A 144,179-nucleotide genomic window follows, 5' to 3' on the forward strand; every position below is an offset into this window, starting at 1 on the left:
GCTGGAGGCGTCGGTGCGATAGGCGGGGTAAGTACTGCGCTTGTTTCTGGACATCACTGGATGGCGGATGCGAACCTCTCCTATTAGATCTCTATGGCTGCTAATGCCAGGAAGGAAGAGAGGTTTCTTGTGACTTGGGGCAGGACCGCCGTCTGACCAACTATCCCATTCCTTGATGGAGCTAATGCTACCTGAACGCATTCGTCTTGAGAGACTTGTATCGGCTCTCAAACGGGACACTCCACCAGAGCTGCGATTAGACTGTCCCTGTGACGCTGCTAACGCATTCTGCAAGTACACCTCATCAAAAGACACCGATCTACGTCTACCACTCGACACTAAAGGCTCCGATTCCAGCAGATTGTGTTTACCTCTTGGCTTGGACAGTCCCGAGGGTTGGATTCGCTGAAGACCTGCACTAGGTCTACCCTCGGCCGGTCTCTTGGATGTCGGAGCTACCGGTGGAAGGATGGTGCCATGACTACCATTCCACAGCTTCCTAGATTGCATCACCTTACTGTAACTGGGTGATGCCATTCCACTTCTCTAGCAACAAAGGTTTCCTCAATCGGTTGTGGATACCTACCTATAATGTATAGAACACAAAACTTTTAATTATCGGCCCATTAATTGGCAATTCTGTTAATTATAAGTGGTTTGATGTACAGACACTACATTTTCCAGCAGAGGTGAATTTTTGAAGTCTTGCTCGTATTTAATATACTCTCTCATTTGTAGACAAAACACCTAACTTTTAAGGTATTTACTTAACACATAATAATACCAAATTGGTGTTCAACACAACTATATGCAAAGAGAAGATTGTTCATGAACTTCCAACCTGCTAAAATCTTGTCAGTCACAAGCTATATGCTCAAACAAATACATGAATGTATCAAAACATTGCATTCAGATTAATAACCATACATGACTATTTAAAAAGTGTAGTAAGTGTTATTATAACTATATATTCAATAACCTGATATTGGTAGTACTTATTACACATACTTACAGTTACGGTAAAAATTGTGCCACAACAGATCTAAGAGTTTGAAGGTGTTTAATGACTGCCATCAGGTATCAAAGACTAAGACACGCAACCAAAGTTGATACTACTTCACTGTGCAATCAGTTGTTATGAGCAACCCAAATGAAGAAGTGTTATCAAACAATAGATATCTCATCAAATCATAGTTAACCATTGATTGATCCTACAATGACCTGCTAAAGCAAATTATTTGCATAGCTCTTCAAATGTATGTATTATGATAGGGAAAGTACAAAATGTCACCTTTGTTCAATCTTTTTAAAGGGCTATACTTTGAAGCCGGTTTCTGCGCTTACGACAGTCTCTACTTACTGTAGGGCCATTTCTTTTTTATCCTAATGATCTGGTGTATAAAGAAGCAATTTAGATCTTTAGCATGTGAAAGGTAAAAATTGTTATGAAAATAATATTAAATGTCATAGCATATGGCTCAACATCCTCCTAGCAACCGATTAACCTGGATACAGATAAATATTTATTTATTTTATTAAACTGAAAGAAAAGCTTCTGAACAGGAATAAGGTTGGTAAAATGATGCAGCAACACAGCTATTGTTACTTATTTCATTGTTTGATGATATGCAGGTAACATACATGCATCAATAAAATACATGCCATACACGACTATTTAAAAAGTGTAATCGGTACTATAAAATCAAACCCAATTCAAAGAGGTAATGATATTTACATAGACATGAACATATATGCCAAAGACTTTGAGCAAGGTCAAAATCAAAGATATTGGGAGTTGTAGTATCTCCAAAATAACATTTAATGAGTCAATCTGTCTGATTGTATATGCTTGACATGCATGTTTTAATTGATTGCAAAGTTCATACAAAGACAGAGCTGTAAAAAGTTTGTATCAATTACCCTGGGATATTTGTTACTTGAAGTGGCAATAAAGGCATGTGGTAACTACAGATGGACAAGATAATATCAATCAGTCGAATGATCTCTTTACATGTAGGTGTATTTACAGGACTTGTGCGTGTTGATTGCAAAATGTATATAAACACAAGCAGTGGTGTAGCACGTACAAGCTCACCTATGGATGGGGTACTGGAATGATCGGGGAGGGGGGGGGGGCAGGATGTACCGGTCTTACTTAGAAAGTGACATGCAAATTTACACTCCTGATTAGGGGTAGGGTGCGAAAGGTGGTTCAGGGCCCCCGTTTCATAAAAATTGTTATCAAACAATAACTATTATTACACGCTACTGAAATAGTGGCATTTGATTGGCTTAGAGAAGAAAATAAACATTTGATATTGATAACAAGTTTCATGAAACGGGTCCCAGGTGTCTTCTTTTCTCCCTTTCCCTATTCTTTTTCTTTTTTCCACTAACTGATGGGGGCGGGGAGGCACATGCCACCCGAGCCCAAGTGTATTCTAGAGCATCAAGATAAACAAACAGGAACTAAAATGAAGGTCCAGTTGTATACATTTGCAGTCAAAATAAAGTTGAAGTGACTGGTCTCATATACAAATAATACACAGCAGTACAGGCATTGGTAAGAATTACCCACACAAGGTACCTTTGGAACAGTCCAACACACCTACCGCCTCGGGTGTTTGGACTGTTTTGAAAGTACTGAGTGTGGGTAATTTTAATAATGCCCGAACAAAATGATGTGTAATATTTTTTTTATAAGATTATGTTTTAATTTGTTTTATAATATGACTTTTACTAATGACCGGTCATTAGAATTGGATAATGACCAGTCATTATCTAAATTACGCGTTAGGCAAAATAAATGCCTGGTGACGTGTACGCTTTCAATCAATCATTTGATTAGGATCCACATCATCATCTTATAATGAGAACTGTCCTGAAGTTTAGGTATAAAAGGTAATATATTGGAGTTGCTCACTGATCTATGCTCATGAGCCTTGCTAAAAACAGTTCAGTAAGATTCACAGTAACTTACAAAAATAACACACAATCAGTATGTTTCATATATTGGGGATATTTAATAAGACATCTACATCAAGTACATAACTTCATTCAGTACATCAAAGACATTTACAAATAATACAATTAGATGAATTTTGATAAAGGTAAAAAAGAATTATTTACAGATAAATTGCTCACTTTGAATGATTTGACTATAAAGAAGAAATTGCATATTAACAATAACATTATATTGCATTGCAAATAGAACTAATGAGGCTAATACCTTAACATTTGGTTCAATATTTCATAATTGTGATCCGTAATTCCTCAATATTAATAAATGGATTAAAAGTTCATTTCTCAATTAGCAAATTATTATCCTTTCAACAGTACATGGAATTTCATTTTCTTTCAAAGAATCTGTCATTAAATCATTAGATATAAAGTTTCAACTATTTGGCTCATTTCGAGAGGTGCTCCCCAAATATTCATTGACCTCCATTTGTATTTAAAGTTCAATTCATTTTTTGTTATAACCTATATCATAATGATATGATTAGCTATTTAAAAAGAACAGTATATCTCTCATAAAATGTTCATTTGATCAGAATACAATACATTTCAACAGTTTAAATTTGAAAATGGCAAGTTCAGTTTTCTGCAAATGAATAATTCATTCAATATCAAAATTACTATTCAGTTCTTAAAAATGTACGAAAATTCACTGTTTATTTCTTACATGTATTCAAAGGTAAATTACATCACGCAGTGTATGTCATGATGGGACGAATCATGAATAATTTTGAAAAGTCCAATTTCATTGAGTACAGCTTATAAAACCAAATCAGTTTTATCTAGTAATTTCATCGAGCAATGTAAGCTCATCTAGTAATATAATCTGTGTAATCATCTAACCATTCATGTCAATATTCAAATTATATAGGAATGGTAAAAACTGTTCAACTAGCATGTCTAATGCTTCCATACAGTTATGCAAACAAAAAATTGTCACCCATTAGATTCAAGTATCATTTATTACTGCAGCTTGATAGCTAGGGATTTATCTCCAATCTCAGTTTTATCAAGTAATGTAATTTCATCTAGTAATATAATCTGTGTAATAACATCTAATCATTCATGTCAATATGCAAATTTAGTAGGAATGGAAAAAACTGTTCAATAAGGAAGTTCAATGTGTTCCACACAATATATGCAAACAATTGTCATCCATCAGATTCAAGTATCATTTATTACTGCAGCTTGATAGCTAGGGATTTATCTCCAATCTCAGTTCCAAGGGTGTCTTACCACATTGTTACTGGTATAAGATGCATTTTGAGAGGCTTACTTCGAATCATCGGGTCATCGCGTCCGGTAGGGTGGTCGCGTTTGATCTTTCGTAGAACGAATGCAGAAGATCATGTGAAGATGCATGTTAGGGACGCGACCTCTCGTAGATTTGCCATAGGGTTTTCACAAAGTGTCGGGTAAATTAGACCAGACCATTTGTAGATGAGAGGGGTAATTTATTTCACCAACATTCCCCCCCCCCCAAATTTTGTGAATAAATGGGCATGTTTTCAATTTCACATAAGGTTTGGTAACGCAACTACACGACCCAACGTGATGACCCAATGATTCGAGGTAAGCCATTTTGAGAAACCTAAATCACAGCTTGAGTCACATAGAGAAATATGCACTAGATTCAGGGCACGCATCGTGATATGTATGAGTTATCAATACCATACATCCATCTTGAAAGACTTCTATGTTCACCCTTTGGAGTTGTGTTTCATTTGATAAGCATATCCATCGTCTGGCATCAGTCAAAATCCACTCCTTTAGCAGCTTTTCGTCTGTAATGTTAATGCATGTACATGTATCAAGAATCAGTATGGGGAATTAACCTTAGAGATACCGGTACACTTATTTTACCAGGTGAAGTTCTTTCCTAGCTTACAGGGACTTCCATTATTATCTAATGATTTTGTGTCAGCAAACTAAATCACTATACCCCACGCGGTCTCTCCTGCCATATCATTAATTACCGGTACTTAAAAATAAACCTTGGAACATGAGGCATGGTAAGCTAATATACAATATATATATATATATTTTTTGAACAGCAAAAGTATAATTTCATTCCTTCAAGCTCTCAATTCTTTGGATTTTTCTTTCCATCAGACTTTAATTCCCATACAATTACACCGTTTGGTTGCCACTTGGGCACAGAACTGCTTTCAAAATACATTTTGTCTTTCTTTCGAGGATTTGCATTTCTTAAGTCCACCTTTGTTACAACACAAAGAAAAAGTAAACACATATTGATGGATAGTCTAGTAACGTAAATTATTATTCATAACCTTACCAAGATTTGTATTTTTTTTGTAAGTATGTTAAAAGTTGATTTGTCCAAATTTATATTTCCTGACAATATGAAATATTACAGCTTGCATCTAAAAGTATTCAACAAAAGCCCTAATTCAACCAGTTCTTTTTGCATTTTTGAGCAACAGGAAAACACATAAAACGTCAAAATTATAAGGGGTATGAACGATTTAGACCGTAAATAAATGAATGATATAAAATATAATGAAATACGATAACATAGTAATACAAAAAAATAAATTAGAAGATAAATAAATAATTAATAAAATTAATTAATAAATAATTTGACTATGACTTACTTTTTACTGGAAGGGTTGACAATGCTGAGCCCTGGCTGTTTGACCATCTTGGCTTGGCTTCCTGTGTGCTTCTTCATTTCAAAATCTAAAAGAAGAAAACAAAAAAACACAATACAGAACAAATTACTTTATGTGAAACATGCAGAACTACAGGGGCATAGGATCGAGTGGGACAACAGCCAACTTCTCACATCTATCCAACACTGGCACACTAGGAGGGTATGAGAAGCCATAGAAATTCTTCCAACATGATACAGTACCTCAAGACAGCGGCCTTCAGATCAATAACATCTGGTTACCACCCATCAACAAGATTTCCTCAACCAACTAACAAGGCTTTCCCTCGCGTCTGCATACTCATTGTTTTCCTTTAATGTCTGCATATCAACCAGATATTGTCATGATTTCTCTCAATCATATCTGATTGATAAACGTCTGTAAAAACCCAATTACACACACACTCATTAAGCCATTCTTCTGACTTTCTTTGAAATATCTAAAAGTTCTTGTCAGAACTAGAGTCTATAACCACCAAAGAATGATACAACAGGTCTTTTAAGAACTAACACATTTCTCCAACAAAGAACACTCCATGGTGTACCTATTTAAGTATTCCTCATTCAAATTAATTTTCTTTTCATGTCATTTTCCAACTTTAACAGATTTCATCAGATCAAACTAGTGAAGTGGAGGAATGAAATATCTAGCCATCATGGGGTTTCATCAAGACAATAGAGGTTATAACTCCTAAATGCAAGATTAAAATAGGGATTCCAAAGCTTATTCTAAACATCCCTCTCTATCTTTCTCCCAAAACCTAGGCTAATTTTTCTTCCCCAGCCCCCCGTCGATCTCTCAGAGCACCCTACCCCCTCCCCAGCTCCTCCCCTAAAAACGGCCTCTTCATCCGTTTCTCTCCCTCCCTCCGCCCTCCCCCCTCCCTCCTCCCTCCCCCTCATGCTCTTTCACTACAAACCCCATGTCTCTACAGCTTGATCTAAGTTCTTTATCACAACCATTAAAATCATCTTACCTTTCAACATGTTGCCCTGATCAGTGGCATTTGACCTCTGTTTCTTTACTGATGCCAACTCCTCTTCTTTTGCTGCAAATTAAAAAAGCATCAATACAAAGAGAAATAATTAAAAGCTGCAATATTCATCTTCAAATTATTATCAAAATATCACATTTCAAGGGGCATACTAAGTCTAAAATTTGAAATTAAGTTACTAAACTTCATTATTATGGAATAGGCTTTGATCACATTGTGTGCCAAAAAGGGCAGATTACACGAAAACAACGACTGGGCATTATTCAGCCATAAGATGGCAGTATAACACCATGGCGGAGCAATCTTGGCAGTAATCCCAGTTACATAAGAATGGTGTGTAAGAGACAAACAGACAAACACGTTACAGTATAAAAAAGGAGAAAGTGAACCTAAAACACTTGGCTGTTGAGGAATTCCCCTTCTAATATTTGTTGTTGCTTTTTACTTACTTCTATCTAATGCATATTATTCTTATATGTAAGTATTATACGGTTTGTACCTTTGCTTGTGAGCTTTGATGATTTTCATTATTTCTATTTCTGTGTATTACATTTTTATACTGTTCAGGACCATGATGTAAAACAGATTTTGTATCTACAATGTTTATCTGATTCTTGTTATCCTGATTAAATATATTTAATATTGCATTCCGTGTTTTCAAATGAGATTTTCTTGATATTCACCTGCCAGTCTCTTCTCCAATTCACTGCAATTTTCTGCAAAGTAGAAGAGCGCCCTCTGTAGGTCAGCTTTCTTCTCGTTGGCTCTGGCTTCATACAGGTCGTAGCTGATGGCACCATTGGAGCCGCTCCCTACCGTCAGAAGGACCTTATGGTTCTGGAGCGTCACTGTGAGGTCTCCAACTCTGAAAGCATTCCTGCAGGCCGCGAGGAGCATGGCAAATGGATGGACATCAAAGAAATATCAAATAACCATGCAGGGTGTAACATGCCAGTACCCTACTTACCATGTTATCCAAGATATAAACTGGAAATGCTATCATGAAATCCTTTCAAATCAATCTGCCAATTTCTTTGATTCTTATTGATGTATTACAAACCAAAAAAAGAAAGAAAAAAGAACAATTTATTTCAAATATAAACAAACAAAAACAGAAACAAAAGAAAGGAAAAGGAGAGAAGAACAAAAAAAAGCTGTTTTTTTAAGTCATGATATGAAGTCAATTTGGCAATCTGTAAATGACAGACTTTTACCCGATAGACCCATCTACTTAGTTAATCAAAATATTGATTGTCTGTCCTTTGATAACACATTAACAATGAATAGTGAAAATACACCCCTACAAACCTGAATCTTAAAAAGTAAGCCTCATATGTAGTCACTTCTGCCAAATCTCTCTGCAAAGGGAAAAGGTTAACAAAGTGAGACATAGAGAAATTGTTTAAAAAAGAGGAATGTTGAAGAATAGACTTATCAAAATGATGAATATACATCACATTTCAAAATACATTATATTAATGGCTTAGATATTAATTATGTGGCAATCCTAGAAGTATTCTGCGTAATATTTATTCATTAGAGCAAAAGAAAGACAAAATCAAGTTTAAAATGTCTTATCATGAACAGAACATCCCTCTTATCATGTGCAGTGGTATCTAAAGTTTGTGGAATTGTTTTTGTATTTTCTACTTTTTAAACACACTATTAAACACGACTGCAGCTAGTGAGGGGGCTGGGGTATCTTTCTTCATGCCCTGTGATATGGCTTGAATTCTGTGAATACATTGTCATTATTAATGTGAATACTGGATAACCTATCCTTTCATTAAGTTCTTACATGAGATTCTAACTGGAGATAATCCATAGCCAGCCGCCACACATCAGTGCCATCAGTTACACTGTAAAAATAAAAAAGGAATATGGTAATGACTTAAAAGCAGGTAAAAACTTTAACATCATTGTGAATTTCAAACGGGTATTATAATAGTATTAATGAACCTGTAAAGTATAATTTTATGTCTGCTTGACGCTACGATCTCGTGATGACACCTCACCAAGCCACATCTCAGAGAAGCCCAAATGGATGAACAACCAGAAATGAAACAAGTTTTCGGGACATGTCCCAGTGGTGCTCCTCCCTTGCCTCAGAGCCTGACAGAAAGGGTACATCTAACGAGGGGGATTACTTTGACAGCAGTAATCAAGATGGAGGTATGCATGCAACTTCTGTGAGAGCTTTCATTGAAGAAGGTCAACCTGAAGAACCTGGACCTGAACTATACGTCATAGATGTGAACAAAGCTCCTCATGAACATGGTGAAAGCGGGCACACAGTTGGGTTGGAAGATGAGACTCAGAGGACTCTTTCAAATAACACCATCCCTAACCCAACTGCTTATGAGAATCCCCCATCAAAAACCTCTAAATATAAAGCTTTTTCCAAGCAGACACAGGAGCTTGAGGAAGACTTGAAGGAAAAATGCAACATAAACGCAGTCATATTAATGGACAATGAGCAACTCCTTAACCAGAAGGAGCTTAAGAGCCTACAGGACCTACAAGACTGTGACAAGGCCTTACTTGAAAGCAAGGACAAGGAACTACTCACCTTGTGGAACTCGTTGCTCAAGGAGGAAGCTGAGCTAAGATCTCTCCAGCTGCAAGCTGATTTTTTAACCACTGTTTGCCAAACGCAAGGCCTCTCTGATATTTTCAGTAATGAAATCGTCCCTGCAGAGACACCATCAACACGAAGTCCAACTAGTCCTAATACAACGCAACAGCCAAGGCTGCAAAAGAGCAGATCCTTCACTAATAGCACTCAGCAGTACAGGTCTAAGAACCATCACCTGGGTTCACCTTCCCGCTACCGTCTACAACCTGGACCATCGACCACCAGCTCCTGTCAAAACTTTGAGCTGTGGGCATGTCCCCCTGTAACTATAACCAACCCAGTCAGCAAGCTTACTTAAACCAGTACTCTAGATCTATGAGCCAACACTAAGACAAACATCAACACTTTATCCCTACCTAGGGGGTGTTTCACAAAGATTCTAAGTCGAACTTAACTGTAAGTTGGACTTAAATATTATGGGAAGCCATTAGCATCCTTGAAAATATTTTGTAAATTTCTTTGTAGAAGGCATAAAATGTTGATTCAAATCATTCATATTTCCTATTATCATGGGAGATTTCATGTTCCTGGCGTGGAATTTATAAAAAAAAGTCTAAAACACTTGAATTTCTGCTTTTGGATATATTTCATTTTAAGGCTCCAATGCATGGCTGTCCATAATTTTTAAGTCCAACTTAGTGTTAAGTTCTACTTAGGATCTTTGTGAAATACCCCCCAGGATGCACAAGGTACGTCATGATGAGAGCAACGGCAATCTACCATCTCCTCCTAATTCACTAGTTGGTATTCACCACACGATGGCTGAGGACCTTTATAGCACTCCAACCAGCAACAGGTTTGAAAGTCTAGTTGGTGATGAAGAGGTCCTAGATAAAGTTAACAGTGGCACACACCTGCATAGGGAACCATTGACAAACAATGCAGTAACAACTAACATCACCAAAAGGCCCACAAACAATAGAACAATTCAAGACCTGGCTGGCAATTCCTTGCAGGAAAACCTTGCAGAAGCACCACTATACTCCTGGTAACTCCATGCCCAACGTAGGGGCAGACAAGCTTCCTCTCCGACCGTGCTACCCACCAAACATTGCCAAAAGTAAAATGGATGTCGAGGGAAGCAGGGGTCAAGAAAAACATCCAGCTGATATGCCCCAAACTCATCAAGCAGGGAAGTAACGCCATCCCAAGCCTGACAGGGTTCAGCACACTGTGGAAGACGAGCACCATTCCAGAAGAACTAGCCGACCTATGCATATTGACCTGAATATAGCCTTTCCTAGCAAGCCCAACTTCAGGAAAGTCTTGCGATCCCTCTTCACAAAGACGGACAAGAATCCATCTGTTCCAGGTTACTGTAGAGGCATCACACTCACCCCCGTCCTAGGCAAGCTGCTGGTCAAACCTAAACTCACCCAACACCTACAAGAGCACCAAATACCAGACTCACTCCAATTCGGATTCCGGCAGGGAAGATCCTGCACTCGTACAGAAAAAGCCCTGGACCTTGTCATTGAAATCTACAAGCTCTCTAACCAACGGCTATACATTGCCATGCTGGATGCTCAGAAAGCATTTGACAGGGTTTGGCAGGAAGGTCTCCTGGCAAAGACAGCAGCAACACACCCGTCCCCAGCTCTGCTGCATACCATTGCAGAATTCTACAACAGCTGCTCAAGCAAGGTGTTCTGGGACCATTCTGTAGGACCCTCTTTTCATGTCATACAAGGATGAGGGAAGGAGGTGTTTTATCTCCCACGCTCTACACACTCTACATTGATGACCTCATCAAGCTCCTGAGAGAATGCCATCTAGGTTGCATGATCAGGAACCTCTACGTACATGTAGGTGTCATAGCATTTGCTGATGATATTGTTCTCCTTATTAACGAGTAAACAGAGCTCCAACAGATGCTTAACATCACATTCCAGTATACTCAAGAATGGAGATACAAGATCAACCCCACTAAGAGTGCTGTCATCGTGCTGAACCAACATCGTACAATCAGCAGACATTCCTGGCATATCGATGGTGAGCCAATAGACGCTACCAATAGAGCTACCAAGCGTCACGCATTATGCGTGACAGTCACACATCGAGGGTCTGAAAACGCTGTCACGCATGGCAACAATGTTTGTCGTGCATCAGGGCCAGAATGGGCGAGGAAAAAAAGGTAGTAATTGCTAGACTATGTACTGGCCGACCGCCTCGAGGCCTCAGCTAGCTCCTCGCAGGGTTTGTGTACCTATATCGCATGCACATAGCATGCATGCAGGCCGGCATCACGTCGTGTCACGCGGGATTACGAAACTACACTAAACGCTATATACCCTTGCCACGAGTCATGAAAATGTCACGCATAGCTGATCTTTGAACTTGGCATCTCTGCATAGGCTCTATAAATGCGAGGATATAGCTTGCGATTTTTCGTTTCATCCGATACCAAAATTATGATAATTCAGTCAAACTCTCTATTTGTTCTGTTTTTTTCAGCATCCTTAAAAGATTAATATTTCACTTAAGTTTAAGTCTGAATACATAACTATCTTTTACAGGGCTGTCAACCCTCCCGCATTTGGAGGGAGTCTCACGCCACCATGCTCATTCTCCCGCCGTCCCAGTAGCTTGTAGCGGGAGACTCCCGCCAGCACGCATTTCCTCCCGCTCTCCCGCTTCGATGTAGAATCTCCCGGTTTATGAAAAAACCTCCCGCCAAACATGGTAAGCACGTCCAAAAACAGGACCAAAAAAAAATTTGCTCTAAACCCGCTTATTCAGCGGCTGGCTGAGTCGATTTTCAAATTTTATAACGCCCCCCCTTGAAAAAATCCTGCGTACGCCACTGCCGTTGAGCAAAACAAAAATTTGCATACGACCTCCCTCGAAGCCATTCCCCAAAGTTGACAGCCCTAATATTAGTTTTAAGTTTGAACAATTCTCATTTTCGTCAAACTGGAAATTTGTTCTGAAATGTTTGTTAATTTTTCCAGTCTGGATAGATCTAGATCTAGACTTCTGAACTAGCGCCAAAATAAATTACCATTAAATTTATTTACTCTGTCGACATCGAGATTAATTTTTTTTTTTTTTAAATTCCACTCTAGAACATTGGATTTGCATTTGGACACTCAAGCTTTCCAGCAAAGCATAGCGTCGAGAGTCTATGCTAATGCGTATTGACCTTTAGCACTGCACTACGTGTTAATAGCCAGCATTTGCATACATGAGTAGTCAATACATTTATAACACCACAATGCACACACTAATGCCGATGTGGCTGATCGGCAAGTTTGACAGTAGACTTACAATTTGAATTTTTTAATTATTGTTTTGAACATCGGTAACTTAAAAAAATTGTATTTCACTGCTATTTAGATTTCATCAATTATCACTAAAGTACTGATTTTTAGTGAAATCAGTTGAGTTTTGTACAGTGGTGTTTGAAATGTTGAGAATCGTTAGCACAGCTTTTAATACACAGCCAGGATAGTACGGTACCGTAATGTACCGTACCGTAGCTATGTGTGGATTTGGAGAGAAAAAAAAGAAGCTTACTGAATAATCCATGTATCTTTGTCGCACGACGTGAAACACAAGTACTTGGCTGACTCATTCTTAACAATGGAATGTTGACCATCTACACCCCCTTCTGTGGCAACAGTTTTAGCAGAAGACATATTACCGGTAAAAAAATAAATACAGTCGGAGCGAACAACAATCAACAACACAAGTGCACTCGGATATGGCCGGTTGCGCTGTTTGTGGCGACAATCCGATATTGGTCTACAATTGGCTTTCCATAGAACAAGCGCGCGCTCCGTTCGAATGTTTAGGAATTTTGTCCAAAGTCATGACATGAGGGTCTAGATATAGATAAAGATGGAAAGCAATCCTATCGAAAAGTGATCGGACTTTATTAATGCTCAGTATTGAAGTACGGGAATGACATTGTCGCTGCTGCAGTAACGAATTAGAAGGCTTCTGAAATGGTAAGAGCTTTAGATTTAGAAACGCATTTATTTTTAACGCGAGATCGCGAGAGCCCGAGGCCGAGTCGAGGAAGAAGCACTGCCACCGGGACGGCGGGGCTGTCGGGTGCGTAGCCGTAGCTACTGTAGGTGCCCGGGCGAGAGCTAGGCTGATTGAAAGTGAAGTCGATTTAAGGTGAATCTCAACTCCAGGGTCCAGCCGAAGTGATTTTTGGGGGGTAGATGTCTGGAATAGCATTTTTGTTGAATGGAGGAGTGAGACTGAGCTGAGAGCACGGAGAACTTTGAGCATTGTCATTGAACTCAGCGCTGACACTGACAGTGAGTTTACGCACTCTCAATCTAGCTCATTGGCCGATCCGCTCGAGTGGCTTCGAATTTGAGTGAGGGAGTGCCTACTTAACTGAATGGTAATACAAAGTTTTGGTAAATTTTGAAAATTAGCTGGATAGGGTCTAGTGATTCTCTTTACAATTTTGATTTATTTGGATGGATCCGGGCTAACTCGGACCAGGGGACAACTCGGCCCAGCTGCAAAAACGGTCATTTTTTGTCATTTTACCTTAACTCTAACCCTAACCAAACCTAACTTAAACCTAACCCTAAACCTAAACCTAAACATGCAAAAACTGACCGTTTTTGTACCTAGGCCGAGTTGTCCCCTGGTCTGAGTTAGCCCGACTTCATTTGGATGCCCCTGTGGATGTATGAAGGGGTGACCAAAGTTCGCGGAAATTTTAGAACACATTACAAAATGTGATATTCGATCTATGATTTCTCATATTCTACACAAATTAATTTTTTTCAATGATTTCCAAATGGACGGCACGGTTTTTTGCTACAGATTGGTTCAACTAAAAAAAATTATCGTGGAAGGATTTTGGAGATATCGCGATCTAAAAATTTGATGTCCGATCGTGCGTGCGCGCTGAATCTAAAAAAGTCATAAAAACAACGAGACCTAACTTCACGCGCGGGGATTTACAGTTGATTTATCAAAAAATGTGATGCATCGAAAATAAGGAAATATCATAATTTGCGAGGCAAGACATCATACAATCAGTTGGTAGCATTTTTTACTTACAATTTTGAGGAAATCTGCTCTTAAATTAAAGATTTTCAGACCCTTATCGGTAAATTGATAATTTTTCGGAACAGACGCAAAAGGTTGCAAAATTTGCTGATCTTTTGTCAATATTTTAACAATTTCATACACAATTTCAAAGAGAATTTCATATCTGGGTAATTTTAAGTTCCTCTTTCCATTGGTGATATCAGATTTTCGAAATCTTACTGATTTTTTGAGATAGCGAACTTTGGTCACCCCACCATATTATAAACACTAGAAAATTTAGCTCCTAAAACACTTCTGCTTTTGAGTAAAATTGAATATCAACATTTACCGGTGCTCCCGGTAAATTTTGATAAATTTCAAATAGCGCTTACAACCATAAAATTGTAGCTGCGACCATGAAAATCTCAGAATATGTAGTTGTGATATATAATTTCCAAACGGAAATAGCCAATTTATCGATTTTAGTCAAGAAATATTGTTTTATGGCTGAATTGATAAATTGATCTTGAGAGGGAGCAATACAGCATAAAGAGTTTATTATCTACAATTTCATAACTTTAGACTCGATTTCAACCGTGATAACGATCACTGAATATTGCAGGATTGCATATGCTTCCAATATGTTCATTTGAACCAAATTCATGATCCCATACCAAAACTTTGTATTTCCTTTAAGCGCAACTTAAGTTCAATGGCAAAGTTAATACCTAATATTACGTCACACCACAGAGATTTTGACACGTCCTGCCTTAAACAGGTGATGCACTTCACACATAGACTAACTGACGCACACACAGCATTGCAAACACATAAAATAGAAAAATCAACGAACATCGTAGAATAAATTTCCAGTTTGTACCTTAAATATGACGAAAATGATAGTTGTTCAAACTTAAAAAATGGTTAAGTAAAATAAAAGTAAGTTTTAATTAAGTGAAATACTTCAATGAAAAAAATCATAACTAATTTGTTACTTTTTTAGAATGGAATGAGTCATGCATGTCTAATGACTTGAGACTTTTTTTTGAGTTTGTTTATTTTTTAAAATCTTTATGAACATTTCTTTGTCTTTAAGACTTTAGTTAAAAAAACATCTTAATTAGTAATTCACTTGAAATAGAAATTCATTATTGGGTAAGATAGTTCTATCATTTTATCATAATCATTTCATGAAAAGCAATATTTTTTGTTCACTTCTGTAAGTTGTAACAAATAAAAAATTAGAGTAAATTTAGTTAGACTGTCACCATGACAATGCCGTCTTTGGATGTTAATGATGTTAATTATCTTTCCAGCTGAGAAGACAGGCTCCCAGTCAGATTGCATTGGGGACTGGTATAAAGAGAAAGGAAACAGAAGATGGAGAGTCAACCAGAGAAGCCAGAACAGTTCAAGTAAGGCTTTGATTCACCATGTTCGGTAACAGTATTTCCTCCTAAAGAAAAAAAGGAAAAATGAAATCATAATCTGCCTTAGCATAATTTATTACCTCCCCTTGCAAAAAAGAGGAGGTGGAAGATTTTATATTAAGAGGAGGAGTTATGAGCGCCTTATTTGGGGACAGAATGAAAGCCTTTGAAGTGAGGTATTGCCATTGACCTGATCATTTTGACAAATAGTAATTCTGCAAGATTCTTGGTATAATTTTGGATAATCGTATCTGACTTCTACATGCATGACACTAATGGCTGGACAGTGCACCTGATTTTTTAGATAAAAAGAATTGCCTTTCTCTTGTTACAGAGGAGCAGGTGGAAGATTTTATATTAAAAGGAGGAGATGTGATATGAGCCTATTTGGGGACAGAATGATAGCCTTTGAAGTGAGGTATTGTCGTTGGCCTCATTTTGGGAAAGAGTTTTGCAAGATTCTTGGTATTTGGATAATCATATATTTAACTGCTTCATGACTGGACAGTGCAATTAATTTTTAAATAAAAATAGTTGCCTTTCTCTTGTTACAGTTGTCTAGTAGGAAGAAGGCACATCTCAATGGGTCAGGAGGGACGCAACGCACCAGCCACCTGAAGGGACTGCCTCCAGGCATGTGTAGGATGAGGCAACCCCTGGCAGTCAGGACATCAGTGCAGGATGGAGGAGACAGATCAAGCAGGATGAGTGATCATGTAGGTGGAAATGTCTTTTCTTCTTCAAGTAGTTTAGTAATAATAATAATAATTCCGCTTTTATATAGTGCTTAATACATCTATGATGTCTCTAAGAGCTTTACAGATATATTATTACCCCGGTCATTGGATTCAAAACTTGCCTGCACACAATGTGTGCACAATCTCCACTCCCTGGGGAGCATTCCAGCCATGCGTTACTTGACGCTCAAAACTATTTGACTAACAATGACGGTCGCATCCTACCGGGTACCCATTTAACACCTTGGTGGAGAGTAGCAAGTGCAGGTTAATATCTTGCCGATATTAGTGCCGTGTCTGGATTTGAACCCTCGATCCTTCGCATCTCCAATCAAGCGCCTTAAACCACTCGACCACGAAACTCCTTCCAGAGTGATTTAGGAATGAAAAGAATGAAAAGTACAATGGCATGAAAGCAAGAATCTTCAAGATTGAAGGAAGCAGACTGCACCAAAGAAGAAGAAAAAGAAGAAGAAAAAATACAAATACAAACACAAACACAAAAAAGAAGAGTTACATTGTATGATATTTTAAGAAATGTCATATTATTTACAGAATATGAAGGGGGAAAAAGAAGCTTCTTTGAATAGAAGGTGACTTTTATACTGTCTTGTTTGGGTTAAGTTATAGGGCAACATACCTATATGTATCTCAAGAAAGAAGGAACAATGGAAGACAAAGGAAGATATTTAAAGAAGATATAAGAAGCAAGATTTATTAAAAGATAAGAGAGTTCAAAACAGGTATGGAGCAAAAAAAGAGGAAACTGCTTATAGAACAAAAAAAGTATGAAGGATATTTATTATTTTGGCAAAATGTTTATGTGAAAATGATTTGTTTTCTGATTTAATCTCTCTATTCTACAGGAAGCCTTGATCAAGAAGATTTTGTCCAAGCCATTCAAAGTGCCAATTTTAAACTACCAAGGTAAGCATGCCATTCAAAGAGAAGAAAATTTCAAGTGATTTGTGCAATTTTGAATAATGGCTTATTCTAATAAGCCACTTGTGCTTATTAGAATTTTTTGTGGAAAGTATGATGTATTTCATTAGCATACATATAAATGTATGCACTTGGATATGGAAAATGATTTACTCATTCTGTGTTTTTATTTCCATAGTTTAAGATGGCTTTTCCATGATTCTATGTAATTGTATGAACACTTGGTATTTTTCAAACAATAGTAACTACTTCCTTCAGCCTCACACAAAAGCCAATATCAACCATAATTAGTATAACAACAGAAAAATATTTAGTTTTAGTAAGGTACCTGTATATTCATTTTTTTGCAAGATTGTTCTAGTGCACAATATTCACAATCTTTGATACAATTAGCCACTGAAGGTCCAAGGGGGCTGGGAATGCGCAGACAAGGTGTCAGACAACCTCTCCACGACCCAACAGAAGAGGGAGCCCTGGTTCTCTTCTCCCCACCGGAGCTGAGTGCTCATGAACAGCTGTCTGTTGATAAAGAGAAACAACCTGTCCATGGTGAGGATGTATTTGATTTTGATTTGATTTGATTTGATTTTTGCATTTTTCAAAATATAATATAACTGAATAACAAAGAACATATAAAAATTATAAATGTAAGGTATAATACAACATAATTATACAAACAATAATTTCTTCTTGTCAAAATGTTTTTTACATAATATATGTACATATAATAATGAAACTCAATATTTTCATAACATATTATTATAAATTTAAAGTATTATCCTAACTATTCTGTTGGAAAAGTGCAGGAGACCGCAATCATAAGCAAAGCTTGACAAGGATGGCGGCCTAAAAAAAAAAGGCAATAGTAGTGTATTATAATAATTATCATTTATACTGTGCTATGAATTACCATACTCCATAGCACTTACAATGTAAAAAACATACAAAAAGAAACAAAAATACAAGATTTGCCCATTGTTTCAGACCTTATAGCTTTCTTGGAAATCACATCTGGACCGCGCATTATAAAGAGTTATGATTGATCTTAAGTTTGATCAATACACGCTGAGCCATAGACTTACGTTAAATAGTTACCTTAAGATCAATCAAAATGCTTTATAATAAATGGCCCTGAACTGTGAAGAAAAAAGTTTGAGAACCCCTATGATATATATGCAGTACCTAAAAGTAATACAAAATCTTTACAATTTGTCTATATGTTTCAGTGGTAGTGGATCCCATACTGAGTAAGGTGTTACGACCCCATCAGCGAGAGGTATGATTCTTAGCATTCATTTCATTTACTTTAATAGTTTTCTTTTCTTATACCTTTTTTTTTCCAAGGTTTCCAATTGCCACCCCTCCCTGTATTGCTATCCCTTGCCTCCTGCCTATCCCTGTCTTTCTGCAAGGCAGTGCTTTATGAAACCGTCACTAGTATATTAAGTTCACCAACATTTTTGTACCTCTGTTATTACTCATGCTTACACTTTAACCCTTTCAGGACAGGATTTATATTTAGGGCTTAATTGATCACATATTTTTCTTTTATTGCCACATTGTTCAAATAATATGTGATATCTCTGAAAACAATATAGATGAGCAAGAACGTTGTTGAAAAGTTGAAAAAATTACCAATTTTGATGGAAACACAATGGCTATGAACCTTGTAAATTTAAAGGTAATACAAAGTTTTGGTATGGGGTCATGAATTTGGTTCAAATGAACATATTGGAAGCATATGCGACCCTACAATATGCAGTGATCGTTGAATTCTAGTCTAATGTTATGAAATCGTAAATAATAAACTCTTTATGCTTTATAGCTCCCTCTCAAGGTCAAGATATTAATTAAGCTATAAAACAATGTTTCTTGACTAAAATCGACCGATTAGCTATTCCCGTTTGGAAATTATACATCACAACTACATATTCTGAGGTTTTCATGGTAGCAGCTACCATTGTACGTCCGTAGGCGCTATTTGAAATTTATCAAAATTTACCGGGAGTACCGGTAAATATTTATATTCAATTTTTCTCGAAAGCAGAAGTGTTTAAGGGGCTAAATTTGCTAGCGTTTATAATGCATCCACAGGGGCATCCATATATATCAAAATTGTAAAGAATCCCTATCCACCCAATTTTCATAATTTCCCAAAACTTTGTATTACCTTTAAGGATTGTAAAGCTTATTTTCCTTTTTTAAAATTCCTAGCATCAAATGCAGTATAGTCATGAAACCAAAGTTACTGCTGTGTGTGCAGAAACTTTTGAGCTTTCTACTCGTGGATGTGGTGTTTCTTTAAGGCTCTGAGTTTAAAGGAAAAGACCAGTTATGGTCATGCGATTGCATTGTGAAAGAAACGTTGTGGAATTGATCAGAAAAGGTTGATCATCTAGCATCTAGCATCTGCAAGGTTCTGGAATCATCAAAATGATAAGAAATTTGGCCCATTCTTCGTAAAGTTACAAGCACTATACACAGAAAGATGTATATGGGACTACCCTATATCTCTCACAGACCATGAGAGAAACAAATTTACCAAATATATGAATTAGTAGGCAGTTTCCCGGCAAATTTTTTATCATCATGTATTAGTCAAAACATATTCTTTCACATGATTGGTAATGAGAGCTTCCGTTTCATTTTTTGAAATTGGGGGTTTCCAATACTGGTCTTTACCTTTAAGTTATTAAGCCAAACCACAAAATGTGAATTGATTGTCGCGAAAGGGTTAAACATAATTCAATGATACTGTCTTCTCTTTCACCAACACGTAAAGGGTGTCAAGTTTCTATGGGACTGTGTTACTGGAAGAAGAATAGAGGGCAGTTTTGGATGCATCATGGCTGATGAAATGGTGAGATAACAATTCTATAAACCCTGCTATTTTGCTTGGAACCTGTAAAGTATCCATTAGTACCAATAAATATATGTTTATAAATGTGATATGTCCCAAATAGAACAGCATTCGTTATCATTATTTGCTTTGAACTAAAGTACTGACACTCCAGACGTTAAAAAAATAGAGTAAATGTACTTACCCCGTACTAGTTAAAGTTCAAACTATACTTAATTACCGGTATTCAATGTTGCTCTGGAAGACTTCAATATCTATCAGCAGAGTTATATTCATGACTTCTGGTTTCTTTAAGTGGAAGTCTAATCCTGCCAACTTATTCATGAGCTTTAGCTGCTTTACTGATGTTAGTTTTCTATTCCGTTCCTTTTATATAGATCTAGACACTTTTTTGTCATGCAATTTCACTTTTCTCCGATATAAATGTACACTTCCACATTTTGTGTTTCACAAATTTCTTATATAACATGTGTAAAAAATGTTTAGTTTCTTTTGTTTTTAAATGAATATCATCTGAGTTGCTCTATTTGCGACTCTCCTTACAGGGACTGCTGGTGTGACCAGCTGTCTTTTGATACCTGAAGTGGCTATTGTTTGCAATTGGAGGAATAATAAGTCTCTATATCTTGTTTGCAGGGTTTGGGAAAAACACTGCAGTGTGTGACGCTGATGTGGACCTTATTACGGCAGAGTCCAGATTGTAAGAATTCTCTCTCACATTATTCATTTATTGCTTAAATATTTGCATAACATATGATGAAAAATATTTTATTATCTTAAATTGTTTTTTCATCAAAGTACCACAGACTAATTACTTGTCAAATCAGAAATTGTTACTTCTGATAATTTCAGTGGTAAAATTTGCTAAAATCTATGGGGAAACTTTGTTGCGAATAGCTGCAAATCTTATATAAAACAACATACACCCTAACATTCTGAATTATCAGGACTAAGAGAGGGTCAGTTTATTTCTAAAAGAGCAAGCAGAAAGTCTTTGTACTTTTTAACAGTGTCATAACTTTTGATTAATTGTAGACCCAAATACAGAGATTTATCTAGCAGTATAAACATTATTTAATATTTGTGTGAGACAGATACCAAAAAGAACTGTCAAATACAGTCTCCTTCAGTTTAAGTATAATAATATCCACACCTTGTAATATTCCTACTTTTTTCATTCATCATTAGGTAAACCTGAAATAGACAAAGTAATAGTTGTAGCACCTTCTAGTCTGGTTAAGGTAAGAATCATAAAAACAACATCAAATATTATTTTATATTTTTTCAAAATGAACAAATATTTTTGTATTATTTGTATGTGCCTGAGATGGGAGTTTTTTTTTACTATTATTTAGCTGAATTTATGTAAAAGTAAGCTTTGATAACGTGTTGGAAGTACTGGTATACAGAAGAAAATATATATTGGTGATTGGTATCCTATAAGATAAGATCTACATGTATATTAATTAAGCATTATTTTGATTTCCATACCCCTATTTCTTTTAAAGCTCGTTTTCAAGTAGGCTGGTGGCTCTTAATTCAGAGTATAATTTATTTTTGTTACTCCAAATAGTTAAGCTTATTCATCCTGCTAGTCCTGCAATGAAATTAACGCTTAATGAAACATTTACTAATGAATTAATGAGGTGCATCTTGAGAATGAGAAATAATTATTTTTTAGTTGTTTTTCTCCCACCTAGAATTGGTACAATGAGATCCGTAAGTGGCTCGGAGGGAAGGTTAACCCCTTGGCCATCGACTCTGGTACTAAGAAAGAGATTGATAGGAACTTGGGTAAGTTATCTATCATCATCATATTTATTGTAATGTGTATGGAATGCCAACTGAAAAGTGCATTGTAATGGTTATTTTCCTAGTAGCTGGGTCTGGATTTATATATATATTTAAATATTTATACTGGAAAACCATCCATAAGCGCTTTACAGATATTATTTATCCCGGTCAGCGGATTTATTCATGCACAGTGTGCACCCTCTTTAGTCCCTGGGGAGTAGTTCTACCATATGGTCACCATGAGGGCAAACACAAAGTACACTCCCCTTCTATCGAATCTATCCCTTTTAGATATGTTATGAATACCAAACTTAATCATGTACTTTTAGACAAATCCATTAATGTATGACCTTATATGTTTTGTAAAAAACACGATTTGTCCACCTTATGATTAACAAGCATAAACTCCAAATGTGAAACACCTCTCCTGCCATATAGCACATACACGGCCAAACTAATCAAAACGTTGGTGTGGTAAAGTTAATCCTGAGTATACCGACGCAACAGAAACAGAGACATGCTGCACTGCAGACCTCAGAGTTCTCTCTTTGTTTCATATTTATGCATTGCAATGATTTTTAACAGAATAAATATCCTAAATCTAACATGAACATGCCCCATTTCAAAGAAATGTCTCTATTGTTTATATCAGGTAGTAAGTAAACGTGGTCCATGTACAGTTAACAGCCATGAATCCTGTAGCTTCACAGTATAAGCTTTAGCCCTACCTTACCTGGCCATTTCTTGTAGATTCCTTCATGAGGCAGCAGGGTCGACGGACACCCACCCCCATTCTGATCATCTCCTACGAGACGTTCAGGTTACATGCTGAGGTCCTACACAAGGGAGAGGTGGGACTGGTTATTTGTGATGAGGTAGGAGAATTTTGCTTATAGAAACAAGTATTCACCTTTGGCAGATATCGTGACTGAACTGCGTGGGATGATATTGCACAAATATTGTGTAATTTTAAACCATTGCCTACAGAAACCAGGTTGTCCCTGAATGAAGGCAATAGAGTATTCAGTAGTCATCGAGTTCAATTATAAAAGACTTCATAATTTAAAGCTCTTGGTAACACCACATGGTCACCTTGAGTGAAAAAGTTTGCTCACCATAGAAACCTTCTGAGGATATAAAAACTTGAAAATGTTGCCAAAAGAAATTTTGTAGTGCAAAATTGTGTGAGAAACTCTTTATTTTTGTGAGATACCTATAGATACACACACACATGAGCTTATTGGAAGAGAGATGCTATATGCTGAGATATTCTCGTAACTTTGATTTAAGTTTGAGAAAAATACCCTCAAATCTTTGATTTTACTGGAGATGAATTCCATGGAATATATCTCTGAAATACACCCTTACAGCTTTGAATTATTAAACTTTTTTTCTCAAGGGTCAAACTCCACCATTTGATTTGATTGATGAATTATGCAGGGTCATCGATTGAAAAACTGTGAGAACCAGACCTACCAAGCTCTGAATGGCCTCCCAAGAAATACAATATTTTCAGCTTTTGATTATTGAACTTATTTTCTCAAGGGTCAAACTCCAACATTTGATTTGATTGATGCACGTTGCAGGGTCATCGCTTGAAGAACTGTGAGAACCAGACCTACCAGGCTCTGAATGGCCTCCCAGGAGAAAAAAACCTTTCAGCTTTTCATTATTGAATTTCTTTTCTCAAGGGTCAAACTCTACCATTTTGATTTGATTGATGAACTTTGCAGGGTCATCGCTTGAAGAACTGTGAGAACCAGACCTACCAGGCTCTGAATGGTCTTCCAGGGAAGAGGCGGGTACTGCTGTCAGGGACACCCATCCAGAATGATCTTCTAGAGTACTTCAGTCTCGTTCACTATGTCAACCAAGGCATTCTAGGTAAGGGTCTGCTTCAGATCGGTGCAGGAGTTTTGAAAGACACAAAGAAGGGAGCTCTCATGGGGAATTTGACACCAATCGGGTGTTTACCCAATAACATGTGTTGACAATCACCAGGATTAGCCTTTAGTTTTATGACCAACAACCTTTTTTATGTAACGCTCTGTCTTTTCCCCATATGGTTAAGTCCTTATCTGACATTTGCATCACCCAAAGACTCTTCAAGAGAAAAGGGGGTATTCAAGCTTGAATTCTGTTTATAGTCATAATATTCTGTAATAGTTTTTGAAAAAAATACATTTTCTTTAAGTAAATAGCTATTAAGACATTTTGATAAAAGATGAGCAAGACAGAAATAGGAGGGTAGTTGGACATTATTTCAGGTTGTCAATTTTTTTAAACTGGTATGATTCTAGTAACTTTCAAGTTATCTGGAAAGACGTAGGATAGATATTGCACTGAGGTGTTTGAGACTTTGATATTCATATAGGGAGGGATTCCTGTGCATCAGTTTATGCAGATTGTGCTAAAATTTGAATTACTTAATTTCTTTTTCTTTTTTTCTTCATATATACATGTACAAGCCTGTACTTCTTTAGAACTGTGTGCCCCTAGCCCTGTCACGAGTAGAATTATGTTTGTTTTATTACGTGTCACCTCTTTCCATATCTAGGCACCGCCCAGGAGTTTAAGAAGAACTTTGAGAGCCCCATCCTACGAGGAAGGGATTCTTGTGCATCAGACAAGGAGAAGCAGAGGGGACAGGAGAAACTGCAGCAGGTGAGATGGCTCTAGATTCTGGAAGGTTGTTCAGATAGGTGTAGGAATTAAAGTAGGCTGTATAGAGGGAAAATATCTTCCTTATTATTTTATCATATTTTAAACAAAATTATTGTTGTAATCTTTGTTTTGTCTGAAATTCTAGGTTCATAACATAGGTAGGTACAATAATGAGTTTCTTGGTATTAGATCTATGACGACTGTCTTTTATGGCCTTTCATGTTACATGTAGATACAGAGCAATCAGGGTCGTGTTTCATAAAACTTGTTATCTATAACAAATGCTAAAATTCTATGACAAATTTGCTTACAGCCAATCAAATATCACGATTTCAGTAGCTTATAACAGTTCTTGGAACTTGCTCTTGATAACAAGTTTTATGAAACGGGGCCCAGGGTCACCTTCCTTACCACTGTCCCCACCCCCTCTTGGTTTGTTCGTTTTGGGTTCTTCATTTCTTTCCCTAACATTTGTTCTGTCTTCTCTCTTTCCTCTTGATCTCTTTCTCAGATGTCTCTTAAAGCCCCACTGTCCTACTTGTAGCTACTTGCTCCCTCTATATAGAAAACTTCCCCAATTGGTGCCTGTTGGTCCCCCATGATCCTCTTTATCTTATGTTAGTTGAGAGCTGAGTTAAGCCCTGTAGCATTTCACCCTGTACCATATTATAATTCCTTTTGTAACAATTTTTTCCTGCTCTTCGCCACTCTTTCTTAGCTTGCCATATTAGTGAACAAGTGTATTATCAGGAGGACAGGTATGTATAGGATTCAAATTTAAAACCCATTAAACAAGTTTGTGAATTTCATTGTATATATAATGTTTATTACCAATGTGGTCAGAGCTTGATTATTAAACCAAATTGTCTTATGCATTTTTTCTTCTATTAAATTTTCAAAATTAAACAAGTTTGAATTTGGTTGTATAAAGTTTATTCCCAAATCGGCCAAAGCTTATTCCTGAACTAAATTGTCTTATGTATTTTAATCTTGAATTGAATTTTCAAAATTGTTTGGTAACTCTTTTCTTTTGAAAAGCAACATAGTCCTTTATTTTATATTTCATTTAGAATTTCATTGTATAGGTAATGTTTATTACCAATTTGATCAGAGCTTAATTGTTTATGAACTTAATTGTCTTATGTATTTATTTTCTTCAATTGAATTTTCGATTTTGTAGCTCTTTTCTTTTGAATAGCCACATAAGCCTTCATTTTGTATGGATTAAACATTCATACATGTATGTAACCTCCATACTATGTGTATATCTATGAATTCATTTTTGTCCAAACAGTTGCGGGTCACGGTTAAATGAATGTGCCCATCCAAGCATGAAAGTTCAAAACCTAATCTTAATTGATGTTGGTAGTGAATTGATTTTTCTGTAATTCGATATGCATTTTATCATATTCTAATGATGGTTTATAAAAAAAAATGAACAATAAAGAGTGTTTTTTGTGTTTTCTGGGGTTTTTTTTGCTGAGTTTATGACCAATCTCACATAAGTTTTGAAAGGTTTAATGTGTGGACATCATACAAGCATGTAACAATCTCTATAAATATCATCTTTTGTTTGCTTTTCTTTCAGCTTCTCTGCTAGCTAAATATCTGCCTGTGAAAGGTAAAAACCATTGTATACAAAGTATAAACCATTGCACTATTTATAAAGCATCTGATAATAAAATTGAGCACTTTAGTACACATTGATGAATAAATACTGATGCTTCTAATATTTTCTTTATTATCATTGTTATTATAGAAACAGTTTTTAACTTTTAAGACAATTATTTAGTTTGTTGGTCCTCACAGATTAGTGCTAAGGGGCTACTTCCATGGAGTACTGTATTACCCTCTACAGTCCTACAGCTCATTTGTCCAGTGGAAGCTAACCCTAAACATGATGGGAGATAGAACCTCACTGAACATTGAAACTATTCCAATGGTCCTACATAATATTGCTTTTGTAAGTGGTCAGACCAGTTGCTGTCATAAGTAGTAGGATCAATTGTGACCAGCCACACAAAAAAAAACACTCGGCAAAAGCTGCATAGTGTGATTTTAATTGCGCGTTAATATAATTGTGCTCAGCTAATCCAGCTAAAGTTTGGTCTCCCATAATGTAAAGATTGCTGTTTAGAAAATATACTTGTCGCATTAAATGCATGCCAACATAATTGTGCGCAGTATGCGTGTGAAATCCATATCCTGCCAATCAAGGTCACCAAAATAATTGGCTTAAGCCTATACTAGGGAAATACTTAGCAAAAGGCTTCAACTGAATACCAAAGTTGGCTATTACAGTATTCTACCTAAGCTGAAAACTGAGTAAAATACTCATATTTCTGTCACAAGCATTGAATTGAATACTGGCCCTGATCTCAAGTGGGTTTTAATACTGTTTCTACTGTTTCTGTCTTTGCAGTGGAGCAGGTGGTATGCTGTAGGCTCACCTCCATGCAGTCCTGTATTTATCAGCAGTATGTGAAGGCCATGATGAAAGAATGCCGGATGAAGACTCAGGGCAAAGTCTCTACGCTCTCTGCTATCACCCACCTCAAGAAACTCTGCAATCGTGAGTGTCCTTCTTTTGTTCTTTTTTTCATTTTTAATCAATAAACCTTATCAATTCACATAAATTTAAACACTTGTTCAATAGAAATGAAGAATACCATCATATGAAGATTCTCAATCATTCTATATGACAAACTGAAAAATTTTAATGCCATCTTTGTTCTTAATATCCTCTGTTAAACTAGTATAACTATAATCTTCTATGCTGTCACCACAGTTAGAAATCATAAGAAGCATATGATATTCTTGGCAAACCTGGAAATTTCTTTTGTAAATGATGATCAATGATGACAATTATATGAAAACGTGATACCAGTTTGAATTTTTAAAAGAGTTGCATTATTTAGGAAAAGGATTTGAAAGCAATGAAATTAATGGTGACTGGTTGAGGCCAGAGTGCAGGGAATTGCAGATGTTAACAAGAGAACCATGATTCATGAAAAGGCCATTTGAAATTTATTTGTTTTTCTTTCTACAGATCCTGCTCTTGTGTATGACAAGTGTGTTTCTTCCAAAGATGGCTTCCATGATATGCTTCAGAACTTTCCTCCTGGCTACAACAACAAACAACTCAGACCAGAGCTTTCCGGTAAGGTGTTTTTATTAGATGGAATTAACAAGTTTTTTATGTTTTATATACGCAAAAATGAAAATGTAATTTTACAAACATGTTCAACATTTATTTAAAGGAAATATTATGGAGGGCAAATGTTGAAAAGTAACACCTCTGGAAAAAAATGTTAATTTTTTTTTTTTTTAAAGTTTTATATTATTATTATTTTTTTTTTTTAGAGTTTCTTATGTACATATTATTCAATTAATAAATGATGGGGAGGGGGGGGGGGGGGGGGAGAGAAAAAAATTACTCCAATTACGACAGGGCAAAATTAATTCAAATTGTAACATTACATATCCTACCATAAACTTATGGAAGTTATGAGCAGATTACAATGATTTCCATCTAAATATAGTCATTATTTCCCTTCCCTAACTCCTCCTCTCCATGATATTATGATTGGACCTTCCAGGGAAGATGCAGGTCCTGGACTACATCCTTGCCATCACCAAGACATCCTCATCAGACAAGGTGGTCTTGGTATCTAACTACACTCAAACCCTAGATGTCTTTGAGCAGCTCTGTAGGTTGAGAGGGTATGTCCAAACACAGACCGATGTAGCGGTGATAATCTGTTCTCTCGTTTTCTTTTCAATTGTTAAGTATTTATTAATGGTTATTGATATGTTGTTACTGTTAAGGTTCTACGGAGGATTAGCAATCAAGTATGATTTACCGTAAAAGAAATTATGCTGGCAATCAAATCATATTATGATATGAAAAGGTATATTGCAAGAACAAATTTCAAAGAAAAGAACTTAAAAAAAAAATTGTTTCTGTTTACCAAATAATTTTGAGTTTCTTTGTAATACAAATAATGTTTATCATTTTATGTGACTGTTATATGGCCGATTTTATTTGTATGGCAAACATATTCAATGTAACTATCTTGTATAAAGTTGTTTATTGTTTATACATATTAAAGGAACCTTGTGGGGGAAATGATCTTTCTTCCGAGTTGTTTTTTAACTTAAAAAACTGGAAAAAAAGGTCCCACTGTGTTTCAACTTATTAAGGGTCATCATGCCATAGTAATTGTATTCACACAGGTTGAAATGTATCCCTATTGTAATGCTCCCACCATTGTTGTTTTCAAACTTTTCTTCTGTGTTCTTTCTAGATATCTGTTTGTCCGTCTAGATGGGTCGATGTCCATCAAAAAGAGAGCCAAAGTGGTGGACAGCTTCAACAATCCAAATGTAAGAAGATATACCGTATTCTCTAATTATATAGATGCAAATCAAAATCTGTTGAGCAGATTTTGATAAAAGAAGGAATGAATCCTAAAAGTTTACCTGAAAGATTCTCTTGTGACAAGTAACTTCGTAACCGTCAATCCTATTGTGACCAAACTTGGGTCACACATGCAGTTCCTTCACACTCTGATACTGTCAAGGGTCACATGCTAAGGTCAAAGATGTTAAGTTTACCTGCAAGATCATCTTGTAACAAATAACTTTGCAACTGTTAATCCTATTGTGACCAATTTGGGGGACCTTCACACTATGGTGATGTCAAGGGTCACATACAAAGTTCATTTGAGGTCATATGTTAAAGGTTACCTGAAAGATTCTCTTGTGACAAATAACGTCATACCTGTTAATCTTGATGTGACCAAACTTGGTTCAAAGATGCACTTGTAGGGCCTTAACATTGTAGTACTCTAAAAGTTCATATGTTAAGGTTAAAGGTCATTTGAGGTCATATACTCTTGTGACAAATAACTTCACCACTGCTAATTCTATTATTACCAAACGTGGGTCAGAGATGCACTTTGGAGACCTTTACACTATGGTGCTGTCAAGGGTCACATGCTAAGTTCAAAGGTCATATATTAAGTTTACATGTAAGACTCTCTTATGACAAATAACTTTGCCACTGTTAATTATTTTGTGTCTAAATTTGGTCACAGGTTGGCAAGACACACTCTGGTGATTGTCTTGTTATTAGTGAAATGAAGAAAAAAAAATTGATTTTCAAGCTTTGTGCACTGTCAGTTTATGGCACAGACTACTTTGGCCAGTTAGAGGGTCTCAAATAACAAAGCAAACAATGCTGCTTTCTTTGCAATCATGCAGCATGTTTTTAGAGTGATAGCAAGTTCAGTTGTAAGAGAATTTTCAGTTATTTTCCAATCCCCTGAGCTTGTCCACTTAACCACCAAAGACTTCTCCGATTGAACGCATTTCTAATTATTTTTCTCCCTTTCTCTGTCTCTCCCCTATCTGTCTGTCTCTCTGTCTGTCTCTTTCTCCCCTCTTTCTCTCTCTCTCTCTCTCTCTCTCTTCCCTCTCTCTCTCTCTCTCTCTCTCTTTCTCTCTGTCACCACAGAGTCCTGAGTTCATCTTCATGTTGAGTAGCAAGGCGGGTGGGTGTGGTCTCAATCTGATCGGAGCCAATCGTCTGGTCATGTTTGATCCTGACTGGAATCCGGCCAACGATGACCAGGCCATGGCCAGGGTGTGGAGAGATGGGCAGAAGAAACGGTGCTTCATCTACAGGCTTCTAGCGGTCAGTGCATTATTGGTGGTCAAATCTTGTAGATATAGCTCACTCAATAGATGCATGCAAGAGGCTTCTCGAAATGCTGTTAATCATTCCTATTTCTGATGAATGATTCATATTTTTTGGCCTTCAAGCCATTGTTTTGAATCCTAGATTCCTCTTTCTTTCTGAAATATTCTGTGTGAAAAATCTACAAAACAGACTGTATTCCTAATTTTGCCTTGAGAGATTACCAGTACTAATTTTTGCTGTGGAAGGTTGACAGCTATGCTGTACAGGGTTTATAGCTCAATAGCAATATAGCCACAATTGATCTCATCTCCAAACAAGAGTTTAATTATATGATATTTAATTATTGAACGATGTAGTTTTCATGCCGATGGAATTTAATTGTTACTTAACAATCAAATATTATTGTAGTTTGGGAGTTTATGGATAAAAAGTATAGCTGGTTGTGGCATAGTAGGCAAGTGACTTTGCTACAAGTAGGTGCCACTACTTTAAAATAGATGGGTCATGCTCTGCTTGACAAAGATACATGTATGAATTCATGGTTTTGAAAACTGTGGATCTGAGACTATTATTGCAGACTAAAGATATGCACAAAAAACTTTCATCATCATGGCCTTAGTAATAATATGATTCTATTAAAAATTGCAACAAAAGTAATTAAATTTTGGGTCTATTCTAATATCTCTTTTGTTTGTGTCTTAAAATTCCAACCAACCTCCAGACAGGAACGATTGAAGAGAAGATCTTCCAGCGACAGGCACACAAGAAGGCCCTCTCTAGCTGCGTAGTGGACAATGAGGAGGATGTGGAGAGGCATTTCTCCGTGGATGAACTCAAGGATCTCTTCCGGTTCAAGGAGGGCACACTCAGTGACACCCATGACAAGTAAGAACTCTGATATGCTTGTGGAGACGGGGGAGGCACAGATTGAACTTTGACCTCAGGTCGCTTTATAAGAGACAGGGTTATTGAAAGATTGACCTATCGTGAGACTGTGAGAATTGTGAGACTTGGCAAATAGACAGAGGATTGTACACAAATAAGCACATGAAATGTCATAATTAAAATCTGGACATTTATGCCTATAATCTTGTTTCATGATTCACAAATAAAATACTGTAAACCAATAAAGAAGGGCTGGTTGGCAAACTATATGATCATTGATTTCCTCAAATTAGCAATGACATTGGTTGATAGGATTTAGGTCATTATGAATGTAAAAACTAATAATCAGATAAATTTTCTGATTTTGAAGCCTTTCAAAGTAAGCTTTTGATGACAGGCTTCTACTACGAGCTCATGCAGGACTTCAACATTTGCATATTTTCCAAAGCTGCTGTTTCTGGCCCATAAGAATTAGCTCCCTTCTTTTGTTCTTAAAAAAAATATAAACAGAGAATTACTTGCTGTATATATGCCAAGTGTATCTTAATTTTTTGCTTGACCAATATTTTTTAAAATTGAATTGAGTCGATAATATCTTGGCATTTTTGTGTTTGACCTTGCAGGTTCAAGTGCAATAGATGTATAAACAACATCCAAGTTCGGCTTCCTCCCAATGACTCGGACTGCAACAGTGATCTATCCCAGTGGAACCATTGTGCGGACAAACGTGGCATCGAGGACCAGGTCCTGAAAGGGGTCTGGGACACCAAGAATGTGTCTTTCGTCTTCCATCACAAGTCACATGAACAGATTAGGACAGTCTGAGAACTTTAGAAGACGGTGTGAAGGTCTAGGGCTAGAATGTTTAAAGAAACATTAAGTCTAGATTCATGAGGACCAGGTCCTGAAAGGGTCTGGGCCTCCCAGAATGTATCTTTCGTCTGCCAGCACAATCACATAAACAGATTAGGACAGTCTGAGGACTGTACAAGACCGTGTAAAGGTCTGGGGCTAGAATGTTTAAAGAAACATTTAGTCTAGATCTATCAGGACCAGGTCCTGAAAAATCTGGGCCTCCCAGAATGTGTCTTTCGTTTGCCATCACAAGTCACATAAATAGATTAGGACAATCTGAGAACTGTACAAGACAGTGTAAAGGTCTGGGGCTAGAATGTTTAAAGAAACATTTAGTCTAGATTATGAGGACCAGATAATGACAGGGGCCTGGGTCACAAGGAATGTGTTTTTTGTTCTCTATCACAAGTCTCATGAACAGATTAGAACAGTCTGATAAGTTCTAGATCTAGCAAGATTCTTTTCATAAAACATGAAGCGTTTCCTTATTAGGATCATGTCATTCTTCTTCTTCCGTTTGAGTACAGACCTCTTTACAGAGTATTATCTTACTATACTGGGGGTGTGTGCAGGTGGACCACTACACCGGGGTTTCCCCCTACTCTTATACGAATAGTGCAGTGGGTTCTTAACGTGCAAAGGTAGTGACTCTTCTCTACACGGGGCCTCCATTTAACGTCCTATCCGAGGGACGGAGTGTTTTCCACTTGACATAACCTGCGTCTATGAACAAGGGGAGGGGCACGTTAACACACAACGCAGGCTTCAGTCATTGACTGGGTCTGGGCTACAAGGAATGTTTCTTTCACTTTTGATCACAATTCACTCACTCGAACAGATGAGCACAGTCTGAGCGAAGAAGACTACACAGAGGACTAAATTCCAACGATTGGTACTAAATGTAAGATAAGTCTAGGAACCCTAAACTGTAGGCTTGTGTGGAATAGATATGTAAGTACTGCCTGCTGCAAGAGACATCCTAATGTTTGCCTTCCACTTCAGGTCTCAAGAACAGATTATAATACTCTCAGTTAAAGGGTTATCTGCATGACTAGCATTGTGAAGTCTAGTTTGTGAGGAATATATTTTGATAATATTTGGTTACTTAAAACATTCCTTTTATTTTCCATCACAAGTCATAAGTAAATATTGGAATAATCTGATTAGTAAGGAATTAATGGGAAGGAGCAACGTCCATTTCTAGTGTGGGTTGAAGAAATATCATTATGCAGATATGTTTCCAAATGTTAAGTAAAACATTGTGTTAACTGCAAGCTCTGTCAAGAAACATGTCGCCCCATGCTTCACTAACAACTGTGACTGATGTTGCATAATTTAGTTTGGATAGTACCTACCCTCCAAATGGTTATAACAATAGATGATTAGTTGAGATATTTTGTGCCTATTTTTTAAACACCAGAGTATTTTATCCAAAGTTAATTTATGATTCTTGATATTTAGTATGCCAAATCATGAAAAATAAAATTTAGAATTTATGAACCAATAATATGACATATTTGATCAATATATGATTTATCAAATGTTGTGGTGTCAGTTGAAAAGTTTGTTGATTTTCATTTGTGCCAGTTGTTTATTCTCTTTTCTGTGTGTCATGTTCTGTTACTGATGTACTGCATCCATTAATTGTTTTGTTGGTCAGAATTACAGAACAATGTAAATTGCACCTAGAAATGATCACTTTTATGCAAACCATATGAGCTTAATTTGTTATGCCTCCGCAACGAAGTAGCCAGTGGCGTTATGTTCTGCAGGTTGTCCGTCTGTACGTCCCGTTCTCGTGATCATTAATGGATTACAATCAAACTTGAATTTCGAAAAATTGCTCAGCTTCTGTTTGGGTCTTTAAACTCGTTCTATGGCGGAGGCATCATTTTTGACAGCGCACGGTCAAAGATCCATCGAGTTTGGATATTGTTTACTTTTATCCTATTTATGTTGAAGATATTGAAGTATGTCTGTATTGTACAATGTGGAAATCTTTTATGTGTATTAAAAGTATGATTAGTAAACCATGTATCTTGTGTGCTTTTACTGCTTCTGTAGACATTTTGGGAAATCTGAAAATAAATAAGTGATTTTTTTTTTTTTTGTGAGAGGTATTGTCATTTTCATAAGAAATCTAATGGAATAAAAGAATGATCGTATCTATTTTTTTTTAAACAACTTGAGGGTAATTTGAATACCCTATTTTATGTCTCATAGAAATTATGATTTTATTATGATATAATACATCATTGCCTTGTTCGCACATTTCAATAGGTGACACACAAGGCTATTGAATTTAAAGCAGTTGTATATGCCCCCCCCCCTCCCCCTCCTACCATGACTAAAGTCAGCTTTTCATTGTCTTTTGGTATTAAATATTAATTTTTGTTAAATAAACTAAACATTCAAAGGTTATATACTTTTAACAGAGGCAGAGCCCAACTTTTTTCCCCAAAAGTGTCCCTTTTCAAATGGGAAAAATGCCCCCTTTTACTTCAGATTAATACCCTTTTTTTTGTAATAGGTACCTGTTGCACATTCTTATAAGCAAAGCCATTACTAATCGGATCGGGGTGCAAATTGCTGCAAAATTAAGGGCCACGCCTCCTCTACAAGTTGCCGAAAATTTCATGAAAAGTCAACACTTTTTGAGGAAGTTATTACCTACCACGAGGAAAGGGTCGGAGGTAAGCCGATAAAAATTGTGCTATCAACAGGATTATAAGAGTAAACAGTGTTTGTGACATTTGTTTCCGTGGCACTGGCGAGGAAAATACTGATCAGATTGGGGTGCAAATTGCTGCAAAATTATGGGCTGCTCCTCCTCTACAGGTTGCCGAAATTTTCTTGAAAAGGCAACACTTTTTGGGGAAGTTATTACCTGCCATGAGGAAAGGGTCGGAGGTAAGCCGATGAAAAATAGGGTTATCATTTTTATTGAGGTAAACACTGTTAACGACATTTCTTCCTCTGGCATTAGTAAAGCCATTACAAATCTGATTAGGGCGCAAATTGCTGCAAAATTAAGGGCTGCCCCTCCTCTACAAGTTGCTGAAATTTTCATTAAAAGGCGAGACTTTTCAGGGAAGTTATTACCTGCCGTGAGGAAAGGATTGGAGGTAAGCCGATGAAAAATAGGGCTGCGGCTATCAAAAATGGTTTTATTAGGGTAAACACTGTACACTATAAATCCAAGACGCAAATCGGATCACCCAACAACATTTGTTTCGATAATCATTTAATGCACCTCTTGAAGCAGATTTCATTTAAGACTTATGTTGTCCCCACGTTGCTGATCAATATAATAATACAATCTTTCAAGAGCATTTTTCGAGCAATCTTATCTATCTCACATTTTTCCTTATCGATCTCTCGCCTCGTTCTCAGTTCTTTTTCTCCCTTGCCTCCATAGCAACCCCACTGGGAAGAGAAAGTCTGTCCAAAGGAAAGTAGAGAGGAAATGGCTTAATTGAGAAGAAATTAGAGCTAATTAAATAAAGCATTTAGAAACGGAAGATAGAAAGAACAATCATAACATATGAGCAAAGACATTTTGTCCAATGAAATATCATGTGAAGGAAAGAGAGCTAGGATTTGGATGACAAAGAAAAAAAATCACAGTTTATGTTTAAAGGAATGAGGGGGTAACAAGCTTTGGATCCTGGACCGGTCGAGTGACACATATAAAAGGTATTTCAACTTCCACCTGTTGATATAGTAGGAGTGGGCGTACAAATTCCCTCATTTTATCAAAACTTCTAATCTGCGCTTGCGCAGCTCGCTCGTCTCGAGTATACATTTCGCTACTGACGTTTAGTCTGCCTGACATTAATTTCCGGACAAATAAATTGGATTTGCATGCAAAACAGATTCACAAAAGGACATTTTGTCTTGGAAATTACTTATTTGGTTTACGAGGAATATTCAAAATGCCGTTTTTTAGCAAGAAGAAAGGAGATAAGAAAAAGAATGGAGGTTTAGCGGACCCCGTTACAAATGCACAAAGTTATAACGGAGCCGGTGATACACCAACGCATTCACCATACGCCGACGATCCATCGTCCAGATCTCTGCCGACGCTACCAGCCGATGCTCCCGCCGGTCAGCACTCAACACCGGGAAAGCAGTCTACAATGAATAATGCTCCACCTCCTAAACCACAACGGCTTGTTTTCAGTGCATTTCTAGCTCACGGTAGTCCTCCTGCCAAAGTAGAAGGATTCACAAATGTTAAAGAACTCTATGAAAAAATAGGAGAAGGATTTTCCATGCCTGCATCAGAGGTAAAATGAATGCAAGATTAACTTAAACTTTAAGTTAAAGTTTGTCATTTTCACTGAAGTCAGTCATTCAACTTGTTGACGTTGTCAATTGAGATGTCATGTCCTTGGCCTCGGCCTCCAACATTTCTCCTACAACCAGGCTACACAAATTATGACAAATATAAAATTTACTGTAAAGAGATGGAGAGCTATTCAGAAAAAGCTTCTACTTTGAAATGTCTAGAGCCTCTAGACTCTAGAAATAACAAAAAGATAATAAAATACATAGAACCCTAGACTAGGTCTAGATTCTATTTCTAGATCTAGTCTATGTTTAACAATTTTAACAATATATATCAGGTGGTGTGACCAAAGTTCGTGCGGGACCTAAATTCGCTATCTCAACAAATCAGTAAGATTTCAAAAATCTGATATCACCAATGGAAAGAGGAACATAAAATTACCCAGAGATGAAATTTTCTTTGGAATTGGGTACGAAATTGTGAAAAATATTGACAAAACAAAAGATCAGCAAATTTTGCAATCTTTTGCGTCCGTTCCGAAAAATTATTAACTTACCGATAAGGGTCTGAAAATCTTTAATTTGTGAGCAGATTTCCTCAAAATTGTAAGTAAAGAGTGGTTCCAACTGATTGTATGTACATGTAGGTCTATCTTGCCTTGCAAATTATGATATTACCTTATTTTTGATGGATCACATTATTTAATAAATCGACTGTAAACCCCCGTGCATGTAGGTCTCGTTGTTTTTATGACTTTTTCAGATGCAGCGCGCACGTACGATCGGACATCAAATTTTTAGATCGCGATATCTCTGAAATACTTTGATGAAAATTTTTCTAGTCGAACGTACATGTAAACTTTAGAAAAAAACTTTGCCGTCCATTTGGTGATAATTGAAATAAATAAACTTGTGTAGAATATGAGAAATCATAGATCAAATATCACATTTTATAATATGTTCTAAAATGTCCGCGAACTTTGGTCACCCCTTCATACATGTACTGCATCCATGGCCAAAGAAAAACGATGTACCTGATGTTCATGTACACCTGTACATGTACATGTACAACTTACAATACATGTTTATCACTTTGCATAAAATGATATAATAAGTGCATTATCTATAACTTATACCTTTGCTCTTTGTAAACTTCTTTACTTTACAGATTCTCTTCTGTACACTCAACACATTCAAGACAGATATGGACAAATTATTGGGCGGACAGATCGGTCTCTCCGATTCAATATACGCACACATCAAGGGGCAGAAGTTTGAAATCGCTGTCAATAAAGTGGAAGCAGCTCTCGGCCTTACGATCACAGACAACGGTGCCGGTTACGCATTTGTAAAGAGGATCAAAGAGGGATCGATTATGGAGAAGAATGGTTTCGTGGAGGTTGGTGATCACATAGTGAAAATAAACGCTACCGAAATGATTGGGTGCCGGCATTATGAAGTCGCGAGGGCGCTGAAGGATTTACCAATAGGAGAGGATTTCACGATGAAGCTCATCAGACCTCATAAAGCATTTAGTAAGTATCTCTTCTAGTCTTCTGGGATGTGCAATTCAAGCTTCAACTTTATTCCATTTATGAAAAATAGCTGTGAAAATGTATTTTAATTTTTAGAGGAGACTTGATAATATTACATTTACATGTACAAACAATTAAAAATATGAAAAATACATACTGTATCACATCAGTTTATGTTCTTTGGTTGGCTTGTCTTTTGTGCCTTACAAGAGCAATATGATTCTTCTTCTTCTTCTTCAAGATAATCTGCCTCCTTCAATACTGAAGATTCTTGCAGATGCCGTATACTCGGCCTGGTTGGGGTATGCAGGTGGACCATTACACCGGGGTTTCCCCCTACTCTTACACGAATAGTGCAATGGGTTCTTAACGTGCAAGGGTGGTGACTCTCCTGTGCACGGGGCCTCCATTTAACGTCTTATCCGAGGGACGGAGTGTTTTCCACTTGACATAACCTGCATCTATGAACAAGGGAAGGGGCACGTTAACACACAACGCAGGCTTCAGTCACCCGCCTGGGTGGGAGTCGAACCCGGGATCTTTGGTTCGACAGGCAGACGCTTTACGGACTGAGCCAACTCGTTATCAAATGTTTTCTTGATACATACAATTGTACATGTATAATGTGTAGCTATTTACTATTACTAATCTACAGCTTTCATCAATTATCTAAATAAACAGCACCTAAGATTTCAAGGAAAACCAGAAAGAGATATATATATAAGAAAAAAAGAAAGAAAAGTTAGAAAACTCTACATGTACCTTGTCACCTGGGGCCAGTTTCTCGAGACCTGTTAAGTTTGTGGACATCTCATGGAAGTGATGGAACGTATGTTAATTCTATAATGCACATTTCAATGGGATTACAAAGAAGTTATACTTACTGTATACTCTTACGGCATTCTATAGGCAAAGAAAAACTACATACACATGTACTGTACAAGTATGTACTATTGTACTATTGTACATGATGCAAAATCCAACAGATTATTATAAAAATGTCAGTCCATGAAATTTAAAAAAAAGCAAACACAGTACAAGACGTCTTACTAAGGAGCCCGAAAAGACAGGTGAATACAGGTGGATACAGGTGAATACATGTTCAGTAGTATGATGTGGGTTATGTGTCCGGATGCCTAACATGAATAAATCTGTCACTGTTGCTTTTGGATTTAACCAAATGTAAAGATCATAAATAGTTATCTGTTACAATATTGTCTAACATAAATCTATAAAGATTTATGAAATATTGTGTGTGAACTTCTTCAAAACCCTGAATAGAATCAACTGTCCAGATTCACAACCTGTCTTGGCACATAACGTCTGGTTATCCCGTCGGTGCATTCTTGGTAGTTTACATGTAATTAGATCATCACTCTAATGCAGGGTGACAGTCCATTTCTGCTTGATTAATTTGGGCATGTTCGCACAGGTGGGGTTATTAAAGCTGCGGATAGGCTGATACCCCTTGCTATTCTCATCTGAATAATTGGGTTAATTATAGCCAACATTTAGGTATATCCTGTATAAGTTATTTAATAAAATTTAGTTAAAAGTTCTTCCTTTCCACCTTTTTATCCTTCTTTCAACCTTTTTTCAACCTTTTTTCAACCTTTTTTCAACCTTTTTTCAACCTTTTTTCAACCTTTTTTCAACCTTTTTTCAACCTTTTTTCAACCTTTTTTCAACCTTTTTTCAACCTTTTTTCAACCTTTTTTCAACCTTTTTACAACCTTTTTACAACCTTTTTATCTTTCTTCCTTTTTTTAGTGGCCCTTCAAGTGCCGAAATTGCAGAAATGGTTTAATAAGGAAATGTTTTGTTTTTTTAAGTCGGTGTACCGGTATGTTGTCTAAACCAGAGCATGGTCATAATTTAAAAAAGCTCATATTAAAAGGTTTGAAGACTTACAGATTTCATGGTAATGGTAATGGTTTTATTAAAAATTCATTGGAAGCCAGATGGCTGAATTGCATAACAGGAACCTCCCAGCAGACCAACAGTCCACAAGATTGACAATATTTATTCAGTGAAAATCTGAGGAAATTTGTGAAGATGGCGACTGAGAACAACACATCGGTCTAATGTACAGTACTGTAGATCACTAGAATCCTCTGATAACTTTTCAGCAGACCCAAGAGGAGAGAGGCTGGGCGAGGAAAGATTTTAATCCACTCGTATTTTACTATTAAAGCAACTGTGGAATCATGTACACTATACCAAAGTCAATGGAAAACCAAGTAATTTAAGCAAGAAAAAAACATGTAAGAAAAATGCATATTAAATTTATTGCACACATGTATATGGGAATGTTTTAAATTTTTTTTTTTTAATGTACATGTAATAAAAACGGGTGATTTTTAACACGTTAAAAATGTAGTTCTGTTCATATGCCAACCCTGATTCGTATATGAAACAAATAAACATACTGTAACACTATATCAGGCATATGCATATATAGAAAACAAACCTGTTACACGATAGAGACACGCGCACGCTTTACATGAGTACTCTGAAAAGTGGATATTGACATTAACATTTTAATGTTGATAGCAAATTATCAATCAAGCATTAAATTCCACAATCCATTATATGTATGTACACAATACATGTACATGTACATGTAGTCATGTACATTGTACATGGTTCAAAGACTTGTGTCACTTGTGTGCATACATTGTGTACATTTGAAAATTATGCAAACTTCAGTTGATCATGCAAATTATTGCAAAGACACCCCTGTATATACACACTCATTACCTGGTGACCTACACACATGAACATGTAAACAGAAACTAAACATTGGTTACTATGTTTGTAGTGTTTTAGAATACTTCTCATTGTATCTCGATAACACAATCTTCCATCTTCTTTAATAACAGCTCAATTTTATGGAGTAACCTTCATATCAATTAAGAATAGTTTATAGACAAACAACTGTATATAAAGCAATTTCTTTTTGATAAATTCTAAGAACTTTAATGATGTCAATGTCTATGCAATGTTTCCTCCTTCTTTTCTCTATTAATGATAAAGAAAATTTTTCTTTATCATTTTGTAATCTTCATTTTTATGTTAATTATGTTATTGTTCAGTTTAATATTGTTATTTTGTATATTTTGTAAGGATCATCTTTTAAAAGCCATTTTTGTGATTTTCATGATCCTCCCACTTCACATACAATTACATGTATATTATTATATATGTTTGTATTTTGAAGATTGAATCATAATGTTTTTATCTTGCTATGGAAATAAATTTATGAAAAATGAAAAAAATGAACCAGCAAATATGGTTATCTGGATGAATATTCCTTTTTTACTGCAACCTTTTCAACAGACTCTGTGTGATTCATAAAATGTTTCAATGCATTGCAAAAATGATATGCAAGTGACTTGTTTCAATGCATTGCAAAAATAATATGCAAATTACTTGTTTAAAGGCTTTTTGGAAATGTTCCAGAATGTTCAACAAAGTTGTTTTAAAGTTGTGTTATTTGCATTTTTTTGTTCTTTCCTTTTTAGATGAAATTGGACCACGTGGAAGTAAAGTATCAATGGCAACCAACAACAACATTGGTACAGGAAAAGCTACATTGAGATTACATACCAAGGGACCTGCTACAGTAGAACAATTGGTAACAAAATTGACAGATTTTATTTCAGTTTTGTTCAATTCAATACCGGTAGTCCAATACATGAAGCCATATGTAGCTCTTGGTGAAAAAATAGGAAGGGTTGAGGGAAAATCCCCCGCCCCCAACCTGGGAACACCCTTATATTGTTTCTTTTTCTGTAATATTGTTTGTCTCGTTAGGAGCATAATGAAATGCACAAAATCAGAATTACATACTGCACATGTCACCTGTACAGCCCTGATTCAATAAATGCATCAAAGGCTTTTGTTAGTTTCTTTGAATCCCGGACTAAGATGGAATAAGCTACAAAGTTCAAAGTTTATGAAATTATCTGTACATGTACATCATAATTGGTTGGTAGAATATTTTGCTTGTCGAAAATACAGTAACAGTAGAATTGAAGAACTCATAAAAAAAGCAGTTTCTCAACCTCGCAAGTCCTTTGTTCGTGTACACATGTACTGTACATGTAGAAGCAACAATGCTGATTTTGCAATTGGAATGAAGTACATGTACTTCCTGCCTGTCAGTGTTTGATGCCTTTGGGGAGAATTAGATTAATTCTGTTTCCATTCACTTGTGAGAAAGATTTGACATCTTGACATTCTACATGTATGTCTTTCTTTAAAATATGCTTGTTTGTTGTAGGTTGCTGCTGATGAGCTGGGTTGCTTACGTAATGATTCATTTTTCCTGTATCAGTGAGAAATGAATGTAATGCATGTATTATATTTTCAAGCACAGGAAATGAAAATTCATTTAAGCCTGGCTTGAAATACATGTGTAGATGAAAAGTTGGACTTACCACTTATGCAAACATTACTGGTATACAGTACAGCAATCTTTAAAAAAAATGATTTCCATGTATTCAGGTGTACACTGAACTAAAGGCACTAAAGTTGTACATATTTCTATCAACTTTGGTGCAAGAATCATCTCGGAGTGTTTAATATAGAAGGTTAGATTACCAATGAAAACTTATACAATGTGACATATCGACCATCAAAACAACAAAGGTGACATGAAAGGTTTATATTTCCCATTTCATTAACAAAAATCATTGTGATTGAAAACTTTTTTGTTTTTAAGCTTGAAAGATTAATTAATGTATCTACATCATATATATTTAGGTGAACTACTTTCATTCTTCGCATCAAAATTAGACGTACATTTTAGTATATCTTGGAGGTACATTTATTTTAATTGCCTAAAGTTACATAAAAATGTACAGTAAACATGTACTGTACATCTAGTTGGCCATTGATGAAATATCCCCCAGTAGAAATTAGTAAATTCTGTTGAACCTACAGTTGAGCTGTATTGAAACAACAACAAACATATTTGATATTCTGAAAAGAAATCAATAGGCCCACATGTGTATTAAAATGTTTTAAAATTGTTGTGTACCTTGCAGCCCGAGGAATACGAGACGCTAGCCGTAGGGAAAGTTGATGACTGTCTGGAGAGTTACATGGGAATCAGAGATCTTGATTTAGGTGAGTCATTTTGTTTTGTTTATGCCTTTATTTTTAAAATATTAAAACAAATATGTATATTTGTATTATTGTTATCATTTTTTTATTGTTGGGGGAGAGGGGTGGGGGGGGGGGAGGGGTGCTGTTAAAATTAATGATGTATTTTTCAAATTTGATATGTTGGAGGGAAAAATAACATGGCCCTAGCCGCCCTAAAGAACTTAGTTTACATAGAACTTTACAAAAATTATTTTCTTTGTCAATTTTAACCCTAACTTTAATCTGACAGGTTGTGTATTATTATTAGGATTACCCATACAGTGTAGGTTCAATTGTAAAATAATGTTTTAATAGGTTATAGTACTTTGAGAGATTATACATTTTGTGGGGAATATTTTCATTCTCTCCAAGACATTCAATTTAGTGTATATGTGATCTGTTTTATGTTTGTAAAACATACTTGTTGAAAAGCAAACTTTTTTTTATGCTGATGTGAGTTTCACCGTGATTAAATCAGTTCAACTCATTTGGTTTCTTCCTAATTTGATCAGCCGCATCGATCGTGGACATGTTCAAGGGCAAGACTGACTTTGTGGAGTTCATGACGGCCTTCAACGAGCACTTTGATCTCTTTGGATTCCCCGAAGCCTTTGTCTTTGAAGTCTGGGGCTTCATCAAAGATGCAAAGGATAAAAGGCTCACAGATCCTGCCAGCAATCTAGTCGAATTCGACGAAGCATTCTAAAAGGAGGTATAATATGCACCATCTCCACTGCACTTTTTGATAGGGGGAGGCATTTGCTGGAGGGGCGTCCAGCTTGTGCATGTCATCGCATTCTTGTCTTGTTAATAACATAAAGGCAGCACATTCAAAAAATGGCTTGCTTCTGAGAGTAAATTATAAATTTGTAGGAGGAAACAAATGCGTTAATGATGTTGAATTTGGGGTTGATTTATTGCCAGACCTAGTAGATGTTTTGTCCTTGAAAATGTTAATGTTTTTATTACGATGAATAAATTGATGAGATTTGAACAAGATTTTTAAATGTGCTCATCTCCATGTTGTTTGAAAGATAGCTATCATGTGCAAAGTCAATGTTGCGTCTACCAGAATCATGTCAATATTCAAGAAACATGGCATTTCATATTGTAGGCTGTTTTTAAGAAATGATGTGTTTTCTTGTGGTCCAGGTGACCCTTGCTACATTTGCACCAGCCGCTTTTTCCAAATTCAAATCATGTTTGCACTTTGCAGCTACTGTACTGCCTCGTACATGTGTGCCTACAATGTACAAACTCTTTAGAATTACTTATACAAATTTGTGTGATAAAAGTGTTTTTGTATTTCTTCTTGTAGGTGTTTGTGAGTGCTTAAGCCTTGAAACCATAAAATAAAGACATAATTTCTTTCTTGTATGTATTCAAAAGATTTGTATATTGAACGTTTTTAACAAATTGAGTCCATTCGGATCTTTATATATTAATTCTATTTACTAGCCTTGTAGAAATGATTGCTGGTCGATTCCGAAAATTTCCTTGACCTGTCTGAAAGTCATAGTGAACATGAACTTCATGATTATTTCATATTGAAAATTGAAAATAGAACTAAAAACAAATTCCTTTATGTACATGTATGAAAATTCTTTTTATAAAAATATGATATCACTGATCATGATGTCCCACGTTTCGGAAATCATAAACTGGGAATGGGACCAAATATTTCTTATCTTCATTTCGATCTTCTAGACTTACATGTATATCCATAGCGGTGAGGTTGCATTGTGTTTGTCTATGATTAACATGCAAACTTAGGCCTTTGTTATAAGAGGAAATACACAATCGGGTGTTCAAACACTCCCTTATTTATTGTGCTAGTATCATAAGAAGAGATAACATCATGCAATGAAGTCACACATCTCAACTAATTGGAGGATCAAAGGTGCATTAAAACATAGTACCAATGTAATATACCGATAGTCAAAACAAGTGTGTTACAAGTTTGTGACAACTTGCAAGGCAGATATTCAATCATTCTTATTTACAATGTACATTCCCGTAAAAGGGATAAAGGGGAATAGGAACAAAAAGTGGAAAGTTTCTTTGACAAAAAAATATTTTCCCAGGAGTGATACATACCCTTTTCATTTTTTTAAAATATATTTTTGTTCATCATGAATCATTATGAATGGAAAAATGAAATGAATTATGGAATTTATCGTTCATGTTGCCCCGCTCTTCAACATTTTGTTCCTATTCACTTCTATGTACCTATACTCTACAAAATACAATTAAGAGAGAAACAATGTACAGTACATGTGCAAATACTAACAACAGCTATAATATAACTTTTAGGAATATAGTTAATAGCGATCTCCCTACATACTTCATTAAAATACATGTACATAGCACATGTAAAGTACATGTATCTAGCAGCTAGCCATTATGATTAATTATTATTCATATACCGGTACCGGTAGAAGATTATATCTCAATCATTCCTTGACATGTGTTTCCAGTACTTTAATCTTTGGGCATTACCAAATCATCAAGAAGATTATGTACCTGTGGTTTTTTAGAATAACTTTTTTGTTTTGGATGGATATTTGTAATCAGCCAGCCCAGCTTCAAACAATAGCAAAGTACTTCAGTAGAGTTTCTCATACCTCCTTGATACATGTACATGTAGGTAACCACAATATTTCTTTGCATTTGTACACTCGTACAAAAATGTAAATGCTATACATTGCCTCTAATAGAGAAGAGCGTCAAATATCCCAACCTACAACTTCTGCCTCAATAGGCCTGTTTTCATCAGCTTGAGTTTGCCAAATAACCCGCTATTTTCAGACTCGGGATATTATCCCGAAGCTCAAAATTGCGTCGTAACGAGACCGATACGCTCATCACAAATTAGCTCAGGTGGGCGCAAATTAGCCCGCTATTTCCTGCTAAATTGGAAACAAGACCAACATTTCTCTGGATATTTTCTCGACCAAATGTCCCGCTAATTGCAACTGCAGGCTAATACAATTTGAGATCAGGATAATTAGAATAGTGGGTTATTTGGTAAACTTGGGCTGATGAAGGCAGGCCTAATTCTTGCATTAAGGTGGATATGGAATGGAGTAGATTTGAAGGCTTGATAAGGTTTAGCGCTACAGACTAATCCGAAGTGGGTGTACTGCATTTGGAATTCAGACTTTGAACCGATGACTGTACTAACATCTAAACAGCATGATAGCAGAGTCATAACACACTCTTTAGATGTTATAAATACAATGGAGGTTAAATATATGCATGGAGCAGAATTGAGATTCGAGAATCCTCTATTTTCGATATCAGTAAAGTTTCTGTTGACAGGAAAAGTACCCTATAAACTGTGAAAATTGTACACAGTAATAGCTATTGAAACATAGATTTTCTTACAATACAATTAACAGAAATGCTACTCGCAGGGAGGTGAATAAATGATCATTACATACATTGTAGCTGCCAACCATTCCTGTTTTGGAGGCATGATTCCTATTTTTTGGCCTTCAAGTTTGTTTTGAACTCTAGATTCCTCTCTTTTTTTTCCTGAAATTTTCTGTGTGAAAAGCATAAAACATCAAATTTGTTCAAAGGTTAAGGAGGTAATGATGTACTTTCGGCCCTTTATGGTGGAAAATAATATGTGTACACATATTTACAATGTACAATTGATAATTACTGCATGAAACATTAAGCACTGGTACTTAGTTTTAATCAGGTCAGCAAATTGATGTAATTTTGAAAGCACGTACGTTTGGTATCCGCCCTGAATTTTATATATAGATGGAATCATGGATTTCTGATATGATATACTGTAGAATTGAGAAACATCCCTCAGGCTGTATAATTAGTTTTTAATTAGACTGATGGGCATGCTGAAGCCTCGGTCACAAATGCCTTTACGAACTGCTACGAACGCCGCACGAACGATTTTCAGACAATGGAAATTCGGGAAGACAATGGAAAAACACGGAGATTCGTACGAAATTATCGTTTGTACGAACCTTTGTGACCATAGCATTAGAAATGAGACAGTTAGGCCATTAAAAAAAAAAACATGTTTAGCTTCCCCGCCCACTTCCTTTTTGGGGGCCGCCTCCTATTTTATTTTATTTTTTGAATTTTGAATTTTGTTGAATTCTTTTTTCTTTTTTTTGAAATGTTTTTGAAATTTGTTTAAATAAAAAAAATTAAAAAAAACACTGCTCAAATGGATCTATTTCTGATGAAATTTTTTTTTTAAATGTCAGCGGCCATCTTAAAAATAGCCCGACTGTCAGGGGAAATGTACCGAGCGGCCATTTTGAGTGGCCATTTTCGAAAGAAAACAGAGAAAAAAAAGGGCCTCCTCCTTCCTATTTTTCAAAAAAACAGGACGCTAAATATGTTTGTTTTTTTATTTGGTCTTATATACAAAGGTCCATGAATTTTGTGAGATTGTGCTTGCATAGTAGAACAGTTGCAGGCCGGAATGGACAATCACCTGAACTTGTTGACCATGTTACATCATCGGAATGGGAGACCAAACAGTTTGATTTGCAACCTCAAGTAGAATTAAGGCTGTGCATTGTCATTGTTAAGGTTGTTATGTATTGAGCTATTGGCATTGTTGAAAGGGACTTGAGGAAGTAGTCAATCTTCCACTCTAATAGTACAGGAGGCAGGCATTTTCATACATAATTACCAAAAGTAATAAAACCGGGTCTACAGAATGCATGAATGGTGAACACATACATGTTTTATGAGGCTGTAAAGAATTCAGCTTGCATTTAATTTCACTATGTGACTGAATAAATCACCTTGGCACTGTTTACTATTTAATTGATCTTATTATCCCACCAAAGAAAAGAATTATGCAAAGAATGACCAATTTTTGTTCCTGCTTACATTTATACACCCTTATTTCTGATAGCCACATTTAATTTCCTCTGGAATCTCATGATTTTTCAAACGATTTAGGAGAAAAATCAATCATAATCTATACATTTTATTTGCCAATTATTCACAGAAAAAAGATTATTGAGTATTCCTCACCATTCAGTTGCAATTAATCTTTTTGAATCTGGATAATTGTGGTTAATATCAAAAACCTTTTCATAACCAAAAGATATTCACTCAACAATCAACATTCATTTTGTAATAATCCTCACCTCAATTGTATTCAATATATTTACATGAACTGCTCAAGTAGAGAACCAAGGATGCTACTTATGTTTTTGTCTATAATGTGCATGTATTCAATAGTTAATAGTGAGTGCTTTAAATATTCATATACACCAAACAAAATCATTATTTTTTTTAATAATAGAGATTTCAAAATTATGTCAGTTAGTTTCTTTAAAAAAAAAAGGTGTAGATTCTATTTTCTTGTAAATTGTTTCATTCTGAGAGCTCTCCATCTACATTTTCACACTTTGTGCATGCTGGATTATAATGATTCAAACATTGATCTACCAAAGCAATTTATGTCAGAATCTGTGACTTTTATTGAGTGACCTTCTGAGCTGTGCAAGCAAGCACGTACCTGTGCCTTCAAATTCAATCGCCATGTTTCTTTCAAATCATTGCATTGTACCAGTGGCAATTACATCACTTTCAAAGCACAGATAGATTTTAGTATATGAAGGCTACAGTGTAACATACATGTACAATGTATGTCATGGTAATGTACACTTATTCTGTATTTGTTTATTTTTTGTTGTTGCTTTGTTACTTTTTTAGTTCATGTACATGTAGATATTTTTAGGGTAGTTTTTGTCATTTTCTTTGTTTTAACTTTGGGGTGCATTCATAGTTCAATGGTGTCTTATCAGAACTAGCCTTATATAACAATTTAAATAAAAAATATATAAAAATAAAAAAATAACAGTCCATTGGAACTTTTTCTCCTTCAAACTTGTCCATAGCATGGTGGTTAATTTGCTCTTAAATTTGGAAATGTATATATTGGATTGGACTTTATATATATATATACTATATATACATAGTATGAACAGCAGATTGTTTTGGGGCCTTAAACTTGCAGGAATATGGGGGTTGCATGGGTATTGCAATATGTACTTAATACTACACATGCATCTACAGTACATGTACATGCATTGTACAATTTACCATGTCACCACATCCTGTTTCAGTGCTCCGCACATTTACAGCTACATATGTTCTTTATTTCTTTTCTTCTTTTGTATTTGTGCTATGATGCTTGCAGTGACTAAACTTTTTTCATGCTTTCAGATTTGTTTCCTACATTGTAATTGAGTATATCCCCAAATTACTGTGTAGAGAACAATGTGTCTTTCAAAATAGAATGCTCTCTACTTTTCATCTTTTAGAGTACAATACATACAGTGTAGGCCCAAAATCATATGTAGTTGAAATACTAGTATTTTACAATACATTTTTTGTATTGATGTCATCCATAGACATCTAAACTACAAATTATGTTAAATCTCTCTATCAAATTATATGGTTGTAAATAAGAATTGATGTACACTGTATATGAGGAAATTAAAATGATTTATTAGATAATGTACAGTTTCTTCACACAGTGAATGAAAACTTTATCTTCTGTTGTGCATGTGGTGCTAAGCAGAAAAAGGAATATGTTTGTTTTTAATAAATTAGTTAGGATTTAAATTAGAGAGGTTTGTAAGTAAAAACATGTCATCAGTATGACAGTCGGCAATTTTAATTTTGAAGACTAAACTACATGTAGTTAACATTCACACAATAAAGATAACCATATATGGTTACACCTGTAGGTTAAAAGTTGCTGTATGTGTAGTAGGGAATAGAATATGTGTATCACACACATTATTTATGACTATGCTTTGTCATTTTAATATCATATCAAAAAGTGAATAGAGGTTCATCTGCATAAGTTTAGGATGATTATTTTTTTTATCATCAATTGTAATAATGAACATGAAGCATATACACATGAATATAAACGCACTTCTGCTTGCACACCGAGTCTCTGAAGGATTTTTTTTTTTTAAGCATTCTCCATTAGCTCGCTAATTTCATCTTGACATTTACAGTGTAATAATCATAAAGTAACATGCACGTAAGTGCTAGCACAGCTACAATTGTGTAATGGGTTTAGCAAGGTAAAAATATCATGCATCGCAGTTGCACGTACGCTGCACAAATTGGAGTATGCCTGCTTCGTAATTACTATAGTCATGGGTATTGATGACCTTCGATTATGAACAATCAACGGTTTTTGAGACCTCGATGTCATCCTACAACTCTCTCCCTGTCATGTCATCAATACGATAAAATTTTCATTAATAACATGTACCGTACATGTGTGAATTATTAGCTGGTGCAATGCTTCATATATTATCTTCATGTACATGCATGTACTCTTGCGGGGAAATGAATTTGCATACTTCTTAGCGGTACTTTTATAATTTTGAATAAATACATGAGAATTTTTTTTTTTTAATGCAACTGTTTGTTAAATCTACATACATATTTGGTTTGATATACAGTCAAACCTGTCTATAGCGACCGCCCAAGGGAAGCACAAAAAGTGGCCTTTGCAGACAGGTGGTCTTTGTAGACAGGTTCCTTTAGTACATGATTCAATGAGAAACCATTTTCAAGGGAAACAACAAATGTGGCCTTTGTAGACAGGTGGTCTTTGTAGACGGGTGGTCACTAAAGCAGGTTTGACTGAAAATTTACACTTGAAATTTTATATACACCCTGTACTTAATCCAATTAGCCCTCCAGGATAATATTTTGTGCTTTCATATTCATGTAGATGTACATGTATATAGTGCGGTATGAAAATACGTATATATATATATATATATATATATATACATACATATATCTCCCCTGATGCTGTGAATTATGCCCTGTCACTTTGCGATGCAATGTAAGATCAAATATTGACGCTTACCATAATCATTCAGAATTTTCAGCATTTCTGACCTTTTCTGCAGTACTGCAGTTATGCCACCACAACACTACACACTGTTTTCAGGAAGTAAATGTACACCACATTTTTCTTCTTCTTTGTATTTCATGACAAGGAATAGAAGAAACCACATTTATTGATCCTTAAAAGGTTTTCACTTGTATGTGTTTTAGCAGCTGGGCTGTTAAACATACATACCATACCTGTATTCTACAAATTAAAATACATATATTTTATGGCTTTGTTGCATTTTTATACTAAATTAGCTCGCATGCTACATGGCGCAGTAAATTATAAATACACATACAAGTCAAGTGTGTAATTGCTCAATTGTCATTACCATCCAAAATCTGATTTCATTCAATGTTTTTATCATCTACCGGTATATTGAGGGAGTTTTAATGAAATTCATACAGGTAGTTAATGATGTACATGTTTGCAAGCAAAGTATTACCTTGTATCTGTATGCAAGATGAACAGAGCTGCTTGTCTTGTATCTAACCCTAACCCTAACCCTATCGGTGTACCGGTATATGTGCATGTACCTGTATATCTCTATATCATTGGTTGCATTATATTGTAACACGATACTTTATTGAACAGGTTTACTGAAATATTAACTTGACAGGGATAGCAACTGCTCATAAATCTGTGAGTGGTTTTATAGTTATAGAATTTTAGTGATTAAACGTTTATGACGACAATTTCATCGGTTTAATTATATCAACTATAAGTTTTCTTTATCCCTCCCCAATATCCTATTGAAATAACCTACGAAAACCTGAATTGAAAATAGAAAGAGATGAACTGTTTTACATCGAACAAAGAAAATGGTGAGTTGTTTCACCATTGTGTTTTTAATTGTATTCAATCAAGCTCGAGCACCCACTCTATTCTATATTGAGCTCGTCACTACCGCCTCGCTCTGCAGATCTTGGGAATATCCAAGTCAATTATTCAGAATAGAAGCTTTCTCTAATTCAATTGTACATGTACATGTACATTGTAACTGTAACGAATAAGATGTAGTAGAGATCCCTCTTGTTCTTATGTAAAAACTGTATGTGATAAAAATAATTGTATTTGATTATGAGCATGTACACTGTACCGATATGTTTGTACTGTAGATTTCTCTCTTAATACAAGCTCATACATGTACATGTATATTGTACAATACATTGCCTGACATGATTTTTTTTCGCCTACGGTAGCCCTTTTATTACAAAATCTTATTTGCCTATACATGTACAAAATAGAAAGTTGTTGCTTTTAAAAAAAACCAAAGTGCCCTGTATTTGATGTCATTGCAAAGCCAGCTTCTTCACTTCATGATCATGAGTAGCCTCTATTGGCATCAATTGGGTAATTGACTTGAACATTTCCATGAAAAAACAAGTGTGGCAATGAGAGGGTTTATCAATCCAGTGGCTCGAAAGAACCTGCCATTTTCATAGGTCATTGGGAATATAAACAATTTCTTGCTTTAATATTTTGTATATATGTAATAACTGGTCTTTCATTGGGACAAAGTGCCTCAAAGTCATTGTACTTGAGTTGGGCAAGGGGAAATAATAAATGCTAATATTGAGAGGTGTTGTGGACGAGTGGATAAGTCGCCGGACTGTGGATCACAAGGTCCGTGGTTCAAGTCCCGCCGCAGCACTAATGTCCTTTGGCAAGACATTGATCTACATTTGCCACTCTCCACCCAGGTGTTAAATGGGTACCCGGTAGGATGCGAAAGCTAATGTGGTTAGATTAGCAAGTGTGCCCATGTAAAAATGACGCCTGGCTGGAATGCTCCCCAAGGAGTGGAGAATGTGCATACATTGTGTGCGGGTAAGCCTGAATCCAATGACCGGGGTAATAATATACTTATCTGTAAAGCGCTTTGTGAGGGCCTCCGGTCCTGAAAAGCGCTATATAAGAACGAGCTATTATTATTATTATTATTATTATTATTAAAGGATGAATGCATGTACATGTAGTTTTGTGGCTATCACTACTCAGTTTTCACATAGTCATAGGATTGAGTGTCTGATTATTACCATGCTCCCAAAATTGCATGCAGTCACATTTAGTAATAAGGCTGTACTTAACAAAATTCAGTGCTGTTTATCAAATTGTGGGACAACTTTCCAGATATTAATTGTCTTGTGTCAGAATTGTGACATCATAAGTGATGATGTCACAATATTAGCGTATATTATTTGTCATGAAGTCACAGTCACTAGTTCTCTGGTATTTTGTTTGTTAGGAATCACTGATCACTGAAGTAGTAGAGTTTGAGGTCAACTGGTGAACCTCAGGCATTCTTATTGTTTTAAACTAATAACCATGGCAATTGGTAACTATGACATCATCATGGGTGTGTTCTCTATTTGTGTAAGTGTGAAATGAAGGTCATTGATATTTGTAGATCTGTTAGAAGTTGAGTATGCATACTGATAGTTGACATTTACATATACGGTAAACATGTTGGCTTATACGTAAAAATTCTAAAAGAGAAGTAACCTGAAGCTATGCGTAAAGTTATGAATGACTTAACAAATGATATGAATATGAAGAGCCAAATGGGATGCCTGAAAATGTTCCTGACATTTTAACAAATTGTGACTATATTTCCCATAATCTCAATTAAATTGTAGCCCAAAAAACACTTTGCATTAAAATGTTTTGTTATTAATGATAAGGTAAGTCTACATCTGCATATTTTTAACTTTAGCTTAAATGCAATTTAAAGGATTTAAGAATCCCTATTAGCTCTTCATATTCAAGTCATTCGTAAATTCATGCGTAACTTTACGCACGGCTTTGTGAAACGCCCCTCCCCCCTGGTAGAGTACAGATAAATTCAGACTGCACTTGACCCAGTTTCACAGCTCATTTCACTCCTGTATGTTTACTCGAGCAGTGTATTTTTGACATCATTTCCAATCCACATGGACGGACGTTCTTCAAAACTTACACGGTATTGAATGCATTCCTCTGCAATAAGTTAGGTTGTTGTTGTTGTTGGTTTGGTTGTACATCCTGTAAATGTACAGGCACTTATCATACAATGTTGCATATTAATTTTATAGCCTTTCAGATTTTCAGTAGATCATGCAGAAACCAAATATGAATTGTCATTCCGACTATTACGAAGCCATTCCAAAGCCATGAATATGCACATTTCCAAGTAAAAACAAGCTTATGTTTAATTTTAAATGAATGTACCAGTATTTTGTGCCAGGCATCAGCATGTACATGTAAAATCTAGGTATACATGTATATGAGTAAGAAAATTGCAGTATACAACTATACATGTAAATGTACATAAGGATTGAACTACTTCATTGATTCGTTGAAGGTATGTTTGAGTGGGAAATGAAGTGCAGTATTGGTTTGACAACTGATTTTTATTTTGAATTGATTTTGTTATTTTTGCTGTTCCTTTTGCGCAGAGGTACATTAAGATGAAATCATGTAGTTAAAAATTAGAAATTTTATGAGAAAGTGACAAATTTATTGTAAGCTGTAGATACACCTACTTGTAGTTAAGGAAGGTATTTGGATATACATTCATATAACAAAGAAGAAAAAGGATATATGAAGTTTTCTTGTTTGATGCTTGTAGAATGCAGTTAATTTATTCATGAGGTTTCACCGCTGTGCATATACAGTAAGTTAATATTTGGTGAAACTTGGAGGATGCTATCACATAACAATTCAAATGAATATATTTCCCCTTTTTTCATGCTGTATTGTACAGAAAGATCAGGTTTTATTGATTGGTCCATTTTGTTGTATAAAAAAGTATGGTAGTTTACAAGGGAGATATGACAATGATGTGCAAGGGAAGAAAAGTAGATTATGTGTAATTATTCTTACAGAGGTATAATAAGGACTGTATTCATTCATGATAGTTAGACTGTATATTTTGCACCTATATGAAAAATGCCAAAGCGCAACTCAAGAATTCAAAAAAATCATGCACCTTGGTGTTTTTATGTAATCAGGAATTGATTGTACTGGAAGAATATTATATGTGTGAAGAATGGTCGTATTTGTACAGTAAATGTTTGAATGTATGTATGCAATTGATTGAATAAATAATATTACCATCCACCTAAGATAGGACTGAAAAGGTTTTCAAGGATCTTTCTTTATGCATACAGACTGGTGTCTTTGAGCTCAGGTACATATGATACGCACGTTGATATAACATGCTCATAAGCAGGACATTGGATAGGCATTGAGAGAATGGAAAGAGGAAGGGAGAGGGGAGATGGGGAGGGTGAGAGAAAGAGAAAGAGGAATAGTGCATGAGAGAGAAAGAGGGAGAAGAGAAAGAGAATGGGATAAGAGCATGAGAAAGAAAATGGGAAAGAAAGGACCGCTTAGAGAGAATACGCAATTTGCGGTATAGAAATATATTTTATTATTATAAGAGAGAATGGAAAAAGAAAGGGATAAGAGAATGAGAAAGAAAGGGATAAGAGAATGGGAGAAAGGGAGGAGTAGAGAATGAAAGATGAAGGGGAAATGAGAAAGATAGGAAAAGACAGGTAGAAAATGAGAGAGGAAATGGGATTAAGAAAGAAAGAGATCAAAAGTGTGAGAAAAAGAGGGAGAATGAGAAAGAAAGAGAGGGAATAGATAATGGAAGAGAAAGAGGGGCAAATAACAGGAGAGTGAGGAGACTCGGGAGAGGGAATGAGAGAAAGAAAGTGGGAAAGAAAGGGATAAGAGAATGAGAAACAAAGGGAGGAGTAGAGAATGAAAGAAAAAGGGGCAATGACAAAGATAGGAAATAATAAAAGAGAAAAACAGGTAGACAATGAGAGAGGAAGGGTGATTAAGAAAGAAATATTGAAAGGATGAGAAAAAGGGGGGAAATGAGAAGGAAAGAGAGATACATAATGGAAGAGAAAGAGGGGCAAATAATAAAAGAGTGAGGAAAGGGAATGAGAGAAGGAGAGGAAAGAGAGAGATGTAGGGAAGACAGATAGAGGCAGTACGAATACAATAAGTCAATGGCAGGCTGAGAGACAGAGAAAGATACAAGATAAATGCTAAGTGTCAGTGATCACCATAAAGTGTAATAATGATCATGGATTCGAGAAGCACTCAAGAAAATTGTGCATTGCAATATCTGTTGAAATGACTAGGCATATAGGAACCCGTTAGCGAGATTTTGGCCTAATATGAATATTTATGTTGGCTGGATTTAATTTTGGGTAAGATGCAGTGTCACCTTCAATATTTTCATACAATCTGGTGCACCTCTCGAAACCAGGAAATGTCATAAAATTAATTAAAATGTATATCAAGACTGATTTGCATGATATACATGTAGATTGATGAGGTGAGGGATAGAAAAAAAATTAAAATGGAAGTAATTATGTATAGAAGTGTGAGTTGAGAGAAAGGGATGCGTACAAATTGAGTTGAAATATATGGGTCAATAAAGAATGTATTGTTAAAGAACATGTCCAAAAGTTAAAAAGATATTTGAATGTGAATATTCTAGATGGATAAGAAATTGTGTTTGAAAAGTTATTGATAGAATTTAGGAATAATGAGATAGTTGAATAATTTTCCCGCCATATGAATACACTGTACTAATAACAATCCAACCTTTGAAAACAAAGGCCTACAAAAGAAGGAATTTGCTCAATGCTCATAGAAATACCTCAGTGAGAGGCCTATTAGCATTTTGTATAACCTCTCTGCATTTGTAGCTCTTAGTGTGTTACCCACACTCTACAAGACCAGGAAGGTGGTCAGTGAGAAAGAATTAAAAAGAATAAAATATACCATGTTCAACATATCCTGTGTGAAGTGGCTCAGACGGGAAGAGAGAATAAACAGAGAAGACCGAAATAGAGCATTCATATATATTATATGTTATTGCTAGATTACAGGTACACGACACTTGGGCGTACACAATGATATGTTGTGCGAACTACAGAGCTCCAGATAAGTCACCATCAAGCGAGGTTGCCATGGTAATGTTCCAATAAATCTCAGGAGGAGGTGAATAGTGCGTGTGTTGATTTTAAGGTTGGCTTTAAGAATGCAATTAATGAATCACTATATCATGCAATCTAGTGCGGTTTTATTTATATCAAGAAACATAGAACATCTGTTGCTTGGATATACCTCTGGCAAGCTCTGCACTATCAAACCCTTTTGTACAATCATCCTGCCGAAGAAAGTCAATTGTATCATGTTTAGACTAAGCATTGCTAGATATGTGTATTTCTTCTGCCTCATACCCCCCCCCCCCACCCCTTAAAAAAAATATTTAAAAAAAATAAAACTAAATTACTTCAAATTTAACTGAAAAGCACCTGATATTGTATCCAATTTAATTTTTATTTTGCATGTCAGAACTTTCTACAGAGTTTCGTCCTTCCCCACCCCTCTTTTACAAATTCTTATTCCGCCCCTGCTTTGAGTCATTGTAGATCAAAATCAACATTTATTATTCCCCGCACTCTACAGACACCATCTCAATCCTCCCTCCATCATATGTGTAAAAATGTGGTAGCATTATGGTTATCAAGGATAAAAGCATGGTGTGCTCCATTAAACATGCAAGTGATGTATACTGCAATTATGAATAATGCATGTGAACAAGAGAGATCATGGGAAAGGACTCTCTCTCTCTCTCTCTCTCTCCCTCCCTCTCTCTCTCTCTCTCTCTTTCTCTCTCTCTCTCTCTCTCTCCATCTCTCTCTTTCTACATATGTCTATCTCTCTCTTTCTCTATCTGTCTCTTCATCTCTCTCTCTCTCTATCAGTCTCTCCATCTCTCTCTCTCTCTCTCTCTCTCTCTCTCACACACACACACACACACACACACTCCCCTAGGCCCACCTCTCTCCCTAGCTTCCCTCCTCCCTCACCTCCTCTATCTCTCTATCTCTCTTTCTCTCTCCCCCTCTCCCCCTCTCCCCTTCTCTCTCTCTCTTTCTATTTCTCTTGCTCTCCCTCTCTCCCTTTCTCTCTCTCTTTTTATTTCTATCGCTCTCTCCCTATATATAGCTCTCCCCCCTCTCTCTCTCTCTCTCTCTCTCTCTCTCTCTCTCGTTTGTATTTCTTCACAGAAAATGCAAATTAAATTCTGAACATCATGCATTATGTAATAGAAAAAATGAACCTTCAACATACATATATATATATATATATATATATACATATATATATATATATATATATATACATATATATATATATATATATATATATACATATATATACATATATATATATATATATATACATATATATATATATATATATATACATATATATATATATATATATATATATATATATACATTACATGTTCAGGAATACTTAGCAAGTCATCAAAAGTTAAGAGAGAGAGAGAGAGAGAGAGAGAGAGAGAGAGAGAAAGAGAGAGAGAGAAAGAGAGAGAGAGATCAACATCATGATCAATATCATGATCATATCAAGACAGAAATGAGTCTTTTCAAAAAGTTTACATCATGTACCTGCTAATTATAGGCCATAAACACTCTTCTTTTTCTAAATCATGTGCTTTAAAAAGAAAACAATAAGAAAATCAAAGTTTCTTTGTTTCCATCGAACAAAGCTATTATGGGAAAAGTAGGAATTCAGATTTCAGAAAACAAAAATAATGCATAATTTTTTTAAAACAGGCTTTCCAGTTTAAAATGTGTCTTGAAATTTTGTTTAAACATGGGTAGCAGTAATTTAATGACAGGTTTTGCTTTCATGTTGAGATAAAAACAAAAGGGAAATAAAAGGGTCACAACATTTTTATTTCTTTCTTTTTCATTCATTATTATGTACATGGACATGACTGTGTGTATGCGCTCGCATCGTGACACTAGAGGGAGCAATACTCTTTTGGTAAGCAGTAAAGGTTCAATGCACACATTAAGATGCTGTTTCTCTTTTCTTTCTTTGCCATAACTTCTTTATAGTCTGCTTATTCTCCCAAAGTCTCCCCCCCCCCTCTCCCTCTTTCTCCCTTTTTCTTTCTCACTCTCTCTTTCTCTCTCTTTCACTTTCTTCTACCACTTATTAAGAGCCCCTCCCGCTCCTCATAAATGCCCTTGTCACCTCTGATAAGTGCTCATATTAAAATATGATAGGTACCCTTTTTCCTTTGCAATATGCGTCCTTGTTCCATTCTCAAAAGTGCCCTTTTTCATTTCTGGTAAGTGCCCCTTTTCAGATACGAGAAGTGCTCATTTTCACTTCGTTTAACTGCCCCTTCACCTCTGATAATTGCCCCTTAGCAAATCTAGGAGGTGCCATTTTTACTTTGACAAGTGCCCCTTTTACTTTGTAGTAATTGCCCCTTCCCCTTCTGATAAGTGCTATACATTTCAGCTGATGAGTTCTCATTTTCACCTCTGATACTGTGAAGCCTTTATTTTAACACGTGCCCCTTTTCCTGCTAATAAGTGCCCCTCTTTCTTTGTATTAAAAGCCCCTCCCCATTCTTCATAAATACCCCCTTTTCCCCCCTGATAGGTGCCCCTTTTTTATTTTGACACGTGACCTTTTCCTTTCTAATAAGTGCCCTTTATTCTTCTGATAAATGCCCCTATTGAAATATGCTAGGTGCCCCTTAAACAAAGACACCTTATCTTAAACAAGTGCCCATTTTTATCTCTGATGACTCAGTGCCTCATTGAAGGTGCTAACAGTGCCTCTTTTCACCTCTGATAAAAGTTTATTTTTTATTTTTGAAAGCACCCTTTCCCTTTTTAATAAGAGTGCTTTTCTTTCTCATAAATGTCCCTTTTTATCTCTTTTTATTGCCCCTTTTATTTTGACACGTGCCCTTTTCCCTTTCTAATATGTATCATTTTCCCTTTCTTTTTCTATTTGATGAGAGCCCTTCCCCTTTTCTTAAATGCCTGTATATGATATCTGTCTAGTTTCCCTTTCCCTTCGACAACTACCCCTTAACCATTCTCATAGGTGACCCTCTTCATCTCTGGTGAGTGCCTCTTGTCCATTTTCACCTCTGATAAATGCCCCAATTAAAATATGATAAGTGCCCCTGATTTTAACAACTAACAAATTTAACAAATTAGAGCAAGCTTTTCTTTAATTCCCCCCAAATTAATAGTTATGTTAGATCTTTTCAGTCTTTCATCATAAGATTGTGGTTAATTGTAACCCATCAGGAACCCCTCTTTAGAAGATGTAATTTTTTGAACTGCGACCTCCCAAATCACACCCAACTGCAGAGTTTGATGTCTCGGACCACAGGTAAAGAGAAAATAACAATTATTAAAATCATCCCCGGTAATGTCATACCAGTCTTGACAACGGAGGGGTACATTATACATATATATCTGCTTTCAAAATGTTTATTTGAGCTAATTTGATGTCTTACTTTATAGGTGCCCCTTTTTTTCTTCCAGAAAGTGCACTTTTTTTTGGTACCGGCCCTTATATTTTTCTTAGTAAAAAAAAAAAGATGCTATGAAGAATGTGTCAAAAATGGTTAAAGCTTCAACAAAATGCCAAAGGGCTTATATTGTGAAGCGCTTGAATATGGGACAATTAACTTTTTACCATTGCCGATTTATTCAAGAAGTTACTCTTGTGACGGTTTTGACAAAATGGCCTGGCCCTGAACTTAACTGTTCTTGAACTTGAACTTGAACTTTATTGAAACACCTTTTGGCCGCGCCCCTGCTATACGGTCACTGAAAAAAATACGGGAAGGAGTATGACACGCTGGGTATAAATCAATAAATCAGTCAACAAGTGCTTTCTTTTTTTCTTTTCATAGATATAATTTTTATTAATTAAATATGAAAACCTTGTTATCTTTTAAATCTAGAATTTCAGAAAATCATGTTTAGAACAGGAATATTACAAATATATTGGTTTGAATAATTAGGTTTGATAAATCCCTAATGAATATTGTTCTCTCATGGCTCTTCATAGTATTCTACAGGCAGATCGGAGGCCGAGTTATCTAATTTTGCTTGCGGAGCCGGAGAAATGTGGATGAAAAAAGGCTGAAATATGGCACCTTCCTTCAGTAAATTCATCTTTAGTCGTACCACAGCAGGTTCAGTTGTAGCAGGATTCTTGATTTATAATGCTGTGAAGTCTAGAAACAAACGCATACTCCGGAATAAGAGGTGAGTTTTTGTTCCTAATTACATTAATTGCACGCAAATGGAACGCAACTTTACGCATAAACATGACATGGCTTAGCGTAACTCCAGCTAGCAAGTACCGGTATCGGTAGCAGCTCCATGCTCCAGGGAGCTCCGTCGCCGAAGGCCGAAGGCGTCGGAGCTCCAGAGCCTGCATAGGAAAACGATTCAAACAGCGCATTGGGTCACATTTTTTTCGAAATGTAAAGAAGCAGGTAATTACAATTTTGATTTACAATGTTTTTCGACTCCTCTGGGCATCTGTTAAACCACTTGAAATTATAATTTGAAGAAATTTTTGATGGGGAAAAGGGTGATTCCTGGCCTTGTCCTAACCCAATTCATCCCATGTTGCATATCGGCGCTAGTGTACTTTCGATTTTCGTATCCAGACGTTGACCTGTAACTTTGGCGGGGAGATACCCTGGTCCCTACTAAATCATACAAAAAAATCAACTAAATCTTCATCAATTGTTCAAATAATGGTGATGATTTAAAATTTGTTATGTTTCTTACCCCTTTTGTGTCAATTTTCTTATCTTTTTTGGAGTATTATTCCTAAAAATGAAGACATTATAATAAACACTTTCTTACAGGTTTCACAGCAAACCGCTACACAATACAATCGTATAGCCTGTGATGGTTGGGTGCAAACTTTGGACTTGCGCAACCATTGTTCGAAGGAGTTATGTCTGCGCTTTGGAGGCCTAGCCTGCTCCTTCGGAAAAGCTTTGCTGCAATGCACACTGCACAGCGCGCATGAAGAGATGCCAAGTTAAGTTCAAAGATCAGCTATGTGTGATTTTCATGATGAGTGCGCGGGCGAGGGTATAGCGTATAGATCTAGTGTACGTTTCAAAATCGTGTGCGTGCATGACGAGACGTGATAGCCGGCCTGCATGCGATATACGTACACGAACCCTGCGAGGAGCTAGCTGAGGCCTTGAGGCCGTTGGCCAGTACGTAGTCTACTACTTTTTTTTTCTTTTTTCTTCTTTTCCAAGTCTGGCCCTGATGCGTGACAAAAATAGTTGCCATGCATGACAGTGTTTTCAGACCCTCGATGCGCGACTGTCACGCATAATGTGTGACACTGGTAGCTCTGCGCATGCAGTGCAGACTTTGGACTTGCTATGCTGCAGACAAATTCTCGGAAATAAATATTATGTATTTGCCAGACGAGGCTTGTTCAATTATCAAAGGTTTTTAAATAATTTCTTTTCCTTTTGTATGCGAACAACATGGTGTAAATTACCACATTAGGCCATTAAAAAAAAAAAATCTTTTCGAGACCGTCTGCTTTATTATTTTTTTTTTCAACTTTTAAAAATGAAAAAACATACCACTAAAATTGTTTTTTTCTGAAAAAAATACAAGCAAAAACATAAATGCTGGTGGCCATCTTGAAAAATAGCCCGACTGGCTCTCCATCCAGTCGGGGAAAATGGACCGAGCGGCCATTTTGAAGAAAAAAAAGAAGAAAAAAGGGCCTCCTCCTTTCTTTTTTTCAAAAAGGCAGGACGCTCAGCATGTTTTGTTTTTTAAATGGCCTTAGAGTAGGTCATACTTTTAATGTAAAAAGGGAAAAATAATGGGATTAAATCGATGATGTTGACTAGTTTTGCCGGGTAGTTAAGCTCACCGCAAACAGATACAGACTGAACATAGACTAATGTGTGTATCATACTGGACGTCCAATATAGCCGATGAGCCTTTTGCTTTCTAAGAATCCAATTTATCAAAATCTATGTATTAAAAAAAGTAAATCTATTTTGAAAGGAAAAAAATCCTAACAGAAGAGGCGTAAATATTCACTCCTGAATGATAAAGCTTATAAACCTAAACAACAACAACAACTCTGTATGTACGCTGATGATGTACATGTATGTGCTATAAATTATAGAGGCAAGTGGCAGATTCTGCTAGCTGATATTGGGACCCGGTTTATAAAATTCCAGACATGAATCAGGCCTAGTCTGATAGTCTCTTGATTTGATGAAGCTAGGATGATTTTCGTGTGTGTCTAGTACAATTGTTCTTGTTAACAATGAATGCATACATGAATCTTTGTATTTATCTTATCCTGATTTTATTTTATACAGTGCTGCCAATTTGCAAGCTGTTATACAGGTAAGTTGCTGATATTCATTTTGAAGAAAAAATGTGAAAAACATTCAAAAGGACATTTAAATTCTTTTAGGAATGTTACATTGTTTTAATAAAGGCATAAACATGTCTACCATTATGTACTTTTATAATGCAAGACTGCCAGTAAGATTGAAAATATATCCAGACGAAAAGTACCAGCAAATTTGTAATCTAAACAATTTCTGTCTTAACCCCAGGCAGACAATGAAATCATCAAGCCAATGAGTGAAGGTACCTTTAGTACAATACCTGCACAGACTGATGAGAATAGGATCACAGAGATTAAGTTTCCTGTATTTATATACATTTACCTTGTACAGTAATGAAATATCTAAACAAAATTGTGTATTTATTAAATGTTATTTTAATGTCTAGTTACATTGCACAACATACTGCTTTCTCGATTAAAGAGCACTTTGTATTAAAGCGCAATTACAAAATTGGCAATGCTGAAGTAAAAGAGTGGACTATCTTATACCATGTGTAATACGTCTCTTAAGTAAATAGGTTTGATCAAATGCAAATAGAGCTGGATTGACCATCTCACACACACTGTACTCAGCAACCAAACTCTTTTTGAATGAAGCTGCCTGGTTAAATATAGTAATCTCCCCGAGACTACAGTGTCAAAGTCTACATTTTCATTGTTAGTGTGTCAGGTATTGATATTTGATAAAAGGGGTGACTTAACAAAATATTCTGGATATCCTTTATTTTGTAATGACATTGACTTTATATGAAAGTGGATAAGGACATTGTCATCCTTTTTTCTTCTTCAAGATCATAATCTTTTTGCAATAGAGTATAATATGAGTTTGTACATACATTTATAAAATGTTATTTCATAATGACATTGTAATGATATTCACTTAATCTGAAAGTGGAAAAGGGCATTGTCCTTTTTTTCTTAAAGATCATAACCTTTTTGCAACAGAGTATAAAACGAGTGTTACCTACACATGTACATGTACATGTATAAAATGAAATTATGTATCAATGGTCCCATATACCTGTGCATATATATTTGGGCTATTCATATGTACAATCAGGGTCCATGAATGTAGAGGATTGCTGGAGATAATTTTCTAGTGACTCAACAAATAAATAAAGTGCATACATGTAGATACAGTATGTGTGTGACCCCCTATATTTTTTAACCATTTAAGAAGAAGAGAACAAAAAAAAACTTAACAAATAATGCAAAATGTCCTTTGTTTTCCTTGTGAAATAGTTTGCTTTTCATTAATTTCTTGTATTTCTCAGAAAAATGACAAAGATAAATCAAAGAAAGACCGAGCTGCAGTTGATGGACAGTTCTTCAGGTGAGAGTTTGTATTATGATTTTCGCCTATAAGATGTCTTTGGAGAAAGCCAGAATCTCCATTTAATTTCTTGTATATGATCTCTTGTACAAGTCATAGCTACAGGTCATAGTTTGGCCAACCCAGTTCTAGTTTGGCACAGTGGCAAAAATTGTTTTGTTGGCCAATCACAAATAATGCTATGTTGAGTCCAAGTGAAACCAAATTGACGAAACTGTGTGTGTAGGTGGCTCTGGTACAAGTGTATTTTGAGTATTGTAACTAAATTTGATTAACATGTGTGGGTGCAAAACATATTGGGAATGATGAACATGTTTTGCATAAAAAAATAGGCTAATCTTCCTGAAACATTTCTGCAAAATACTTTTAACACAGAAAGAAAATCTTTTATTGCTATAGTTACAGTTTAAAACCATTTTTTTAGTGTTTTTAGGTCCATGAAGTACTGATCAAAATGGAAGTTATTTGTACTTCTGACGATACTATGATAGAGTGTCTGTGTACAACTATATTCAAATACTATGAATACTTTTTGAGAAAAATGTTACCTGATGATTTGAAAACTTGCTAGAGGGGGTTACTTGACACAGCAAGGTTTATTCCATCCTTACAAAAATATCTTTATACACAGCAGGTGAGTTGAATAGCTCATCACAAATAATTATTGGAAAGGATATCTATAACTTTTACCATAGAAATAAGCCAATTTGAACATGACTTTCACACTTGTGTTACAGACGGCTGTTTCGTATTCTGCGTATAATTGTCCCTGGGTGGTTCAGCAAAGAGGTAGGTCAGATCATATTTTTGTACCTATCTATCAAGGAATCTTCTCCCAGCTTGGAGGTTGATTGTAACATTATTCCACACATCTCTGTTTTCTTCCACCCTAGTACACTCTTGCATTGTCATTCCACCCCATGTCTTCCTGTCCCCCTCCCAGTTAGTTCTTGGTTTCCCTCTTTGTCTGGTACCCTCTACTTTTCCTTCCAACAAGTCTTTCAAGAGACTATGTTGTCCTTTAAAGGTATAGACAAGTTTTGGAAACGCCCCCCTCTCAGAAATTGAAATGGAAGCTCTTATTACCAATCATGTGAAAGAATATGTTTTGACTAATATGTGATGATACAAATTTTGCCAGGAAACCGTCTACTAATAGATATATTTGGTAAATTATTATATCTATCCGGACTGGATAGATGTCGCGTGGTCCCATATTCATATTCCTGTGTACAGTGCTTGTAGCTTCACCAAGACTGGGCCAATTTTCTTATCATTTTGATGATTCCAGAATCTTGCAGTACACACCAATACTTTTATGCTAGATGATCAACCTTTTCTGAACGATTCCACAACGTTTCTTTCACATTGCAATGGCATGACCAGAACTGGTCTATACCTTTAAAGTGATCAAAGCATTTTTGCCTATTTTTCCTCAACTATTCCTATCAGGATGTTTTGTTTAAGCCCTGCCATATGCAGTATTTCGCTGTTAGTTTTCATATCTTTCCATGATGCTTTCATCATTCTCTTGTACTACCAATTTTCAAATGATGTTTTACACTGACAATTAACTTTTCAAATCTATTGTGTGATTTATTTTCATCTCTGTGCATACACATCATGTAGATGGTAGCCATTCTCATAAAATGTATACATAAATATTTGAATTATTTGAAACTAATACCTAGAATTCAAACAACTCCGTAAATCTCCGTGTATAAGGCGCACCTGTGTATAAGGCGCACCCCTATTTGGGGGAAGGAAAAAAAAAGAAGAAAAAAAAAAAAAAAAAAAAAAAAAAAAAAAAAAAAAAAAAAAAAAAAAAATCGTTTTTTTTTTTTTGGTTGTTGTTGTTTTGTTGCCGAAAACCCACGTGGGGAAGGACCTTCATTTTACATCGAGGTGCAGTTGAAGGCTCTGATTTGTGCTTGTGAACTTGTCACAAATAATAGTAACAATGTCGTTTTTAGAAGAGTGTGTAAGATCATTAATGTAAATTAAAAACAAAAGACTACATATGGTACCAATGGTGCACCTTGTGGAACACCATTTGCTATACAAAAAAATATTTGAGGAATTATTATTATAAACTACATATTGAGATCTATTAGAAAGATTACTTTCAAACCAAGATGATAGACAAATTTGAGTGTTGTTTTAGTTTCCGAGTGGTGAGTCAACACACTGATTACTGAGCTGGGAGACACTGCCAGGCATAGCGCCATAAATCGAAACTAAAAAAAAAAAAAAAAAAAAAAAAAAAAAACTTTTTTTTTCTATACCTGTGTATAAGGCGCACCCCCGACTTTCAATTTTTTTCGGCGGCAAAAAAGTGCGCCTTATACACGGAGATTTACGGTATTTTTAGTTACAATGTATATTAAATGAAAGCAGATCAAGTTACATGTACTCTTTATTTTGCCGTTCCTTGAAGGAAATGTTTCTATTTGTTAAAAAGAAAGATTGATATAAAGTAAACATATAATCAAGTAAAACCATTTATAGAAATGGGGAAAGAGAAATTTTATTGAAAAAGAGATGCTTAAGAGAGATTTTGCTTCCTATGTTTTGTTTTTAAATAGTTTGATATGTATTTTGTAATGCGATATGGGGATGTCTTTTTTTTTTTCTTTTAATTTGAAATGTGTTAAATTTTATAGCATATGCTGACATTGTATACACTATGTTTGATCGATACATTTTTGTTTGTTTGATGACAGGCTGGGTACTTAGCTCTGGTAGCACTTTCCCTCATAGCTCGGACATACTGTGATGTATGGATGATACAGAATGGAACAGCTATTGAAAGGTGAGACGGACAGCGGGAGGAAGCAGAGAGAGAGAGAGAGAGAGGGAGAGAGAGAGAGGGAGGAAGGGAGGGAGAGACAGAGAGAGAGGGGTGGGGGCAGAGAGAGAGAGTATGCCCTCTGTTTCATCTATACATTTACTAAGTCCCTCAGATAAGAATTAAAGCAGTGTATTCTTGCATTTATTTTGTCAGCATGGTAAAAATAAGTATTATAGTGATCCACGCTTTATTTCATCAAAGATTTAGGATTTTGCCATTCATAGGTTGGGTGTAATTCTAAGGGACAAACTAACCTACATGGAATATGATATGAATATGTTCAGATTTGAAGAAAGCACAATGAATTTATGTAATGAAATTAACAACAACAAATTTTCATTAAAAGATCTTATATATTGTAATGAGACTCTTTGTTGTTGTTGTCTGTTTTTTTAAATATATATATATATATATATATATATATATATATATATATATATATATATATATATATATATATATATTATAGATTATGAATTACAATGGGTTATTATATTATGCTTTGTAACAGACGGCTAATTGCAGTTTATCTCTATTTTCCCTTGTAGTTCCATCATCGGGCGAGATGTAAACCTGTTCAAGAAGCATTTGTTTAACTTTATCACAGCAATGCCAGTGGTAAATATACATGAAATATTCTTGTTTCCGTCAGGAGTGTCAGAACACATTTCAGTACAGAAAAAAAAGACTGATTGGATCGATTAGAGATAGATGTGAATTGATTTGTTTATTTATGCTTGTTTCCAGTTCTTTTTAATCCGAATGATTTTGTATTTGTGTCTGTAAAATGTACATCATGGCTGGGAAGAGCCAAACTTAAAACCTTGAGATTTCTGTGTTTACAATCCATTTTGTTTTATTAATATGGGTGATGAAAAGTAAGAGGAATATCTGCATTTGATAGTGATAGTGAAGACAGTATAAGACTTTGTGCAAAATTATTCAAACAATATGATTTTGTAAATCATATCCAGTTTGTTTTGATTTTTGAATTTTCTGTTTGATCTTGTTTCTTTTCTTAGATTTCTCTTGTCAACAACATATTGAAGGTAAGACAGAAATAGAAGATGACTTTGATCATAGTGGTTCATTTACTTGACTCTCATTCTAAGGATAGAGGGTTTGAATCCTAGCCCGACACTCACGTCTTTGTGGCAAGACATTGATTCACATTTGCCACTCTACACCCAGGTGTAAATGGGTACCTGGAGATTGCTGGGGTAATAATAATTGCAGGGCTATCTGGCAGAATAGCATAGGTGCTGATGATTTATCCTCTAAACACCTGAAAATAGGCCTTTTAATAATGTGTTTGCTTTTTGGCCCAAAATGATGAGAACTTAACAAATTTACAGTTCATGATGAGTTAGAAAATGATGGCACTGCTAAGCTGAATTGTACACACAAAATACCCAAAAAAGAACAAAAAAGAACAAAAAAGAAAGAAAGATTAAGAATAATGAGAGGAGTTTGATTTCTTTAGAAGTAGTAGGAGCCCACTTAAAAAAAGAGATGCACTTATTTCGGGCATACTGCTTTACCTAAATCAGTATATGTAATAGAGAGTACAAGTAATTAAACATATTGTATGCTCATGTTAACAATCCCAACATTTGGGTTTGCATTAAATGCAAACGATTTCTATGTTTGAGATTTATGAGTCGTGTTAAGACACACATGTACATGCATAGGTACATCAGTGACCTTATTACATAATACTTTGTTTCTGCTTCCAATCAGTATGGACTGAATGAGCTCAAGCTGAGATTCAGGACTCAGTTGACTAGCCATCTCTACTCTCGCTACCTCAAGTATGTTATAATGTTCTGTTTTTATTTGCTTTTTATATATATTTGTTATTGTTGAAAGTATGTAGAATTCATTCTCAATTTGTATTATACAGTCAAACCTGTCTATAGCTACCGCCCAAGGGAAACACAAAAAGTGACCTTTGTAGACAGGTGGTCATTGTAGACAGGCTCCTTTAGTACATGATTCAATGAGAAACCATCCTCAAGGGAAACAACAAATGTGGTCTTTGTAGACAGGTGATCATTAAAGCAGGTTTGACTGTACAATATATGGATTGTAATGACTAGCTATTACAATGTAAGCAGACATGAGAAAGCTTACTAAAGAACATGTACGTGTGTACTGATAAGTACTGACACAAATACACACATATGGGACTATATATTCCCCATGAACAGAATTTCCAGCTTGAATCTATTTTTGTCCTCTTTGGTTTAGAGCAGTTGTAAATTTTTCATCATAGCTATATCATTATTTGTCATCATTTTCATTCCACCCTAAGACATCCTTCAACTTGTAATGCACAAGTCTGCATGTTTTCTTTTCTATAGCTTATAATGAAGAAAAGAGTTCATTAACCCGAGTGAGTTAGGAGAGTTTGTAAAATATTTATATGGATTTTATCGACTCAAGCTAACACTTGTACCTAATGCCTCTTGTGATAATCCAATTCTTATTTTTTCTAAGGGATTCACATACTACAAGATGAGCAACTTGGACAACAGGATAGCGAACGCAGACCAGCTCCTTACGCAAGATGTAGAGAAGTTCTGCAACAGTGTGGCAGAACTCTACTCAAATCTCAGCAAGGTAGGCTAAAGACCTATTTGGTTTCCATGGTTTCTAGAAGCACTATACTGTAATACTTTGTCCACCATAGCTGGAGGACATCTGAGATAAACAAGAGATGATTCAAGGTCATATGTAGGTGCATGGTGGACCATTCCTGAACTAAAGCAAGAACATTTTAACTGCTATGTAGCCTACTTGATGGCCCCCTGTAATGGCGGCTAACAATGGGGGCTCACATCTGTGTTCAGCTCTCTGAATCAGTGTGTACAAATATAGAAGGAATATATAGCACTTGTCAGATCCCATTGATAAGGATACTGATAAATACATATGCATATGCGATGATAATGAAAATGCTAAAAGTGGTCACGCCAAGAGTGAGGCGCGATGGCCCAGTAGTAGAGCAGTGGTTTCATAACCAGGATGCCCCGGGTTCGAAACATTTTGATGGGATAGTGCTTTTTGGCAAGGCATTGATCCTCATTATCAAGTCCCTTGTAGAGGACTTAAAGCTGTTGGTCCTCTGGTTGCCCTGAATTATAATTGTTTTGGTCCTGTCAATAAAGCATGAGACATTGCCCACCATCGTCTGGAAACTACATGTAGGTTATGATGCTACTGACTTTAATTTCCATTTATTTGAGATTTTCTCCATTTGTATTTTAGTTTTTGCTGATATCTAATACACTGCATCTGCTTATTATTTTGTCTAGCCTATTTTAGATATTGTGATCTACGTTAGAGAGTTGACCAACACAATCGGCGCACAGGGTCCAGGGTTTATGCTGCTTTATCTTGCCTTCTCAGGTCTTGTCCTTACAAGGTAAGATTTACAAATTATCTTATTTAAAGCCCCACTGCACTACTTTTAGCTACTTGTACCCTCTATATAGCAAACAGTGCCTAATCGGTGACCATTGGTCCCCCATTGTCCCCTTTTTCTTATGTTAATTGAGAGCTAATTTGATGAGATAACCACCTGTCAGTGACCATGCAGGGAGGTCAAATTCCTCCTGGCCAAACTAGTGCAGAGGGGCTTTAAAGGAGAACTACAAGATGATAGTCAGAATGATGATGATGATGATAATATTGATAGTAATAGATAGTATTGAATACGACTTTCATCAAACTCAAGGAATATGTATGTAAAAATAATACAGATATGGATGTCTATGGAATATATCGGATAAAAAGTCCCCCCCCCCCCCCCCCCCCAAAAAAAAAAAAAAAAAATATTAAAGCTATAACACAGAATCTGTGGCAATGGTATACTAGAAAGTTGCTTGATACTTTGTGGCTGAATTTCAGCATTTGAGCCAAAAATTTGAATTATGTATTTTTGTGGCCTTAGAATTTTGAAAATGAACTCATCCTGAATGTGAATGAGAGTCAGTCTGCTTACATGTTTCAAGAAAGAATGTGAACAGGGTGTTGTTTTGGTCTGTTTCTTTGCACACAGATTAAGGAGACCTGTAGGTAAGATGACTGTACAGGAGCAGCAGTACGAGGGCGAGTTCAGATTCGTCAATTCCCGTCTGATCACAAACAGCGAGGAGATTGCCTTCTACCAGGGTAACAAACCTGAGCAGAGAACCATCAACAAAACGTTCAAGAAACTGGTAAATTTATTTGATTTATATTTTATGTAGGACATAGTCGTTTATAATCATATTCCCATCGTATCCAATCAGGGCATGTAAACCAAACATATCGATTGTTGTTATCCAGCATTTCTGTTTTTTTTTTCTTTATTAAAGGCATTGTTTAACAATGTTAAATCTGAGATGCATGGCCCAACATGTTATCAGTGTCTGTGATATGGTGTATTATTACCCGTATCAGACATCTGAGCTGGTCATTTACAAAACCGTATTGCCCTAGTTTTTACTAGCAGTGGGAACGGAGGGGTATATTCTTTGTATTTTCCTTGGTCTCCCTGTGCGTATTGACTTTGCGTGTAGAGAAGAGTGAAAATATACCTTGGTATTTTCCACGGTCTCGCATCCGGGCATCTTGTATTGACTGCGCCGTATTTTGTTATTTTCATTGCGCATCTATTATGCGTACGAGAACCTGCGCACTTTGCGCGCACTCTATTGTGACGTAATAATCACACCAAATGCACACTGTTTGCAGTGTATCGAAATTGTGTCAAGCACTGGATGCACGTCAGTGCTGGTTTGACAAACTTTGTTCAGTTCTTGAGATTGTCATGGTGGATGTCTGTATTTGCTCTAGATGTCTGATTTGGATAACAATAACAATATTGACTGGGTTTACTTTCGGGGGATATCAGAAATATTGACCGCGCTAAGACCATATTGCCCTCGTCTTTCGACTCGGGGCAATATGATCTGAGCTTGGTCAATATTTCTGATATACCCCTCAAGGCCAGTCAATATTATATAAATATTGAAGCCCTAAAAGAATTTCGCTTAAAAATGATCATGAAGTGCCTCAAAAGAGTAAAAAATCTTTGAGTGACCTGGTTTACTGTACTCATTTTCCCCATTAGACTGTAGTGTTACAACAACTGTTTGGAAAACAAAAAATTAAATTTCAATTTCCAATCACAAATATCTAGATGATCAGACAGGGGATCAGCTTGTAAAAGTCATGGGATTCCTGACTGACCTAAGGTTTATAATTATGATTGTAGCATGAGCTAAATCCAGGATTTTGTTTTCAGAATCTGAGGCAATGTTACCGAGTCCCTTAAATAAGTTTCGTTGTAAAAATTCCCTTTAAAGGTAAAGACCAGTATTGGCAACGCCCCAATTTCAAAAAATGAAATGGAAGCTCTCATTACCAATCATGTGAAAGAATATGTTTTGACTAATACATGATGATAAAAAATTTGCCGGGAAACCGCCTACTAATTCATATATTTGGTAAATTTATTTCTCTCATGGTCTGGTGAGAGAGATAGGGTAGTCCCATATACATCTTTCTGTGTATAGTGCTTGTAACTTTACGAAGAATGGGCCAAATTTCTTATCATTTTGATGATTCCAGAACCTTGCAGATGCTAGATGCTAGATGATCAACCTTTTCTGATCGATTCCACAACGTTTCTTTCACAATGCAATCGCATGACCATTACTGGTCTTTACCTTTAAATGGAAGAGTAAAATGAAAATTAAGTGGAAGTAATTATGATAAATGTAATCTACACCACGACCTAACTATCTACATGTATTAGTATGTGATGTTTGATTGATTGAAGCAAACTATGTGTGTGCAGAAGTGCACAACTGAAATTGAGCTTTGCCATTCTAGGAATTGCAGTAGCAGATTGTGACATTATATTGCATGACCCGCACTTACATGTAACTTGAGGCCTTTATTTTTGTATTACTGTAGTGAATTTTAATGTTCAGACTCTGTAATGAAGTGAGTTTGTCCTCAAACTTTAGAGGAAAAAGGTATTTGAAATATCCTTGATCTTCAGAAAAATCAACACCATTCTGAGATGAAATGAGATAAGAGATTGAAAATTATTTTCTTGTTTGCAGGTGGACCATCTACACAACTTTATCTTCTTCCGATTCTCCATGGGCTTTGTGGATAACATCATTGCAAAATGTGAGTTTGAAAGGATATTGATATTAATATTTCTTGATCAATAGAGAACTTTCCATCTCTGTAATTACCCATTGTGAATCGACTTGCTAGTGAAATCTTATCACTGTTGTATATTTGGATAGATGGTAAAATTAAGATAAGGCTCTGCAAGAATAATGACATGTAATTATTCCTGTTGACACTTTTTCTAGGGATACAAATGATGTCATATTTCATTTTGGTCAAACTGCCATAAAGGTTATCAAATACTCACAAAATTTTTCATTATCAGACATTTTGTCGTTGATATTATAAACCGACAAATCCGCACAGTATTATGTATGATGGATTTGTTGGTTTATAATAACACGTACATGTAGGTACATGGTGACAGATGGAGCAGTCTTACTCTGATGTGATAATTTATCTGCACCTAGATTGTTGAACAGTATTCCTATTTATCTGCTATCTACATGCACTTTCAAAACTCAGGTTAAGACATATACATGTTTCTATTCCTTGTTGCTTACGACTAGCCTCTACCCCAGTCTCTCTCTCTTGAGAGAGAAATCATGGACGGCATATTCAGTAGGTTGTCAGCCTCGTCAGCTCCTTTGATAAGGCAACTAGACATAGGCGCTCTACAAATTCCTAGATTAGAGTAGATTTGGAGAAAGGCACCTGACCGGAATACTCACCAGGGAGTGGAGTGTGTGCACTTTTAAGTGTGGATTAGCTATTGAATCCATGACAGGGGTAATGATAATTACAATGTAAAGCCCTTAGAAACGTAGTATTAAGCGCTATACAAATGTGACTTATTATTATTTGATTATTTTTCTTGATATGTTGATATCTTCTTTGTTCACAGATGTTGCTACTGTAGTAGGGTACATGGTAGTGAGTCGTCCTTTCCTGAACCTGGCTCATAAACCCTTCCTTTCCATGTCACATACACAGATGATGGAGGTATGTCATACAAATCTCATTCTTACTCAATACTTCTTACCTTTGAAGAGGACCAATCACCCCTAAATAATTTATTTCAAATATTGTTAAACTTGTATATGAAGACCACTAAAAGGAAATCGAGAAAAACAGTCTTCATAGGTAAGCGGTCTTTATGTACAGGTAGGTGCCTTTCAACTTTTTCAATTCAAACTTTATTTTCAATTCATTTTTGTCTCGCCTGCGTTGTCTCGCCTGCGTAGCAAAAAGCGAGACATAGGCGCCGCTTTTCCGGTGACGGCGACGGCGACGGCGTCAACATCAAAAACTTAACCTAAGGTTAAGTTTTTGAATTTTTGGTATAATTTTTAAAGTATAATTTCTTAGTCAATGAAACTTTGACTATAGGGTAATCAAGTATCCCCAATCATGTGAGTAGAATTTCAGATCACAAAGTCAAGGTCAAAGGTCATTTCAGGTCAGCAGACTTGGACTATGTTGTAGCATCATCATCGAAAACTTAACCTAAGGTTAAGTTTTTGAATTTTTGATATAATTTTGAAAGTATAAGTTCTTAGTCAATGAAATTTGGACTATAGGGTTATCAAGTCTCCCCAATCATGTGAGTAGAATTTCAGGTCACTAAGTTAAGGTCAAAGGCCATTTAAGGTCAACAAATTTAGACTTTGTTGTGGCATCAACATTAAGATTTTCAAAATGCTTCTTCTTCGTTATTTTTCAACCGATTTTGATTCTGATTGTTTCATATGATAGGGCTAGGAGGGGATTTAAAATTTCTACACAGAATCGTGAAATTCATTATCTATGCTAATTTATGCAAATTTATTCGAAATCACAAAAAAGGCTTCTTCTCCTTCATTTCTCGACCGATTTTGATTTGGTTTGCTTTATATCGTAGAGCTAACTTTGGTACACTAAACTTCTACACAGAATTTTGAAATTGTTCTCCATTAATTAATTATGGTAATTTATGCAAATTTATTCCAAAAATAACAAAAATTGCTTATTTTCCCTCATTTCTTGACTGATTTTGCCTTATCTGGTAGAGCTAAATTTGGAACAATAAACTTCTACACAGAATTGTGAGATTTTGCTCCATTGATTATTTATGGTACTTTATGCAAATGAAATGAAATTATGTCCCTTCCACATTGACATTCTGGTTTATCATATTGAATTGCGTTATGCAGGCGAGACCGCCGAGAGCGTTTCCCTTGTTTAAAAGCAGAAATGGTATTATAACCATGAAATACAGAAGTAAAAGTAGAAACAAATCCTTAAACAGAGTTTTAAAACAAATTTTAAAAAATGAAACTTTACAAAACCTAGCAAGGTTACTGAGAGTCCGGTACAAACGTGACAAATGCTCAACAAAATTTAAATAAATGAAAAGAAAATGAAAATGAAAAGGGTTGGTACATTTTCAGTGAGAAATACTTGACAAGAGGAAACTTAAAATGTGGTCTTTATAGACAGGTGGTATTTTTAAAGAGATGGTTGCTAAAGCAGGTTTCTCTTCACATGTATTTTGGCTTCCATTTGCAGATGTCTGCTTTTGTCATTTGCAGATATCTGTTTCTTCTTTCAATATTATCATGACTAAGAACCAATATCCAATGCATAATATAAATTTGAGTAGCAAGATCAAGATTTCAGACCAATTGAAGCATTTACTGATGACAAATATGATTGCATTTAAAAAAAAATTGTGGTCATTCTGTTTACATTGATGATTATTTGATTTGTTGAAGAGAAATAACTGTTGCTATTATTGTGTTATTCTGATAAACAGTTTGTGGATTTTAAGAGTTGTAATGCTTGGAATAGCCTATTTAAGATTCATCTGGTGGCTCTACTAAACTCATGATTCTGGTTTCATTTGATAAAGAAATATGCATTTATGTATGTTTGACCTTTTTGCAAATTATAAGGATGTTAACATAATTTGGATATTACATTGGAGGCAGACTTTATTTGAAACCAACATCTTCTCCAACCCCCCCCCCCCTAAAAAGAAAAATCCCTAGATGCATTTCTTTACACTCAAAACGAGCCAATCACAAACAAGCTTTTAGCCATCACTTGATGAAAGTCAGATTCTGACTGGCTGTCTGGCATTTTAGGTTTGATTTTTCAGATGGATGTTGCCATCAGATAATCTTTAGATGAAGAAATCCCTTTTATTTGGTCAAAATTTGAATCCACTTTCTTCTATTTGTATGTATACTTCGCCCTCTATGGCCCGAATTCACAAAGGAGGTTTAAATTTAACCCATGGTTTAAATCTTCATTTACATAACCCATGGTCTAAAATTAGCGCAGATAGGTGCGACACAGTCAGAGGTCCAATATTAGACGCGTGCAAGGCAAGGTATGCTCATTTTGCACTAACTTTTAAACCATGGGTTATGTAAATGAGGGTTTAAACCCTGGGTTAAGTTAAACCTGTGAATATGGCCTATGTGTGTATGGTACATGTGTTTGCATGGACTGTTCTTTGTAGCTCTACTATCTCGCCGGTCGCATGCTTGTTCAACTGGCCCAGGCCATTGGCCGTGTGGTCCTGTCAGGGCGTGAAATGACCCGCCTGGCAGGGTAAGTCCCTCAATGGATTTGCTTTCACTCATTCTCAGACATTTTACTTGTCTTTTCATCTATGTGAGCTTTAAGTGTAGCGGCACACCTCCTTAAAGGGGAAGTCCACCCTGATATTAAGTTGAATTTAATAGAAGCAGAACAATGGGAGAAACAGATCAGTGAGAGCTTGAGTTCTCAAAAGTTATGAAATTTTGTAATCAATCAAACACAAAATGGCAACTCTGTGACGTATTTTGGAGCTCCTCACCAATCTGCTCTGTACAGATATAATTCCATTAACTTTAAAGACCATATCCGAACTGAAAAATGAAATGGATAAATCATATATCGATGGAAAGCTTATAAGGCATAGATAAATAATATCAATTATATGCCATTTTAGTGTCTGTCAGAGAAGTATCATCTGTCTGAAAACTCAAAATCTAAAGCTTTGAAAATCGGAAGTTGTCGACCTAACAACTTGCTATCGACTTGATGACATCATCTTATGTGGAGTACGCATATTCCCAAAGACTTTGCATTAATTAAGCACAGCTCATCGCCTCAGCTATATAGGTGATACACATGTTATGCATGTCGTCAATATAACTTTGGCAAATTTGACCCCTGTTGACCCGTAAATGGAGGGGTGCGAAAAGTGAGGTTTTAATTTGCTTTCGTGCAATAATGAAAGGGTAGATAATTTTTATTCCTTTATATTTGTATTCAACATTCATTCAGTTTTCCATTTATCTCAAGTTGTTTTTTCATCGTCTTTTCAAGTTTTTCAAGTCTTTAAGTTATTGATGATGGAATAGATTTGTTTCATACAGTGGTTGTGTAAACAAATATATTTGCAATAATTATATTTAGGGTGAATGTAAAATAAAAATTATTTTAAAGGGAAAATATAGATTTTAGAAGTTTTTTAGTACAGGGCAAATGGGAGAGGAGCTATACGTCACAGAGTTGCCAATTTGTGTTTGATTGATCTCAACTTCAAAAAATTCATAACTTTCTTATTTTTAATCAGTTTAGCTCAAGCTCTCACTGACCTGTTTCTCTCAATTTTTTGCTTCTATTAAAACCAACTTAATATCAGGATGGACTTCCCCTTTAATTATATACTCCAACACCAACCCACAGGTTTGGTTTTATTCCATACTGTATTCCAATACCATAATTTGAACCTGTAATGTAACTTTCCCCACCAACTCTAGTAACGCAGAATGCACAGCAAACAATTGCAATTGACGTAATCACTATCCAAATTTTGCTGCCTCAAGAATCTGGTTTTTGTTTTAACACAACAAAATTTAACTCCTATACAAAAGGAAAGAAAAAAAACAACCAAACTTATGATTGGACTTTTCTTTGTTTTACCTTCCCTCTCCGTGGTTGCGTAGCACTACTATAGGGCAGGCAGAATGCTGGTTCGTTTAGCTGAGGCTATCGGTCGCATGATCCTATCGGGGCGAGAAATGACAAGACTTGCAGGGTAAGACAGAAAAAAAACAGGTTTGAAAAAGGTATAGCAAACTAATATCCCTACTTTAGCTCCTAGAAGTAACTACCTTTTGGGAAAAGCACGCACCTTGCTGTTCATACACACATATGCATGTACATTTACAATGTGTTGTGTAATATAGTGTCTAACATTGTGGGCTGTGTTGTCTAGAGTTTGGTTGGTATTGTATTTTGTCTGTGTTTGTGTTTGTGCATGTATTCTGGTGTCTTGTTCCTTGTCTTTGTAAAATTGTTATATGTTCTTACCTCTCTTAAAGTTTATGCCGCTTGCCTTTTATCCAATAACCCCACCCCCTTTCCCGATGCAGTAGGTAGGGTGCTACTGAGCAACTCTCATCGTATGATGGTCACCAAAAAGATGGCAAATACCTCAAGCACTATCTCATCAGTCATTCGAACCTTCACCCCATATCCATTCTAATCCGAATAGATACATTGGCAGATCCGTCATCTATCAATGATTTATTTCAAACATCATCAGTATACACTATGAACATGACGGACAAAGAAAGAGGACAAAATATACAGTTCCTCATTCTACCCTCAACAATTGCTGTGGTAGACAAAGGAACATCCCTTCACTGCTATTATGTAAAAATATGTAGAACAGGTGTCACATGCATATTCACCTGCTCTACACATTTTTTTACATACGGTAATAACAGTGAAGGGATGTTCCTTTGTCTACCACAGCAATTGTCGAGGGTAGAATGGGAACTGTATATTTTGTCCTCTTTCTTTGTCCGTCATGTTCATAGTGCCTATCAATGATTCATTTCAAACATCATCATTCATCATAGAACTCTTTGCATTCCATATTTATCCTGCTTTCCTTTCATTCCAATCACAATCCTCGTCCTTCTCCTGATTGCCTAGGAGTATTACCAAGCAGGTAGGATGCTTCTCAGGTTGGCTCAGGCCACAGGGCGACTCATCCTCTCTGGTCGCGAAATGACCAGGTTATCAGGGTGAGTACACAGGTCAAAGGTCAAAGGGTCAGATGTCAACCAGTGATGTGCAGTGGTATATAATTTTTTTTTTAAGTGATATATTTTTCTTTTGTAGCCTGAGCCACAGCATACTATTTCCTTTTCGTTCTCTCTATCCCTCTTGCTTTCTTTCTCTCTCTGTGTCTCTCTCTCGTCTGTCTCTGTCTCTTTTTTTCTCTATCCCTCTTTCTCTCTCTGTCTCTCTCGCTCTCTCTCCATTGTCTCTGTCACTCTCGCTTTGTCTTTCTCCTTTTCTCTATCCCTATCTCTCACATTCTAACCACCAAATGATTAAAAAATATATTTACTGCACTCTTTGCAGCCTTTGAAAGTATTATGTTTGACTTTTCAATCGCAGATATTTTACATCTGAGATGAATGACGTCGTTTTCAGTTTCATTCCAAGAAGGATATGAAGAAAAAAAAATCAATGTTACCCCATTGTGTACAGGAATGGGGAGGCTCTTGTAGGAAGCGTATGGGAATTAAAGGATTTAGGAGTATGTGGGTTATCATCTTCTTCATGCATGTCTGTGTGTGTTATCTGTAGTTTATTATGTGCAGGTTGGTTTATGTTTTCTTTCTACATGTGTATCACATTGTATATATTAATACCTAATATTACAAATGTACGTGTATGTCACTGTCTGCATAAAGAGCATTTCTCTTTTATACTTGAGGCTGAGTACAATGAATGTAGAGGGCTTGTGTCACAGACACGACGCAATCTTCTGTCGTTGATTTTGGTCAGTCTTATCTATTCATTAAGACACTTCTAACCCATTTAATACTACATGTACATGTAAGCCTGGGATAACTTTGGCTGGATTCAATGGGAATCAGGCATTTTAAATAAAATCCTATCCACCTGGTTACAAAGCTGTGTCCTATCTGTGATGTAAAACTTCTGCGTTCAGTTTGGTCAGCCCTTTAATCATCCAAGCTCAATCATCCCGCCCTGTGCTAGTCCTGTCAATAGCAGTCATGCTAATCATATATCCACATACATGTAGTTTTGTAGTTCATCTCAAATATTTATATTTAACCAATTGTTAAACAGTAGAAAAAAATCATTGGTGTTTTCTTTTTCTCTTTAAATAAATATTTATCTATGATAACCCATAACCATAAGTAGTGATAATGTGCATGTGCATGAAGTAAATTTGTTTAATATATGACAAATATCTAAAGCAAAAAGATATTTGATGTATTTTTAATATTTGTTTAATTGTTATTATTAATATTTTTTATATTTTTTTGGGAGAGGGTTAAATTTGCAAACAATATGCATTGTGATGATAGACATCAAATAACTTCTCTCTTTAATTCTGCCATTAAATATCTTAGTTGAAGCACATAAATGTAACCGTTAGAACGTCTGATTGTTAAAGAAATGGCAAAAATAGACGCAAGTAGCCATTTAAATGTTAATAAACATAGGCATCTCTAATATTCATCTTAGACATCATCTTAAAGATAATCACTTTTGATTATTTTGATATATGAAAGATAAGTTTATGTTGAATATCAATTTTGGAAATCTTAACTAATAGTGTCACATTTCTTATTTTGCTGAGTGTATATCAAATACGTAGATTGTAACTTATTATCGATAACAAATAAATTGTATGATATAGGTAATTAGGGCCAAATCTTGCTTCTCAATGTGAACTTCTAAAAATGTCTTTCTCTTTTGCGTTATTGCACAGGTTCACCCAGAGAGTAACTGAACTGATGACTGTGCTAGAAGACCTCAACCAAGGACGCTATGAGAGAACAATGGTCCGCGAAGAGAAAGGTAATCAACAAAACTCTTAGAACATTTATTATTCCCAATCTAAATGATTGGAGCTTGGGGGATCTAATCATTCCAAGTCAGCATTGTACAGCTGATGAGTACAGATTAATCGATTCAAGAACTGCCCAATATCTAAACTCCTGTCTTCCAAGAACCAGACATGATTGGAAAAAGTAACCCCCTCTCTTGAGAAGAGAAAGGTAACCCAATAGATTCTAAATAATTTACTAGACCCAATCTAAAATATTTGAGCTCAGGGGATCCAATCATTCCAAGTCGGCATTGTGTAGCTGATGCGTACAGGGTAATCAAATAAAAAACTGCCAAACCTCTTAACCTCTTTTCTTTTAAGAACCATACTTGATTGGTATAAGTTACCCTTTGAGATGACTACAAAACTTCTCAAAGACACATAGAAGTGGGGTCTCATGGGGAAGTTTACACTGTTTGGATGTTTAACCAATATTGGTTATAATATATTATTTGATACTTTATTCATGACAGATTCAGACAGTGAAGATGACAGAGAGCCCTTAGTACCGGGTAGTGGTCAGCTCATACATGCTGATAACATTATCAAGTGAGTACTAAAAACTTGTTTAGACTGGATTATGGACCAGCTTTAATACAGAGTTTGGATATTGCCTTAATATGCTTTCCCCCCTCCCCTTGATATATTGATATACAGTGAAACCTATATTTAAAGACCACTGAAGGGTGACTAGAAAAGTGGTCTTTAAAGGCAGGTGGTCTTTATGAACAGGTTTTTATGAGAAAGGGAAACATAAAAATGTTGTCTTTATAAGCAAGTGGTTTTTATACAAAGGTGGTCCCTAAGGCAGGTTTCAATGTATTACATAGATTTTGTGAGGTACTGATTAAAGCCTTGTACTATAGACCACAAACCTTTAAAGGTATCGTTTAACAATGTTAAATCTGAGATACATGGCCCTACGTGTTATCAGTGTCTGTGATATGGTGTAAGCCCTAAAAAAAATTGCGCTTCAAAATGATCAAGAAGTGCCTCAAAAAGTAAAAATCTTTGAGTGACTGGTTTTACCATACTCATTTTCCCCAATAGACTGTAGTGTTATGAAAACCGTTAGGAAAACACAAAATTTGATCTCGATTTCCAATCATCAATATTGTGATAATCAGACGGGCGATCGGCTTGTAAAGTCATGGGGTTCCTGACTGACCTAAAAGTTTATAATTATCATTGCAGCATGAGCTAAATCCAGGATTTTGTTTCAGAATCTGAGACAAAGTTACCCAATCCATTTAATCCTTTGAAACTTTTTTATTAGAACGATGCTAATAATGGTGTCTTTTTTTATTTTTAGATTTGAGCAGGTGCCGTTGGTGACCCCTAACGCAGACATACTGGTCAGGGAGATGACCTTTGAGGTACCCTCAGGGGACAATGTCCTCGTCTGTGGACCCAATGGATGTGGAAAGAGCTCCCTCTTCAGGACACTTGGGGAGGTAGGTACTCGCATTGGAGTGGTTAGAAATTCAGGCATTATTGTGTCATCGCTTGTTTATATCTACGTTTTGTTCATTTGCTATATATCAATTAAACTGATTACTGAAATGTTTATGAATGCTCTTAATCATTCAGGGCCCTGTTGCACAAACCTTACCATTGATGGTAACTTTGCCATCAATGGCAACTACCATGGTAACGTGGCTCAACAGCCAATCAAAATCAAGGTTTCCATGGTAGTTACCATTGATGACAAAGTTACCCTCAATGGTAAGGTTTGTGCAACGGGCCCAGGTAGTAGATAGATAACGTTCAATATTCAGCATAAAGTATACTGCATTTCAGTAATTTGAGATCCCTCAAAGTTCCTTGAATCTATCACGGGTCAACAACGATTTCCCACCAAAGACCGGTCGGTCTGATGATGCATCCCGAAGCAGACATGGAACATCGCAAGCTAAGACAAGTCCAGTTGTCTATAATATTTACTGTTATTTAATTACTGAAAGATACATATAACAGACTTTTTGCATTGAGCTTCCTTTTTATTAGCATCTTTTAAAATTGCAACTATTGGAAAGGATTGGGGATTATCACCATAATTTAAATCGCAGTAAGCTTGAATCGACTGAATCGATGTTGTAGCAGAAAAATGAGTGTGTGAATGAAAATGACCATTTCTCTATTCTTTTCTTTATATCCACCTAGCTTTGGCCATTGTTTGGAGGCAAACTCACCAAGCCAGAAGGAAGGAAACTCTTCTATGTACCACAGGTGAGTGCCTTGATGCCAAATGGTAGAAATATATGTACAAAAGAGAGATACATGTGCTATGTTTGAATGTTACAGTAATCAGATTGCATAGTGGAAGATTTACAAATACTACTTAACTTGTCCTTGAAAATGGTGGAGAAATTAGTTTTTTCCTGTAATATTTTACAATAATGATAAGCTGTATATTTCAAAGTTACTGTAGGTTTGAAGTTTGAAGTTGATTTTTGGTATGGGGCGCCATGTGCACATGTGTGTTCTGGAACAAAATCACTCCAAATAATTGATTTTGTCATAAAAGTAACGTCACAAAGTGATTTTGTCCATGGGATCAAACCCGCTAGTGGTTTTGTTCACAGAATCACACCTGTGAATGATTTTGTCAAACCAGCAGTTGATTTTTGTGAATTCTCAAATCCGAATTAAACAAACGATGCTAATGTGTGCTTCAAGTGATATTGTATGATTCCGCCACCTCATTTGATTATGTTAGGATGTCACTATCTGCCATAACCGGGACTCAAGATTAACTCTTACTTCTGTTCCTTATCTTTATCTTATCTTTTTATATTTTCAGAGGCCTTACATGACGATTGGCACATTGCGTGATCAGATCATCTACCCCGATATCAAAGAAGACATGATCAAGAAGGGAGTCACTGACAAAGATATTGAAGAGATGATAGAGAAGGTATGATAGATAGATGAATAATGAAAGGGATGAATGATACTGAAGAAGAAATGATTGAGAAAGGAGTGACTGACAAAGATATTGAAGAGATGATAGAGAAGGTATGATAGATGGATGAATAGTGAAAAGAGTTAAAGATATTAAAGAATGCTCGATGGGGACGGGAGTAGATGAAGACAAAAATATTGAAGAAGTGCAACTTGCCCAGTTCCCGAGATACTTTGTTGCTGCAGATCCCATCTATCAAAACAAAAATAACGCTAGGTGATTGAGCATTTGCTTGTGCAGCCCCAAAACTCTGGAATAACTTACCATTTGAAGTCAGAAAATCACCATCTAAATATCTTTAAATAAAAACTGAAAACACATCTTTTTAATTAACTGTAAATCTAAGCATATCAGGAGCTCTTGTAGCGCAGTAGATTATATACTTAATGTTTTATAGTTTCTGTGCTCTATCAATGTATTATTATTATTATTATTATTATGAGGAAAGTAATGAATGATATTCAAGAAGACATAATGAATCAATGCAGGAGAAATACAATCTGATAGCTTCAATTTAGAACCTGAACCATAATTGGTGCCTCTATTATTGTGTAATTCACACTTCATGCATATATTGAATATATCAATGCAAATAAGAAAATAATTATCACTGAATGAATGAATCTCTATGACATAAAAATCTTTGTACTGGATTGATATGCCTGTATACATGGACAAACTTCATTTGTAGATCTTATATAGTAACAAATGGATGGATAGATGCCATACTAAACTCAATATTTTTATTTTTCGTAGTGCACAATTCTGATGCCTTTTTTGTAATACGCTGATTTTGCTGTTTAGGTTCAGCTGGCTAATCTGCTAGAGCGTGAAGGATCATGGGATGCAGTTCAAGATTGGATGGATGTACTGAGTGGAGGAGAGAAGCAAAGAGTAGCTGTAAGTAATAATAATAACAATATTTGGTTCTTGTATAGCACATACGTCTCTATGCACTTCCAAAGAGCTGTGGAAATTACTACCCTGGCTTTAGCATGGCGACCTTTACGGCGCTCTATCATTTCAAGGAATTATTTCCTACCAGGTACCCATGTACCTCACCTGGGTCAAGTGTGGCAAATGTAGATGTCTTGCCAAGTACAATATCAAAGCTCAAATAAGGGTTATATGTTTGACTTCTAGGGGATCTTTGTATGTATTCATTAACAAACAAAAATGTATTCAATAAAAGCCTCAACTAATTTGCATATTATGCTAATTTAATAAATTTCCTATACTGGTACTTGGATTTATTGAGACTTTTTATGTGGTGTTTCTAAAGGCAAGTTTACTGAAATGCATTGCAGTGAAATAAATTCTTTTGCAATTAGTGGTGGGTCAAACACCATATTGACTATAAGTGCGGCGCTGGAGATCAGACTCTTGACCTTCGCATCTCCATTTAAGAACATTAAAATGCATAGACATTATAGAGCTATTCTCAAATGGTACTAATAATAATATTTTAAGCTGCTTGGCTTTTAACTCTTATAAAGAGTTGCGATTGATCCAAATCAATCTTAAGTCCTCTAATCAATCAGAACTTTACAGTCTCCTTTTTCTTATGTACGTAGTTGCGATTAATCTCAACTTTTAATATAAGATGGGCCCCGAACATCAATTTTCATCATTCTGTCTCACTTTAGTTTTCTTTAATGATTTTGTTTCTTTTTACTTCTACAGATGGCTAGATTGTTCTACCATAAGCCTCAGTTTGCTATCCTAGATGAGTGCACCAGTGCTGTGTCGGTGGATGTAGAGGGTTATATCTACACACATGCAAGGGAAGTGGGCATTACACTCTTCACCGTATCACACAGGAGGTCTCTATGGAAATATCACGAGGTATGGTATAGTAAGAGAGAGAGAGAGGGAGAGAGATAGAGATATGTAGAGAAGGACAGCAGAGAGAGAGAGAGAGAGAGAGATAAGGGGGAGGGGGAGAGAAGGAGAGAGAGACAGAAAAACAGAGAGAGATAAAGACATGTAGAGAAGGACAGCTGAGGAGAGGGATGGAGGGAGAAAGACAGAAAGAGAGAAAGCGAGAGAAGATGAGAGAAAGAGACAGATATTTTTTTGTTTGTTCGGTATTTGAAACTATTGTTCAAGGACTTACATCTTCTTTCCTCTAGAGCTTACTCGAATTACACATCGCAATACAATTCTAAATTTTCTCCTCCTTTTTTTTGTCATTCCAAACTGCAGTACTATCTAATGTTCGATGGACGCGGCTCATACGAATTCAAGAAAATAGATCAGGACACGGTGGAATTTGGATCATGAGTGAAGTACACATTGAAGATACCATCTATATGATTATATTATAATTTCGTATGTTCTTTTTATGTCGTTGATGTCCGATGTGTTTGATCCTCTCATTTGATTTGAAGAGATGTAACATGATACGAAATCAAATCATACCAACACCAATACCATGAACCATTTCATTTGATTTATCTAAAAATGATTTGTGGGAGTTTATTTTTGAAAATTGTCAAAGCCTACATGTAATCAGAGCTGCCAACCATTCCGTTTTTGCCGGAATTACTCTGTTTTTTCCTCCAAATTTTCTTCATAAAATACGGTTTTTAATAATTTTTAATTTTTTTTTTTTTTTTTAATTTTTAAATTTTTAAATTTATTTTTTTAAATTTTTTTTACATACTGCACGTCAAACAACTGCCCTAAAATGGTGATTTGATCACAAATTCAATAGAAAACTAATTTTAAAACATACTTGAAGAGAAAAATATTCTCAAAAAAAATGAAATGCCAATAATACCAAAATGACCACCAAAAAAATTACCTGCTTGTATGGAAAAAACAGCATGATGAATGAACATTTCTGCATTGGAAGTGTGTCGCGCGTGGTTGTAAGTTTCGTTTTCATGAATTCCTTTTTTTTGCTTGAAATTCCTTTTTTTTGCCATCATGATTCCTTTTTTTGGTCGCACAAGGTTGGTAGCTCTGATGTAATGCATATACAATGCACAGTGTAGTATCTTTATGACCGTGCATACAATGGCATGTTGAGCATGCACCTACATGTATGTGTAAGTATAGATATCTGTGGTTGTTGAAAGTGCAATGGAAAGATGATGGAGCTGTATTTGTACTCTTTAATTGTTGTTCTGAAACCCATTTCTCTTTTGCTAGTGTATGTGATTATATTTAAAGCTGCACAATCTTGACAACTCTTTTTAATTCAAATCTTTATTATGTGTAAAAGTCCTTTGTGCCTTGCAGAATTTTTAAAGGGAGGATCCCAAATCACTGATAATATTAATGGGAACTATCACTATAAATCATTCTCTAATCAGTCTCCTGAAGTTAATGTAAACAAGGTTTTGGATATTGGTTTACAAGTCCCTTGGCATTCATTTATTCTAATAAACCTTTAATCCATCATTACCCTTCTTTGATATGGCGTCAGCTTACCAGCAGGACCATTATACATGTAGTAGGCCCTGTTGTTTCTGTGACGTGTAGGCGCGTCTCATTTCTAGCAAAACTCATAACAATTGAAAAAGGGTTAGTTATTGACAAAGAATTGCAGAGGGGTTTAAAATGGTAATCAATCTTGAAAATTGAAATGGCATCTTTTCATGTTTTTTTCTATGTACACATTTATTTACACAATGAATGTATCTCCAAACTATCCAAATGAGGACGTTACTTGTGATAAATTTAAAGAAAAGTGAAGGAGAATCCATTTTTGATAAAAAATTGCACAGAGATCTAAAAGTGAGTTCATCAATCCACAATGGGAAGCTCTGTCAACAAAAGCATGTTGTGACAATTTTTTTTTTAAATCATGTTTTTCCATCGATTGACATGTATGACAAATATGACTACCAGTCTGTCCAAAAACTGAACATTTTGCGACAAATATAAAGAAATTTGCAAAAACAGCTGTATTTGTCATAAATCAACAGCCATTTTTGGAAATAAATTGTGAAGGATTAGTTCATAATTTTTTTTGCCAGATATCTTTTCGAAAGGACTCTTAGTCATAATTTTTGTTCATCTGGTATACATGTGACTCTGGTCTGTTTGGAAGGGGCATTTGGGCAAATTCAAGTAAATTGAAAAATGACTCTATTATCATTATGCAAGGTATTTTATTCCATCTATGGAGAAAACGTTGGAAAGTTATGATGATATAACACCTTGACTTACAAATTTAGAGTAATTTATAAAGATTTGTCTTAAAAGGCTGGGTATTTTCTCAGCATTTTATTGCTGTAATGTCCAGGTATTTTCAATTCATCTTTCGGTGAAGGCGTACATGGAGCAATTTCCAGTTCCTGTACCCATGCATTGTGGGACATGGCTGTCGACACATCTGGACATTGTGAGCAGGAGATGGCAGTATACGCAATTCTGAAGTAGTGTCGATAGAATACCCTGCCTTTTATTATAGGCAAGTACGATTGTAGATCTTTATCATTGATTATTAAAAATATTGATGACAGCATAAGGATTTTTAAAGAGGAATTAATAGACTAGTTGAATGCTGCAGAAAATATTGTATATCTTGGACTTACTAACCTGAAGTATGCAAACTTTTATGTGCAACTTTTGCAGAGTTTGTAAAACCTTTTTTCCTTTCTCACTTGTACATGTGAAATTCAAGGATTTCCATATGTTGTAGTTTGTGGAAATCAAAATAGGAAATTTTGAAGAGCATGTTGGATGCTGTCTTACTCATCATGCATGTAGCATTCGTGGTTTGGAAGATATGTCATGAATACATTGTATTTTATTGGAAATTGCCAATTTAAATTTGTCTTTCTCTGCTGTGCAGTTTTATATTTCAATATAACTGATGGTTCTACCAAACTTAAAGGATTTTATTTGTAAACTTTATCCAAAGTGAATGTTTGATTTAATTTGTAACGTATTTTGGAATTGCGTATGTACACCGATATTTATGGTATTATCCCTGGGTATTTTATATTTAGTCTATGTGTCATGTATAAATTGTAATTAAAACCAATGAGAAATATGATGATGGTGCAGTATGTTAGATTTATGCAAATGATTGTATAATTGAAATGAGCAAGGATTACAAGCGATTATATTGTCACCTACCCTCCTCAAAAAACAAAAAATGATTAAAAAGAATAACCTTACAACTTGGTCCGAAATAATAAAGAAGTAATCATGGAATGAATTTGATTCAAGTTTTTATTATTATTTTTTTTAATTTGAGAACTTGATTTATATGAGTAATTTGTTGCCTTCCCATTTCCCTGTTGTATTCTGAAGTTTATTTCCGCTATAATTATTTCAAATATGTTATACAAATTCATGAATTAAGATAAAATTTCTTTTACATCTATGTTGCACATTTTTTATTTTATTTCTAGGATAAATTTTTGTGTGTAATTCAGGTATATAAATTTATGTATAAATATGTATTTATCATGCTCACAGAAATATTAAAATTTGAATGATGTGGAATTACATATAATTTCAATTGTTACTGGTGTAATCTCTCTGTTTGTTTTTGCTTTCAAGGTGTTTAATTTTGTACATCTCTCTCTCTCTCGCTTTATGGGGCTATATGTGGGTTATAAAGCCCCTCTGAAGTGTTGGGAGCCCCAAATTTGCAGTTTGATGGCAAAACTGAAAGAGGATGTCATTTAAGACATACTTTTGCAAAGATTTCCCCCGGATATGTGTTTGAAGACAAATATTGATAAAAGAATACATAATTAGAAGTTCGTCTTAAATGACTTTCTCTTTCACATTATGAAACAATTTAAGTGAAATTTTGCCATCAATTTTTGGGGCTCCCAACACTTTAGAGGGCATTTCTTTCATTCATCACAAATTTTTGTTCTTGCTCTCTCTCTGTCTCTCTCTCAATCTTGCTCAGACTCTCTATATAAACTCCTGCTACTGCTACTTCCCCCTCCCCTCCATCGCCCTTCTATCACCTTTCCCCTGCCATCCTTCTAAATAATATTCTCTCCTTTTATTTTCATTCCTTCTCAACTACTTCTCTCCTACTTCTCTCTTTTTCTCTGCCATCCTCTTTCCTTTTCTCTGCCATTCTTCTTAACATTCTATCTCCTTTTCTCTTCATTCCTTCTCAACATCCTCTCCTTTTCTCTACCATCCTTCTCAACATTCTCTCTCCTTTTCTCTGCCATCCTTCTAAATAACATTCTCTCCTTTTCTCTTCATTCCTTCTTAACATCCTCTCTCCTTTTCTCTTCATTCCTTCTCAACATCCTCTTTCCTTTTCTCTACCATCCTTCTTAACATCATCTCTCCTTTTCTCTTCCGTCCTTCTTAACATCCTCTCTCCTTTTATCTTCCTTCTTAACATCCTCTCCTTTTCTCTGCCATCCTTCTTAACATCCTCTTTCCTTTTCTCTGCCATCCTTTTTAACATCCTCTCCTTTTCTCTGCCATCCTCTCTCCTTTTCTCTTTCTTCCTTCTCAACATACTCTCTCCTTTTCTATTTAACATTCTCTCTCCACTGCACTCTCCCTGCTGCCCTTATTAAAAACCCTCTCTCTTATTCTCCACCTCTCTTCTTATTCACCCTCTTTCACTTTCTTTCCCACCCTTCAGACCTTCTATTTCTGCCTCTCCCAATCATTTGTTTATATTATTGCACACTGACTTCCTATTAAGAAAAAAACAACAATACAACTTTTCCTTACATTGCAACAATAATTCTCTTTTTTAAAATTCACATTTTAAATGGAACATCATCAAACAAGTTTTAAATCAATCGGCATGAAGAAAAAAAAGAAGATATCATCAACTCACAGATTTTAAGCAAATTAAATGGAAGACATCATACATGTAATACTTTTGTTTTTCATTCAAAAGCTTCCAACAACCCATTGTTCCTGAAATTCTGTTTTTTCCATCTTTTCCCAATGGGCTGATTTAAGACATATTGCATGCTTTTAAGAATACATAAACTCTGCAATAAATAGGGAAAATACACAAAGCTCATAATCGAGCTCATCTATCAAAAAAACTAAGACATGGATCCTTCTTCACAGGTTAAACTTGAATTTGCGTTACAGTTGATTAATTGTTTACATGGTAAACTTACTTCCGAATACAATAAGTGTTTCCAAATGGGTCTCTTTTCTTTATGAATTCATAATATTCTGACATAAATTCCTGCTAGATAAATATTAGCCAAATATAGAGTAAATTACCAGCAAATATGTCATTAGGAATAAATTAATTTTTATGTCTGCTCCTATAAACATATTTTAGACTAGAGTTATCGACTCTTTGAACGACTCCATCGAAACAGAGTTGTTTGCATATAAGAAGGGTGAAGCTCACACCCTGTGTTCATTTTGATTTGATACTTTACAAATTGCACCATTTTTTGCTGCATTTCCAAGAGATTACAATAATCTTTACAGTTTTTGTATTTTTAATATAACAAATCATAAAACTATGCAAATGCAGAGTTGCGAGGAGAATTAATGCATGAGCAAGAATGTATATGTTTTACAAGTATTAAGATGAAAAAGGGAGATTATAACATCGGACAGTAGTGTGTACCTCATTGACCTTATTACATGTTTAATATTATCCTCACAGAGAACTGAATCATACTTATTTTCAAGAAATAAGCTGTAAGCAGGGGGGAAACACAAACATCGGTAAGCAGATGAAAAATTCTGGGTGACACATAATCATTTGTGCTTCAATACACGAAGCACATTAAGATGACATAAATTTACAGTTGAACACATATACATATCATGAAAACATATATATATAATATTTTCTCAAATCGCACAATATATAACTCTCGTATGTACAAATTTTGTAGGCTCAGTAATTTGACCCCTTCCTTTGAACTCAGTCTCATAGCTCAGTTTACATCTACAATCGTTATCCATAACACATTTCATAATGTTTCTATTCTAATTTTGACAAGTCTGAAAAGCGCCATTTCTAGATTCACATTATGCAATGTGCCCTCATCGCCAGGTCTTATAACACCCGATTCCCAATGACCCATATATGAAATATCAATATTTCAACAGATATAAAAGTCCAGCTCAAACAAAGGATCATTGTGCTTGGAGGCAGACATCAGTCCACTACCATAGCAACAGTAACACAATGGACAATATACTATAAAATACCCAGGATAGATTCGGAGAGGGAAAGGGCTACATTTGTATAAACTATCCCCCTATATTGGTTGCTATGTATATGTATACCGTTGACAAAAAGTTGACTACATGATCAAATTATACGCTGCTTCTGAAAAGGGAGAGTGAAATGGGTGTTTTTCACCCCCCCCCCCCCCAACAAAAAAAACAAAAAAAGTTTGCCACAAGTTCTCTTTACCCATCATCCGCCAAAAATGTTGAATACAATTACACCTAAAATATGGCGTTGTATAATAATTTAATAATCTTGATCAAACAATATACCAGTAGCTACCGGTAACTTGAAACTTGGACGAGTATCGTGACATACTCTGATATCAATATAAGAAATGGTGATAAATACATGTATGTTGGAGACAAATTAACTAAGCCCCAACCCCTCCACTCTCATAACCTGATGACAATTCACCACTTTTGCTATTAAATAAAGAACCAATTCCCCACACACAACCACAGAGAGCAAACATTTTTTGCTCCCAAAATAAGACCTGTCACTCATTGGCAAGATGATATGTGTACACTCTCCTCATCAGACATATACATGTAGATCATCAAAAGAAAAAACAAAAAGAAAAACATACAAGAAAATATGACACGACAGGAAAATGATTGGATGTTGTTTGATAGCATTGTAGATGAATCGATTAGCGTAATAGATCTTTAGGTGGCTGGAACATTGTTTGTTGTTCGGTATTAAGTTTTCTCTATTAAAAGATTGTATAACTAAACTGAATGATAGTCCAATGAAAAAGTGATGAAAACAACATACATATATGACTGGGGAATCAGAATAGTAATATTACCATTACATTTTTTATCCAAGAATAACAAAAAACACTGTAGTATACTATTTGTTTTTTCATTACAATGACCCAGACAAACGGACTGACTTAAGACAATTAAATACATAGACGCAGTGCATGGAGGTGATGGAGCGCACAGGGAGTAGAAACCACTACTCCTAGTGTAGGCCTCGAGGTATAGTGGGCCGGTGGGAATTGTTTGCAAGTTGGGAATATGGTCCAGGGCTTCCTAATATTTTGTCATCTTCCTCTCGCATCTTATGGACCTTTAGCATGCCTCAAACATACGTTAGACCCTCTGAACGAACAGATAGACCAATATGATATTAGTGGCAGATCCAGGATCCTTTTTGGGGATGGGGGAGGGTAACATATCTTATGAAAAGTTTTTGACAATAAAACTAATCCATGAACAACAAAATTATACATATTTTCAGGTAGCTTTTGTGAAATTTGTTGCAGGGGGAGGGGCACGTTTGGTTTTATATATACTCAATTTGTACTCAATATATGCCCGATCGGATCCGCCAGCAGCGATGGAATTAGTCCATGAGTAGTGTAAGGCATCAAAAGAAAATTGTCATTGAAATCAATCTTAAGAAAGGCGAAAATTAATATGGAAGTAAATTTTGTCAACATCCCATCAGCAATATTGCATTGAGGTTGCATTCTAGCACAGAAAGCAAGAAAACATGGCTTTCTCTCATTAGATAAAGGTGTCTATTATTACATCTTTACAGTTAAATTTCATTTAACAAAGTTATGTGTTAAGCATATTCAGAATAAAATGTATTTAAACAAAAAGAGAGGATAGAACTAAAAACATGGACACAAATACACAGTACATGTGTAGAAATTAAGAGCTGATTAAGTGGCCTAATTTGGAACAGACTGCAAGTTGTGCTTCCGACGTTCAAACAAAGAATAACAAGAAAAATGATTCAGTTCAGGACATGCAACTTGTTGGTGCTAAAATCAAACTGTCGTGTAAGAAGAGTATTGCTTTAGCTGGTGCATTCAAACAACGGCAGACTCAAGATATATTGGATTCTTATAGGAGTTGCATGAAGAGTATACCTGTACCTATCATTTGTTGCTAGAAATTCACACAATGCTGATATGACATAAACCAAACTTGTTTTCAGCTACTTCTCTCTGCATAATGTAAAAGTATAAGATTTCTCTTTAATCAGCAGCTATTTCTGGGTATGAACTGCCAAGCAGTGGAGCAGCGGGCAGCGTGTGACAAACACACACACAAATATTAAAGCCGTTAGGCTTTTAGAAGGGCTAGCAAAGGAGAGACTACAATCACAGTGCCATAGCTGTACTGACTATAATGCGCCTTGGTATTCAGGCATCGATTTGCACATCCTCAGGCTCAAAGACCACACCTAGAGCTCCTTGCCGCAGGAATCTTTCCAGCACTGCTGAAAGATGACCCATTTCTTCTTACATGAATTTCAAAATGCCTGACGTGTACTGATGATTTTTTGGCGATTTCAAATCTCCTCGTCCCGTCTGCACGATTCCACGTTGGAATTAGGGAGTGCCGTCTGCTCTGCTCCCCGCTTGGAGCTGCTGTCACCGATTGGAGTTGGCGGCGCTGCTACACATGCCGGTCTTACATGGTTCCATGCCCACGGCCACACCCGCTCCGCTCCGCCCACTGCACATGTTGGTGACTACCTGCCAAGTATCTGACATGGGGTCGTAGCACTCTACCGACGATAAGAAGTCCTGGCCATCGTAACCACCTGCACACAAGGAAGTAAACGACAAATTCTTGAGCATTCCAGAATAATTGTTTTGGAAAGTAAACCATCACTACAACATGCATTACTAATGAAGTTAAACATGGTCTGAAAGGCATCGTTTAACAATGTTAAATCCGAGATGCATGGCCCTACGTGTTATCAGTGTCTGTGGTATTGCGTAATATTGAAGCCCTAAAATAATTGCGCTTCAAAATGATCATGAAGTGCCTCAAAAAAGTAAAAATATTTGAGTGACTGTAGTGTTTCGATTTCCAATCATACATATCTTGATAATCACACATGCGATCGGCTTGTAAAAGTCACGGGTTCCTGACTGACCTAACTGTTTATAACTATCATTGCAGCGTTAGCTAAATCCAGGACTTTGTTTCAGAATCTGAGACAAAGATACCTAATCCCTTTAAATGAAAACTGACCAACTATACTAGCCATGCAATGTCTTGTCTAGCTGTGGCCCAAACCTACCTAATGCATAGACCTTGCCTCCCACTACATCGACACTGAGAGCGCTTCGCCTTGAGTTCATAGATGCCATGAACTCCCACTGATCGTTCTCCATGTCGTAGCGTTCCATACTGCTGAGTTGGTTCATCCCGTCGTAGCCGCCCACCGCGAAGATGTAACCATTGAGGCTTGTGACCCCTGCAAAGAGTGCAAATAAAAGAAGGAAACAAATGAGCAAACAAGCATATAATACTTCTGTCTGTCTGCACTCTCTGATAATATCTAAACATTTCAAGCTATTTTGATATTTGCATTTAAACTAATTGAAAGGACAGGCTTCAGTTGTTTGAGATGTTTATTTTCCTTGCCTTGAGAACAGATAAAGTTGCCAATAGTATATGTGTAAATGTAGCAGTTTTGTATTGAAGGCAAGGGGCTAGTAGGGTGAAAGGAAAGACCAAAGCAAACATATAATGTATGATAGAAAAGACAGTTGTTTAACATAATTATACAGATACATGTATGTCTGTTGAAGACCTTTCAATCCAACACCATAGTTTTTGTTACCATTAGGTTTAAACTTCTTGGGCTCGTAACCCCCCCCCCCCCCCCCACCTCCTCCAATTAATAATGATTTTCTAAGGACTCTTCACCCATTCCTGATCTACTAAGCTAGGTTAGTCACCATTCAGCTTTCTAGTTCCTCTGGGGAACAAATCCCTACGCCGCATCCTCACCCCCCCCCCTCCCACCACCTCACCCCCAACCCATCGCCTTGCCTGAGGAATCCTTACCTGCTCCACTGCGCCGGGTGTTCATGGCGCTCACCATCGTCCACTCGTCGTTCTCAGTGTGGTAGCACTCGACCGTGTTGAGACGGTTGACCCCATCGAATCCCCCGACAGCGTAGAGGAGTCTGTTGACCACGGCACACCCGACCCCTATCCTCTTGGTGTGCATGGGGGCGATCATGGACCATTTCTCATCGTCTGGATTATACCTGTGATTGGTACGGGTAAAGCGAGAGAAAAGAGCGGGATATTTAGTTTATGGTTAACTAAAAAAAAGTCAGGTACTGCAAGTGATAAGAACAAATTGTTAAAATAGTACTGTATTTCTCATCGACTGGATTATACCTGTGATTGGTACAGGTAAAGAGAGAGAGAGAATAGAGCGGGATATTTAGTTTATGGTAAACTAAAAAAAGGTCAGGTGTTGCAAGTGACAAAAACAAATGGTTAAAAAAGTACTTTAGTCTGTAGAACGACATAATCAACAGGACATTTTGTTTGTTTTGCCTGCTTAGGACCAGAATGATTTTAACTATTTACTAATATCCTTATCCATAAACAGGTAGTCAACACGCTCCTGGCTCTCAGCAGCCCATATATATACCAAAGTTCATTTCATTTCTTGTTTCTTCATAATGAATCAAGTCTTTCACTTATAAGAATTTCTTTCAAATCATACTGTCATGTCAGCCATGCTATTGCATAGCTGAAGGGTTAAAAGTGGGTGAAATCAAGAAATCAATCATCGTCATTCCTTGAAACATTCTGGCAAGGCTGACGTGTACTCCTCAGAGACCGATGCTAATATTGGATAAACCCTCACTGTGCATATCTTTTCAATTAAGCATTCTCACGCTCTCCAACATTCATGGGTAATGCATTAAAGGCATTTAAGCATTTAACAGATCTCAACAAACTGACTCTGTCTCTCTTCTCAGAATCCTATCTCCCTTGTCTCGATCCTCCAGGGAAGGGGGGGGGGGTTCAGAACGTACAGCTGAAATGCCAACAGGACGTGCAATTTGTCAACGCAGAAAGCGCAATTTGCCGATTACTGGTACTCCGATGATTCAATTACCTGGCCGCAATGACAATGCAATTGTGTGGAGTAACAAGTGACTTTCCCCCCTGTTAGTCTGTGGGTGAAGCCTGCTTGAAAACAGTTAACCCAGGAGGTCGAGTGCCTCGATAAACGAACCTGCTTCACGTTTGTGGTGAGGCCATCATCGTGAATAACTCCAATTTGGTTTGGAGCCAGGAAAATATTGGAAAAAGAACACTTTTCATAGTAGTTGTTGAGGGGGAAAACAACAACATTACAAAAACAGCAGGCAGCAGCAGCTTCATTTTAGGTACTTGAACACTTGAGTACGACAGTAAAGTGTTTGAAAGGTGCTTTCTGATAGCGAAACAATCAAATGTTATTAAAGAAACAACCTTTTTAGCATCCATTGTAAAGTGAAATCGTGGGGGTGGCATGGGACAATACTATGCTTATGTTGGGTTGGGTTTGTTTATTCAACGGATTAATGAAGAAAATGTTATTTGAGCCGAGACGTGATGAAATTAAAAGCCACCAAACAATTGATACGCCATTGATTACACCCACACCTTCTTCTAAAATTATACCATGGATCGGTCTTGTGCAAACGATGCAGAGGGAAAGGAAAAAAATATGAGGAGTCAGGATTGGAGTTTTCTCAAATTCTCCTTTAATTGATTTACTTTATCAACTGGACACCGACACTGTTGTTTAGGCATGTGAAAAGATAGAATGTGTGCATTTCATAGCATCATCCAAGTAGAAAAAAGATATGCCATTTACACTTTCAAGAGCTTTTAGCACAGAACATTGGAAAACATTATATACAATATAGTTGGATATTTAAAAAAATATAATGTCTGTACTCTGTAGCTGGTTAAGACTATCCCCTCCCCTTGGCCTTAGTGGTTTGCTATCCGGGAGTCATGACTCTACACAACGGCCCTTTTGTCAGACATGCATGTCATTGTGCGCCCGTTATGTCGACTCATGCACTGTTGGTTGCAAACTCGCCACCCAATTGTGCACTGAAATATATCTGATGATAAGCCTGATTGCTCCCTGCCTGCCAGTGCTGTCTCACTCACTGATCTCCCCACTCTGCTCCAAACTACCGAAAATAACTCTGCTTTCTCCTTCCTCTACACCATTTTTAATGAATCCCGTCCCTTTCTCAACTAGGAAAGTCGTGCCTACGACTTCCAGAGTACATAATATTTTACAATTTTACAACCTCAGGGCCCTTGAAGTGAAAAAGTTGGTATAATTTGCTTGGATATTATTGAGTAAGTAAGAGATGTAATCAGTTATTATTGTTTCTAAGGAGCGTGTGTGTTCTCATGGCAGTGTCCCTACGTCATTGGTATTCACTGGGAGTAATGAAACATGAGAAGAAATATTGGCAGATGGAAAGAATATTGTGTATGAGAGAGAGAGAGAGAGAGAGAGAGAGAGAGAGATGAAAAGAGAGGAAGAGAGAGAGGAAAGATGAGATGGGTATTAAAGAGAGAAGAAATGAGACAGAGAAAAAATAAGAATAAAAAATAGAGGCAGGTGTTCACTGCGTTATAATATGTTTAACTTTCAACTCTCGTGAAAGAAAGTGCAAATATCCATGTGTAAGCCTTCATTCATGTGCAACCTATTCTACATGTACATAGATTAGTAAAGATGGAAGTGGGTAATATTGAAATGGCGATATCAAATGTGAATTCACCTTTCACAAAGGACAACGTCCATATTTTGACACAAAATTTAGTGAAACTTCAATGAAAATGTCAAGGACATATTGATCAGAACAAAATGGGCAGACAGAAAGACAGAGGCAAACATACAGAGACAGAGTAAGAGAGAGAGAAAGATGAAGAGAGTTAGAGAAAGAGGAACACAATGTGTGGAGTCATTATTCTCAAATGTCAGAGTCTCAGATGGGGGGAATTACTACAAGCTGGCATTCTCTACAGAGGGCACCTCCACCGAGAGTCAGCAAAGGAAAATAGGAAGGCAGGAAAATGGCAGGACGGGGAGGGGGGAAGAGGGGGTGAGACATTATTGTTTCGATCCCAGAGCAGGATGAGGGATGGCGGGGGAGGAGGGAGGAGGAGGATTCCAGGTGGGAGACAGATGGAACAAGGCGATGAGAATGAGATGGAGATGACAAATGCATCCATGGCATCCCCGAGACATTCACCTCAGATTGTTTTCCTCATCAGTATTGGATCTAGGTAATCAGATGATAATTTTTTTGTTGAAATCCAGACAGAGGAACAAGAAAAAGTGAGAGGGAATGTGAGAATAAACGACGGAGTGAGAAAGAGGGTAATATAGAGAGAGAGAGAGAGAGAGAGAGAGAGAGAGACAAAAAGATAGAAATGGAGAGGGAAATAGGGAGGGAGGGAGAGAGACTTAATGACAGAAAGTAATAGAAAGGGAACATAAGAAAGATGACAGCAGAACACCTAATGATTTTATACTTTTTTTAACTCGCATACCAAAAAAGGACATAAGCCACATGATCACAAATCTGAACTTTGTCTTGGGAAGGATATTCACTGAACTACGGACCTCCCAAACTGGGTTTGACTACCTTATAGATAATGAGGGAGAAATGCTAAACAATAGAGCAATGACATTGACAATTGTTCTTGCTTGACTCTCTTTCCCAGGAGTCCTGGCAATGACCCATGAGAAGGGGGAGGGGGTGGCGAGAGTGGGAAGGGGGAGATAAGGGTTATGACTAGGCAGAATAGTTTGGATCAGGCAGGTAGGAGAGCTAGCTCGGCAAGTCCCCCAAGTGAGTGACTGGCCAGTAGCTGTCAGTCATTGCCTGGCAGGCCTGGCCCACAGCGGCATAGAAAAAATGACTTATCATGCTGAGGTACCAGAAAGTGACGATTTGGAGCAATCTAGTTTTGATGAGTTGACCGATACGACTCGCGGCGATGAGCATGATTGCGCATTTTTTCCTATCGGTCCTTGTCGTATAGCACTCGAGTGTTGATGAATTTAAGCAACATGAAAACTACTAACTCTGACTAAAGGTACACCTGGTGGCAGGTGATTATCTTGTCAACCTCAGACTCTCAACAACAACAACATCTACCTGTGTTTCTTCAGGTCAGGGCAGGGTTCTACGACACATGCTTTGATGACAATTGCTCCAAGGTCGATTCCCCACAATGACCCTGGGCCTTATTTCAACCCTGGACGAAACACTAGACCTAACCCTTTAACCCTAACCCTTATGTAAAACCTACCTTAAAACTTAAACATCCTGGAGCAAATGTCACCACACATATGTTAGGTCACCTGAAGTGAGAGCCCAAAAGTTGAAGTCGAGCACCGCAAAAGGACAAATTAAGCTTTGGTTGCATAAGAATTATTAATTTTCCACAAGAACTCTTGTGTTACAAGAAGCTAAGGAAACATTCTTGAATGATATTTACCTTTCTGCGCTGTTGTGTTGATTACATTGATGCGAGCCTCCTACTGAATATAATAGTCCATCTAGTACCGCTACAGCCACTCTGTTCCTAGGGTGGTTCATGGGAGGGAGTGTTTTCCATTGATTATTGAGGGGATTGTACGCATCAAGGCGATTGGAGTCCGTGTTAGCCTCTGCAGTATTGTTCCTTCCCCCTACCACATAAAATATACCATGTATGGTTGCTGCACTGAGTCCGCTTCTCGGCTCCGGGAGGTCGGCTAACCTGAGCCATCGGTCCTCCTCAGGGTTGTAACATTCCACAGTCGTCAAAGACTGGCGGAGGTAGCCCCCGGCGGTGTAGATGACGCAAGCTGAGATGGGGTTCCGCTTGGGCGTCTTGAAGGACTTGTGCAGCTGCAGTTCTTGGAAGATTTTGGACAGGTAGTCTTTGCACTTTGGCTCGTCCCTGAGAATGTCGCAACGATCTAATTGCCTCTTGAGGAATGCTGGTGAGAGGTGCTCAACGCGAATCGCCCCGCAGTTGAAGAGTTTCTCTAGGCACGGCCTACGCTCGTCCTCTTTGTGCCGCACCCACCTGAGGCAGGCATCGTAGACCTCCGACTCGCACCATACGTTGAGCTTGTCATGCTTGATGACCGTTAGAAGCTGCACCAGATTGAGGTTCATGAATTCTTCCGATTGAGATACTTCACAGAAGTGACGGAACACAAACATGCTTGCCTGTTCGGACAGACTACGTAAACTGTGCTCCTCCGCGTACATTGAAATTCCTATACAGTTTGTTGGGTCCAACTGGTGCTCCAGAAAATTACAGCACGCATCCACAATGTCTGTTATCTGGAACATGATTGCTTTTGGTAAAAGCTCCAGAACGCTACACTCGGTGATGGTGATCTCCGAGGTGTAGATGAAGTCCATTATCCGTGAGAAGACGCACGGATGTACATCCTTGATCTCAATACTCTGCTTAGAGCACTCGTGGAACCCGCTTGTGAACATTGCCTTGAAGTACTGACTACATGATGCTAGCACCACCTTGTGGGCGTGAAATTTAACAGTCTCGACGATGAGCGTCACATCGCACAAATCGCGGTTCTCCCGCAGTTCGCTAACGATCTTGAATGCGTTGGCGGGGTGTTTGGTACTGGTGAAGGTGATGCTGCCATCACAGCCAATCTTGTGACGGATTCCTTTCTGTGGCCATTCGCTGGGCGGGTTGCTTGCCGTGTCAGAGACGGGTGGCTTTGGGGGTACTCGTGGTGGGTCCATATTTTTGCTATTGGGAAGGGCTCCCTCTTTGCCATTATGCGAAGAATTCTGTTGTTGAGCAATGTTGACGTCCAGCTTGGATCATAATACAGAGAAGAGATGATGATGGGAGTCCCTGCTCTTCAATCACTTGAGGTAGAACAGAATCCCAGAAGATGAAGTTATCTGCAAAATAAAAGAGGAAAAACAAATATGTTAACAGTTTGTAAAAACAACAGTGGCAATACAGTAGTTCCTATAAATAGCAAGCATTAATGCAGGCTGTTGAGAAATGAAGAAATGTACCACAACTACATGGAATAGGACACAGAATAAGATGTGAAAAAAGGACACTGAAATTAGCAACATACAAGTAGGTAAGAGTGTTAAAAAAGGGAAGAAAAGAAACACAGCCACACCAATCCAAAAAAAAATTCAAGTATCACTGTATGCATTCACGTTCGTCTAGTTGAACATGTATTTGAGACCCATTTGAGACCCCTCAATGATTAATTGACAGAACAGGCTTTGTTTTTGCGAGAGTCGATGATGGCTGAACACCTACTCACGAGCAAAAACAACAACTAGGTGGTCCACTTGTATGTGAAGGCATTGATAGTAGGATCATTGATATTCTGCAATGTCATGCAGTCTGATACCAGGCCAGCATTAACAGCTCATTCACACAAGAGTATTAAAGATTAGAATCACAATTGAACTTTTCCCTTTTAATGCGATTAAACCCATTCGAACAGGGAATGGTATTTGAATGGCGATAAAACTCTGAATTTAGATCTTGCTTTTCACACAATAATGATATTTTGATCGCAATTCAACTCTCAATTTGACTGCGCGTGTCACAAACAAGTACGTAACAGTAATATTATTAATATTGAATTCACAAAAAACCTGAATAGTCGACTCAATTTGAGAAAATGGTTGAAGAAAGTGAAACAAATTTATATGCATTTATAAGATGATGAACCAATCAAATGATTGGTTGAGAGCGTACATGTGACCAGGCATTTATTTTGCCTAACACATCATTTTACTAATTAGTAAAATCATGTTATAAAACATCATTTTATAAAACAAATAATACACATCTTTTTGTTCGGGCATTGGTAAAATCAAAATGGTCCAAACACCCTTGGCTATCGCCTCGGGCGTGTTAGACTGTTCCAAAGGTACCTTGTGCGAGTAAATCTTGCTACGTCCTGCCCTCGCTGCTGTGTATTATTTGTATAATATACAGTGTACCACCCTGCTCTATCATCCACTTCATAAAGTCTAAAGTCTACTCAAGATCTGAAAAGCCGGAACCACGTGAATAAATCTTTACCCGCATACACCTCCATGCTGTATTATCAAATTGATGTGTTAATTGTAAAATTAGCAAACATGACAGAAAGTTCGATGACGTGCACGTACAGCACGTAATGTAGCGCAGAGTTCGTTTGAAATGTGCCATATACATGGACATGTATGACTCAGCATTTAACTATGTCAATAAGACCATTCGTTTCTATTACACTAACATTCCAAAGTTGACATTGTCTCTCATGATATGTCACATTCATGCTGTATTAGGTGTGTGATCGCTAGATGCCCACTTGTATGCGCACACTCCACCTACGTATGTACACATGCATACATGTCAATTAAGTGTGTGTCTACATACAAGATGTGGTTTCTTAGATGATCAAGTTGAAACGTGAAGATCCAGAGGCCAAGGTCAAACGTGAATCTCATTCTGCTTTGACATTTGGTTTGCTGCTTTGTTTTACCCGACTGCTTAGAAAGCATTTTCATGCTTGTAAGTAAGCAACCAGGGTATTGACGACTTTAAGTCCTCTCCAAGGGACTTGAAAATGAGGATTAATGCCTTATCAAAGGGCACTAGCGCATTTCTTTGGTTTCAAACTCGGAACCTCCTGCTAACGAGACACAAGGTATGCCCATACATGATCACACGTGGTCGTAGAATACAAAAACAGCTACACAGGTGGAGAAATAACAAAGTTTCTCAAACTGCTGTCAACATGAAACATCCCAGACACGTCAGCCTGCATACATACTTTACATATTATTTAAACATTGAAGTGTAAGCAAATGTAGGGTACTCAATGTGAAAATGGAAATTAGTGACATACCTGTATTTAGCTGAACCCTATAAATAAGGACTACGCCCATATATTTTTTTTTTCTACATTCATTTCCTGCTCTATTACTTTTCAAATTATATTCTTTTTAGGGTGAAGGATTATATCTGTGTATGCACCTCAACAGTGAAAGAGCTAAATTAAGTAAGTTAACTGACATAATAACATACATGTACAGTATGCCTATATCTATAATGTAGGCCTGCAAGTAACGTCTGATTTGACCTACAATACATACATACATGCACCCACTACCAAGTCATGCTGAAAAATTTCCAGTACCGGTATCTTAAACATGGAGCCATAATCCAATAAACTATTACCCATCCAGGATCCCCCATATTTGCACCTTGCATGTATGTCCTCCCTGGCTAGCTGGGATCAATAAACAAAAACCAGTTCACTATGTTAACTGCACATAGATATAGAACAAGGTCTGTCTGTATACAAACTGACTTGACTGTAATAATGCACCGTCATCCATCGCACGGGGGACTTTGCACAGGTACAGTATGAGCAGATAAAAACTGCCAGCAAATTCTAATTTCAGAGGTCACTGAGCTACATGTAGGTGTGGTGCGCTTATCGTCTTCTTTCAGTTTGGCATTGTAACAGGTAAAAAAAAAAGGGAATTTCTAGGTCCTTTCAGGAATAATATGAAGAGAAAGCTTGAATTCTATCCACCTGAAATTATACTAGTCTTTAGTGATCAGATTACTTTAAAAATAATATCTATCTTTTGCTGATCTACATGTTTACAGGTTTTTACACTAATCCCATGAATATTTCAAGGCATGATTATCAAAACAAGTTCAAACTCCAAAGAACTTTTCACTGATGAAATAAAGTAAGCCTAATTTCAATTGAAAGCGCGCCACTTGAACTTGAGGTCCAACAAGTGCATCTGAAACACCCTCTCCAGTCTACTTTCCCATTCTACATTTCTGTTGATAATCTACTAATTTAATAATCAAAATAATTTTCTTTCTTCTTTTTAAAACACTCTTTTTCAATCTAACAATGTTAATGCTAGTAAATGTTTGAGAACAGTCTGTCACACAAGACTAGTAGTGTAAATTCTCAAGGAACCTCAAAGGTCATTGACCTCTACGTAGGCGGCTAATGGCATGAGCAGATACTGTAATAAACGCATCTATTACAAATGCACATACAGTGTACATGCAGGCATGTAATAATAATGAAAGCGGTAACCAAACCTATTAACAGTTGGGATAACTAATTCATTATCTGTCTGCTGAGACCAGAATGATCGACATCCGTGATCTCGGATAACTCTACAGACCTGAAATGTAGCCTCCTTGAAGAGGTCATCCTCTTGATTCTCAGATGAGGGAATCAGCTTCTAGAATTTTCAACATGTTATCGGACTTGGAAGGAATTATCCCGGTTTACATTATCCGGGGGCAAGTAAATTGATTAAAAAATAAAGAAAACAAAAGAAATAATCCACTCTTACGATGTACTTAAACAAATTGTTTGAACTCCTTGAGAGTAAAATGAATAAATGACAGAGCTCATGATGCACACATCTCTGTACGATGTGTAGAAAAATCTAGAAAAATATGTTTTCACACTTCATTTATGAACACAAGCCCTACTGTAGCTTAATTAAAACCTCAATTAGGAATGAGCAATAAACAGATATCTACATGTACATTACAAGAAGGCCTTCGTAGCCAACTAATTAATTCTCATTCTCAAATCGCATGTCACAAAATTAAATTGGCAAAAGTGCCGAACAAGTATACTCAACCAATTGCCTTATTTTTTGCCTGCTAATTATGGGATCCACACAATATGAATGAACGATTAAAACACAGGCCACCTTGACTCAAACTGAAATGTTAAAGTACATGTACCTTCATTGAATGTAACTTACAACTAATGGCATGAATGTATGATAGTAGTTCACATGAAATATACATTGAGTTCAGGATATTACATTTTGCATTGCAGTGGTGCAAAAAAGGGGTTTCCCCAGAATTTCCTACTGAATGTATTTCCCACTATGTACATACATGTACAAGCATTCAACTTTCAATTTGAGCCATGAGGCTCTTGAAAAGCTGTTTTGCCATCGAACTAGACTGTGAAGTACTTGTCTAGGGAAGCAGAAACAAATAGGTCTCTTTGACTTTGGACTACAAACATTGCACAATGAAGAAAGATTGTTTGACTTATCAAGCAAATCCTTCGAAGAGAATTCCAAAGTCATCAAATGAAAGTGGCTAACAGTACTTAATAAAACGAAGGCCAATTTTAAGTGAGGAATAGCTTTGGAACATTGTACAACACACAGGCTTTTTAACTCTGCAGTTTTCAATTCTACATTCTTCTGATCATTTCCCTAGTAAAAAGACTTGTCAAATTCAAATTTAAAGAAATGAATAGACTGAAATATGCCTTGATTGGAGAAGTACAGCATAACGGTGTCAAAACGCTCTGATGGTACTACATCAGTGTAGGGAGGGCTCGATACTAACCGCTGCCCGGGACACTTGTGGGCACCTTAAATCTAAATGTAATTTTGAACATATACAGCTTATGCATACAGACTGTAAAAACTGAAATCCGGACCCCTCCGAAAAACGTTGGCGTTGAGCTTTGGTGAACCAATTACGGAAGTTATATATCATACTACAGTATTTTGGTTTAGAGTTAAAACAGCCTCAAACGTAAAACTGCAGACACATAACAGTAATTGTGGCATAATTTCACCATATTCACCTCGATTCTCCACTTTAGTGGTATGGAAATGGGTTAGGTTAACCCAAGTTCATCCGAACCACTTCAGAAAGTGCAGGCAAATCAAGCAAGTAATACTACAAGCCCACCTGGCCCACTCTACGTCTTGCCCAATTAGAGGATCGGGTCTGATCCTCGACTCATCTGCTATGAATCATTGCAAGCTATCTTGTGGAGTCATGCAGGTCATCTACAGACTGCTGACTTGGCATATTGTAACGCCTTGCCTGTGTTCTAGATCCCGAGCGCCGACCGACCAACCCTCCTCGCTTCTGTTCAGTGACATTGCTCAGGGTTGAAAGCTAGTTGAACAGGGTTTGTGACCGATAGATAATCCTTGAGCATTCTTTCTCAGAAATCTCTGCAACTAACATTTTTTAATAATTTTTTTACCAAGTTTTATTGGTCAGAAAACACAATGATTTACAAAATATGTGTTTCATTGTTTTGCAATAAAATAATGAATAATCATATTGTTTCACACTTACAATCTTGTGGTTTCACATTTCAGTGTAACATTACAAAACATATCATGATACCTCTGGGACTATTATGCTATTTTATTATTATGCATGTAAGCCTAATTAAAAGTTCATTGTGCTCTACTTTATCGGCCCTGTTTAGTGACATTGGTCAGGGTAAGAAAATCAAAAGCGATTATTTCTCACTGATATGAGGATATCTGAAAAGATGAACATGTTTATAAAAAGCCAACAGTTAACTTTACATTTACATCAGCTAATATGATCAGCTATAATATAGGCTTATATTTGTACAGGAATTCATTTTCATGGGCATTTTGTATATATATATGCAGGATTCTTTCCTCATCTGTATCTATTAATTTATCAAACATACAGTTGTTACGTTGTAGTCCATGATTTGTTTACAATGTACATGTACCACAATGTCTGTTGTACTAGTAGGCGATACTTTTGTTTGGTATAATAGTTCATGTACTGTATGTACAAAATAGCAATCTTAACCAAATTTTATATCTTAACACATATCATCCTTTAACAGATGTTCATGCTGTGCATAGCAAAACATGCAGCCATTGCGTAGCAATGACGTGTGTAAGTTCATGGGTGAAATCAGTCAATCAAAACAGGTATTGAAGGGATCGAAATTGGCAATAAAATGTGTGTGTGTGTGCTGGTATGCTGCTTAGTAATGTCTCGCAGACTTGTTGTCATGTCAAAGTTAACTTCTTGGTTCCTTCGTTCAATAAATATTAGTGTTACAAATAAAAAATATTGAAATATAACCACCCCAAAAAACATGGTGAATCATGCAAATCATGCACATTATATCATATTTACAATAAAAGATTATGCCCAGTACATATTATGTTGAGACTGTAGGCAATGCATGCAGAGCTGCTACAGATTCTGTGTATTTTGCAATTCATGAAAACTCCAGTATCATATATACCTCCAAAAAAGTATTAATAGCGCTGCAATATAACAAAACAGCTTAATCATTCAGTATCTTTATAAAACGAAAATGATGTAATGACAAATGTATAGGCCTACATTTTGTCAATTATTAAAAATCTCATATAATTACATCCTTATATTATACACTTATAACATGTACTAACATATTTTCACAAAAACAGACATCCATTAACTGAGAAAAATATTGAAAAAGGAAATGAAAAATAAAACATACCACTCTTGAATTTAATTCCACAGAATGACCAACGAATCAAGTAATTCCAAAGTAATCTGCAGTCGATATATCCCCAAGATTCACTGCGCCACTAATCTATTCCGTAATTGACTGTAGAGTAATTTCGCTGTGAATACTATGTTACCAGATGAAGCACACCTACTATATATATCACATAGACGTAAACAAATCCTGATTATAATGATGCGAATGTATTCCAACGGTATTCAAGTAATATAGTTATTTAGCCAGAGGTAGAGAGACAAGCAATATATGTATATCCTGGAGTCTGTAGTTTTAGGTTCTGAAATATATCTCACACAGGTTTGGTCTGACCAGCGTTCAAGTCCAATACTGCCAAATAATTCAGAGTCATCTTGCTTATAAACACCGACGACTTGCGGCGACGAGCCAACCTTGCAGGTAGATCACGGGCTCATTCAACTGCATGCATTGCTCCACTCTAAATGCATCGACAGTACGTGCGCAGAAGCCGTTGGAAGTCCACATTCAGCGGATCGATAGCATGACAATGCGTTTATTACTCTGTGTGTGTGTCTGTGTGTGTGTGATTGTGAATGCCAGCGCTAGCTGCATGCAGGTAAGGGTCATTGTAGCATGCACATGCAGTTACTATCCGGTTGTGGGCTGAGCTGAGCGAGTCCTATGAAAGAACAAGTGACTCAGCATTTTCCATCAATACTATCAACCTCGAGTATACTAGTGTATCATAACAATATCACCCCTTCCTTTCCAGATACCGGTAGCAGTCAAACGTAAGTCTACTGGAGCGTGAAGACATTGTATACATAAAGGCCCGAATTCACAAAGCAAGGTTTGAGCTCAGACCAAGGTTTGAGCTCAAACCTCCTTTTGTTTCGCCAAACCTCCTTTTGTTTTTTACAAACCAGGTTTGTAAAAAATGCGTAAAACGCGTCATATGACGTACGAAAACCTTGGTCTGAGCTCAAACCTCCTTTGTGAATTCGGGCCACAATGTACAAAGTATGTTTCAAGGAAGAGCCTAGCGGCTTACTTTTTCTAGGCCATAACCATGCACATAATGAACTATTCCTTGATCTTATTGTCTGGATAGAGATAACAGGGAAATGCTGATTCCCATTTGACTACCAGTATAGAAAGTGGATTAAATCTAAATGAACAAGGGCCAGTCCAAAACTCCCTTCTGGACATACATGCAGGAGCTTTTCCAGTGGGATGCTACTAGCTATCAATAGGTACAAAACAAAATGGTACTATTATAGTATAGGTAACAAATAGAAAATGGCCCTCTAATGTAATTTGTTTCCAAGTAAAGCCTATGCAACACTTGAATAACTCATTGAAATATACATGATCTAATTCCTAGTATTAGTGACTGCAGAGGGGCTAAGGGGAGGGGAAGCGTGGTACAGGGAAAAATACAATGTGGCAGAGATACATGACAAGATTAAGATGCACTGGAAAATCCTTTCGGAAAATGATATAAGCAGTCTGGTACAGAACTCAGTTAAATAATCAAACAGTGACAATGCACAAAACTTGACACTCCAGCTGACTTCTTTTTACAGGCAAACAAAGACCCTCAGAAGATAATATATTTGCTTAAAAGATTTTAGGTCTCCAATATGTTTGTGGGCTGAATTATAAGTTATCCAAAGGATAATCTAAAGAGATGTCTAAACACCCTAAAGAGGTGATGAAATAGGCTTTATTCCTTTGAAAAAAACTATATCGTCATTATCCTGATTAAAGCAAGATTTCAATCAAATTTAACATGTTTCAGTACCAAATCAACTAAAAAGGTTATGTCATTTCGATCAAGAAAAGGAGTATCTGACAAAAACACTATTCAAGACTTCTAAAACATTATTTCCAAATTCCAAATTCACTTCAGAGCCACCATTTACAGGTACCAGCGCACAATCTGCTGAAAGACAGAAGAGAGATAATGCGCGATGACCAAACAATCTATAACAATGCATATATATTTTGTCTTGAAATTCCAGGGTACCTGTATTTTCTCAAAGAACACTGATAACTTGATGAATTGCAATATCAATGCGCAGGCTACATATTCTCAGCATGAGTTGGCATATATTTCAGCTTGAAGAAAAAAAATCCAGTCTTCAATGAAAAGTTTCCAAATTACACTGGCTCACAGATAGAAAAAAAATATAAAAGATGTAAACAAAGCATTCAATAGTCCAATTGATCTAAAAAGCAGACTGAATTGCCTGGGAAAAAATCTGCAAGTCATGGTGATTTTTTTCCACACTGAAGGCAATGTCCCTGGAGCAAAATAATACAAAGGCATTTATCCTGGCATCCTGGGTAAAACATACTTGGAAGTAGCAGCAAAGCAAAAGCAGCAAGCAGCAAGCAACAAGAGCATATATGTGTGCATCATAATTCGTTCCTGTTTTCACGAAGTGACGGTAGTGAGGAAAATCTGCACGCAAATTTAATGCGATTTTCATTCACTACCGTCACTTCGTGAAAATAGGGACAAATTAATTGAACATCATCAAGAATTAAGCCACCAGTATGCTTTGCATGACCAAGGTTATTATTTTGTTATGGTATTGAAGGGATCAGTTGGATCAGTTGGTAAAGCATCTGACAGTCGAACCAAAGATCGTGGGTTAGGATCCAACCCAGGCAGATGACTGAATTCTGCGTTGTGTGTTAACTTGCCCCTCCCCAGGCACAGCGGAGCACCCCAATTTGCATATCATTAGCGGCCCGTTCTATTTGAATAACCAACGGACATCTGCGTGAATCCGAACATGTGTGTGCTAGAATGTCAAATCTTAAAATTCGCGTTGCGCCTTTATTACTGCCAATATCGCTATGAAACTTTCCATACTAACTAAAATTATTATGAATTTTATGTCAGTGAAATAAATACGAAATTCCATGGAATAAAACTCGAGATATTAATGTGTTTTGAGCTTCGCCCCTCGAAAAACACGACGTCTACTTTATAATGCGATGACCCTATCAAGCAATGCACGAAGTAGAGACTTGGTATGAATATTCATTAGGGTTAAATCCATACATGGGCGAAATTTTCGCTTCTCCGCTGTATTTTTTTTGGTTATAACGTTCTTTTTCATGGGGCTTCATTTTTAAAAGTTGTAGTCAGCGAACTCATTGAACATGACGTCATCGATCTCAGCGATGTACTGCGCATGCGTCTTAGGCCCAGTGCATGCCAGATCGAAACAGCTGAGCCATTAGCGTGCACGTGTGCAGTCGGCTGGTAAGACATGTATAGCCAACGCACACGCGAGGTTCAGACATGACACACATTTGAATGTATGGGACTGGTCAAACAATTTTGCGACAACGAAGGATTATTTTTGTTCGATGAGATTCGGACATTGGGGTATGTTTTTCTCTGAGACGACCCTATCAAGCAACTATGAAAAGAGATATTTCACAAGGATTGAGATTATTAAATTTTCTTTCTGTTCATACGAGGCAATTCTTTCTCGCTCTAAAAGAAATGGTGAATTTTACGGTGATTTTGTATCTCATTTTTTTCGTTTTTGTTCGTCAAAACTATCCCTTAAATTTCACATTTTCTGTGCATCAATAACTCCTTTTATACACATGAGTGTCTTGCAAATTTATTAAATACTCGATTTAGTAGCTTTGATTGGTGATATTCATCACATTAATGAAGAATTTGTCTTCGAAATTTGTTTACTTTTTTTCGCATCGATCGGTACACAATTGTTGATTTTATGCAAATGATGTTTACTGGACGAGAGTCGATCGCACGGTAATTGGGGTGCTCCGCTGTGCCTGTCCCCTTGTTTCATAGACGCAGGCTATGTTAAATGGAAAACACTTGTGTCTCTCAGATAGGATGTTAAATGAAGGCCCCTTGTTGAGGGGATTCACTACCTTTGCATGTTAAGAACCCACTGCACTATTCGTATAAGAGTAGGGGAAAACCTGGGGTAGTGGTCCACTTGCACATCCCCAATCAGTTATACCGAATCACTGTAACTCGAGGGTCATAGTGATTCAGGTCGCTTTACCCGTCCCAGGCACAGACGATGCCAAATACATAACAGGGAATAATTTTCCTCAAATTTTTTTATTAGCAATTTCAGCCGATGGATAAATATTTCAAATGAAATTATGTACATTTCTATGGAAGAAAACTGCTACACAAAAGATATTTTGTATAGCAGTCATGCAAAAATGCATAGCAAATTGCGATGCGATACCAGGAAAATTATTCCCTGCATAATAATAAAATAATAAGTATTACCGTCTAACTGCAAGAAGGAGAATTTGGTTATGTGATCTAACTGTAATATGAAGGGAGAATAAAATACTGATAGCAAAATGAAGTCTTGAATATTCTGAAAAAAAGGTTTGGTCATGAATTAGTGTTATTATTTGTAGGTTTGGATAACATTCGGGTATAAATTAGTGATCTAGTAGAAACACAAATAATAAAATTATGACAAAATTACTCTTTAACAAATCAATTAAAAAGCGACAACAGAAAACAAAACCAAATTTATCAGTCTATACTCTACTCTCAATTGACACTAACATCATGCTGATTTTCAGATGAGCAAATCATGTGAAAAGCATGATAGTAGGATCATTGATATTTTGCAATGTCATGCTGTCTGATACCAGGCCAGCATTCAATGCTCATTCACACAAGAGTAAGATTAGAATCACAATTCAACTCTTCCCTTTTAAAGGTAATGCAAAGTTTTGGGAAATTTTGTAAATTTGGTGGATAGTAATTCTTTATAATTTTGATATATTTGGATGCCCCTGTGGATTTATTATAAGCACTAGAAAATTTAGCCCCTAAAGCACTTCTGCTTTCAAGAAAAATTGAATATAACAATTTACCGGTGCTCCCGGTAAATTTCGATCAATTTCAAATAGCGCCTATGGCCGTACAATGCTAGCTGCGTCCATGAAAATCTCAGAACAGTTGTGATATATAATTTCCAAACGGAAATAGCTAATCGGTCGATTGTAGTCAAGAAACATTGTTTTATAGCTTAATTAATATCTTGACCTTGAGAGGGAGCTATACGACATAAAAAGTGTATTATTTACAATTTCATAACTTTAGACTCGATTTCAACCGCGACAACAATCACTGATTATTGTAGGATCGCATATGCTTCCAATATGTTCATTTGAATCAAATTCATGACTACATACCAAAACTTTGTATTCCCTTTAATGCGATTAAACCCATTCATTAGTACTACTATTCATACAGAAAATGGTATTTGAATTGCGATAAAACTCGCACTTTAAATCCTGCTTTTCACACAATAATAATATTTCAATCGCAATTCAACTCTAACTTTGATTGCGCCATGTCACATACAACTAATATTATTAATATTGAATCTACAAAAAACCTGAATATAGTCCACTCAATATGAGAAAATGGTTGATGGATGTGAAACAAATTTATATATGCAGCCATACATGTATACACCTCCATGCTTTATCATCCACTTCATCAAATCTGAAAAGCCGGAACCACGTGAATAAATCTTTGCCTGCATATACCTCCGTGCTGTAATATTCAATTGCCGTGTTGCAAACTGAATCTTTTCGAATGCCCGAGAATGGAAACTTTGAGTCAAAATTGTATCAAGGCACATTACAGAACATGACCAAACACACTTTACAAAATCTGTTTAATTAAAAAAGTCAGCAACAGACCAACAAGAAGAAGAAAAATAAAATTACAAGGGTTAAATTGATCTTTCTATACAGGCGATCGCTGAAGCATGTTTGCATGGCCATCTTTGAGGATGTATAGAGCATTACGTGTCAACAAGGTTTTATTCAAGACCTTTCAGCAACTGCTAAGAACACAGCATTCTTCCAGAATCTTGGGTAAAGGTAAAGGTAAAGCCTACACACAGTAATTAATCATTGGGTTCACATGGCAGTCCACAAACTTAATATTGAACTTTGAGATTATCTTTTACTTACAGACCGTGTGGACGCACTCATGGTAAAGGTAAAGGTAAAGCCTACACACAGTAATTAATAGTTGGGTTCACATGGCAGTCCACAAACTTAATACTGAACTATGAGATTATCTTTTACTTACAGACCGTGTGGACGCACACTCATGGTTATGAAATATTTGGTTTACTAAAAGTTATAAACCCCAAGCGTAATATTACTACATGCCTCATGGGTACTATACTTGAGGTTACTTGCCATGCGAATGTAATTAACTTTGAGGTTATTATGGCAACTTGAGGTTTAAATAAAATAACTGCTTGCCCGGTTTCTATTAAAGGTAATTAAAGTTTTGGTATGGGGTCATGAATTTCATTCAAATGAACATATTGGAAGCATATGCGATCCTACAATATTAAGTGATCGTTGTCGCGGTTGAAATCGAGTCTGAAGTTATGAAATTGTAAATAATAAACTATTTATTTTATATAGCTCTCTCTCTCAAGGTCAAGATATTAATTAAGCTTTGTATTACCTTTAATACTTGTTGTTTTGGCCCTGTGTGAACCCTTGTAATAGAGCACCATTGGTTGTTTAAAACTGGGAGGTTTCGCAAACATACAGTTTAAACAAATGAGGGTCTCCGTGTGAACATACTCATGTTGCTTTTGTTTAATAACTTCCCAAGCTTCTTATGGCTATTCTTAGAACACTTCATCCAGTCAACATGTATATGTATCAAGGCCAGTAAACATCCAATGGATATGGACAAGACCGCAATGGCAATTAGTTGCTGACACAGCGAAGACAACGATGCTCACACGGATCAATAGCATCTTCACAAGGCAATTAGACCATTTAGACACAGAGAAAAACGGACAATGATCTTGAAAGTAATTTTGTAGCAATTCTTTTAATTTCAAGATCATATTATCAATTAAGAACCAGATGGGCATCTCTGTATTAAAATAAAGGAATTCATATCAATTGTATGATTCCTCATATCACTATGAACGTGACGGACAAAGAAAGAGGACAAAATAAACAGTTCCTCATTCTACCCTCAACTATTGCTGTGGTAGACAAAGGAACATCCCTTCACTGCTATTATGTAAAATTATGTAAAATTGTGTAGAACAGGTGTCACATGCATATTCACCTGTTCTACACATTTTTACATAATAGCAGTGAAGGGATGTTCATTTGTCTACCACATCAATTGTTGAGGGTAGAATGAGGAACTGTATATTTTGTCCTCTTTCTTTGTCTGTCATGTTCATAGTGTATACACCTCTCTTTAATCACCTCATCCGCCATTTCTATTTACCCCTCTCTATCTTCTGTGCCATTTTTCTTCTTCATGATCATTTTTTTATAAAAAGAACAACAAATTAATTTAGACTTGACCCTAATATGGTCTGTTCATTTGTTGTTGTTTTGTTTGAACGATTCCTTACAAGTATTATTCAGCCCTTAATTACACTCTTCCCTTTTACTCTTCCCTTTTACACTCACATTTAAATAACAAGGAGACTTACCGCTACTAGATCCTAGTTTGCAGGCACAAACCCTTGTCTTCGTTTCACCATGGTTTCACGTAAACGTATCTGTACTTTGAGACTATTCTGACTGCACACTGAGACCCAGAGACCAACGGAGCTAGGCTCTGCTCAAGGCTTTAGGAATTGTGGTAAAATGTCAAACCAGAGTCCAATTGATCTTGAATATATAAATAGCCATAGGTGTTGACCATCTTTCAAGTGCAAAGAAAGTAAGAGAAAACAGGCCTTGTGGACGGCCGCCCATGACTTATCAAGCCATGACTCAGCAAAATGTGAGGGATTTTTTTTTTGTGATCACGTCACAGCTATTTGTTGACTTGATACCGTTCATTAAAGTGTACCCAACAAATACGCAGGTCCTAGATTTCTGACAGCCGTGCCGTGCCTCAACACAATGGCCAACTGACAAAGCAGGTCCAGTATATATGAAGGGGTTATCGAGGAATCGTGTCAACATGTTTCAAAAGAATAAGTCAATAGTTTTGAGGGGCAGCCAAAATCATTGACCTTTATCAAGACATATTGTCTTCTTCTTGTCTTGAAATACCAGGGAAATTTGAGATAAAAAATGAACAGAAGGGGAAATAATAAGTTCAACTTTATCCGTACTTGCAACTCTTGCAGTGTTTCTCCAGGGTCAGTGAAGATTTCAATAACAAATGAATTCATTAAAAAAGAAGAGATATGCAAGTTCTATTTGTAGGACTATGCAGGGACTTAATTCCAGGGCTAAATCATCTTTTACCCATATTTGCGGGAGGATAATTGCAACAATGTTATATTTTTCATTTAATCAATTTATAGAAACAATACCAATACTTAATACAGTCACCCCCCCCCCCTTTACTGAAAAGTGACCTATGCAGAAGCCATTAACATTTTCATCAAATTTCATTGATTTAAAAGGCAATCCAACCCTTGTAATAAGTTGATTTGAATGAAAGCAGAAAAATAACATTAACAGAATGGCAAAAGTTTGAGATAAATCGGACCAATTAATAGTAAGGAAGTTATGAATGTTTGAAATATGAGATCACTAATTCTATGCAAATTTCAAATTGGTAGTTTGGTCAGTGGATTGTGACTAGGACGTGGATAACTCTCCTGTTTGCTGTGTACAAAAATATCATTAATTTCTAGTTTTCTTCTCCATTGGAGCACTACTAAAAATATATTGTAGATAGCATATAGTATAGGTCCCCTAAATAGAATAGGCCCTCCTGAGCAATGAATTTTTGAAAGATTAACATTTTAGTCATGTTATATGTTGGAACAGATCATGAGAAGGGGAAAGTAGTCCGGTACTACATCGCATTGACATTACCGCTTCAGCCAATTTGAAGTGCCCATACATATAGTTATTAAAACTTTCAAAAATTCATAACTTTCGTATATTTATAGTCAGATTTAATTAAAACTTTCATCAGTTTGCTTCTCTGATTTTTCTGCTTTCTTTTAGAGTAGTTGTCTATTTGGGTTGGATTTCCCTTTAACTTTATTTCATAGAATGATGATGGCAGTTCCAAGCAGCCGTGAACGTAAAAATAGTCTATATACCTGGCCAGGATGTACATTCCAATGTGCAACTGAGGAACAAAACAAAAGACTATTGGAGTCTCACGGTATCAAACAGAGATGGAGTCACACAGATAGAGAGTCACATAGATTGAGAGTCAAACGAACAGAGAGTCAAACATACAGAATCATACAGATAGGGTCAAATAGATAGAGAGTCGAGCAGATAGTGTAAAACAGACAAGAGAGTCAAACAGACAGAGAGTCAAACAGACAGAGTATCAAACAGATAGGATCAAACATACATATTTATGGAGTCAAACAGATAGGACCAAACATATACGGTAAAACAGAGAGTCAAACAGAAAGGAGCAAACATATATGGTCAAATACAGAGTCAAACAGATAGAGTCAAACAGATGGAGTCACTTACATGTAGAATGACAGTAAAATGCAAAAGGGGAAAGACAGAACAAGAAATCTGGAATTTCACTGGATGAGCAAATGAATGGCAATGAAATTGTGCAAGTCATGGTGGTGATTGCCCGCACATTCCACAACCAAATTGTCACCACACCCACAACCTCTCAGCACATTGCAAAAAAACAGTGCCCGACTTTAAATAACTATTAGGTTAGCTATGGCGTGCAAACCACCCACACGTAAAGAGGCAAAATGAAATTAGGTGGAAAGCAACAAAGGTAAATGTTTTAGCACTAGTGGAGACATATCTTTATGCCAACTTCAATGTCAATGTTATGCCTAGCTTATTGAGGTACGACGGCTGCTCCACTGATAGACTCCACTGACCAACAACAGAATCGAGGACATGAATCATGACCAACTACCAATAGATTATTGTATCACTAAAGCTTTAAAACCTACTTACAGATGAGCCATGAATCTCATTCTTTTCTTCCTCTGTTTGAGTTGGGTGGAGTTCAAGGGGAGTTTTTATTGCAAATTATTATTACTTTTGACAACACGATGGCGGATGGTTGCACAATAATTGAAGGGACTTTTATGAGGGGAACGCTTCAGCAACTTGTGAAGTGGTGTTTGTTATTTTGGCATGTGTATGACAAAGTTAGGTCACACGGCTGTTAATACTTTTCATCTGTTCCTGGTCGTATTTTATGATTTGACAAAAGCACCTCTAATTTTGTTCACCCAACAGGTCCTACATTTTATTATGGTGTAGGTTTTACCAGACAAAAAGGAAGTTCTTTGGTTAAAGAGTACTGTTGGTCCTATGAATTACATACTGTTTCATCATACCAAAGGGCATAGGGTCTACCATGGGTCAAGTAGGAAAATGGACCACAGGAACATAGAGCTACAGTCAAACCTGTCTACAGCGATGGACCAAGGGAAACACAAAAAAGTGGCCATAGTAGACAGGTGGTCTTTGTACACAGGTTCCTTAAGTACATGTTTCAATGAGAAACCATTTTCAAGGGAAACAACAAATGTGGTCCTTGTAGACAGGTGGTCACTAAAGCAGGTTTAACTGTATTATGATTTTGGAAGTAGGAACAATTGGGAAAAAGATCCATGACACAAAAATCAACAGAACAAAAGTGTAAAACCAATAGAAGCAGGACCAGTGGACAGTAGGACAAAAGAGACAAAGGACCCAAGAAACAGGACTGTCCGGAGTTTGAGAGGACCAATGGACAAAAGCTCCATGAAACAAATGACCAATGGATTAGCACCAAATGAGACATAGGACCAATGGAGACAGGACCAGTGTACAACTGGGGTTAATACATGGGAAACACAAGACTGGTGGGTTGTATGACCAGAGTGACATAAGAATAATGGATAGAAAGACCCGGAGAAGACCAATGACCACTATCATCGCATCTACAGATATATTACACAAGAACCATACATTTATGTTGACTCATACTGTGTTTTTTTATTACCCTAGGCTAAGTTTAAGAATCATCTGAAGAAAAATATCTTAAGACAAGAGACACTTACATGATTCACCTTGATTCCAAGAACGGATCACTTTTTGTCGCTCTCTAATTAATTGTTCTTGCCTTAAATGAACTCTCCCCTTTACCCCTGGACACCGGACAGCTTCCAATAAAACAGACTTCCTTTCGTATCTAATTAATGACAGCCTACTAATTTCCTGTATCATTGAACTTCACGGGAAAATCAAGGATGACTTGATATTTAAGTCTTCAGCACATTACATAACACTTGATAACCTTTGAAGCCCTCGGCTGATAGGACCATACTGGTCTGGGCATACATGTATGATCGCAAAGACTTTCAGTCAGAGCGCCATGCAAGATAATTCGCATGTATTCATTCAGCTTGTATTCATGGCTGTCCTCTTACAAGGATCTGGTTATTCAGCATTTTTCTAAAATTTGACTGATTTTTCATCCATGGATGTGGGATCACTGGAAAGAAGGATAAACAAGAATTGGATAATATCTATTATATACCTCACTTTAAAAATCTAGCCATCTGATTGGTCGGAATTGGAGTCTTGATTTTAGCCATGCCCCGCCTATCAGTCAATAGTCTTTTGAAAAGTGCACCCTAGGTATGAGTACTGCGATCCCCTTTGGTTTACGTGTCAATTAACTTAGTTTGTGCAATTAATTTTGTTGCTACAAACACAGCGCAGACTACCGCCGATCTCGATTGCAGCTATAGGCTTTGATCTAAATGTAATGACGAGATGACGCCCCTTTTGAAATATGGAGATAAACCTGCTCTTTCATATGACACCTCATTTTTTCAGGATCACAAGCAATAAAGGTTTGCATCTCGACTTGGAAATAATTTTGTTAATGCATGTAGATCTAGACTGCATAGGGATATATGTGTGCAATCTCAATGGGAAGGATTTTAGCAGGGTCTGCTCAATATTCATATTAGGACCGCTATTCATTTTGTCAAACGTTATGGATCACACGCAAACTGCATTGCGTAATTAATCCCCTCTGTACCCCGTACGATGTACTTCAGTTTCTGTATAGAAGCAGTCAGTGGAGCCAGACGCAGTCTCAGCGGAACAACCATCAATATCATCAGAGACTGCAGGTTTCGGTCTTAGCCAGCGGGCCTTACTCACAATTAAGATACAAGAATACCAAAATATTCAGTCTTCTCTTCTCTCCTCAAGCCAGAAGCAATCTCTGTCTGCTATCTTCATTCTAAAGACCAAACGACCGCAAAGAAAAACACAGGCGAGACTATGGGCAAATTATGGGGAGATAGGCGTTGTTGGTCATTGAACTTGAAGGGTGTATTAAATGCAGCTACTGTATAATGTAACCTGTGGCATATCACATTCTCCCAGAGCAGTATATAACTATCTCATGCATCACTGACAGAGTCATGCATCATCATCATCATCAGACAACCCTACATATACAACCTGCCTACGTACATACACTGTAGTACTCACCCCTCCCCGTACCTACCCCTCCCCTTTTTTAATAAACATGTCCAACCTACATGCCTCTCCCCCTATAATGAATACACATACTTTTGGCTGGGTTAGCAATGTGAGAACAGAACAGAAGTCAAAATAGTCCGGGGCTAACGAAAAGCGGTGCTAACCCATGAAGGCGGATCCGCATTATCCAATCAGAGATATTCTGGGGTTAACGACTTACGAGTGAGAACACTAAGCCCGGGTTAGGCAAATAGAACAGGGCTAATAAAATTGAGTGTGAAAAGCATATGAGAGACCCTATCCCGGGCTTTCACGCCATTCCTCTTCCCCTCAATCCGCAGCCTGAAAACTCTGCTATCTTAAACCCCCTCTCTACCCTTGCTCGTCTACCACAAAATTTGATTAATTAAACTCTCGATCACTGCCAAGGAAATTAGTCTGTCCCATAATCCAGCCTCACGCAGAATAGTTGTCCATGTTTGGAAGAATTGAGCCCAATCAGCTTATCGGATTAGAGCACAAATGCCTCCAGTCATGTTCTTACCGGAAATTTGGCTGGATGCATGTCATTGAAACACAACAACTGATATTACGCAGCAACATCATTGTATTAGGTAATTATATATCCTAACATAGTAATTTATTTTAAAAAAACGTTTTCATTCATACACATTTACTTAAGTTTTGACACTAAATGTAAATGTTAGCTGTGTTTGATAGGATATGTTTCTAGTGTCGAACAGGTATTTGGTTGACTAACATGTACTCTGATGAAACAGACTATTTTAATTCTTGTGTCAGGCTTACAGAGAGTAGGAGAAACGAGCAAAAGTCTGATGAGAACACACTCCTACAAATACCTAGAAGCAGAAAGCCAGTCTATTCCTAAGTTGTGTGAAGCCAGCCAGTCCGCAGCGCCGCGAAAAATGCTTTATTTTATTGTACGCATAAGCAAATCCGATGCGATTATGAATATGTAATGTGCAATATGCACCGAACTCTTTATGAGCCCGTAATACTCCATGAGTTTTTCATGCTATGGAAGTATCACCTTTTGAAAGAAGAGATGATGCACATTCTTTTCCGTATATATTTTCAAGAGAAAATTTGGTGGGGACAAGGAAATCACGGCAAGCCATGAAAATAGGCAAATTCGGTATCATTCAAGAGAAAAATTGTCAGAGATCAACTTATCTTCTCTTGTTTTCCCCTACACTTTGCATGTGAACTGTAATGATGTAAAACATGGAGGGCTGCAAAAGTCTCGCGAGTTCTCGCGACATACGATAGAACACAGCTGATCGCCTCATTAACGAGCGTACTGCGGTCGGTCTGAAGCAGACGAAGGAAATTGCATGTTATTGAGTGTATTTCCTCTAAGAATTACTATGTGTAGACTTCCAGTTAATCAGCAGTTTTCGGCCCATTTCTGGCAGCAACAGAAGTTATTGAAATTTCTGAAATCATTGATTTAATTTTTTTTAAAGATATTATCATTGCATTTCAATCAATTGGTGCATAACGTTTAGGTGTAAGACTGATTTTGCATGAGATATATGAGATGTTTCTTGAATTGACAAGTTTTGTACGAATGGATGGTACAGAGAGGAAATCTACATGTACCATTAACAGTATTATCAAACAATTACAAATAATATCATATCAATTTTCTATGAATGATGATCAAACATAATTCATTTTTGTTTAAATCAGCAAATGTTTGATGAATAAATAACTTGATCTTTTGAGCTCTTCCAATCCCATCTCTATTTTGACTGATCAATTTTATTCAATTTTTAATAACTAAATTTTCAAGTATTTGCTTGAGTGTTAGTTTCCTACCATTCAAGAATCCCAAATCACCAGAGTCACTTTTAAATTACTTGATCTTAAATTTAAGCAACATTCATTCTCTAACTTCATGAATATCCTTTTCCTTTACGATTTCTTCACAAAATTCCTTTTTTGATTTCTTCGACAACACAAAATGTGAATCATAGTGACCCTGTCAGCGCACGGGCTGAAGCTCTTATCATCTTCAAATGCCTGGAAAGCCAGGCTTGGTTTGAAAGCGTTGAAAATCAAATCGCAGCCAAGTTTGCCGACGATGGGGAGAAAAAACTGCTGAGGTAAGCAAAAAATTTGCTTGTGTCTTTTGCCTTCAAGGCTAAAGACACAAGCAAGCGCAGCGCAAGCAAATTAGTGAGTACAGATGCGGGGGCTGATGAGTGACCCCTCGGCTGGGGTGACCTTGAAGGGGGGGCAAATACGCTCCACCTGTTGGGCGTGTGCCACGCAGCCTCCCGAGCAGAGAGACCCCAACGACGGTTCCATTTACGCAAGCTCCCCTCCCCGCATAAGAAATTTTCAGCTGCCTCATTATTATGAAGAGGTTTGCGAGAGCAGAGCGGAACCGGGGCATTCCCATGGGGAAGGACACAAACGACATGACTGCAGCGATAAAACAACGTCAAACTGCAGATTCACGGGATGACGGCATGAGAATGAAAGGAGGACGGCGCTTTCCTGAGAAGGGGGTGGGCCGGGGCAGGCAGGATGGGGTTTCGAGGTATACAGGAAAAAGTGCAAAGGTGAGGTAAAACCACAGGGTGAAGCCAGGATTAAAGCTCTGCAGTCTAGCCTTTCAAGTTAGAAATACAGTCTACTTATTTTCACAATGCAAATCTATTTTATGAAGTTTTTATTTCTGGGTCCAAGACTCTGGGATTATACATGTTAAGTATCTAGAAAAGATCAGCTTTCAATGAACACCCATTAGGTACTAATTTGAATACTAATTAAATAATGTTCATAATTATCTGATAATATTCATCGGGCAAGAAGGATAAAGCTTTGACAATGGGCTAATAAACAGGTACATTGCCCCTTGCCCTCCTCTCTGTCCACTACTTGCACATGGGCAAGCAGGCAAATGGGGTAGCCCACTGGCAAGCAAGATATGCCGGGGCAATCCAGCACTGCGCTGCACGGCACGGCACGGCACGGTCTAACAGCTCGGGAGGAAAGCCAGGCTAATGGGACTGGGAAATGATCGTGCCTAGTAAGGACATCAATCGAGCATCCGCTGGCAATTGGCCGGCTTCCTGCGCACCGTTACGAAGCAAGAAACGGGCTCACGCACGTGGGTCTCTCTCTCTGGGAGCCCTCCCATAGCAGCAGCAGCAGCAGCAGCAGCTTGACTCAGCTAGATACAAGATTAGCACCTTCACCTGGCTGTTAGTCTCCATGCTCCAGACCCAACCTTGGCAGATATCACCTGGGGGGTGTTTCACAAAGATCCAAAGTTGAACTTATCTCTAAGTTGTACTTAACAATTGTGGAAAGCCATTAGCATCCTTGAAAATATTTTTTTAAAGTTTTTTTAAAAGGCATAAAATGATTGATTCAATTCATTCATTATCAAGGAGATTTCATGTTCTTGATGTACTAGAATTTATGAAAAGTCTAAAATACTTCAATTTTTGCTTTTGAATATATTTCATTGTAAGGCTAAAAATGGCTCTCCATAATATTTAAGTCCAACTTAGAGTTAAGTCCAACTTAGAGTTAAGTTTGACTTAGAATCTTTGTGAAACACCCCCTGATGTGTAAATAGTTCTCAGACACATGCTCCTGCGACAATTACTCTACAATCATTTTTCAACACTAATTATTACCATCAGCCCTGTACTCAACACTACACCCTAACACTAAACCAACAACCTTAACGCTTTATCTTCTTTGAGATATATCCAGGAGAAAATAAAAACAATAGCAGCTGTCGGATCATTTTATTTTAAGCAAAATGACAGTATGACAGAAGGTTGATTTAAGAACAAGCAAAGGACTTCATAGTCAAAGACTATCAAATGTTAAAGGAAATCCCATCCCAAGAAATAACTACGTTATTTTGAGAGATTTATTATATTCCTGCCCATTAATCTACAAGGATTCCCAACCAAAGTGGATGAGAGAGGTATAATGCAAGATATTCTTAGTATAATGTTCTCAGTTTTTCTCAATTTCTCCGCATGACATGGGCATCACCATTTTCTTGATAATATAATGTACTATGCAAAGTTATTTATCAAGTAAATGTATTTAAATTTATGGATGCTTCCTTCACAGGTGAGTGTGGTAATGAAGTATCGCAATCACATGCTATTATCCTTTGCATACTTTGATTTCATATTACCCGACACATTTCTGACTTCGGAGACCTTGATTGGGAAGTTGGCTCCTGTTCCTTTATGTGTTTCACAACAATGTGATCTGATGGAGAGAACATCATCATTACAGCAAGAAAGGGCAATGACCTTTAGGCTAGGAAAGCTCATCCAATGTCTTCCATCCATCTATGCATTTGGCATACAGACCATAGAAGGCGCGATGGCTCAGTGGTAGAGCAGTGGTCTTCTAACCAAGTTCAAAACCAAGTCGATGCGCTATTGCCCTTTGGTAAGGCATTAATCCTCATTACCAAGTCTCTTGGAGAGGACTTAAAGCTGTCGGTCGTCCGTTTGCTTACGTACATATCAAAATATGAAGGGAATTTTAGTTTTGGTGCAGAGATTACTCTAGGATAAGAGACCAACAAGGTTGATACGAAACCAACAATAAACCACCAAACAAAGAATCACTTTACCTTGAATGGTCTAATATCAGTCAGTTCGGAATCAGTTTCGAATCAGTTTAGAATGGGTTTAGTGGTGTGACAGAGGTAATATTTAGCTTATGGTTGCAATATGGCGGATTCACAATCCACAGCGATACCAGTGTTAGGTCGATTTCAAGTGATACATTATGGGAAATAGTTGACGAAAATTTTAGCTGTGACATTGTTATATGATGAGATACGGGATTTAATCAGAATATTTGGGTGGGGAGGTTTGAATAGCTCATCCAAAGAAAAAATTTGCGCAGATTAAAAAATATCAGTCTTATTGACCCTACTCTCAACATTTTGGTCATTTTCGCCACTTTTTTTCAGTTAGCGCCATTCTGGCTCTCAAAAGGCAAGATAATCTAGTCACATTGCAAATTCTTAATAGGCCTGTCTTCACCATCTCAAGATTGCAAAATATCCAGCTATCTGAACTATCCCGATCTCAAACTATGTAGCTAATTTGTGTCTTCATCAGACCGAAGTAGCAATTAGAAGGATATTTGGTCAGGATTGTCATTCCAAGATATCTTGGGATAGTTTGCAAAATATCCTACTATTTGGCAAAATATCCAGCTATTTGGCCCGTGCGTCTTCACTAGACCGAAGATTTGCAATACACGCTAACGCTGAGCAAAATATCTCGAGCTAATTTCTCAAGGTCGAGTTTCAAGTTTCGAGATCGAATCTCGAGATAGTGAAGACGCGATTTGTTACTTCGGGATTATTTCCAAAATAGCGGGCTATTTGGCAATCTCGAGATGATGAAGACGTGCCTACATGTATAGTGGTTGTATCCTTGGCAGGGTTAAATGACCTGAAGAAGCAATGAAGTTGATTGTCCCAGAGACAAGGACAAAGCCTGATGGGGAGTAGACTGAAAAAGGGATGTTTTGACGGGCTGGTTACTATCGGAACGGTTACTACCGGAACGCCTATAACAACGCCCCCAAATGCCATCTCGTCTATGCTTCTTGAGAATTTGCTTGTCTTTTGGGGCTCTTAGTCTTATATCTAACTTGAGAGGGGTATTTATAGAGGCAGGATCGACAAAAAACAGAGACAGAGACAATACCCTTCTCAGGGATGACGTCAAACGGGAATGTCGTAGATGAAAGATACATTTATAGAGGCAAAAGCAATGTTCATAAATATCATATGATCTCTGCTTCATCAATTTCACTTGTCCTTTTGATGATCAGACTAATCTTGGTAGAAGGGTTCATTTGAGTCTCACTAGAGAAACCTTGAGCCTGAGAGAGACAACCACAGAAACGATTTCCAACAGGGACTATGTGCCAAAACTGGGATGTTATGACGTTATGATTACTATCAGAGCTCCTGAAACAACTACCCCTAATACTATCTTGTCTGCGTATCAGGTAGCTTGCTTGTCAGATAGTGTTTTCACTTATTTATAGTCCATACATAGAGACAAAAAATGGTGAAAGGGAGTCGAGGTAGACGAGGGGATAAAAATGGAAGAGCACAAAGGAGAATAAAAAGACTGAGACAGATCAGTCAATAAGCAAGTCCTAAAAAAGCCATATTTTGTTCCTAAACCCGCTTGACTAGTTCAGTTTATGAATATGTAGTGACTAGGAACATCAATTTTCCAAATGAGCCTATGGACTACTTGAAATTAACAATTTTTCATGATTTATATATCAAATAAAAGAGGAGGAATCATAGATTTGTGACTTTTTGTCTTGTCTTGAAAAAATATGATTAAGTTGGTGAAAAATGGCATATTATGATTATAATTTGAAAAAAAACTAATATACAAGTGGAAAATACAGTTTTTAATATTTGTAAGCCAGGTTGAATTTGAATCTAGTGCAAAGGGCAATATGTCTACTTTCCAAGATCCAGCAAAATAAAATCAAAGTACACATTGTGTCCTTCAAAAACTAAATTCCAGCACTCCGATTGGTTCCTTCATACACCCTTCCATAAAATAGATTGAAAATGTTTGCCCACAGCCAGGACCGTGTTTGCACAAGTTGATAAGAGGTCAATCAACAGGTTGCATATCGTTTCAAATATCGTGACCTGCAGGGAAATAAATACACGGGGATCAGGATGAATTAGCCCCCGAAATGCCCCAAAGATCCCCCGAAAGTCATAAAAGAGCCCAAAAAAATTTGCAAAGAGTTCAATGCAATTATGCAAAACAAATCAAACAGTGGCATTTTTATGCAAGCAAGCATGAAAAGTAGCCCCCCCAAATTTTTTTAATATATTTTTTTCCCTGGTGGCCTAACCAACCTATCACAGAGCTAGGATTTTATCACAACTTCAAGGCTGTATTTTGTACTTTGGTTTAATATTGGTGGATCTGTCATGACTTTCATCAATATTTTGAATATCATATTGTGAAAGAGGAACCTCCAATGCTCTCATACATATATGTGTTAAGTTGGTGGCTCATATACTTTCTATACTTCTTCTTATTATTACTTACCCCCCCCCCCCCCCCCAGAGGGGGGGGGGGGGGGTACTCACGATTTGGTTTGGACGGGGGGGGGGGGGGGGGGGGTGCCACTCAAGCCTTGAAACCCCCTATCAAATTTTAAGGGTCATTTGGGGGGATTTTTCTCGAAGTAAAGCACATTTTTCACAATTTTTCAGAATTGTTATTGTTGAAATTTTTAAAAAACGACCCATTCTTAATTTTGTTGAAAATGGGACCCATGTGTAGGGATTTTTTGTGAATAAGTGACCCATTAGAGTGGCACGCCCCTGTATGTCTTAATATGTGAATACCCTACCCCCCCCCCCCCCCTCCGGAATACTTTAGATCTTTGTAAAGAAAATTGTTTTATGTCCATTTTTTATCACCTATTTCTAACCACTTATTCTAAGAATTATGGATTTATAGATGTGTCCAAACAGTTTGTTATCTTTTCAGAATCATAATGAACCCAACATAGGAACCATCCTCTTCACAGGTTTTTGTCTTTCTCATTTCATATGAAAGAAGAGAAAATAAGCTATTCAACGATATGTACATCAACCAAACAGTAATTTGGGATTATTGAGTAATTTATCCATAAATTTGGGTTTCTTTTTTTTTTTCAGGGACACCCTGTACAATGCCTCTTTGCTACTTGGTTATAAAATACATCTCAACTTACCTCAGACATGAGATCAGGATGGATACACTTTGTTGAACTTGGCGGAGCTCTTAAACAGCTCATTAACAGGATACCGTAGCCCTTGTCCAGGCTAACAGTTAATCTGCAAAGACAATGCAAGATAAAGAAGAAGGGTTTTAGAAGAGACCAACTTGCCGCAGAGGCACAGATCCTGTCAATTTTGATCGTCAGCGCCGAAGCTCTCGGAGGGTGATGAAGCAGCCTTCTGAAGTGATGTAGCATAAAACGATGATGGGCCGACGACAGATCGCTGGCTGGTGAGGACCCGGTGAAAGCTCCGAAGATTCCCCTCGTAGGCAGCGGGGCGGAGGTGTTGACGGGTCGGCAGCGGGGCCTAGCAGACAATTATAATGTGGTACCTCTTTTGTGTCTAATCAGGCTGAATTAGTCAAATTTGCACACCTGCAGCGGCAGGAAGGGGTCGGTTCTTACCGAGTCACGGTGCGTTCGTTCGATGCACCCAGGTGGGATGTGAGTGACGGCTAATGAGAAGCGTGAGAGGATGGGGAGGAGAGGAAGGGGGTAAGAGGTAGGATAAGACCAAGACAAAAAATACAGTAGGTAAGAGATTGAGTGAGAATTAGAGAGAGGGAGACTAAGAGGAGAAGGAGAGATAGAGAGAGGAAGGGGGTAGGAGGTAGGATAAGACAGAAAATGCAGTAAGCAAGAGATTGAGTGAGAATTAAAGAGAGAGGAAGACTGAGAGGAGAAGGAGAGATAGAGAGAGGAAGGGGGTAGGAGGTAGGATAAGACAGAAAATGCAGTAAGCAAGAGATTGAGTGAGAATTAGAGAGAGAGGGAGACTGAGAGGAGAAGGAGAAATAGAGAGAGGAAGGGGGTAAGAGGTAGGATAAGACAGAACATACAGTAAGCAAGAGAATGAGTGAGAATCAAAGAGAGAGGGAGACTGAGAGGACAAGGAGAGATAGAGAGAGGAAGGGGGTAAGAGGTAGGATACGACTAAAACAGAGAATACAGTTAGCAAGAGATTGAGTGAGAATTAAAGAGAGGGAGAGGCTGAGAGGAGAGAGATAGAGGACATTTATCAAATGGTGGCAAAGGGAGAGGGGGTTGAGATAGGATAAGACTAAGACAGAAAATACAGTAAGCAAGAGATTGAGTGATAATTTAAGAGAGGGAGAGGCTGAGAGGAGGAGAGATAGAGGACATTTATCAAATGGTGGCAAAGGGAGAGGGGGTTGAGATAGGATAAGACCAAGACAGAAAATACAGTAAGCAAGAGATTGAGTGAGAATTAGAAAGAGACAGAGACTGAGAGGAAAAGGAGAGATAGAGGAATTTATCAAATGGTGGCAAAGGGAGAGGGGGTTGAGATAGGATAAGACCAAGACAGAAAATACAGTAAGAAAGAGATTGAGTGAGAATTAGAGAGAGACAGAGACTGAGAGGAAAAGGAGAGATAGAGGAATTTATCAAATGGTGGCTAAGGGAGAGGGGGTTGAGATACATGTAGGATAAGACATTTAGAGAATATGGAAAGAAATAGAATGAGAAAGAGAGATAGGAGAGAGTCTGAAGGAAAATTGTGGGAGAGGGAAAGAGACAGAAAGTAAGAAGAGGATGTATCATTATTAGAAGGGGTGTGAGACATGCATACCTTTAACCTAAGAAAAGAGCGGTAAGGAGAAAAGAATAAGGAGATCATAATAGGTTGACAGAGGAAAAGAAAGGATATTCTAAAAGAGTGAAGACAAAAATAAATTGAAATTTAGACAAATTTTAAACAAAGATAAGAAGGTTAGGTTTTTATTCTTTTCTACTTCTTATAAGATCTTTTGATCCTAAGATGTCACGAAGAGGACAAACTCTTCCTCTTAAAGATGCAGATCCAGTTTCATATAGATTGGCGATCGCCTACCAATGACTAAAACCATATTTCTCTGTCAAAAAATAATTTATCACACTATACACGTGAATCGCATTCGCCAGCTCTGGTTTTGACAATGGTTTTGTTGATAATTAAAAATAGCCCATGTAAATAAATATGTCCTCAGTCAAAGTCACATTCTACTACCGGTTATTTGTTTCACACACTTGCGGTAGAAGTAGAATTTCATCCTGTACTTTATAAAGTATTTATAGAATCCAACGCTTCCTACATTTCGCACTATATTTACATCATGCACTTCCTATACCTCAATCAATTCTAACCTTGACAAATGTTTGCAGTTTCTATTGCTTATTATCATTTCTGTCACAAAAGGCCTGTCTTCATCAGCTCAAGTTTGCCAAATAATCCGCTATTTTCAGACCCGCGATATAATCCTGAAGCCCAAAATTGCGTCTTCACCAGACCGATACGCTCATCACAAACTAGCTCGGACGGACGGAGGCAAATTAGCCCGCTATTTCCCAAATAGCGTGATATTTTGGAGACAAGACCAAGATTTCTCTTCATATTTTCTCAACCAAATATCCCACTAATTGCAACTGCGGCCTGATGAAAACGCATATTAACAGGTTAATCTGCGATCGAGTTAGTTGAAATAGCAGGTTATTTGGCAAATTCGAGCTGATGAAAACAGGCCTTAATTCTGTGCCATTGAAGTGGGTGGATGGTGTGTAAAGGAAATAGCAACAGGATACACATTATGATAAACAGTACAAAGGAACATGTTGATCTAGTCATGTTCAAGATTGATTTTACACATCAGATCAGAATTCCTGGTGCTAAATGATTCATGACATCAATGGAGAAAACTTAGGGTGCGTTACTGCGTTCGAGTGCTCTTGGAAGCGAAGTGTCGAGGTACAGTATGGTTCGCCTTGGCCCATTTCTGGAGCGGTATGGTACTGTGCGGTTTGCTTTATGAGCTTCCAAATGCCTCCTCTGGCGCTGTACCGTACGGTACGCTTGAACGGGTCTTGGTGTTTTTAAAGTCATTAAGTGGGCTGGCTAAGTATATACAGTATGTACTATAATAAGAAATGCTACACATTATACAAATCCTTTTCCAATCTGTGACATATATTTAGCCAAACTCAGAAAATTTTGATTAAAACTAAGAAAGTTTTGAACTTTTGAAGTTACGATCAATCAAACACAAAGTGGCAACACTGTGACGTATCTTGAGAGCTCCTCTTCAATTTGCCGTGTACGTAAAATTTAACTTTCTTTGTTATCAATGAAGACATAGGGATTGTTTTAAAAACAAATTTGAAATAATTATATTTAGGGTCCAGTATGATTGAAAATTTTCGGATTTTTGTACAAGTTGACAGACATTAGCCCAACTTAAACACAAACTTTCATACTAACCTTAATTCAACTTCTGAAAAGTCTAACTGAATAGAAACTTAACTGAATTTAACCCGAGTGTCTAACTTTAACTCTAATAAATTAAACTTGTCCATCTTTAGCACAATTTGAACCTCTTTGACATCAATGATGATCTATCATAAATGCAATGAATCTTTACAGTCTGGCAAGCCTTCAAAGTGTTATTAAAAAAGGAGGACCTTTTTTAGTAAAGATCACACCTCCCGAAACCGAGAATGTCATTTGCAACTAAGAAAAAGAAAAATGAATTATAGATGACATTCAGAGAAGCAATTCCCTCTTGGTTGATAACCGCTGAAAGTGCTATCCACAAGACATCCCACGGCCCCCCTGAACCCGCAACATTTCCTCTGATCTTGCTTTAGTCGCACATACACCAAATGACAATCTCCACTACTTCCTCTCACTGTCAGTATCACTTTAGGATTACCAGCAAACGGTGATCTCTCCATTCAAAGCTAGCTAGCTGCTATCTACTAAAGTATCCCTTTCATATATTGGAAGCTGGACTTATAATTCTTAATATTGTTATTCAAATCTTCTGAATTAGGAAATCTTAACCTTATATATTTTCAGTAGTGCCCCAAGGGAGAAGATACTTCAGAGAAAAACAGAAAATTTGTGATATTTTTGTACGTGACAAACGGGAGAGCTATCCATCACTACGTCACAATCCATTGCCAAACTTGCTAATTTGAGATTCGCATAGCTGCACTGATCTCATATATTCAAACATAAATAACTTTCTTAATATAGGTTTTCCCGCCCAACTTCGTAAACTTAGCATCCGAATTAACGTTACGTTCGTTCAAATTCGTGCGAAATTGAATGACTATGTAGATCAACATTCAAAAAGCTAATTGCGTCATTCAATTTGATTTAATTTCATACTCTTGTCACGGAAACGTGCAAAACGAGCATTCAATTTAGAAAAGCGTGCAAAGTGCATTCAAATTCGCGCCGAACAGACGGTGGTATGTATTCAAGCATTGAATTTCGTGATTAGGCATCCATATGTGACATTTGTGCATTGCTCTCACTTGATGTTAATTTGTCACTTAATATACTTCAATCTGTTTGAATAATTTAATGCTATAAGTTTACTTTTAGGAATGACCTGCGTATTTGTTAGCAGATATCTGTCATTACACCAGAGAAGGTGCACAATTTGTGACTACTCTTCTAAGCACAAGCTATATATACACAGATCCTGGACAGCGGTAGAGTTGAACTTTAGACATGGACATGATGGAAACAAAATAAAATGTTGAATAAAGAAAAAGACGTAAAATGAAAAGAATGAAAGATCACCTACTCAATCAAGATTAATCAACACAAACCATTATAAAAATAACATGTATAAAGAAATGTTTCAACAAAAATAAAGATCAAAAGAATGAGAAAACATTAAATGCAATATAAATATATCGGACAAATAAGAAGATTGTAGTATAATGTGAAATCATTTCAGAAAAGATCATAGAAGAAAAAAAATGAACATGAAAAAGTGAATATCCAAATATAAATTGAGCCTCATACAATGATTATGAGGTCTAGTTTTAATTTGAATGACCCGATTGCGAAAGAGGTTGCCCATAGACGAAAATGAAACCGCAATTCGCCAAAGAATTCTCCTTCCACTCAAAATTGGCGAAATTAAATGACGCTTACGCATTTCCAAATTGACTGAACCAAGCTTTAATTTGAATGTGCATGTTTAGAAAATTTGATGACTCGAAACGCCAAAAGTTTTAAAATGAAACAGGGGAGCAACGAGTGGAGAAAATTCGCTCTTACAGGAATGCACGTTAGTGAAATTGATCGCTGCTTTGACGAAATTGGCCGGGAAAACCTATATTATCCAATTTATTTCAAACTTTCACCATGCTTTTTCTCCGATTTTTCTGCTTTCATTCAAATAAACTTGTTACAAGGGTTGAATTGGCCTTTAATAACCTTGCTTAATCCCACATATAATCAATTAAATTACAATCTTCTTAATTCCTCTCATTACAGTCAAAATAACTTAAGGACTACCGGTACCAGCAAACCAGAGAGATCTCTCCATTCCCAGCTAGTTTAGTTTAGTTAAGTTTAGGAGCTGTACTCTTCAATTTGAGCTGATTTTCTGTTTTATGAAATTCTGATCTTGCTCAGTCCCACATGTATACATCAAATGGCAATCTCCTCCAATTCTTCTTACTCTAAGCTAGAACCACTATTGTATACCAGATACAGATTCACTGCATGGCCTTGACAACTATCATCAGAGAGTACAAGAACAGCATACAAATTATCTAAAACAGATTCTTTACTTTACAAGATTTCTTCTTTTTATGTATTATATCATATTAATTTCAGTAGTGAATGTCTTTTAAATCGTATACAATGTACATGTATTTGCCTATTTTACATTGTACTATTTGAATGTATTTTATTTTTGAATTCAAGATGTGTCAGCTTTTATCTGTGACTTTGAATTTTTAACAATAAACCTTGTCAATTAAATTCAATTAAATTAAATTCAAAAGATCACTTATTTAATCAAAATCAGAATATATAGAGAACAAGACTTTATAGATAGCAAATATCAAGAAAAGAAACCAGTTCATGGATGCTTACCGGTACCCATTCCCCCAAGCACCTGCACTATACCTCTTGTCAACCGTTCACTTCAACACGTGTCAGAAGCATATATATCTTTTAAAAGATATTTTATTAAGGTTTCAACAAACAGACCGTCTTTCTATACCTTTCTCAATACCTATCCTATACCTTTAGCCACTGAAAAGAGATAAAACTATTATATGGCACGGCTTTTGGACTTCGGATCTGTAAACTATTTGAGAAATGATATTGACATTTTATCAGATAAGCTTCATGACAGAGGCCACTGGGGTACAGAATAGTATGTAAGATCAATAACAAGTGACAACAGCAGGTACATGTACATGTACAGGTAAAAAAAATGGAGCATGGGGTGACACAAGACCGCAAATCAAACAGTGGTTATAAAAAAAGATGGCATTGTTATAGATGGCTAGATGCTGCAGGGAAAAAAATATTTTAAACATTTCGGGGGCTACTTTTAAACTGAAGCTTGCTTGCATGAAAATAACACTCTTTAATTTGTTTTGCATTGAACTCCATGCACATTTTTGGGGGCTCTTTTATGATTTTCGGGGGCTCTTTTGGGCATTTCGGGGGCTAGTTTGCCCTGAGCCCCAGCATATTTTCCCCCTGAGATGCTGTCATAATCATTCCAGGAAGTATATACATTTAGGTTTGGGCTCTGTTTCACCTTTCCAAGAGGAAAATAAGCTCATTTTCATTTGAACTATTTCAAAACAATGTCTCTCTATCACTCATTATCCCACGATCACATTTCCAGACAATTTCCCACAGGATATTTTGATATGTCTCCTGTACCAAAACAACCCACTTTTCCTCAATAAAACTCTGTCACAACGTGACACATCACAGGAAGGGAGATGGGTCGCTATAATGCACACGCCGCCGCGGTTTCCATGAACCTGCATTGCCGGCGCGATTGTACTTCCGACGGATGTTCCGACCCCGATTCATCGACGGCGCATTAACCAGCAAAGAGTTGATTATTCTTGTTATTGGTAGTAAACAGAGTAGGCAGGCATAAACAATTAATCATACCTGAGAATAGCTGCAGCAACCACCTACTCTTTCCTTTCTGATCCTACAAATTAATGAGGTTCACACGAAAGTCCATTAATAGTTTAGGTCGTAGTTTTAAAACTTTAAGTTTAACTAGAAAATTAAAACCACAACTAACGCGATAACTACTAGAAGCAAGGAGTCCTCACTAGAAGTTATGTGCTGTGCAGATGCAATTATTTTTGAGGTTATGTCAGCTGGTAGTTAAAATGAATGCTTTCCCTGGATGGAACTTAACTTTGAAGAATCATTGTTACATTCCTATGTGAACCCTCATCGTTGTTAGTGGATTGCAGTTTATAACTTCAAGGTTTTACTGTAAACTTTAAGTTTAAAACTATGATGGTGCCGTGTGAACACAGCTATTGTTGTCAATGAAATATTTTATAGGGTAAAAAAGAAGTAATTTCACCAGAGCAATAATCACTCATCTTTTTTACACTCCTAAATTAGAGTGGATTTTTTTTTTCACTCACAGAAATTGCTTCAAAACCAAGATTCAATACTGGAAATATATTTTCAGAAATTTGGTAAGTAGGTCTCAATATGTCATTTACATCACCAAATCTAAAAAACTTCAAGAGGTCAAAATGTTTGGTCTTGTATGTTGGACAGAATCGGATGGAAGGGGAAAGAGGCTCATTCCATAATAACATGCTGACCGGCCGTCAACATCCCTTACACGTTTCCTGTATTATCTTTATAACAATTGAAACAAGCATCCGCTCTTTAAAATCAAAAGTAGTGTCATTGGCAATGTCAACATTTAATTTTAACCTTTGTATTTCTGAAAAAACAATTCAATGTTCGAAATCCGTGCAAGATATTGTGTGAAAAAGGTCTCTGCAAACAACGGAGTCGCATCTGCACAAATTTGTCCAAATATGGAATACACATTCATGTAAAGGAAAATCAAGTTTCATTCACAGACACCCAGTTTTTGGACGGTTCATATCATATTTCATGACTTTTTCAGACAAGCATTTGAAACTACTAATGAGTTAATGTGGAAAATTGGGCTCATAAAACCTGAAAACAGTGATGCAAGGTTTTATGAATATGGGCCCAGTGTTGATTGGGAAAGGGGAGGGGTTAGGACAGGGTCTACATGTATTTTGACCTCTTACAAGGAGGCAATTAATTAACTTAGAACAAGGTAATAATAAATTAGCCAAGGTATCTGGAAAAGTCCTGTCTAATTAATTATAATCATACGATTATCATTGTGAATCATGATTATAATTCCTGCAGTGGATGATTACCACAAAAAAAAATGTCAATGCTGTTTGGAGGGGGTGAATCCAATATCCTTGCCATTTTATGTTCATCAAGATCAGTGTGTCCTAAAAATATAAGTCAAAAGTATATAGATTCATGGGCAAAATGTTAAAACAGATCATTTGGTGAGAGCCAATAGGGTTTTACCTCATTATTTCATAAAGACCTTATGTGATTCTTGCTATTAACAGACAATTTCTGTTAAATTTGTGAACTTTGATCAATATTCAATATACTGCAGTATGCCAAGATACAATCGCTTATCATAAATAAATAATTTGTTTCTAGATAGAATGCTTGTCAAACTAATAACCTTGCCATTGGCGATCATTTCATGCCTGGGTTCATCTACCAAAATCAGTTTGTCGTATAAGGATGTGCAAAAGTGTAAAAAGGAAAAAGCCATTGAACCAGAAAGGACATCCATGCATAAATACATACTTTACTTATAACAATAGTTAGCATCGACTCTCTACACATGCTCTTTTTTTTTTTTTTTTTTTTTTTTTGTAGGTAGAGTGGGAGTGAATCAAATGACCTTGCCATTGGAAATCAATTTTCATTGCTTAGGTTCACCTATAGGGTCAATCTTTCAGTCAGTCAGTCAGGGATACCTTTAATAAAAGAAGTGTAAAAAGGCTAAGCCTGATAGCACAAATTATTGCAAAAATTGAGAAGGGTATTTTAATCATACTTTCTGTTTACATGTTACCTGCTTTCTAAACATATGTATCTATAACAAATCATTATAATTATAGTGCAAGAGTTTATCACAATTTTTTTTTAGTGTATCAAGAAGAGCTTGCAGACTATTACACACGCATATTTGAAATGCTGATTCTGGCTTTACAAAACATTCTAAACAAATGCAAACCTAGGCTACTCTAAACTGCAGAAGAAGAAACAAAGTTGTTTCTTTGAATTTGAATAAGCTAATATGGAAATATGAACAGACTTCACATATAATACGGAGCTATATCTACTGCCATATGGCAACAATTCAAAGAAAATGAATCATGAGAAAATAAATGTGTCATATCATGACCTTGCCTTCCACAAAGTATTCAAAAGAAAGTAATGACCTGGCAAATATGTTGTCATGGTAAAGTAACTATTATTATTCTGGTCATTCATAATTAAAATCCAGGTTCATATACATTGTAGCTCTCCTTCTTTTATAATCATGCTCCCTCACTCACGAAACTGAAAGGGATTTTCTGCAATTAAGATCAATCATATTTGGGCTGGTAGTCAAAAATCACTGAGCTCCCTTCTACATGTATATGTTTGATGAGGTACACATTTTTTACCCGATTCTTTATTTCTATTATTGAAGTTTGGGATGGGGACAGCAGTAATAAAATCAAGTTAAGTTGACAAATCACTTCAAATAGACCTAATAGTCAAACATTAATTTGGTTCTTTGATAAGTGTTGCTATGGAATGTTTTACAAGTTGCTGGGACAACAAGAAAGCATTCACTTTGATAGTGTAGAAATATACATGGCTTGTTCCACACATGGGTGTGCTATTGAAGATATTATGCCACAACCAAATGTTAACACTTTGGATCAATGGATTTCAGCGATACACTGTCAACATATGTACATGTATGACTTCATGTCTTTTTCCCTACATTATAATCTCTTGCTCCCCCCCCCCCCCCCCATTAAAGGTTGGGCAAGCAAATCATGCATGAATCCCATACATTGAACAATTGATCATGGTAAAATTCATGTTTAATTCACCACACGGTCTTATTCAAGGAAAAACAATCATTGTTCAAAGTCATGAATATATATGAAAATAGCAAAAAGGTTGACTTAAGCTGCATTTGTACGGCAAGCAAACAAACTGTTGATTTTTTTCTTCTCACATCCGGTGTTTTTTTGAAAGCTGCTAAGCAACTACCAGCAAATACGCCCCAAAAAATCTTTAAAATCTAAAAATCCACCTTTGAGTGTGGCTATTTTATTTGCTGGCAGAAATTTCACTGATTTCTGCGGTGTAAATGCCCATTCTCGAAACATCGGTCACGTGACTCTCCTTGCCTCCATGCAATCGCGTGAAGAACAGCGACAAGTCGCGCATATCGGACATTTACTTTAGTCCTTTTAACTCACTACCCACTCCATCATGTAAAAAAATAAAATATTATCTGTTGAAAGCAAAAATGTCAATAAAAGAATATACAATATACATGTACAGCTTTCCTGCTGCTCAGCATATATAATACAATCAAGATTTTTTTTAAATTTGGTAAACTGGGGGGGGGGGGGGGCGTTTCTTCAACATTTGTCTGTCAAACAACTGTCAGCACCAGAAATTTGACCAATCAGAGGCCTGGAAATAGGCGGTGACAATAAACTTGTCAGTAAAAATGATACTAGTCGGTGAATACCACCAACTAATTCTTTTATGAAATGCCCCCCTGATCACATGGTTTTATATATGATTTGTAAATAAAAGACTTACTTCAAATTTTGTTTGCTGATTGACCCCGTAGTCATTATCAAAGGCAATCTGCTTCCCCCTCCATGACTCCAGCCCGGTCCAGGGGGAGAGAGAAAACACAAGGTGTCAGCGAAAGGAAATCCTTCAATCTTGAGATCTGTACCTGACATCAAAAGAATACAAACAGTGGGGATAAGAATGCGGATGCTGTACACGGATGTGACATTTACAAATTAAACGCCCGATACCAGACGATTGTAAACTGATTTGAAAATTGGTGTGAAGTATATCCTTTAAATAATTATGAAATGAGTAATATAAATCCAGCTTCCGGAATTAGAAGAGAAAGAGAGAGAGAAAGAGAGAGAGAGAGAGAGAGAAAGAGAGAGAGAGGAAGAGAGAGAGAGAGAGAGAGGGCATGTGATGGGAACTGTGTCAACTATATGGGTCAGGGGTCAGAGGAAACTAGAAATGGATAGAATAGATATTGATAGAGACAGAAAGAAAGAGCAAATGGAAAGGGGAAGTGAGGAATTGGCGGGAAAGAGGGAGAGCCAGAGAGAAACAGAGTGATAAAAGTTTGAGGGGAAAACAATTATAACGAGCAATACAAGTGTTCAGAAAAGGAAAAAATGTTGATCGACCAGTGAGAAGAAAAAAGGAGAGAAAATATCATTATTTAAGTAGGAATATGAAAGAAAACACTGATAGCTTGAAAAGTGAGCCATAAAAGCGAAGACTATACAAAACAATTTGGTAGAGCCAGGATCTTTGTTTCTCAAAATGATTAATATAATTATTAAATTTGGAAGCAGAAAGAATACAGGTACAAGTATGAAAGGTGGAAGAAAGAGGCATAGAGTAAATTGTAAAAGTCATAAAAAGAGAGTGACAGAGGGAGAGAAAGAGAGAGAGAGAGAGAGAGAGAGAGAGATACAGCAAGTTATAACAACAAATAAATTACATGAGAACAGCTCAATTGGAAGAAAGTGAGATCATTCCAGAATACGCTATAATAGAGAACAGAGGGGGGGGGGGGGGGGGGGAGAGAGAACAAGAGAGGGAAAGTTTGGGACACAAAGGGAAAAAAAGAACAGGAAATATAAACAAGAGAAATGCTAAGTCATGACGACCAGTTTCCGCCATCCTCTGATCGTTCAATTATACTAAGTGGTGCTGGATGTTTCCTGTGGACCAGGAAGTCGGAGAGGGCAGGAAGAGAGAGGCAAGCAGGTTGCTAACATTCTGCCCCAAAATACTCACTCCCAGAAAAACACTCAACAAAACAAAAGCAATCCAACGGGAGGAGTAGAAGAAAAAAATGGAGAAGAGGGGAAAGAAAGGAGGGCAACATGACTTCCAAGTCGTTACAAATATCCCTTCGAGCGATGAAAACTTGCAAATCATTCACTTGTTTAAAGGTAAAGACCAGTATTGGTAACGCCCCAATTTCAAAAAATGAAATGGAAGCTCTCATTACCAATCATGTGAAAGAATATGTTTTGACTAATAAATGATGATAAAAAATTTGCCGGGAAACCGCCTACTAATTCATATATTTGGTAAATTTGTTTCTCTCATGGTCTGTGAGAGATATAGGGTAGTCCCATATACATCTTTCTGTGTATAGTGCTTGTAACTTTACGAAGAATGGGCCAAATTTCTTATCATTTTGATGATTCCAGAACCTTGCAGATGCTAGATGCTAGATGATCAACCTTTTCTGATCGATTCCACAACGTTTCTTTCACAATGCAATCGCATGACCATAACTGGTCTTTGTCTTTAAAGCGAAAAGAGGAGGCAATGAATGACGATTCTGGCATATGGGTCATTCCGCGGGGTTGGGGCAAAAAATATGATGATGTCTGTGTAACGCTGGTATGAGATGAATGAGTATGAAATGAATATATTTTGTAGTGCCCAGCCAGAATCATTTCTTTTTTAGTTGGTCTCTTCAAAATCCTTGCTTAATAGTTAAAGAGCAAGTCCACTCCAAAAATAACTAACTTTCAATAGAAGCAGAAAAATCAGACAAACCAATCAAAAAAGTTAGAGCTAAATCGGATAACTAATGAAAAAGGTATGAATTTTTAATGGCATGAAAAACTTTGAAAATAACAAGACAAATTGGCAACTCAAGATTATGAATGTTCAGAAAATAGTATCAATTCTTCAAATTTTATAAAAGATGTTGTGAAATGTCATGCACGCAATATGATACAAATCATATAACCTGAGCAAAGGCATGGGAAATCAAGATTTGGGGGTTAAAAAGGGAAATAAATGGGATAAAATATATAAAGCAATTGATAAATAGTTAAGCAATGACCTCGCAAACTGATAACCAAATTGGCAATTTGTGTAGTAATTTCCATTGTTCCATACTTTAATAAAAAATTCATAACTTCCTTATTAGTTATAAGATTTTACTAAAATCTTTTTTGCTCTGTTTTACTTGTTTTTCAGCATCTTCTAAAAGTAAATTATTTATGGAGTGGACTTGACATTTCTCTTTTTACCAGCATCACATGGACACCATATTCATATAACATTACATAAACTTTGGGTCTATAATATTGATTCAGCATGAAGCTTGAGTACTTGTAAAAGTAGTTGGCAATGCTAAACTAAATTTTTAGGATAGGAGACATAGTTTCTCACTTTTGGTATGTCACAAAAAATGACCCAACCCCAAGAAATGACCCATATACATGTACACTACTGCCTAAAGGTTTGGGCACTTTGGTTCAGGATCGGGAAGGTGTCCCTTGCCAGATCTATCATTAAATTTAAGGCAGCTACAATGGGTATTTATAATAAGAAAGCACAACTTCAGCCCGCGCATCGGGAGAGAACCAAACTGCCCTAAGGCGGCAAACGGGAAGCTAGCGGGCGCAACCCATACATCGGTTATTTGGAAGCGGGCGTGGCCCAAAACACTTTAGACAGTAGTGTATGGCGTCAAGTATGGTCTTCTAGCCCAACTGAACGATCAAAGTTGCTAAATTAGATGAATGCAATTTGCCTCCGCCTACATGTATATTGTGAATAATGTAAATTATCTCTTACTTTTTCATTCTGAGCAACAAAACAACGTGTAACACACAGCATATATGAGATGGATGGTAATTATATTATTCTATTTATTATGCTAAATTTTGAGGGGACATTGTACATGTACATACCGTAATATGTGTATTGTCATGCAAAACAAGTAATTCTTACTTCTCATGGCCAACCGTTACATTTCATAGTGAATAAGATACAAGTAAATGCACAATGCGAGGACAAGCATACTCGTTTTGAAAAGATAACAACATCTGAAGTCTTTTACAATGTCCTTGGAGAAAGTTTGCTTTTTGGGTCATTCACTTCCTTTATGATACCAATAGAGGGCAGGTAGTACTTCACACTTGCTGTATGGGGATTCCCCACCATTGACATGATCTGCATTCACTACACACAAACTGTACATACCTGCCAAGAGACAAGCAATGTATGATGAATGCTAATTACCGGTAATACTTTGAAAAAGATTAATTAATTTTTTTAAAATATTTATCATGAAACTACATTAAGCGGCTAGAGGATAGTATACTATGCAAATAAAAATAGCATCTACCACATATACATGAAGGCCATCAAAAATGTACTTGCATTTCAACAGTACCTGACTGTTACATGTACAATGTAATACATGTTAAAGGGGGTGTAGCCAGCATGGCAGATATTGGTTAATGCCATCTACAACTTCTTTTGGACAACTGAACAATACATAAATGAAATGGATTTGATTAGTGGTCAGCGCGCACTAGTGCTGTAACATCACGGATATCTCCAATTCCGTTTAACCGCCAGTCAAAACCGGACGGTTTTCGGTTAAACGATTTAAAAAAATTAAAAATTAAAAAAAAAAAAAAAAAAAAAAAATCGTTTTTTTTTGTTTTTTTGGCTGACTCTGTAGGCAGCAAGCCAGGTCCGTGTGAAAAAGCGGGAAGGTGCCGATTTGTGCTTGCGAACTTGTCACAAATAATAGTAACAATGTCATTTTTAGAAGAATGTGTACGATCATTAATATAAATTAAAAACAGTAGAGGACCTAGGATAGAACCTTGTGGTACGCCTTGTGTAAAAATTGGATGAATATTATTATAAACTACATATTGAGATCTATTACAAAGATACTTTCAAACCAAGATGACAGACA

The 144,179-nt window shown here is 36.6% G+C and overlaps 5 protein-coding genes across 7 annotated transcripts; 3 read left to right on the forward strand and 2 right to left on the reverse strand.

The window, feature by feature from the left end:
- Positions 1-4,611: 4,611 nt before the first annotated feature.
- LOC578349 (protein PAXX) lies at positions 4,612-13,103 on the reverse strand. The gene is made up of 7 exons (XM_011685942.2): positions 12,836-13,103; positions 8,483-8,543; positions 7,993-8,042; positions 7,368-7,561; positions 6,667-6,738; positions 5,634-5,718; positions 4,612-4,802 (listed from the first exon to the last, which is right to left on the reverse strand). The coding sequence occupies exons 1-7, from the start codon at positions 12,955-12,957 to the stop codon at positions 4,769-4,771; spliced, it is 618 nt and encodes a 205-aa protein (XP_011684244.1). The 5' UTR covers positions 12,958-13,103; the 3' UTR covers positions 4,612-4,768.
- Positions 13,104-13,140: 37 nt separating this feature from the next.
- On the forward strand, positions 13,141-32,786 carry LOC578476 (DNA repair and recombination protein RAD54-like). The gene is made up of 22 exons (XM_030996197.1): positions 13,141-13,269; positions 15,640-15,738; positions 16,308-16,469; positions 17,357-17,417; positions 17,826-17,981; positions 18,659-18,708; positions 20,215-20,292; positions 20,929-20,992; positions 21,481-21,533; positions 21,993-22,086; positions 22,837-22,961; positions 23,820-23,970; positions 24,644-24,750; positions 25,469-25,508; positions 26,339-26,371; positions 27,173-27,322; positions 27,800-27,910; positions 28,350-28,473; positions 29,058-29,136; positions 30,269-30,448; positions 31,176-31,339; positions 31,963-32,786. Exons 1-22 carry the CDS (start codon positions 13,267-13,269, stop codon positions 32,162-32,164), a joined length of 2,286 nt encoding a protein of 761 aa, XP_030852057.1. The 5' UTR covers positions 13,141-13,266; the 3' UTR covers positions 32,165-32,786.
- A 3,188-nt stretch (positions 32,787-35,974) lies between these two features.
- LOC578541 (PDZ domain-containing protein GIPC1) lies at positions 35,975-45,243 on the forward strand. The gene is made up of 5 exons (XM_778704.5): positions 35,975-36,483; positions 37,653-38,019; positions 41,544-41,656; positions 43,071-43,152; positions 43,683-45,243. Exons 1-5 carry the CDS (start codon positions 36,130-36,132, stop codon positions 43,874-43,876), a joined length of 1,110 nt encoding a protein of 369 aa, XP_783797.1. The 5' UTR covers positions 35,975-36,129; the 3' UTR covers positions 43,877-45,243.
- A 15,790-nt stretch (positions 45,244-61,033) lies between these two features.
- On the forward strand, positions 61,034-87,097 carry LOC105445741 (ATP-binding cassette sub-family D member 3-like). 2 transcript variants are annotated; one of them, XM_030996522.1, is made up of 22 exons: positions 61,034-61,245; positions 63,366-63,393; positions 64,675-64,733; positions 65,471-65,522; positions 67,457-67,545; positions 68,133-68,202; positions 68,607-68,633; positions 69,325-69,395; positions 70,083-70,206; positions 70,902-71,011; positions 71,648-71,807; positions 73,704-73,773; positions 74,624-74,721; positions 78,705-78,796; positions 81,524-81,612; positions 82,117-82,192; positions 82,956-83,097; positions 83,807-83,872; positions 84,447-84,560; positions 85,413-85,508; positions 86,292-86,453; positions 86,814-87,097. In XM_030996522.1, exons 1-22 carry the CDS (start codon positions 61,127-61,129, stop codon positions 86,889-86,891), a joined length of 1,992 nt encoding a protein of 663 aa, XP_030852382.1. In that variant the 5' UTR covers positions 61,034-61,126; the 3' UTR covers positions 86,892-87,097. The 2 variants fall into 2 exon arrangements, with proteins under 2 accessions (XP_030852382.1, XP_030852383.1); XM_030996523.1 differs by lacking the exon at positions 78,705-78,796 and adding an exon at positions 79,702-79,793.
- Positions 87,098-91,285: 4,188 nt separating this feature from the next.
- On the reverse strand, positions 91,286-116,684 carry LOC100889922 (kelch-like ECH-associated protein 1). Of its 2 annotated transcripts, none has more exons than XM_030995976.1 (5): positions 116,460-116,684; positions 101,088-102,523; positions 96,603-96,808; positions 95,830-96,006; positions 91,286-95,343 (listed from the first exon to the last, which is right to left on the reverse strand). In XM_030995976.1, exons 2-5 carry the CDS (start codon positions 102,356-102,358, stop codon positions 95,171-95,173), a joined length of 1,827 nt encoding a protein of 608 aa, XP_030851836.1. In that variant the 5' UTR covers positions 102,359-102,523; positions 116,460-116,684; the 3' UTR covers positions 91,286-95,170. The 2 variants fall into 2 exon arrangements, with proteins under 2 accessions (XP_030851836.1, XP_003724241.1); XM_003724193.3 differs by lacking the exon at positions 116,460-116,684 and adding an exon at positions 108,940-109,737.
- Between the last annotated feature and the right edge of the window lie 27,495 nt (positions 116,685-144,179).

This window comes from Strongylocentrotus purpuratus, unplaced genomic scaffold (assembly GCF_000002235.5).
Source record: "Strongylocentrotus purpuratus isolate Spur 01 unplaced genomic scaffold, Spur_5.0 spur5_scaffold_3, whole genome shotgun sequence".
Classification (NCBI taxonomy): Eukaryota; Metazoa; Echinodermata; class Echinoidea; order Camarodonta; family Strongylocentrotidae; genus Strongylocentrotus; species Strongylocentrotus purpuratus.

Excerpts from the sequence above, each read along its gene's own strand:
- LOC100889922 (XM_030995976.1), bottom strand. The coding sequence starts at position 102,358 with ATGGACCCACCACGAGTACCCCCAAAGCCACCCGTCTCTGACACGGCA. Across the intron at positions 96,007-96,602 it reads CACCCGGCGCAGTGGAGCAG|GGGTCACAAGCCTCAATGGT; the intron begins GTAAGGATTCCT and ends CACTCTTTGCAG. Across the intron at positions 95,344-95,829 it reads AGGCAAGGTCTATGCATTAG|GTGGTTACGATGGCCAGGAC; the intron begins GTAGGTTTGGGC and ends CCTTGTGTGCAG.
- LOC578349 (XM_011685942.2), bottom strand. The coding sequence starts at position 12,957 with ATGTCTTCTGCTAAAACTGTTGCCACAGAAGGGGGTGTAGATGGTCAA. Across the intron at positions 8,544-12,835 it reads AAAGATACATGGATTATTCA|TGTAACTGATGGCACTGATG; the intron begins GTAAGCTTCTTT and ends TTATTTTTACAG. Across the intron at positions 4,803-5,633 it reads GTCAACCCTTCCAGTAAAAA|ACGAAAAGCTGCTAAAGGAG; the intron begins GTAAGTCATAGT and ends TTAACATTACAG.
- LOC105445741 (XM_030996522.1), top strand. The coding sequence starts at position 61,127 with ATGGCACCTTCCTTCAGTAAATTCATCTTTAGTCGTACCACAGCAGGT. Across the intron at positions 78,797-81,523 it reads GAAATGACAAGACTTGCAGG|GTTCACCCAGAGAGTAACTG; the intron begins GTAAGACAGAAA and ends GTTATTGCACAG. Across the intron at positions 84,561-85,412 it reads TTGAAGAGATGATAGAGAAG|GTTCAGCTGGCTAATCTGCT; the intron begins GTATGATAGATA and ends TTTGCTGTTTAG.
- LOC578541 (XM_778704.5), top strand. The coding sequence starts at position 36,130 with ATGCCGTTTTTTAGCAAGAAGAAAGGAGATAAGAAAAAGAATGGAGGT. Across the intron at positions 36,484-37,652 it reads TTTCCATGCCTGCATCAGAG|ATTCTCTTCTGTACACTCAA; the intron begins GTAAAATGAATG and ends TTTACTTTACAG. Across the intron at positions 38,020-41,543 it reads CAGACCTCATAAAGCATTTA|ATGAAATTGGACCACGTGGA; the intron begins GTAAGTATCTCT and ends TTTCCTTTTTAG.
- LOC578476 (XM_030996197.1), top strand. Across the intron at positions 22,087-22,836 it reads AGAGATTGATAGGAACTTGG|ATTCCTTCATGAGGCAGCAG; the intron begins GTAAGTTATCTA and ends CATTTCTTGTAG. Across the intron at positions 27,323-27,799 it reads CCTCAAGAAACTCTGCAATC|ATCCTGCTCTTGTGTATGAC; the intron begins GTGAGTGTCCTT and ends TTCTTTCTACAG.